Here is a 138,311-nt window from a genome sequence, read left to right as displayed (position 1 = left end):
CAGTGACTGAATCCCTGATGGGATGGACTGAGCGGTAACTGAGGTGGCGGGTGTGGCCGGAGCAGCTGGGCTTTGGGGCCTTGGGACACATTTCTATCTGGAGAGTGGACTCTGCTCCCCGATCGCCATGATGAGAGCCGCTTCCCCCCACTCTCCTGCCATGATGCTCACCCTCACCTCCAGCCTGAGGATGGAGCCGACCCTCTACGGACTGAGGCCTCTGAGACCCTGAGCCTACACAAACTTTTCCTCTTTTAGAATAGTTCTGGTCAGGTCTTTCATCACAGCAGTGAGAAAAGCGGACTAAATCAGACTCCCAGGGACTTGCTGGGATGCTCAGGATGGGCACAGGTTCCGCCCACACCACTCCACAGCAGGGCCACTGGCCAACGTCGGCCATGGTACTTCACAGATGAGGGATGGGGAGTCAGGGAGCAGGGTCCCTCAGCAGAGCAGGTGGTGCTCGCACGGCCCTGTCCTATTGGGCACTGGCCTCCTTAGGAGGAGTGGTTTGGGGTGAGGCTGATTCACTTGAGGCAGAGCCGGGAGTTGAGAGACCAGGGCGGGTGACTCCTGTACTGAACACCGATCCCCACCCGCCACGGTCAGGCGGCCTGACCGGAACCAACCCAGCACGCTCGTCAGCCTGCCGGGAGCTGCACGGACCTGGGCGGTGGCCTGCAGCTGGGTGAGCGCTGAGCCCAACCTGGACCTGAGGGCTGGGCTCGCCTCTGGCAGCGTCCCCGGAACAGTCACCCAAGCTCAGGTCCCTGGCGAGCTCGGAGCCCTCGCCTCTGGTTCTGCTGTGGCTCAGCAGATCCAGCTCTGACTTCAGGCCAAGGCCGAGGCCCAGAACTGGCAGCAGAGCCACCCTGCCTGGTCCCAGCCGCAGCGCACAGGGCTGGGCAGCGTGGCCTCGCCTCCACCCAGCTCGCCAGGTGCGCCCGTGTTTGCAGACAGGCACTGGAATTTGTGCTACCTGGAAAGTAAGTCTGAAAACATCCCTCACGTGGCCACCAGCTCAGTGGAAACGAGCCTGCGTGGTGCTTGAGCGCCCGTGAGCCACAGACCACCTGGAGACTCCTCCGCTGGGACCAGGGACCCAGGGTCACCTGAAAACCCTCTGCACTCCTGGGAAGCAGGCTCTGTTCCAGGGGAGGACAGCAGGGCTCCTTGCCACCTGGGGGAGGGTCTGCCACCCGGATCCCTTCGGGGGGGGACTGAATCTGCCCTGGGACTTCTGCAAGCTCATAGGTGACGTCTGTCTGGCTCTTTGCTTGAGCAGGACAGAGGGTGCAGGCCCCCGGCATGGGAGAGGACAGTCGTGTCCAGAAAGCCATGCAGCAAGGTTGGCAGCAGCCCTGCGGCTCCTCCCCGGCATGGACCAGCCTCAGCAGCCTGCAGGGTCCAGAAGCCTCCGCTCTCCTCCGTCCAGCTGCTCTGGCTCTTCCTTGCTCCGCTCCACTCTGTGGGGTCCATCCAGCCACAGGCCTGCCCGCAGCGGGGGCCCGTGAGGATGCAGCCTTGATGTTCTAGTACATTCTGCATAGGAGCTGGATGGCAGGCAGGTGCCATGGAGTGGGCAGCAGCAGCTGGGGTCACCCCGAGTGGGTGGCAGGGCAGTTCCAGGCCTGGCCTGAGGCAGGCCCCACCCTGTGAGGAGTCACCGGGGTAGAGGGAGTCCCAGGGCTCTCCCTCCTAGTTCTGAACACGTCGGGAGGGTCAGTGTCCCCATGTCACTTACGGCCCGTCAGGAAAGTCTGGGGACACGTTGTGCAGGGCACAGCTTGGGGCTTAGCTCCCAGGTAACCTGCCCTTCCCTGGAGCCCAGACTCCCTTTCCCTCAGACCCCCAGGTATGGCCAGGAAAACTGCACACAGCAGAGAAGACTCGGGCTGCGCTCCGACCACGCCTGTCCCACAGACCTCACGTCCTGCAAGTTGAGCAGGGCCTGCAGGGACCTCGGACTGGGAGCCACCAGAGGGCGCCAGCCGCTGACCAGGCGCCAACATCAGGGCTGCTCCCAGGCAGGGTGGGGAGCTGTGTGGGGTGTCTCTGAGGGAGGGATAGGGGTGTCTCTGAGGGAGGGACAGGGGTGTCTCTGAGGGAGGGACAGGGGTGTCTCTGAGGGAGGGACAGGGGTGTCTCTGAGGGAGGGACAGGGGTGTCTCTGGAGGAGGGGCAGGGGTGTCTCTGAGGGAGGGACAGGGGTGTCTCTGGAGGGGGCAGGAGTGTCTCTGGAGGAGGGGCAGGGGTGTCTCTGGAGGAGGGGCTGGGGTGTCTCTGGAGGAGGGAAGGAGGGGCAGGGGTGTCTCTGGAGGAGGGGCTGGGGTGTCTCTGGAGGAGGGAAAGGGGTGTCTCTGTAGGAGGGACAGGGTTGTCTCTGTAGGAGGGACAGGGGTGTCTCTGGAGGGGGCAGGGGTGTCTCTGGAGGAGGGGCAGGGGTGTCTCTGGAGGAGGGGCTGGGGTGTCTCTGGAGGAGGGACAGGGGTGTCTCTGGAGGGGGCAGGGGTATCTCTGAGGGAGGGGCAGGGGTGTCTCTGGAGGAGGGGCTGGGGTGTCTCTGGAGGAGGGACAGGGGTGTCTCTGGAGGAGGGGCAGGGGTGTCTCTGGAGGGGGCAGGGGTATCTCTGAGGGAGGGGCAGGGGTGTCTCTGGAGGAGGGGCTGGGGTGTCTCTGGAGGAGGGACAGGGGTGTCTCTGGAGGAGGGGCAGGGGTGTCTCTGAGGGAGGGACAGGGGTGTCTCTGGTGGAGGGACAGGGGTGTCTCTGGAGGAGGGACAGGGGTGTCTCTGGAGGAGGGACAGGGGTGTCTCTGAGGGAGGGACAGGGGTATCTCTGGAGGAGGGACAGGGGTGTCTCTGGAGGAGGGACAGGGGTGTCTCTGAGGGAGGGACAGGGGTGTCTCTGTAGGAGGGACAGGGGTGTCTCTGGAGGAGGGACAGGGGTATCTCTGAGGGAGGGACAGGGGTGTCTCTGAGGGAGGGATAGGGGTGTCTCTGGAGGAGGGACAGGGGTGTCTCTGGGGGAGGGACAGGGGTGTCTCTGGAGGAGGGACAGGGGTGTCTCTGAGGGAGGGACAGGGGTGTCTCTGGAGGAGGGACAGGGGTATCTCTGAGGGAGGGACAGGGGTGTCTCTGAGGGAGGGACAGGGGTGTCTCTGGAGGAGGGACAGGGGTGTCTCTGGAGGGAGGACAGGGACCCTAGGAAGGTGGCGCTGTCCTCCAAGCCTTGTGCACTGGCATGGCCCTTTCCCCAGCTGCTGTCCAGTCACCTCCAGGCTCTCAGGCGCCCCGTCCTCCTGCAGGGCCCCGGCTGCCCCTGAGAGCCTCCTGGGCCTGGCTGGCCACAGCTGTGGAGTGAGCCGGGCCCACGGTCTCCCAAATCCCCGTTGTAGAGGAATCTGACCGTCCAAAGGGTGAAGCAGCGTCCTGCCCAGGTCAGAAGAGACGTGGGGTGGGAGGACATGGGAGAGGCGGGGCACCACCCAGCCCCACCCGACCCCGACAGCAGGTCCAGTGTGGCCTGAGCCCCTCGCTCTGCAGGAGCAGCAGAGGTTGGGGAGACCACTGGGCTGTGGCCACCAGGGACCCCCGGCCCCAGCTGGACTCTCCGGCCTGCGGGGCCCAGACACTGCCCTCTCTGGAGGGTCCTGGCTGGGGTCTGGATCTGTCCCCGCCTTCTCTTGAGGGCCAGGCCTTCCTGAGGCCCAGGGCTCCCTCTGAAGAGCCCAGCAGAGCCCCCTCGTCTCTGCACCCAGGGCCTCAATGCAGGCCAGTGCCCAGCAGGTACCCAGCGACACACCTGAGGCCAGGCAGGCCCAGGCTGGCACTCTGGTCTCTTCCAGCTGGCCCCCTCCGGCCGCCCTGGGAAGCAGCAGGACCCTGCGTGTCCTCCCTCCTCCCTGCCCCCGGGGAGGGCAGCTGCAGGACAGGTCCTGGCTCCTCGGCCCTCCTCCTTGTACCCAGGGTCCCCAGTACAAAGCCTCTCAGAGACGTGCCAGGCAGCAGAGTTTATTAGGGACAGGTGGACACCCCAGCAGCCTCCCCGCCCGCGGCAGCACGGGCTCCACAGGACGGTACGACCAGGAAGGCAGCTGGCAGGGCGCTGGGCCCTCCCGGCCTGAGCTGAGGGGCTCCTGACCCTGGGAACACAGACTCCAGGGCGCCTGACCCTCTCCCGGGGCCAGCAGAGCCCTGGCCTGGGCAGCCTGGCTCAGCGATCCCCCTGCCTCAGAATGTTGTCAGGGAGCCACCAGGAACGGCCGGGCCACCCCGGTGCCCAGCTCAGGGTGGGCGCGGCCGGTTAGCCAGGGAACTTGGCCAGCTGGCGCCGGGCCTGGCTCAGGCGCGAGAGCCGCTCCTTGAGGAAGCGCCTCTGGTCGCTGGTGGTGCTGCGCTCCTTCAGCAGCCAGCCGCAGGCCTCCTTGTCCTGCAGGAGCAGCAGCATGGCCTTCTGCAGCCGCTGGCCGAACGTCCTCAGGACGAAGAACTGGATGATCAAGGGGACCAGGCTGGAGATGCGGTTGTGAGCCTCCTGCGGGGAGGGACGGGTCACAGAGGCCAGGACAGGCGCGAGCAGGGGACGCCGACCTCGCTCGGGACCAGGGGAGGCCCAGATCCCATGCGCCAGACCTGGCAGGGGGGCCCTGGCCTGGGCTCCGCCCACAGCGTCCTGTGCTGGGGGCAGAGGGAGCCCCACACGGGGCAGAGAGGACCCAGCAGGCATCCGGGACGAGCTGGAACCAGTGTCCCAGCGGGGCCCATCCTCCATGGGCAGAGGTGCCTGAACCAGACTCCACACGGCACAACCACGTTCCAAACCCCTCACGGCTCCTCCACCAAGGTCACAGCTGCCTCCTTATTGAGCATCAAGCTCTTGGCACCAACAAGGCCGGGCGGGGAGAGGCCCAGAGGGAGTGGGAGACAGGAGCGGCTGTCGGTCTCCAGGGACCCTCCACGTCCCAACCCACCCGTTGGCCCCACGGCTCCCCTTCCTGGACAGGCTGACCTCAGGACATTGGCATGCGCTAGGCTTGGCCAGTCCTGCAACCTCCCTGAGACTCAGTTTCCCTCTCTGGGATGCAGGGTGCCCGGGCAGGCCCCAGGCTGCTGTGCAGGAGGGGACAGGAGCTGCAGGCAGGGGCACTCGGGGGACATGCTGGGGCGGGCGTGCAAGCGTTGAGCTCCAGCTGGGCCACAGCCGCCCTAAGTAAAGATGGTTCTCCACACAGGTGGGCCTCGTCCAATCAGTCAAAAGGGCTCAGAGCAAACCAGCGTCCCTGAGAAGGCACCCAGCCCAGGCCTCCGCTCAGCCTGGCCCCCTTTCCAGCTGTGCAATCACTGGCCAGTCACGGGCCAGGCCTTGACCTCTTTGGCCGCTTCCTTCTGGTCCCGTCTGACCGGCCCAGCCTGACGAGCACCAGGAGGCTGGCTCAGCCTCCGTTTCCACACAGGCCTGTGCACTCTGGCGCCCTAACCGGCTCCCCCGGGTCTGAGCGCAGGGTTCAGGGACTGGCCTTGGATGCCAGCCCTGCTCTGCCCCAGTGGGCTCCACCAGAACCATGGGCTGCCCGGGGCCTCAGCCTGGTGCCCAGGCCTGCCACGCACAGGGGTGCCGGGCAGCTCGCCGGACGCGAGCACGCTGGATGGAGAAGCTCTGCCGGACAGCAGCCCAGAGCTGGAGGCTGGAGACCAGGAGGCCATGGCCTCTCTCCACAGATGCTCCCGTCCCACAGGCTTGGGGAGCTGTCCCTGGGCACCTCACACGAGCAGCAACAGGCAGCTCCGGCCAAGCAGGCGTCTCCAGGAGATGGTCTCCCTGAGGAGCCGCCAAGACACGCCAACCCTGCGCCATGGGACTGGCCCACACGCCTCTCACGGAACTTTCACCATGAGGACAGAGCATCTCACAGAGAAGAATCCGAGTCTCAGAGAGGTTAAGCAACTGGGCCAGGGACACACAGCCAGCGGATGCCAGATTACCCTGGTTCTAAGCCACAATTAGTTCTGCCCATCTGAGGTTGAGCTGCCCCAGGGAGGCTCCCCTAGGGTGGAAGGTGGAGCACCTGATGGTCTCCTCACAGGCGATGCCCCACCGAGAGGCTCTGGGAAAGGAGGGAAAGGAACCACAGGGCCCCAGGACAGAGACCCTGGCACGCACCTTGCTGTAGGCGCTGAGGTGCTGGAAGATTTCAGCCATGGACGAGTCCTCGTCGGAGCCCAGCGACCTGGGGCCTGACTTCTTGCTCTTCTCCTCCTGCGCCTCCTGCTCCCTGACGCTCTGCAGTGTCCCCCGGTAGACCTGGTCCTGGCAGTACACGATCTGCTCCATCTGGAAGTGCAGCCGGATCGACCTCTCCGCCTCCTTCTCTTGTTCCGCCTTGATGTCCTCAATCTGGGACTGCACCAGAGACACAGCTCAACCTCCTCCACCAAGCCGCCCGCGCAGTGGACAGCTGCTCACTGACACGCCCACGAGCCGGGGTCACCAAGGTGGGTGGACACAGCCCTGCCTGGCAGCTGGGCCGCCCCTGCTCCCCAGGCCTGATCCGAAGGTAGGAAGCCCCTGGGAGCCGGAGCCCACCAAGCACCCCACCCCCGGGGCCCCGCTGGCCCGTCCTTAGCCAGGACCCGGGTTGTCCTCTGCTTCTTCATGGGCTTGGACGCTGGGGAGGACAGGGCGTCCGCCAGAGGTCCCACAGGGACCTGAGGGCACGTTCAGCCAGTTGCTTCCCACACAGGTCACGTCTGGGCTTTGGAGAAAGCCCGGGGGGAAGGAGCCAGCCAGGAAAGCTGCCGACACCAGCTCTTCAGAGCCACCGGGCTGCTCAAGCGGGGTCTGTCCCCAGCAGGGACTCCTCGCTCCTCACCCTGCCGGGGAGGTCACGCGTGCCCCATGGCAGGGACACAGGCCCGGGGGCGGCCCGCCCCAGCCCCTGGCTGGAGAAGGGCTGAGCCCAGTCCCAGCGGGACCTGGCCTGGGGCCGCGCCTCTCCCCTGGGCACCAGGGGTCTGCCTCCCTCCTCGGGCTCTGCCCACTCTCCCCAGATGTGCCTTCTGATGTTGCTCCTCACGGAGAGCCGCGCTGGGGACCTGGGCTACCCTGTGACCTCGGAGCTGAGGGAGGCTCCCTCCCTGACCTCACAGGCTGGGCTCTGGCCTCTCGCCCTCCCTGCTGCTCGCCTCCGGCTCCACCTGACCTGGCCGGTGGCCTCGGCAGGACGTTCGCCAGCCAGATGGAGGAACCACTTCAAGAGCCAAGGAGGCAGTGGAGCGGCCTTAATGCACAGGGACGCCTCCCGGCCTCCGCCCTGGGGGTCCCGCTGAAAAACGCGGCCTCGTCTTACCTTGGCGGTTTTGTGCAGGTTAAAGAATTCAGCAAAGTTCTTTTCGGAGACATTTATGAAGGCGAGTCGGACCATATCTGATCAAAGAGGAAAAGCAGTTCTCAGGGTGGGGTGGGTGCCCCGGGGTGGGCAGAGGGCCGGAGGCGCGGGACAGCTCGGGCCCAGGCTGCGGAGGAAGGGCCTCGCCCCCAGGCCTCGCAGGAGGCTCAGTCTCCCCGGCCCTGGCCTCCACTCCACGTGACTCCTCCTGAGCTCGGCTTCAAAGATGGACTTGGGGGGCCGCAATCGAGTCATACTAATGACGACCCTGTCGCGTCCACGACCACATCATCCACTCGGAAGGAGACGCAGGAAGGACGGCGGCCTTCAGGGAAGTCCCGCCGCCTCCCCTGCGTGGAGCGCGGGCTCCCAGCCCCCTTCCTCCCAGGCTCCTCCTTTATCCCAGGCCCAAGACCCTCGTCCTGCAGACTGAACTGACCACGCTCCGCTGTGGGAGGACAGGCGGCTCCTGGATGCTGCCGCCTGCGCTTCTGCCGTGAGCCGCGGGGCCTTCGCGGACGCCAGGGTCGGTGTCGGGAAGGACACCGCGGTGACAAGGGTGCTGGGTGGACGCTGCCCAGCAGGCGGCCCAGGACTCACCCTACAGGGCCTGGGAGGCCGCCCCGCCCCGCTGGCCCTGCCACCTCTAGTGTTACTCTGTGCAGGTGGCCGTGTGTCAGAGGAGGGCAGGAGGAGGGACATCAGGCCTGTCCACACCTCGGGTGACGCATTTCAGGAAGGCGAGCGGGAGGACGAAACCTGGGTCTTCCTTGGGCTCTGACCTGGTCCCCTGGCCACAGGGACACCACCCCCACTCTGCCCTTGAGGCAGTGCCAGGCCCTCGCTGGGCAAACGGCCCTTCACCCCAACCCTCCTCTCAGGGGCACCAACACAGAGCACTGGAAGGACAGTGACCACAGCGTGGGCCGGGGCAGGGGGCAGAGGGAACGGCTTGGCTCCCAGCCCCACATGCTGGGGCTTCCTGCCTGAGAGGAGCATCTCTTGCCCCACTGAGCAACTCTGGGTGGACACAGGGAGGTTCAGGATGACGGCTGGTCACCAGGAGGACAAGCTGGCATTAGGAGCTGGAGCGTCCACCATCCTCACCACTCCACCCTCCAGGGAGGGAAGCGGGGCTGGGGCTCCAGGCGTCAGCCAGGCCTCGTGGGGAGTCCTCCCCAAAACCGGAGGGTCTGATTCGGACGCACCCACCCCCGGGCCAGGAGGTGGCAGGGCCACCTGGGCACTGCAGAAGCCCCGTGTCCTCTTCCACACCCTCACCACGAACCAGCAGAGGGCAGTGGCAGGTTCCCGGGACCTGCGATGCCCCACCTGAGGACAGGGCTGCCCCTGAGGGACAGACAGGGATGGGCTCCTGATGGGCGCGGGCACTTGGGGACAGCTGGGGGCACGGGGCAGTAACCAGGGCTCTGTGCTAGCTGGCAGTGTCCGAGGGAGCCCAACGGCAGGCTGGCGTCTAGGCTCCAGACCACGGGCTGCTGGGGAACCTGCCCCAATGTCAATCTGAGCCTCGGCTTGGCTCCCCTCCTGCCTGAGCAGTGACGCCAGAAGGTGACACGGGACACTCACCCGTCACCGTGTGCAGCATGTCCACAGCCGGCTCCTCCAGGGATTTCAGCTGCTCCTTTATGATCGTCTCAAACGTCCTGTAGTTCACGAACCCCGGCAGCTCTCGGCCACGGTACTGATTTTCAAACTTCCTGATTTCTCTGTGCAGAGTCCCATAACCTGCGGGAGGAGGCGCTGCTTCGCACGAGCCCTCGGCAGGGTGTCCGCCCGCCCCACCGGGTTGTCGGGAAACCCGAGCGGACCAAAGGAGTTCACGCCAACGTCCACGGGGAGCGGAGGACCCTCCAGGCTGCAGAAAGACGGCTCCCTGCAACTCCCGGGCACCCCAGGGAAGGGGGCATCGGCCAGCTCGGGATGTCAGGGCTGGGGTCCTGGACAAAGGTCTTGCCGGGGTCACCGTCAACCTGCTGCCCTTCCGCCAGGGAGAAGGGAGGAGGATACATCTCCTCCTGCCCGGGACCCCAGGGCCTCTGGGGCAGAAATGACTCCGGTGCCAGCTGCAGCCATCTGCCCACCAGGGGCTCCTGGCTGTGGCCACAGAGTTTCATCGTCAGGGGGACGACGGGCAAGGGACCTCAGTGCTGGGGTCAGGCACGGTGACACTGGGCACTAGGCAGAATGCTCAGCTTCTCCTCGCACAGTGCCCCCAAGGTCCCCGAGTGGGATGCGCCTCAGGGTGCAGCCTCAGAGGCCCAGCCTCCCCTGGGGGCCTCCTTGGTCAGGGATTTCCCGTGGAATTTTTGAGATCAGCTCACATGCCACACAAATCACCCTGTAAAGTGGACAGTCCTGTGGTTATGTGTGTCCCACGGCTGCCCAACACCCACCGCAACTAAGTCCAGGGCGTGGCCTCCCAAGGAGGAAGCCACAGGCCCTCACCGTCCCTCTCCCTTGTGCCCAATCTCCAGTCCCTGCAGACACCACGCACTGGCTGACGGACAGCTCTGCCGCTCTGGACGCTTCCTAGAATTTGACAGGGGTGTGGCCCAAGGGGACTGCTTGCTGCAGCTGCAGGGCGTGTCCGAGCTCCAGCCTGTTCAGCACGTGTCACACCTTCAGCCCCAGACTGAGAATTTCCCATCCTACCGTGTGCGCAGCTGGGGAATTCCTGGATGTCCGGGTGGGGGTCCCCACAACTAAAGCCTCAGAATGTAACTGTGGGTGGACAGGGTCTTTAAAGAGGCGACGGACGTAAGTAAGGGGGCTCGTGTGAGCTGTCGTCCACCCTGACGTGTCACATAGACAAGATCAGGACAGGCAGAGGCAGAGGACACCACATGAGGACCCCCGAGCTGCTGCGATGACCCCTGCGGTTCAAGTTCCTGTGTGGACGTGGGTCTCCAGGCCCTAGAGCCTGGACCCAGGGTGGAACTGCTGGCCACCTCAGGAACTGTGAAATCCTCATCCCAGACAGCTGCTCCGTCTCCCTCTCCACCCGCAGGAGTGAGGGCTAGTCTGTCCAGTGGCTGTGAAGTGGCCTCTCCCTGGGGTTCTCGGGACCTCATTTCAGGCGGCTGCTGGCCGTTTCTGGATCTCCTTCAGGTTGTCTCTTCCCGGCCTTCCCCACGTTCTCCCGGATTATCTGACTCTCAGTGTGGAGTCCAGGAGCTCTGCTTTCTACGTACTGGATGCTGCTTTTCAGACACGTGGGACTGCAAATGATTTCCCCTTTGGAAGTGGGCAGTGGCCCTCCCTGAGCTGAGGACACACCCAGAGCCGGGATCAGCCTCTGCTCTCTGGAACTGCAGGGCTGACAGTGTGGGCACAGGGGCACGGCGCTGTGGTGAGTCGCTGTCCCCTAATGAACATCCCTGTGGTTCACACCGAAGGCCGCTGCTCCGGATCCCAACCACCTGCGGGACCCGAGGATTCCGCGGAGTCCACACGGAAACCAGCACCGCCTTTCCTAGGTTCCCTCCTCAAAGCCAAGGAGATCTGCGGCTCTGGAGCTCTCCCGGGTGGAGGGGAATGGGAGCCACATTAAGTTCCTGCAGGGAGAGCGGGTCACTTGGACTTGCCCTCGGCCACTGCACCCTGATCAAGCCTCCTCCGTGAGGTCCTTCGGGTGCTTAGACTATGGAAAGATGGGTCCAGAACCCCCTCTCTCTTTCCAGACCCCTGGAGGAGGGCTGGGCGTCCACAGGTGGATCCTGCGGGCTGTGCGATTCCGTTTCTCTGCTGCCACAGTGAAGTCCAGAGACAGAGGCCAGTGAATGCGATGGGCAGGCCTTGGCCAGCAGTGGCACCTGGGAGCAGGGACAGCCAGCTGCACCTTGTGCCGCACTCACTCGGAGCCTGGATGTCTCTTCTGGAGGCCGGGAAGTGTTGGGGCCAATAGATCTCCTGCTCTACGGGTGTCCTTGGATCCAGTCACCATGCTGGGGGCCTGGGTTCAGCAACATGGAGCAGGGCAGCTGGGCTCCTTTCTCGCTAGCTGCCTCTTCCGGCCGTCCTCACCGCTGGGATCTGTTCCCCTGTCTCAGCCCAGTGCTCCTGTCTACCACTAGGCCTCGCCTCACTGACACGGCCAAACACGTTCCAAAGTTCATCTGGTGAAACTTCTTTTCCAATGAGGTGGCGCGAAGAGTGGGTCTTTCAGATCATGAGGGCTCCGTCCCCAAGAGCTGGATGCCTGTCCTAGGGAAAGGGCCAGAGGGAGCTGGGCCTCTGCTTCCCTGTGAGGACACACTGATGCCGCCATCTTGCAACCAGTCCCCCAATCTGCCGGCTCCTGGATCTTGGAAGTCACACCACCCAGAAGAGTGAGCACTGAGTTTCTACAGCTTGTAAACACCAGCACTCTCACCTTTTTTGAAATTCTCTTCAATCAAGGTACTCCATTTGTGGAACACCTTTCGGAGCCTGGTAAACAGCCGGATATCTTCTGGCCCTACAACTTCCTCTGCTTGTACTACAGCATTGATATCCTGATTGAATGCATTAATTTTCTGCAAAAAAGGTCAACATCAGTGTGAGCAGAGATGCTTCAAAACAGGAGCCCAGGTGTTTGGAGGTCCTGTCTGTGCTGGGTGTGGGTGAGACTGTCCCCTCCTGGGCCACTCTGGACCAAGGGGTCAGGCGGCTCTGGTACCAGGAGGTCCCACCCTGCCCTGCCCACCTTTGGGACACTGGCCAGAGCCAGAGGACAGAGCGGGACCTCCCCTGTCGCCCCAGCCTGCACACACCCTCCACCCCCTGGCCACCGCCTCGTCCCTGCCCCCTTTTGGGGACCAATTGGGCAGAGAGCCGGGGATGGCCTGGTGGGAGTGAGGACAGCAGCAGATGGGACTCAGCCTCCCGTGTGGACACCTGCGGGACCTGCCCCACGAGGCCCAGGTGGCGCTCACGTCTATCAGGAAGAACATCCTCTCGCTCTCCTCCTCTGGGACGTCCATGCCAAAGGCTTTCAGCTCCTCGGTCACCTTCTGGATACTGTCCTTTATCTGGTTTTCCAGCAGGGGCAGGGATTTCTGGGAGGAGAGTGGGAAGAAGGAAAATGGACTGGGAGTGAACACGAGGCCTCTCATCCGCTGCCACCGGGCTGCCCACTTCCTGCTCCTGCACACGCAGCCCATGAGCCCCCGGAGGCGTGAGCCCCGTGAGCTCTGGCTCTGCAGGGAGTCACACAGATCCACCCTCTGGTTGGTCTGAAAACGCTGCAGCTCGACCAGCTTGAGGTTTCTCATACTTAGATGCTGTTCTCAGCAGGGGAAAAGCTAGCAGGGACATCTGTTCCTGCACGGTGGCTGAGGCTGTCCCACACCTCGGTTTATTCCCAAAGAACTTGAAATTAGCATTGCACACTGACGCAGCCACACCCATTCTAGCAGCTGAACTCACGATAGTGAGCCTATGGAGTCAAACTAGGTGCCCTTCAACAGAAGAACGGATAAAGAAAATGTGCTACATATCCACAATGGAGTATTACTCAGCCATGAAGGAGAATAAATTATGGCATTCGCCGGTAAATGAATGGAACTGGAGATTATCATGCTAAGTGAAAAAAGCAAATAAAAAAAAAGGCCAAATGTTCTCTGTGATATGTGGGTGCTAACACCCAGTAAGGGGCGGAGAAAACAGAAGTTGATTGGATTCGAGAAAGGGGAATGAAGGGAAGGAAGGGGGCAGGAATAGGAAAGAGTAGAATGGACTGGAGGTCACGTTCCTACGTTCACGTAGGAACAACGACTAGTGTGACTCCACACCACGTACAACCACGGAATGCGAGGCTGCACTTCATGCATATAAATCATATCAAAATGCACTCTCCCATCGTGTATATGGGAAAATAACTATTAAAGAAGGAGACTGGTTAATAAAAGGGGGGTGACTGAAGCAAATAAAGAAAATCCTACCTAGATAGTGGACGTGTCTAGGAACCACAGTCTGTGTTCCATAGATTTCATGATGTAAATAAATCACTTAATGTCCAACACAAAATACAGAATGCAAGAATCCTATTTTTAAAAAGTGAAAAATAAATAAAATAAAAGGGGGCTGCGGGCACCCGCTCCTCACCCACCGCAGCAGGGGACGCAGGCTGGGAGCTCAGCACCCTCTGCCACGTGCAGCACTGGCTGAGGGACACTCAGCGTCTGAAGCCAGCAGACGGGACACTCAGACTCACCCGGGGCCTCAAGGACGCCAACTCAGTGAAGAAAAGGTGAGCTGGGTTTAGGAGCCTGACGGCCCAGGGGCAAAGATGAGTCCCCAGGTGGCTCTAGGCGGGCAGCCTGCACGAAGGTGGCCCCGGGGGGAGCTCGGCCTCATGACCCGGATCCACAGACATGGCCCGCTCTCCCTGCACCCAGGCCTCTGGGAAGACCCTGAACGGTGCTGAGCTGCATGAAGAGACCCTGCTGAGACTCTGTGCCAGGTGTGAGCAGCTCTCCAACAGGTCTGCTGCCCACGTCCACGCTGGCTGAGGGGCCCCAACGGCTGAGAACCAGGTGTGGACTGGATGCTCTGCCGAGTCAGGAAGCAGCCCACACGGCGTCATCCGGGACCCACGTGGGACCCAGCTCCCAAGATCACCCACACCTCAAGCGCCAGGACAGATGGACTCACAGCCAGGGTGCCAGCTGAATCCCAGCACCCGGCTTCTGCTGCTGGAGTCACCCCTGCAAAGCACAGTGGCAGTGAGTGCGGAGAAGGCTTTAGAGGCCTGTGGCACTGGACCGTCCCCAGACGGGGGCTCTGCTGGCTGCCAGGGACCCCCCACAGAGGCAAGGGGCTCCGCTTACACAGATGTGTTCGATGAGCTCAGAGGTCAGTCTCTCCGCCAGGCAGGGAATGGTGGCCTTTCCTTCTTCCAGCAGAACCCTGAGGGAGGAGAGGACAGACGTCCATGGTCACGTGACAGGGAGGGCGGGACAGACTCAGGGGCCTCCATCCCAACAGAACGGCAGACAGCTGGCGCCCAAGCCAGGCTCAGAGCTGGATCAGACACCACTCTGCTGCAGGCGGCCAGCTCGGGTGTGGCCACAGGGGCGGGAACTGTCCCTTCAAGTCCAGCACATACACGAGTCTCAAGACTTCCAACTCTAGGATTGGTCTCCAAGACATCCACGTGCACACCTGACACACTCCACAGTGCACACACACACACACACTTCCGTGAGTACCAGGTGTGAACACATGCTGAGCAGAGCTGCACACACATACACGGAGCCTATTTACACACCCACGTGACAAACGCATACCCGGGAACCCACTGGCCCAGCACGGGAAACAGAACTCTGTTCACGGGAGGGAGGAGGCAGCAGCGTCTCCACTGAAGCCAGGCTTGTGCTCACAGGTGAGCCGTGACACGGTGATAGGTGGCAGGTGCGGGGATCCCTCGCCCACCTACTGTCCACCCATGTCCATTTCCCAGGTGTACAAAACATGCCGTGTGGTCTGAGCTTTCTCCAGTCACAGTTCAGGGACGCCGGCCTTCCACGCTGCTCTGGACCACGGTCACCTCCCCCAGACTCTCCCGTCTTCAAACGCTGCCCACCCAACGCCAAGCCCCGTTCCCGCCTCTCCCTGTCCAGGCGGTTCCTCCCTGTGGTGAGGACGGCTGGCTGCAGGGACCTCGTATGCTGCAGACGCTGAGCCTTGGTCTGTCACCACAGGCTCTTCCCCCAGCCTCGTGTCCCCCAGGTCCAGACACGTGGCAGCAGGACGGGCTTCCTGCCTTCTGACCAGAACGGGAAGGCCACCTCCTGCACACGGCTGCGTGCTCTGCGCGCCTCACTCCTCAGACGGTGGCTTCTCGCCTTCTGGCTGCTGTGGGTGCAGCACGGAGTGCCACCTGGGCAGCCACCTGGGACAGCCCCGTCACTCCACGGGAGCCCCTGCAGCCTCCCGGGAAATGAGGACAACAGGGCTCGGCTCCTCCTGGCTCTCCCTTTCACACTGCGGCGTGGGTCACTCTTCCATCCTGGAGGGACGTCCCCCGGACACACTGCTCACCCCGCCTGCAGAGGGCCGCCACGCGCTGCAAGGATGCGCGTCACCCACTGACTCAGCTGATGCTCCTGTCCGTCTGACGAGGCAGGGACGTCCCCATTTGGGTTTCCCAGACGTCACACAACACTCCAGGGCCCGGCCTGGCAGCCCCTGTCTCACTCGCTGGTGCGAATGGGCACTGATTGGGCGACAGGTACACAAGCACCTGTGTCACTTCCGGGCTGTCTGTTTGGCTCTGTTCTTCCCGTGTCCCACTTCCGGTTCCAGCACGTGGGGCTTGAGGACCTCAGCAAGCGGCCTCCGTGCTTCCTTGACCTGGGGCAGCACTCCGTGGTCCCCTTGCTCGCCCAGGACAGTGCTGCTGCAGTGCCGGGTGCACAGCTGACGGGCACTGGCTCCCACAGGCACGCGCCGCGCCAGCACCTGCTCTAGGCCAGAGACTCTCCCCACGGGACTGACGCCTGCTGCTGGGACGGGCCCGGGAAGCACGGCCGACCCACCTGAACTGAGGGTGGTCCTCGAAGAAGGCCTTCTCCTTCTGCAAGGCCTCGGCCAGGCTGAGCCGAGTCTGGATGTCCTGCTGGCCGCGGCACCTGACGATCATGTAGCCCTTCTTCAGGTGGCACACCAGGTTCCGCACCACGTCCACCACCTGGTCTTCAGTGCCCTTGTCCACCAGGTCGGGCTTCGTCAGGATTCCTGCCAGCCAGGGAATCGGGATCAGGGACCTTGCGCGGTCCCAAGGCCTGGAGAGGACACCACCCGCCCCGGACACCACACCCAGGCCTCCTCCCAGCCTGACTGACGGCAGACAAGGTCCCTGCAGAACCCAGGTGCAAGGTGGCCCCCAGTGCACAGAGCCTTGCAGGCAGGCCACTGGACACAGGACCTCATGCTGGCAGCTCTGGCCCTCCCAGCTCTGCACCTGGCCTAGGGGACAGGCCCTGTTCTGTCTATGCTTCACCCTCACTGAGCGCCTGGCTCCTCCTGCAGAGATTCTCCACTGGCAGCTGGTCCTTCCTCCTCCTGCCCTTGGGCTCACGGCACCCTCCCCAAGGGAGAGGGGACAGGGGCGAGGAGGTGGCCACGAAGGGTCCATCCTGGCCCACATCCCCCAGCCCTGCTGGGCACCGGACCGACACCTGAGAGGTTCCTGAGCCACGTGCAGGTCCCTGCCCTGGGCTGACCAGCCAGCCTCTCCCCTGGACTCCAGGGACGTGTTCCCACGGTCAGAGCCCCACCTCTCACCTATGGTCCTGTCTCCATCTGGGTCCTCTTCCTGTGCCATGCTCAGCGCCTCCGTGGTGGCGATGTCCACGTTGCTGGGGACCACCACCAGGTTGATGGTCTCCTGCTTTTGGATGTACTTCCTGATGAGTCGCTTGATCTACAGGAAAAGAGAGGGTATGACTTCCCGGCACTGGGACAGCCAAGCAGAGGGACAGGCCCAGAACACGCATTGGGACTTGAGGCACTGAGAGTCTGTGACTGGTGTCCCCAAAGAGAGACTGTGGCAAGTGACCCACAAGCACAGCCCTGAGGCTCCGCCAAGCCAGAGTGAGGGGAAACGGTGCCTGTGGACTGGGCAGCCCCGGGTCAGGGAAGACGGCGAGGCTGCAGCTGCCTACTGTCCCCGAGGCCTCAGATCCTGGGTCACAGTGGAAAGCAGGCACCAAGCACACTGCCTGACTCCCTCCCTGAGTCTTCCCTGGCAGGGTGAGAGCCACTGAGACCAAGTGTCACTACACCTGGGCCTTTGCTCTGCCCACCTGAGAGCCCTGCTAGGAGGGTCAGGAGAGCTACGACACACAATGTCCCCACGGCCATCAACTACAAGACAACGCCCTCCACATTCAGAGGCACCCAGGGCCCTTCTTCTCTAAGAAAGTAGACAAGGTGACCTTCTGAGCGTTGAAATGGCCAGGGGTGTCCACCTTGCTGGTGTCGGTCAACGGAAGAGCAGGGTGCGTTCCCACAGGCAGGAGCCGCAGAGCCTGCCTATCCCTGGCTGTGTCCACCACACTGGGAGGAGCTCCTGACACTGGCTGTCCACCGACACTCCCCCCCACACGGCCCCTTCCACCAGGACCTGGACTCCGGCTGCACCAATGAGTGACCCTCGCTGGAGCCCAGGCAGGTGGAGGCTGGAGTCTCACCTGGCGCCCGATGTCAGCAGGCTGGTCGCCCACGGCCACCCTGGTGATGCCGGGAAGGTCAATGAGAGTCAGGTCCGGGACGCCGGGGGAGCTGACCTCCAGGCTGATGAGCTCATCGCTGATTCCAACCCCCGAGCCGGCGATGATGTTCTGGGCTGCGGGAGAGGAGGGGCAGCCGGACAGTGAGGGCGGCCACTCGGGTGCGGCCACAGCCGTCTGGCTCTGGGGCCCTGGGGGCAGCTGGTCTGGAGCACCTGCCCCTCTGGAGACTGTAACCTCAGAGGTGACTCGGAACTTCCCTGCTGTGGCCAGGCCTGTCTACTGAGGGACCTGGGTCATCTCCACGGCCCAGCCAGGTCCTTGCTGAAGGCACGCCTGCCCCTCCCTTGGTGTGGGAGGAGAGTGACAGTGAGGAACCTGAGAACAGGGAAAGCCCTGGGGACCCCAGACCCTAGCGGGAATCGACACGGGTGCTTTGAGGGACCAGGAGCCGCTGGGTTCCCTCAGGAGCCTGCGCTCCTCTGCGTCCCTCCCGGTATTGGCACGTTCAGGATGGGAAACTTCCCGAAGGCCACCTGGCCCCTGGAGCCTGCACGCCGTCTGTGTGGAGTGGTTGGTACAATGCGGAAGATGGCTGGGAATGACGGCGGCGGCACGTGCGGCCAGGCAGCTGACTGCCCTCAGTGCCCAGGTCCCCGAGACACGCAGTGCCACCAGCACCAGGCAGGGGCGGGGCGGGAGCTCTGGGTGGGTGCGGGCAGCTCCGAGGGGGGCCAGGCGGGGCGGCGGGACCACCCCACTGGCTCGCAGGCCCCAGGCGAGACCAGGAAGGAGCAGCTCTCACCTTTGTTGACCTCGCCCTCCACCTGCGCGGCCTCCGCGAGCTCCACCTCCACGTCCAGGTAGCTGACCTTGCCCTGCCACGCCTCCTCCGGCCCCAGCTTCTTCATCCTCAGCACCAGAGGGCACCTGGTGACGATCCCTAGGAGGGCCCCTCACGTCAGCACCCTGCCCTGCCCTGGACCAGTGGGCGCCCGGTGTCATGCATCACCAGCTCCGCCCAGCAGGACCCTCTGGTCGCGCCCTGCAGTGACCTCTGGGCCCCTGAGGGTCAGGGCTGTGGGCACCTCAGGCATGAGCACGTGCCTCAGTCACCACCGTGACTTTCGCTCATCGGTCCCAAGCCGTGACCTCTTCAGACGTCCCGCCTCCTCCCAATGTGCTGACTGCCCTCAGCTCAGGCGGCAAACTGCAGCGGGAACCCCGAACAAGGCGGGAGCTCCCGCTGCCCGCTCCTGCCTCCAGGCACATCGCACCCCCTTCCACGCGCTCCTCCTGGCCCCTGGGTGTCCAACGCCTCTCACCGCGTCCTGAGACTGCTCGGGTCTGACCCCTTCCCGCGAGCCCCCACGGGCGTCCCTGGCCATGCACTCAAACCGCATCCCTCTACAGAGTGCCTGTCACTCTCCCCAGGTGGCAGGGAACCTGCTGTCTCGGGCTCAGGGAAGACACCCAGTGCACACAGATCTGGGCTGGGATGCTACCCACTCAGACCTCCACCAATGCAGACCCCACACGGTCCCCCACAGTGTGCCACAGACGGTGAAGAGACACAGAGCTCTTCCCCCAACGCACACGCTGAGCCGCTCAGCCACGGGGCTGTGACTGCAGACGGGCCACTAAGGAGACAACGCGAGTGGACAGAGCTGACCAGGGCTCACAGAAGGGAGGCCCTGACCAATGTGACTGGCACCTTTACAAAAGGGCTGGAGGCCCAGGGATCTCGCACCGAGGAGAGGCCACATGAGGGGAGGGCGCAGGAGGAGGCTTCACCTGCAAGCCAGGGGAAGGACCTCGCCTTCGCCTCGCACCTGCAGCCCCCAGAACCGTGGAGAATGGGGAGCGCTCTGGAAGCCACCGGGGGCCCCACCGCAATAATTAGAGAGCGGTCCTCACCACTGCCCCTGGGGAGCCCCACTCCCGACAGGGCTTCCAGCACCGAGCTCTTGCCCGAGCTCTGGTCCCCGATGACGGCGATGGCGGGCAGGGGCAAATCCTGCTCCACGCCCAGGGCCCGCAGGGCGTCGATGAGGTCGATGCAGGGCCGCACCTTCTCCTCGTACTGCCTGCAGAGGAGGCTCCCGGACCCCTGCAGGAGGAGACAGAGGAGACTGTGTGGGCAGGACGGGCGCCGCGATCGCCATGAGACACGAGTATAGATGGTCCCTGGAACCCCACAAAGGGAGTGGGAAACACTGGGGCCATCCTGGCCACACCCCTCAATCGGGATGCAAAACCTGATCCTAAAGGTCCAGACTCAGGAAGACCCACAACACGAGGCACACAATACACCCACGCGTTAGAGTCAAACTGTTCTAATGGTGCTCACGAGGAAATGCCCAGTGGCCAGACACGGAATGCTCTGTACAGGACCAAGGAGGACCTGGACACGGGCTTCTCAAGCCCACGACGCAGGTGGAAGCCGTGCGTTCCTTGTTTGCTGGTGTGTTTGGCGCCGAGATTGGAGTGCAGGGCGGCACCTCTGCTGAGCACCTGCTCTTCCCCTGGGTCCATCCTGGTTCTCTGAGTTCAAAATACTCAAGGAACGTCACCAACCTGGGCTTCTATACCCAGCAAAAGGATCTCTTTGAAATGAAGCAGGAGAGGAGCATAAATTGGAGCAGTGGAGGGACACAGGGACGGCCTGGGGCACGGGTCCCGCCAGCACGCATGGCCTCGGTCTAGAGCAGAGGAGCCAGGGTGGCTGACCTTGTTCTGTTTTAATGAGGATGTATTAGGCGGCTGTGTTTGAGAACTCAAGTCCCATGTCCAAGACCTGAGACAGTCTGGGGCCCAACAAGGCAACCTCCTGCCCCCCTGCACCCCTCCTGGGTTGCTGCCATAATTGTGGGAATGATCATGAGAATTTAAAAACGCTGCTCTGCAGGTGGTCTCGGGAGCACCCGGTTCCAGAGGGCCAGAGAGGTGCTCCTGGGTCTGGAAGCAGATGCGGGCCTCAGCCTGTGACTAACTCTCCAGGACTGAGCTGCAGAGGCCTGGGGACAGCAGTCCAGTGCCTTCCATGCTGTGCTGATGTGTGGCTGGGCCCACGTGGAGAACCACCGGCAATCTACCTCGTGTGGAGGTGCAGGTCCACAGGCCCACACCTCAGCTGGACTAGGACAGACTGGCCACTTCCCAGCAGCGGGGTGAGGGGAGAGCTTCCAGTTTAGATCCTTCCCCCAGAGGCAACGTGGAGAAGAGCTAGTGCCCTGGGAACTCTTGGCAAGTACTGGGAGGTTTAAACAGGTGGGGCCCGGGGGGAGACTTCCATACTTGAAGTGGATGCAGAAACTCCAGTCCTCCCTCTCTCTCTCTTTTGTTACCCAGCCGTGAGGGGACCACTTCGTGTGGCAAGGCATCCCTCAAGGTAACAGGTCAATTCATTGTCCTGAACTGAAACCTCTGACACCATGAATTGAATTAACCTTTCCTCTTTCAATAGTTGATTACCTCAGGGGTTTGGTTACAGTAACAGAAAATGGACAGTCATATTGGGTATGGGTTCTTCCCGCCCCACACCTGAGGGTTACGACCCAGCCAGGGGGAATCTGGGAGGGAAACACAGATAAATATAAACAGGGACATTAGAAAATGAAGATTCAGGTGACTGTTCGTATTTGTCCGTGACCTCAACACTGCTGTTAATATCAGTGGAAAATGGTTAAATGTCGCTTAGGAACATAGTCCAGTGGAAGCAGGTTGGTGGCCAGCATTTAATACACATAGCAGAAACAACCTGAGCTCCTCCTGAGGACCTGGCAGGAGCTGCACTACGATTCTACTCTTCAACAGAGTTGGGAGGCCAGGCTGCTGAGGGGAGGAGGAACCTGCCACTTCACACAGCTGAAAGGGTCGCTGTTGGGATCAGAGTCCAGGGGTCTCAGTCCCACCAAAACAGGTCTCCATTCTACAATGATGGACACCAACCGGCTTCCCGAGGAAGGGATGTTGCAGGGTGGCCTCGCGGGATCTGAAGCTCCGTGCCCATCCAGGGTGAGGATGGGGGGCAGCACAGGGGGTCCTGGATGTGGGCCCAGCCCAGGCCCATGTCTGCCCTTCAGCACCTCCCCTGCTCTCCCAGACCAACATGGCGCCCACCACAGTCGGCCAAGGCAACAGGTCCACATGTGGTCGCACCTGGGCCCAAGCAGAGCATGCAGAGGACCCAAGTGTCCTGCCCCAGGAAGGACAAGGACATCATGCCTCTTACCAGAGCAACTCACCAGTGCCTGACTTTTCTCTGCCATGTGGGCATCTCCATTGGGGAGGAGATGGTTGGAGTCCACAGCAGCAGGATTAGGTCCATTGACTTCTGATAGAGGAGGAATCATCTTCGTTGTCTCCTGTCACACCTTGTGCTTCACAGGAAGAGTGCAGGCCAGTGAAGCTGGACGCCCTGGCCGGGGAACATGGCGCCTTGGTGAAGAACACAACCCAGACATGGGAAGAACAAGCGCCCCTTGACCTGCCCCAGCTTTTTGTGCTGCTAGGGCAGTGTCCTGTCCTCCCTGGCTCTCTGGGAGGGAGGGAGGGCTCCTTCTGTCAGGCAGGAAGGGGTGATTAGGAGGCCATCCATCTCTCTGTCCATTGGCATAATTCTCTAACCACCGCCTTCCACCCACTTGGAAACACCTTCTGTTCCTATGGGGTCCCTGGCTCCATAGAGAAGACCCCGTCCACCTGTCCCTCAAAAGGGCCAGGGCTGCCTCAGTGGGCCTTAGTGCACCAACAGGTGACATCATGGGTCCCCAGGGCTTGTTCCCCATGTCACGGGTTCACTTGGACCGACCAAAGCGGATCTTCGGGAATTCATCACCTGCTTCTGCTTGTTTCATACAGAGATTCCTGAAAGCTAAGTCCTGTGTGTTTGGTCTGCAAGCACCACCCTTGTCCCTTTCAGGATCAGTGTGTGCATGAGGGTGGACACGCAGACAGGGAAGTCTCAGTACTGCCACCAGTTTCTGCCCTCACTGCTGTGAGCACCCAGCTGCAGGGTGTCCCTGGACCAAGCAGATCCACCAACATGGATCTTGGTAGCGTTTCAGGGTCATGACCCCAGGCTCCCACCCTAGTTTGCTCCCAGATGCAGACCCTGCGCCCTCTGTCTGCAGGGAGACTGCAGAGGAGGCCAGCTCTCCTCCCTCGCTACTGCAGACCCCACTGGGCAGCCCAAGATGGAAGAGTGGCCACACTGTACGGAGGCCCGGGTGTGCATGGGCTCTGTTGCAATCCACAGCGCAGGGTCAGTGGGGGCCCCTGTCCAGGTGCTGAGGGCTCACTGTGTTCCTTCCCAGGGCAGTTTCCTGCTTGTGCCACCTGTTGTCCCTGGGAGGGTGGTGGGAGGTTGCTGCCTCTCCACTCCAGATTCCAGGCTGTGGAAGTCTCCCTGTGTCTTCCAGACCAGGTGCCAGCTTCCAGCGGTGCTGGCCAGTCCCTGGGGCAGGATGGAGGGCCACCAGTCTGTCAGCTGGGCTCATTCATGTGGGGCAGATTCCTTAGCTCAGACCCCAAAGGCTAGCCAGGAGGGGAAGTAGGATTCAGAGCCTTCCCCCCTGAGGAGCATAACGGGCCCAGCTCCCTGGCAGTTCAGGGGACAACCTAAGGAAGTGGGTATCACACCCTGGTGTCCTCCAGGTGGCTCAGTCTAGGTTGTAAAATAGCCCTCCCAAGGTTTACTTGCCTTTTTTTGTTTTTCTTCTAGAACCCTCTAGAACTGACAATTAGGGGCTAGCAGCACTTGATGGGCTTCCCAGAAAAATCTTTGATGGGCACTTTCCCCAACTCATTCCCAGAATCCCATCTGAGCAGCTAGTGGTCACCAGGTTCTTGATGGGGCAGGACTCACAGGCCCCTGAGTTCTTCTCTCAGTCTCCAGGTGGCCTGCAACTCTCCATCCCCCCAGGCACAGCCAAGTCATGTCTGCAAACTAGGTCAGACACTTGAACCTGAGTCTGCCCCAGTCGCTGACACCCCTCGGTACCAGCAAGACCCCCAGATCCTGTGGGCATCTCCTCCTCCCCAGCCTGGGGAGGACTTGGGCATTTCTGCACAAGCCAGTCTCTGCCCCCCTTCCCAGGCTCCTCCTGCAGGATCCCTGGAGACCCGCCCATGCGCCCTTCCAGGGATCTCCTGGATTGGCCTTGCTGGCGTGCACTCCCTGAGCGGGAAACCGAACCCGGAGACCATGGTCAGCAGCTGGGTGGGCTGACAGCCCGGCAGCCGTGGATCGGACACTTTCTCGGGGCCCACCCTTCACCTGGACTCCCGCCACCCCCTGCACTCCCATCCCTCTGCTCGACGAGGGGACAGTTCCTCAAGCTCCACCCTGAGCCTCAGCGGCTAGTTAGTGGAACTAGAATGGAAGGGGGTCTGAGCGCACCCCGGGGCCTCCTTATGGGTATCACTGCTCCCCGCACCCGGAACGTCCCCGCAGTGCCCGCCCCGGGCGCCCGTCCGCAGGGCCAGTGGCCTCTGCGTGTCCCCTCGCCGCTCTGGCTGCGCGAACCCCACCGCGGGCCACTCACCGGTCCCCGTGCAGCGACAGTGCAGGCGGCCAGGGCTCCGAGGCTTTATGCATCCGCCCAAGCCCCGCCCACTCTCGGGAATGACAGTGCGGGGCCGCCCCCCAGGCGGAGGAGGTGGCGCTGCGTGGAAAACGAAAGCGATTCCCATCCAGTTCCCTCCGCAGCCCGCCTGCGCTCCGCCTCCTGGGTTTCGCTGGAAGGGACGCTCCCGCTGCCCTGCTGGTCTCCAGGGGGCGGTGGTGTCCATCAGTGGAGCGTTAGGAGAAGCTGGGGCCCTGCGAGAAGCTGAGTCAGCGCAGAGACCCCTTCACACCCTGATTCTTAGAAAGATTTCAGACGCGTCCCTCGGTCAAGGGGAAACAGAGGCCGCGGGCAGCACGGAGGCCAGGCGAGATCCAGGCGTAGAAAGTTGTAGTTGTCAGTCGCAGTCTGACCCGGGCCCCGCTCAGCGTAGGTGAGAGCGGCGGGGAGAGCCCGACCTGGTGTTCATAGGGCCGGCTTGGACTTGGGTGAGGTCCACTAGCTGAGTGACGGCTTGGGGTGGGGAAGCTATTTTAGTCGGTCAGTTAACAGGCGGTAGGGAAGCGAGCTCTCTCTCAACTCGGGTTTTCTCTGCAAGCACCTCCCCAGGGAGGGAGAGGGAGCTCACTTTATAAAGTGGCGGTAAGGATTTAAAATGGTGGCCCAGAGGCTAAGCTTGGAGCTAATGCACAGTAACAGGAACGAGTTTATTGAAGGGGTAGGAGAAGGGCAGGGGACCCTCTGAAGGAGACAGTGCGTCCTCTCAGAGAGGAGACGGACAGTGTTCCTCTCCTGCACGTGGGCAATTGGGGATCCCAGAGAAGTTTCCAGAGATCCCGGCCCAGGTCCGCCTCTTGATTTTGACTGACAGCAGGACAACAGGGTGACACCAGACTTCAAGTCCCCACTGTCATGGCAACTCTAGGTCCTAACTGGATTCTTAAGGGCACATTCTTACAGACTTTCTGCTTAGGAGGAACTGCCCTTATCTCTGGGAGTTTCAGGATCTGGTGCCAACAGTCTCCTCCTTCGGGGTCACTTGGGTTCCTCGATGAACGTTATTTTGAGCCTGCATTTCTCCTACAGTTGATGGTGGTGAGCTGAGGAAAGTGGCAGGCCCGTCCCCTGAGGCCAGGCAGGGCTGCAGGTACACTGCTTCCCGGGAGAGAAAGCCTTGAGGGTCCCCACGGGGGCCCAGCGCACAGTCGCTCTCTGACCTCCCGCTCCACCACTCAGTCTGTCAGCTCCTCCTCAGGCTGAGCCCATCCAGCCTCTCTAGTGGCAGCAGGGACGGAACCTTCACCCGGACTCCCTGGGGCCACTCCCGCTCCAGCAGGGACTCCAGCCTCTCCGTGTCCCAGGCAGCAGGGCCCTTGGGCATCTCCCAGTGCATCTCCTTCCTGGCCCTCTACTCTCTGTGGGCTTGAGGACTCCCCGTGGTTCTGCCCGTCTGTCTTCTCAGGCTGGTAGGGACGGGGAGGCCTGAGGCAGAGCACAGCCGCTGGCCCTCCTTCCGGCCTCCTTTTCCCTGGTGACGAATGGGCTGTGCGTGGGAATGAGGCTGCCTTTGGGAACTGAGGAACCCCACTTCCACACCCCTAGGTCAGTCGACAGTCCCAGACCTCAAGTCCCCCAAGGACTGCTGGGATTCGGGGCCACCACCCATCCACCACCCCACACAACCTGCCCCAGGTCCAATATGGGGTCCCAGAAACTCAGAATGCCTGTGGGAAGCAGGGGAGGGGGCTCCACCGCCCCATGCGCCTGGGCAGAAGTCCCTTTGCTGTGCAGGCTCCACCCACGCAAGGTACCATGGTGAGAGAGCCCAAGCTCTCCCTGTCCCAGGGATTACCCAGGAAGCCCTGCAAGCCCTCTGGGCTGCTTACTTCTGTCAGACTTGAGAGGACTCAGCTTCTTCTGGCCATGAGCACAGACGGAGGGCTCTGCAGGAACATGCCCAGCGAGCAGGCAGGGAGGCTGCCAGGCTGCCCCCACCCCCACGCAGCATGGGCCTATCACAGCATCTTGGCCTCTGCCACCGGGCTCAGGACCCCATCCGGGACAGCACCAGGTCCTTGCTGTTGGCTCTTGCCCTCGGGATGAAGCACAGTTCCTGCACGTAAGAGTTGCAGTGTCTCTGGTGTGAATGGCGCCATGGCGACAGGGAAGGCTGGTTTACACCAGCAGACTGTCCCTTGTGTGCCCTCCAGTGTGACAGGAAGTCCCTGTGTTTGCTTCCCCTCCCCCTCCGACACTCCATTTCTGGCTCAATCCTGGTTCCTTTTCAGTTTCCTTTCTCCTCTTTGGTCCTCAGAAAGAAAAGTCCAGCTGTGCTGGGAAATACCAGGAGCCTAAATCACAGAGGAGGCGGGGAGGGATGAGGGAGGAGGAGGCAGTGTGGTGGGAGGGACGCCCCCTTCCACACCTCCAGCAAGGATCAGCCCGGGCAGCCACATCAGCCTGGGCTCTCTGACTGCGCTGCTCCTGGAGCTTGGACGCGGTTTTGCAGATGCCCGGGGGCTCCAAGGGCTGCAGAGCAACCCCAGAACCTCCCCTGGACCCCAAGTAATGAGTCCTCTGAAGCTGCCCAGGCTCAGGAGAGACCCGAGCAGCACCACCTCAGCCCTCCTGGGTGTTATGGGGCACAACTTAAGAACAGACCGATCACCACTGAGAAGTCCAAATTCGAGAGTCTATATTAAGCTGTCCGGCTGACTGTCTCACACAATGCCCTAAAAATGGCTTTTGGGAGAATAGCCCCGACCACAGTGTTGTAGGGGTTCTTATACCAAAAATCACATTAATCATAAGTGTCTGTTGCTATGATTCAAAATTACACATTAATATCATGAGATCATCAACAGAGGGGGAAGTGGGTCAGAATGACCCTTACCCAGGTACAAACTAAAGTAGGGTACTAACATCCACACAATCACTGTTCACATGGGAAATAGTTTAGGAGCAATAGGAATCAAAAGAGAGCAATTTTTCTTTACATAGAAATTATCATCCTGTATTGTTAAACATGTCACACTAAGTAACTTATGAAGGGCACAGAGGCAGGTGTTCCCATGGGAGAAGCTTATTTCCTACATTTCTGGAGTCTCAGAGCAGAATGGAGTCTGTTTAGTCATTTCCCTTAGAGTCTGGCCTGTGACACTCTCGTGGAGCCAGATCTGTCAGCCCATCACACTGGGCTGGAGCCCGGGTCTGCTTTGCATGCTGGGTCCTTTTCTCTTCTGTGCCTGGGACCTGGCTGCCTGCTTCTTCAAGGTGGCCCTGCAGCAGCGTTGACTCACTTCTAACGTGCTGCAAACACCTTAATTTTCCGAGGAGGCAAAGTCATCCACCTGTGCTGCAGTCACCTCAAGAGCCAGGGCCTGGGGCAGCAGTGTGCTTGTGGCCAGGGCCACAGGGAGATCAATCAAAGCACCCTCTCTTAGAGTGAGAGGAAGGTAGTTGCAGGCAGAACCTGGCCCTGGGGACAGAAGGCCACCCTCTGCATGTGTTGGGACACCCTGTGTCTCGGGTGCCCCCTGGGAGCCAGGCACCAGGGCACTGGTGCAGAAGGTCTGGCTCTGTCCGCCGTGTTTGAAGACCTCCGTGCTGTCCGTGCTGCTCACTGCAAGGAGAGTCCGCTTCCTCCCCAGGCTGCGCTCTCCTGACTGAGCCCCTCCTTCAGCCCCTCTGATCTCCTCCTGTCTCTGTCTCCACATCTTCCCACTCCCGTGGGGTTGAAGACTGAATTCTGACAATTTCTTTGTCATTAATGACTGTTATTAATTACTGTTATTATTCTTGCTTATTAATGACTGATGATATCAATTGATAATAAGATACTCCTATTGAACACCTGGGGCCCTATTGAACGCATTATCTTCTGCTGTTGTGATCCTGTTTTTATATTTTCACATTGCCCATTGGTCAACTGCTTCTGAAGTTTTTAGCTACCTAGTTAAACAGTGGTATCTATTTATCATCTATCTATCTATCTATCATCTAAGTATCTATCATCTATCTACAGATCTATCACCTATCATCTATCTATCATGTATGTATCATCCTAACATCTATCATCTATCATGTACATCTATCATCTATTAATCATCTATCATCTATCATATCATCTATATCTATCAATCATCTGTCATCTATCTATCGTCTATCTACCATCTATCTATCATCTATCTATATATCTATCATCTATCTAACATCTACTAGCATCTATATATCTATCTGTCATATATCATCTATCTACATATATATCATCTATCATCTACCTATAATCTATCTATCTATCATCTATCTATCTATCATCCATCAATCCAGGTCTCAGCACCTTCATCTTCTTGTTCCCCAAAGTTGTCATGGAAAGCGTATCTTCATACTCTCCAAAAAGGTTTGTATTTGCACAGACACACAAGTTCTGAAGAGAACCAGGTCTTTGCATCCTCCATGGGTGAAAGAGAGGACCTTATGTTGGGGGAGAAAACTCTTGGAGGTCCCTTTCCTGGGACCGTCCATTGCTCATGATATCCTAGATCACTGCCCATTATTCTAAGGGGGAAAAGAGAAGACAATAAAACAAAGCTTCCAATTAGGGCTCACCTTGGCCAGGAAGAGAGAATCTTCTCCAGCTTCTTATGCTTCTGTCTGAAAGCACACGGGCGTCCCTGTACCATAGACCATGGCGTCTTGTAACACCGGCTGGGTTGTAGACTGGGCCACCGACAAGGGCGCTGTCGACAAACATTAGACCCTTCCATGTTTGGTCTTTGTTTCAATTAACCTATGGATTAATTCTGCATCCTTATTGCTAAACAAACACGTCCGGAACTCACTGTTCTGGGTGTGGAGAGCTGGCTGTGTACCAGACTGCAAAGCCCCTGGTCTCCTGAGCACCGCCCCCTCAGGGGAAGAAGCCAGGCAGAGTACAGTACAAGGACGAAGATGCAGACCTGATACCCACTGGTGCCAGAGGGAAGAGGCAAGCCGAGGCTGGGCTGGCTGGTGAATCTCCACGGTGTGGAAAAAGAGGTTCCTTTGTGGGGGCTAAGGGGGCTGAGACCTGCATAAGAGGAAGAGAATTCCAGGCCCTAGATGGAGATGAAGGCTCAGAACTGAGATCACTCAAGAGGGGTGGGTCAGGCAGCGGGCCCGGGGAACTGTGTTGGGAGAGGCACTCAGGGACCTAGAGGGGCTGGGTTACCTATGGGAGAGACCGAGCAGTAAAGGATGGAAACAGGGAGGCGTGACTCGAGGGTCACATTGACCGACCAATGGAGAGGGAGCTGTGTGATCAAGGCAAAGGTCTGCAGATCAGCAGGTCTGAGGCCTTTGTTCTGGGAGGAGGTGGGGAGTCTCGCGAGTGGCTGTCGCGTACAGGGGAGGATGGACATAGTGCTAGTTTTGGAGGCAGAGTCCCAGGACTGCAGGTAAATTAGACACAGGGGTGAGGGAGGGAGCCCACGGTGTGACTCAGCTGTAAATGTAGAACTGGACGGTGAGTGGTCCTGCGCATGAGCTGGGAGTCTGGGGGAGGAGGAGCACTGGGTGGAGTGAGGAAGCAAGCATCATGGAACCTGGCGGTGGACCCGGTCACGTGGAGACGTCAAGTCTAGGACAGGTCAGGACAGGTATAGATTTGGGAGTCACTGGCACATAGACAGAATTCCAAACCATGGAGAAGTGAAATGACTTGAGGAGAAGGTGTTGACCAAGTTTCAACTACCTTGAGGCCAGAAAATTGAACAGGCTGCAGACATGGAGGCTAAGGATGGCCCTCCATGCGGCCAGTGAAGGAGAAGGAGGGCTGATCTGAGCTCAGTCAGCTGGGTGGAGGGAGGGTTTCCCAAAAGAGGGAGTGGTCAGCCGTACCTGCCACTGAGAAGAAAAGGTGAGGACCAGGAAGTGACTGTTCAAGGCTCGCGTGGTGGAGGGTGGGGACCTTGACCAGGGCAGGCTCTCTCTGTGGCAGGGAATATCCCAACGAATGAAAACACGTTGCTCCTGTCACTCTGCCTTCAGGGACCTAGTGTTCAAAAACATTTGTTTTTAAAAATGGTGGCAAAGTATATATCACATAAAATGTACCATTTTAATTGTTTTAAAGTTCATAGTTCAGTGGTATTAAGCACATTTCCACTACTGTATAACCATCACCACTGTCCTTCTCCAGAAACTGAAACTCTGCCCACTGAACACTAATCCCCAACCATCCTCCCTGCCAGCCCCTGGCACCTACTATCCAAATTTCTGTGTCTACGAGTTTGACTAATCCACCTCATGCGAGTGGAGTCCTGTGGGACTCGTCCTTATTTCACTTAGCCTAATGTCTTGGAGGTTCATCCATGTTGTAGCATGTTTCAGAATCTTCTTCCATTTTAAAGCCAAATGATATTGCATTTTATGTGTATCCTATATTTTATCTCTTCATTCATCCATGACACACTCTTGGGTTGCTTCCCCCTTTGGCTGTTGTGAGCAGTGCTGCTATAAACATGAAAATATCCCATTTTTCTTTTGTACCTAGCTCAGGTTTCTCTATTCCTATACATGAACTAGAGTGCATAGAAAATTTTCATTTAGGTTGCAGTATTGCTTTGGCTATACTGAGATCTAATAATGTATACCCTGTGACTTCAGTGATTGACTAAATATATACTAATAGTTAATATTTGTTGAGAACTTTAGCTTCTTTGACTTTGTTGCAGATGAGAAGACCAAAGCACTGACTATTAATAAGAAGTGGTACTAAACTGCTGTAGCAAAGTTAGTGTCCAGATAGATCTGTCCACTGGGTAGATAGTTTCAGGCATTCATAAGACACCTGTACTGAAAACAGGGGACAGCACTTGGGTTCATGGCAGAGTGAAGGGCACCCTGAGAATGCTGTACTCCAGGAGCATCTGCAGAAATGAGGCATCCCTCCCTCCGCTGCCATCACCTGGAAGCCTGGGTCTTTCTTCTGTTCTGTGGTCCTGTCTCCACCAGGGTCCCCCTCCCGCACCGTGCTCTGCACCTCCATGGTGGCAATGTGAATGTTGCACAGGACCACCACCCAGTTCAGGGTCTGCGGCCTCTGGACTACCTTCACCCGAGGCCATAGAAACACACAGGAAGAACACCCGCATCACCTGGTTCTCCACCAGCACACATGCGGTTGTACAGGAGCAATGGTGGCCCAGAGCAGAGCCCCTCAGGTTTGCTGGCCTGTCCCCTTCCTCTGGAAGGCCACCCCACTTTCCCTGCACTGCTTTCTGTGAATTTTCTCCCTACCTTTCAAACCTCTTGCTGGCATTTCCTCCTTCTGGAATGACCTCTGGTCCCTGCAGCCAGGGACCATGCCTCTTTCTCTCCAGATTTGGTCTGTGGATGCCTCGGAGATTCTGCATCGATAAGAAGGATTTGTGTACATCCTCCCCAGAAAGCCCAGAGGTTCCCTCAAGGATGTAGGTGACATCTGATTCATCTCAGTGTCCCCATGCAGAGCCCAGAACAATGCCCCCAACCACAGGTGTTTGGGACAACAGTGGTAGCTGCCCACTGCACATTCCTAGCAGTAGGTCCTCGAGTGTTGGACACTGATAACACCTCTACATGTGGATCCCTCACATTCATTATTTTTTACCTAAAAATTGTTCTTAGAAGAGGTCTAACTCATTCAAATTAGAGAAATCCTATAAAATTTCTTAGAATCTATCTGTGGGGAAGAGAGCAGTGTGGACCACATGGGAAGGGCTGGTGCCTTGGGGTGTGTTGTCTGTGTTTGGAACAGTTCACACACAGGCGCACTCAGGTCATGTCCCATGTAGCTGTCTTAAGTTGCGTGCAGAAGATAAAGAACTGCAGTCCTGTCCTGTTTGGGCTAGCACAAGCAGCCCCCACGGGAACTTTAGGCCCTGAGTCAATGAAACTGACAAAGGTCCCTAGAGGCCTCGGCAAGAAAAAACAACTGGGTCAACTTACAAGCAGCCTTCCTAAGCGGGTTTCACCATGGATGGCCTTAGGTTAAAGTCACTGTTTTCTTTGATCCTCCTCCCTCGGCCTCCCTCAAGTGACCCTCATGCTCATGTCTGCAGGTGGACAGTCCCCAGCACTCTCTGCCTCCGTCCTGCTGACACTTGGCATTGACCCTCTTGTGAGCTGCACTGGTCACAGGAGATGAGGAGGTCCTCAGACCTCTGTGGCCTCTACCTGCCGGATCCCAGTAGCAGACCCCACTCCCCACCTACGTCCTGATGACCACACATGTCCCCAGACCTTGCTGATGCCCCCTGGGGTAAAACAGACTTGCTCTAAACCGACTTAAGCCCACACTGTATAGTGTGGGGGTCCTGAGGGTGGTGACTGCTCAATACTCAAGGTCAGTGCCCACAGAGGGCCTCCCAGGTCATGCTGAGCACATGGCCCACCCAGCCCTGCCCCACAGAGCTGGAGGCTCCAGAGAGGCGACAGCAAGCCCTGCAAGATGTGCCGGGGGCTCCTGGGAGCTGCGGCAGGTATAGTCCTGTTTCACTCTGAGTCTGGGAACCTTGCCAGCTGAGGGTCTGGGCAGTTTCTGTATCTGAACTAGGAACAGGGGACTTGAGGGCAGGACCTCTTGCTCCAGAAGGGATCCTGTTGGAGACCCCCGGAGGCAGACGGCAGGGCTCTCGGGGAAAGCTGAGCCGGAAGCCCACCAAAGGGCCCTCTCATGCAGAGGTTTAGCCAGTGATGCTGTGGCCCAGGCTCCTGGCTGTAGATGTTCTCATGCGTACAGCTTCTTCCTGCCCTGGCTGAGCGGAGGGCTGGGCGCAAGCAGCAAGCTGTGGAGCCTCAGGAGGCCTGAGCAGGCCTCAGCACCTGGGGGGCAGGCTGCCACTGGAAAGGATGGCCTCCAGGGCTCTCGAAGGCACCGGCCACGGACGCCAGGGCAGAGGGTCTTTTTATGCTTCTGTTGCAAGAGACCAAGCACCACTCAGGGGGTTGCAGAGCTCAGGTTTAATTACCCTGGCGGACCTAGATGAGCTGTGTTCTGAAGTTCTGGGCCCCAAGCTGAGATTACAGGGAACTTTCATAGGAAATTTGACATCATTTCCTAACCATTACGACACTGGTGCGTTTCAGTTCTTGGCCTATGTGACCAAAGACCATGTGAGGGAAATTGATGATAAGTAGCTCACAGGTGCAGAACAGAGACAGTGAAACACTTTTGAGAGTTGTCACGAAGGGACCTTCACCCCGGGCAGCAGGAACTCCAGATGACTTGAGTTCACCTCCCTGAGAGCTCTATCTCCAAGAACCAAGCCTCAGAGGTCATAGTTCAGACAGCTGCGAACTGGCATAGCCATTCAGTGATGTGGCGACATTTTCTACAGAGTTCAGCAAGTTTCAAAGTATAGGAAGAATGACTCTTTTTACAAGCACCTGTCTGGTCTTGAAAGCCTGTCACATTTCAAGAGAGGAAGCTGGCCACCACAGGGCCCACACCACAGGGCTCTCCACATGCACACGTCACCCCTTTGGCCTCAGCTCCTCACTCCCCTGTGGGGTCCCACAGCAACAGCAAAAGTCCTAAAACTACAATCATCACCTGATCCCTGTTGCCCAAATAACCTCAGATCGCCCAGTTTCAAGGCTGAGGCCCCTGCTGGCTCTCTCGTGAGCTGCCATCGCTGGTGTGGCACGCCGTTGGACGTCACCACCCCCGGGGGTACAGTCTGGTTTCCACAGCTAATGCCGTCACAGACTTGGGACGGCCCACTACGGAATGCAGCCTGTTCTGCCCACCGTGCAGGGTGGCAATCATCCTACAGCAAGTTGGGCAAAAGAGGGAGTGTTTATTCACAAGGCAGCCAGCGTGAGGAGGTGGGAGATCCATGTGCCAAACCGGACTCTGGAGGACAGGGTTCAGGGACACTCGTGGGATGAGGAAGCAGGGTGATGGTCCGCACATGTGCAGTTCACAGGACACACGTTCAGAGAATGGCAGTGTTAGTGTGTCTGAGGGTGGTGGCCCTCTGGCATCAGTTCACCCATGGGGCACCCATGCAGGCCCAAAGGAAGGGTCAGCAGTTTCAACCATTACCCTGGTGACTCATGCCTCAGAGGCACCGGCTGTACCAGAGTTAACAGGCGTGCACTCCTGGCATGTGACCTCTACGTGACCTCTGACACTGGTGACAAGAGCAAGTGACAACAAGCTAAGCTGGGTGGCTTCTTGGGCTTCCTTTCCCTTGCCGTCACCTCGCCCACCTCGAGTCTGAGGGGGACCCTTCATCTTCCACCCAGTTGTTCCCAGAACCTCACAATCCAATATCGTCCACCTAAGAAGATACAAGGTGGTCCTGAGACTGCCCTGCAGTGACAGCAGACAACTTGACCCCTGTGCCACACCCACTGGTCAGCTACCATATTTGAATTCCTTCTTTCTCGTCTCAGGAGTGACTATCATCTCTTTCCCCAAACCTGGTCCTATTTGCCTCACCATAAGGAGGAGGATGGCTGTGTCACATGTTAAGTGTAACTGGGGTACAGCCTGGTCCGCCTGTGCCCTCGGGGATCACCTGCTCACGCCTCGTCCAAGGGGGCTCCTAAGCCTGGGTGCTATTGACTCGGGTGTAATGCCTGAGCTCACAGTGCCCTTTCTCTGCCAAGTTGGCAGGTTCCTTGATGGGCTTTCAGGAGACATGGTGTGCCAGTTGTCAGAATCAAAAATGGAGTCCCTTGTGCCAAGTCCTGATAAAAAAAATAAATAAATAAAGCCCAGAGGTTGGGAAGGAGGGGGCCTCGCGCACATGCGCCCAATGACAAGAGCTAATTGCTAAAGACCGCCAGGACCACAGCCTTGCACAAAGGCCACCGCCACCTAACCCAGAAAACACTCCTGCTAGGACATCTGCCCAGCTGCAGTTTCATTCTTGACTGACGCCACCTGTGCCCCTGAATGGCAGCCAAGAGTCACTGTGCCCAACGCCTACGGCACCCTCCTCGTTCTGCCTTTAGGAGCTCCGGGGCCTCGCTGTCTCTGTGTATCACTGCGGCGCTCTGCTGCTGTTGAACCAACGCCGTCACTCTCTGGAGGAGCACTCTGATTGCTCACAGGTGCAGGTGGTGGCCATCTCCCAGGTCCAACACCCCTGCTCTGCCCAGCAGTGTTGATGTTTCCATGGTCAGACTCAGGGGAGGCTGGTTGAGAAACCGCTTCCAAATCGTCGTGTGGCCCTTGACCTTCATGTCCCAGGGGGCCCGACAAAGTGGGTCCTGCCACGTGCAGACCAGGCTTTCCTGGTTCATCCTTTCCCCTCCCTTGGTCAGCCTCGGCTTCGCGGGGTCCACCGCCCCCGGGGTGTGGAGACATGAGTGGTGGTTGCTGCCTGGGCCTGGCCGGGTTGACCCCAGCTCTCCAAACTGCTCAGCTGCCCTCGTGGCCAGAGCCCCTTGAAGTACTCAGAGGAAAGTAACCTCACAGAAAAGGGACACCGCCCTGAGTGAGCCTTCAGTAGGGGACCTCTGCTGTGCTCCAGGTGGCCCTGGCTACAGGACCTGGGAGGACGTCCGTCTGCCACCTCCAGTCGCCCTGCCGGGGCTGGTCTGTAGGTATTACAGGCCCTTCACTTTCACATAGCTTGCGTCATGGAAACTGCCTACAACCTGACCTCCGAGAGGAAGCCACCCTGGAGAGCCCCAGGCAGGCAGGTTTCTGTCGTGCAGGTGGGTCCCTGGCCTGCAGGTGGGACCTACAAACAGGTGGTCTCTAGCATGTCGGCCTATCCCTGCCCTGCTGTGCTCTTCTACCTGGGGCTCTGGTGGCTGCTGGGACAGTAGCTGAGTTGATAGAGAAATCTGAAGAGTTTCCTGCAAAACAAATCCCCCCAGTTAACATCTTATGTAAGTAAAACTACAAAATATTTATAAATGTTGAGGGACATTCTTAAATGTCCTATTAGTTTTTTTTTGAATCACACTAAATGTATAGGTGAACTCAAAGAGAATTTGTATCTTCACAATGCTGAACCTCCAATTCAGTAAATGATGCTCTCCTGTTCCAGCGTGTGAACATGGCATGTTATTGAACCTCTTCCTGCTTCCCTTTCCAGTTTGAGTTGGCATTAAAGAAAGTCACAGGGTTGGCTTACGATTAGCTTTACGATTATAAAGTGCTTGGCTATATTGCTGGGCTCATTGGAAGTATCATGTGTTATGGTTAAAAATTTTTAAATATAAATTATAATTTGAAGTATTTTTTCCAGTTTGTCATGTCTTTTGACATTGATTGTATATATATATATGTATTGTGTGTGTGTGTATGTTTTGTAATTTTTTTCTTCAAGAAAAGAATACACATACACACATGCTCAAATCTGCTGAACAGCATCATGGATGTGTACCCATTAGAAAGGCGTCCCAACTCCATGTTTCTAAGGAAATGCCCCAAGCTTTCCTCTAATAAACTAATGACTGAAGGTCTGACCTTCAACTCTCTAGGCCATGGGGAAATGCTCATGTAAGCTGCTTTCCCTCTGCCGTTGGATGGTCCCCTGCTGTGTAAACTCCATTTACTGAATAGTCCTCTTTTGCTGTGGCTTGAGATGATCTTCGTCACATCCTGAATTGCTGTGTGTAACTTGGGATTCTTTCTGGGCTTCCTTTTTGTACTTTTATTTCTCTTCCATTGCTCCATTGCTCTGTCCAATCACTACCATGTTGTTTCAGATCAAATTTATTCTTGTTTTAATACCCATCATGACTACTTAAGTACATTTCCTTCTTTTTCAAAGTTTTCATCATAGTTATTCTTTTGTTTCCGTTTCCTTTTCTTTCTTTTTTTTTTTTTTTTTTTTTTTTTTTTTTTGGCATTATAGGTTCCTCCCAAAAGAACATGTTGGAATCTTTGTTGTGATCACATAAATTTATAAATTTATAGTTTAAGTTAGGGAGCCTCGACTGCTTTCCAATGTGAAATTATCCTATCTAAAAAGAGGAAATGTGTTTCCTTTGCTATTTTCTTCTTTTACACTTCTTAAGAACATTTTAAAGTTTCCTACATATTGATCTTCCTCATTTCTTACTAAATGTGTGTCTAGGTATTTATACTTTTTTGTTGTCATTGCAAATAAAGTCTTTTCTTCCATAAACTCTTCTAGTTATTGTTTGTGAATATGGAAGCTGATGATTTCTACTTACTAACTTTGTATCATGCTTTCCTGGTGAATTCCTTTGCTTGAGATTTGGGTATACAGGTATACAATTGTATCATGCACAAATAGTGATAGTATTTCTAATTTGAAACCTTTATTTTTTTTTCCTGTCTGATTGCATTGTCCAATAACTCAGGTATAGTGCTTAATAGTAATGGGCATTCTTATTTTGTTTCTAACTTTAAAAAATAATACTAGTGACTGAAAGAGACATAATTTATTATGCTGAAGAAGTATCCTCTATTCCAACTTTACTGGGAATGTTCATGAAAAAAATTTTTAATAATTTTGTTATATGCCTTTTCATTGTCCATGGAGGATAATATTATGCCTTATATTTAAGAACATGATAAGTTATACTTTTAAGTATATTGAATAATATTTTCTCTGGAATAATCTGTTTGCTCATGGTGTCTTTTAATGTGCTTCAATTATGTTTGCTCATGTTTTAGTTCTCATTCTTCTAACTATATTTGCAAATTTAGTGGGTCTATAGTTTCTTTTTCTGGGCAGTCTTTGGAGTGTTGCTGTCAATGTTGTGCTCACTTCACAAAAAGAGTTTGAATATTAACCTTTTCTCCCAGACTTTAGGTATGGAGTTGTCTACTCTAAAAATCTGTAGAATTCCTTCCAGAAACTCTCTGGTCCTAGTGTTTTGGGGAGGCAATGCCTTGACAACTTTCTCTATTTCTTCTCTGGAAATAATCGGTTTTGATTTTCTACCTCTACTAGGTCAGTTTTGATAAAACACATTTCCTTATAAAAATTTCCATCTCATTTTGTAAGCAAAACATTCTTATGACTTTTCGAAAGTGTTTTTGTAGTTATTTTTCTGAGATTGGGTTATATATTTTTTCTCCTATACTCCTTCATATCAGATTAGCTCATGACTTGTCTTTCATGGTTATTTTAAGGATTTCCTTTTCTAAAGGTTTAATTTATTCTAACATTTACTGCTATTATAAATTTCTATTTTTATTTTTATTGATTTCTCCCTTTAGCTTTCCTTTAGTTTCTTTTTGATTGATGTCTCATTAATTTTCATTCTCTTTCATGTACATAAACATTCATGGCAATATATGTTCCTCTGAGCACTGATTTAATTGTATCTCATACATTCTGACATGTTGTGTCTCATTATTTTCTAGAAATGCTCTAAGTTTTCGGTTAATTTCTTCTTTCACCAAAGAGAAGTTTATGGGAGATTTTTGAAGTTTTCCAGTAACAGTGGTTGTTTGCTAACAGGTTCATCTCTTTTCCTGATTTTGATTGCGGCTGCAACATGTCCAGTATTTGAAACTGTAGATTTTCTCCGTGGCTTACCATGGCCAGGTGACATGGTCTGTGGGTGCTTGAAAGGTGTGTCCTTCCCTTCATCACAGCCTGCTATTTCTTCCTGTCTACCCTGATCCTGTTTCACAGTGAGTCTTGATGGATGGTGGCCCCAGCTGCCCACGGCTTGGCTGGCTGGAAACCAGTCATTCTGACCTTCTCCCTGTCGTCCTTTGTTCCTATCACATTTGTCCTTAATCCTTTCGATTCTACTTCCTCAACTGCTCAAAGCTTTCCGCTTTCATTAGGATTGCTCTACTAATCCGTCTTTTGAACTCTAGAGTTGGTTTCCTTATTTACCTCCTGATTCAGTCTCTCCCACCTCAATGCCACCTTCTCCATGGACTGGGCCTCTTCCTTCCTCAGCACTTTCCATGGCTCCCTGAGCCTGCAGGAAAAAGTCCAGATTCAAGTGCTCCGGACCACCAGTCTGACCTGCATCTACCGCTCCCACTTGGCACCTGCTACCCTCCTATCTCCAGGAATCCAGGCCCGTACCTAGAGTCAGGGATAATAACCAAGTAATCACTGGCACGCCGCACTCGGATCAACCAGAGCAAATGTGGCTATTACAGCTTCTGTGGGTGGCCTTGCTGGCCCCTCCTAGACCGTTACAGGTGTTCCACGGACAAGAACCAATGTGTGAAGCGTGGAGGGAGGCGATTCAGTCTACACTCCTCTCTGGGCAGAGCTGGTGCTAAGCCACACCTCCACGGTGATGACTTGCCCTGGGTACAGGCATTAAAGAGCAGACCCCCAGCTCCTCCAGCGACCATTACAATGTCTAATCGGTGTTTTGACCAGTGTTGGAGCCCCACTCCTCTCGTGTGCTCTCTCTCCCGTTGTCTCTGCACTGTTGCTTTCCTTAGATACTGGGACAACTGGGCTGGGCAGCTTGAGCTGACAGCATCCCTGAGTGGGAGCTCCACCCAGGTCGCAGTGACTCCCGTGCTTTTCCAGGAAGGATGACCAGACTGGTTCAGCTTATATTAATATTGCCATTTGATAAGTCCTTGATAATTTTGGAGGCATCTATGTATTCTATTTGCAAGACTAGTTTTTTTTTTTTTTTCTCCTTGGTATCACGTAATGTGTGAACTATTGCTTCATTTCCTTGGCCCATTTCTGCATAGGGTTCAAGTTTTCTTTGCTGTGTTACTTTGGTAAGTTTTTCAGGTGTTCAGGGCTCTGATCACCCTGGGCTCTGTGTGTGAGAGGGAGGACAGTCACATAGAAATGTCCACCCCTGGCTGGAGCACTAAATCACCCACTGGAAGAAGATCATATTCTCCAATCAGTGGCTAACCCCTGGCATGGATTCCTCCACTTGAAACCTAGGGAATCCCCAGATAGGGTAAAAGATAAAACTCCAAAATGTGTGGGTCAGGAAACTTGCCAATCACACTTAGCAGGGGGACACGGGGCTAGAACAGCGGCTTTCTGATTTTTTGCCTGGGTTCTTGCTCACCTGCCCACGGGTAGCTTCCTCTATTGGCCCCAGGACTTCCTAGATGGATTTTGTTAAAATGCACATTTTGATTCTCTAGATCTGGGGCCATACTTTCTTTACTTTTTTGGATTTTTTTTTTTTCCTTTTAGTACTGGAGATTAGACCTGGGGGAAGTGGGGACTCTACCACTGAGCTATATCTCTTGCCTATTTTATTTTGAGACAAGGTCTTGCAAAGCTGTCCAGGTTAGCCTTGAACTTGTGAGCCTCCTGCCTCAGCCTCCTGAGTTGCTGGGATTGCAGATGTACAGTACCGTGCCTGGTTTGGGACAAGTCTTTCTGACAAGCCCCCAGGAGACAATGCTGCTGAGCCATGGGCCCTCTGTAGCAAATTCTGTCACCAGAGAAGTGTCCCTGGAAGATGGTCCGAGGAGTTCCAGGGGTGGGAGGTGACTCACGTCAGCACTAGTGGAGTCCTTGACATACAAGAGAGAAAAGAACTTCAGCAAGCACCAAAGACATGGAGATGATCTATTCAGGAAAAGAGAGACATATTCAAGCGAGAATGTGGGCTTTTTAAGGGACAGTTGCCTTGGGGTAAGGGAAGGAAGGTGTGTTCCAGCAAGAATGCGACCATCTCAAGAGTGAGACACTTGGTTTCCCAGCTCTTCTTCTGAAGCAGCTTGGCAAGGGCTGAACATGGGATGGTATACAGGGATGACATCAGTCCAGTGCTCACGGACAGTTTATGGTGATCCGATCATTCTCACGATCCTTGGGCTGATGTTGTCTCCGTTACCTGAGGAGCAGATAATATCAGAAAGTCCCCCAAACTACAGGTTTCTTAAAGTCTCATATGTCCCTTTGCTGCACCTATTTGTTGGTGGGCTAAGTGACTGAGTTCAAGGTACTTACCATAAGAGTGATTTTTTGGTAACTTTAAGATTTATAGATTTCCTAGAATTTGGAAGGGACAGACCTGGGAGAAGAACTGAGAGAGAGTGACTGGCCTCTGAAAGTGTGTGGAATTTTGAATCAAAATAATTCTGCATCCTTCCTTTCTATCTCCTTTCTGTTTTTTCCTTCTCTCCTCTCTCAGGTCTAGGCTGCCTGCCCTTCCCCAGCCTGCCCCTCACTGACCACCATACCCAGTCACCATCCCTCCTCCTTCAGGCTGGCCAGGCCTCACTTCAACCTGGGAGACCTCTCAGTTTCTGAAGTAGGAAGAAAATCTCCACCAGGCTTGGGTCCCGGCCCACCTGCACCCTCCTGGGAAGCAGGCAGTGGGTATGGTGGCCACTGTCCACCAGGATCCAACATGGTGACTGGCTCCTGGAAGGAAAACTGACTGGCTGCTTGTCTGTGTCCCCTGTGTTTTCTGCAGCTTTGTTAAACGTTTCCAGTCCCCAGAGAGTAACAATTTAGATGTATTCTGTGTGTGCGCACCTGCGCCTTGAGATCTTTCTCTGTACCACACGCTCAGCCAAAGCAGTCGACTTCCTTCTTGGAGAGCTGCCATTCTCCCCATCAAAGCTCCGACGCTGCCAGGCCCTGCAGAGCATCTGCCCCACCTCCTCCTCTGCACTAGCAGGAAGGGCACTTGGAATGACCCTTCCTGACCCTCCGGAAGGAAGGCCCTGCCTCCATCCTTCCCGAGGGTGTCTCTCTCAGGATTCCTGATGCGGGACCCAACGCACATGTCCGTAAAGTGTGTTTCCTGCAACCTTCAAAAGGGGCCAGGGTGCCGAGTCTCAGACCTGCTCCTCCTGGGCTCCCAGGGAGCAGTTCTCTGCCCTGGCAGGGGTACACTCAGACCACGCTCCCTGTAACATGGAATGTGGACACCCAGCTCCTATGACCATGGGCAGTTCACGTGACAGTTACACTGCTGCTTACTTTTCCCAGTGCTCAGCGATCTGGCAGATGGTCGGTACTCAGCAAGAACTCTTTCATCGAACATGTGAATGAATGAACAAATCGAGGAATGAATGAACGCGTCTGTCTGATAGGATGAACTCTCAGAGAAAAAGGTGTTCATGCGAGCAGTGTTCAGAGTCTTCGAAAGAGAGAGAATGATCCAGTCACAGCAACAGCCCCCAGGAATGGGAACTCCTCTTGGCCTTCACTGGAGGAGCTCCAGGCACTTGCAAAAGCAGGTGGATTTGCGGTGAGTCAAACTGTCTGCCACCACCTGCTTCCTGGTGAGACCGGTTCTGGAGCCCCCTCAGCCTTCCCAGGGGATATCAAAGTTGACCTTAAGAGCAGGAAGTCACAGGACAGCAGGGTGGGGGACGTGGTGGACATGGACCGTGGCACTGGGGGGCTGAACTTGGTGGCCCTGGACACTGGAGTCAGCCAGCACCTCCCCTGCCCAGGTCCCTTGTCCCTTCTCTGCCTCGCCTGTCTCCACACCTTTCACTGCATGACTTGCTTGTGGCCTGCAGTGCAGTCCCCTCTCCTGGCTCCATGTGCCATGAGGACAGGATCTGTGGCTCTGAACCCCCAGGGCCCAGGGCAGGCCTGGACCATACTCTGCTCCATAGTCTGTGGAGTGGCTGAGTGAACGAGCACACCAGCAAGCAGGTAGGAATCTGGTTTATGGGAATGGTGACCAAAGAAGCCCCCTCTGGAGACTGTGGCTGATCTGTCTGACCTATATTTCTGTGTCACCCATATGTCACCAGGGCAGCCCCTGTTCACACAGCAGGAGCATGGCCAGCATGAGAGCAGGAGGGGGCGAAGAGCTGTCTCTGTGACAGCAGCCGGCTAGCTCGCCCCACTCACTGACCAGCCAGGGGCGGAGCCGCGGAGGGGGCGGGGCCACGATGGGGCGGGGGCGCTGCGGAGGGCGTGGCCGCGACTGGGGCGGGGGCGCCGCGAGGGCGTGGCCGGCGGGAGGCGCAGCGGCCCGAAGCGCATGGCTGGGACCAGGCGGCGCCAGCTTCCCCCAGCGCGCGGGGCAGGGAGGCGCGCACGAGGTGAGCCGACGCCGGGAGTGGGGTGCTGGATATGGGGTGGAGTGGGGTGGGGTGGGGGGTGGGGTGGGGGGCGGGGTGGGGCGGGATGGGGTTTGAGGAGGGTGAGGCGCGTGCGGTGGGGACAGGGTGGAGCGTGGGGGGATGAGCTGGGATATGGCGGGGGCGGGATGGGGTGCGAGGAGTATGGTGGGGTGAGGGGCTGTGGGGACTGGGCGAGCTGCGAGGGGTCTATCCGCGGGTGCGCGGCACCTCAGGCTGAGACCCCCAAAGAGGCAGCGATCCGAGCAACCCTCGTGGGACGCCAGTCCTGCTTCAGGCCCTTCGGATTCTCACCCCGCGGATGACCAGACCCTTGCCACTCAGCACCCATCCTAGAGGGCCCAGGATAGCGCCCCGGTTGAAGCCCTGGCCCAAGACCTGCTTTGACACCTTGGAGTAGACCCCGACTCCAGCTGAGTGACAGAGGCCCATGTTCTTGGGAGAGGATCCAAGAACCTTCCACAGGGAAGGGGTGAGCTTCTGGAGGTTGGATCCCTGTGCTTTCCCCTGAAAGCATTGGATGGCATCTCAGGTTTTCATCTGGAGCCACTGGAAGGGCTCCCTGGGAGCAGGTGGAGAACATTTGGAGAGAAGTGACAGGTGGGGAGACCTGTTATGTGGTTAAGGTGTACCAGTTGAGGCAGGGGCTGTCAAAACAGAGGGACAGTGAATGTGAGAAGCTGGTGGGATCAGTGCAGCCTGGCGGCCCAGCCTGGGTTCAGGAGTGGGGCTCAGGTGGCTCCAGGTGAGGTGGACTCTGTGACCTCCACAGCAGTACGTTTTCCTCCGTTCGTGCATTCAGTTCTCTGACATTTTGGGAAGAAGTGTGTTAAAAAGTATGAGTTTCCCAGCCAGAGTTGATGGAACTGAGGTCCCCTGGGACCCTACCCCAGGCAGGGCAGGCCTCTGCAGGCTAAACACCAAGATGGGTACTTTCAAATACCTTAAAGGGCAACAGAAAGAAAATGGGGCTGGTGTTGGGTGCCCGTGGGGTCCAGGCAGGATCTGGGGTCAGCAGAGGTAGCAGCAGCCCCGCGTGGGAACCACATTGAGGTCCAGCGGTACTTTTTCATTTCCTCCATTCAGACTTTTTAGACTCCTACACATATTGTCAGGATCTTTTTTGTTTTGTTTTTCAAAAGATTGACCTACAAGAAACATAGCCCTCTCCTCTAGCTACTTAGGAGACTGAGGCAGGAGGATTGCAAGTTCAAGGCCAGCTTGGGCAACTCAGCAAGAATGTCTCAAAATTAAAAAATGAAAAGGTCTAGGGTTGGGTTCAATCCCCAGCCCTGCAAACTAATTTTAATAGTGACCATTCATGGCTGCTGTCTTCATCCAGCATTGTTCTAGGTCTTTCCCTCTGACTCTCAGTCAGCACAGCCATTCTCTGCCCTCCGAGGTGGACATCATTCCTTATCCACAGAAGCCAGGCTCAGAGAATTACACTGCTGGCCCCAGATCAGGAGCTGCTGAGGGGCAGGACTGGAAGTCTGGGCCTGCCTCCAGCTTCCTGTTCCACCTCCTCATAGCCTCACAAGGATGGCTTGTGAAGAGTGAAGGCCAGCAGCAGGAGGCAGGAGTGTACTGTTGGCATTCTGCTGATGATTTTGGTCTTTTCACGTGTCTGGTGTCCCAGACAAGGTGCAGCCCAGCAGTGAAGGTCCTCAGCTCACAGGAGGGTGAAGACAAGGAGGAAGAGAAGACACAGACTCTGGGAGGTCAACAGAAACACGGACCCTTCCTTGTCCATTGAGGAACTGGTGACCTGATTTGGATTCAGCTTCATGAGAGGAGACATGGAGTGCACTTCCTGGACCTGGAACACTCATACAGGGTCAGCTGAATGGCCTTGGGTTACTAAGAAACCTGTGCACACCATTTGCCTAAATGGTAACAGTGGGTGCTGCTCGGGGAGAGTAGCACGTCAGCCTCCTGCAGGTCTAGCCACATACATGATCTGGTCGGTATACTGCAGTCCCCATGGATGTCCTGCTCTTGACCAAAACATCTTTTCCAGTTTCCAAATGGACGACGGGTGTTCAGCTTCCTCTTGGAGTCGTGCCCTCACTTCTGTGACAGTCAGGTTCATGACAGTTGGTGCCATCCTCCCCAGATGAGTCATCCCGTATGCGACGGCCTCTTCCATGCCCAGCTTGGATGCTACATCAGTTCTGTTTGGATTAAGCTTCTTCTAGTCCCACCTCACTGGCCACGAGCAACACTGAGAATGCACACAAGAGCCTTCTGAATGGTAGGATGTACACAACTCCAGTAGCGAGGAGTCAGAACAGTCAAACATATGTATTCTCCCCAAACGACAAGCGTCCATTCCTGGGTAGATTTCCACAGCTCAGGGCACGACCCAGTACTTGGTTTCTGCAGATGACTCTTTCCTGATGAAAGCCTCAGAGTCATCATGGATTTTCTGCACAGATAACACCAGCACTTTCAGGAGACTTGCAGGAAATGGTCTGCAAATAGCAGCCTGGCCACCAAAGCAGACAGGACAAGACTAGAAGCTTCAGCACGCTGCTTAGGCCCGCCAGACTCCCCTGAGAGCCGCATCTGTGTCCACGTGCTGTATCGTCAGACATAGAGACTTGGCATCTGCATTACCTTCTGGCCACCCAGGTTGCTCCCCAGAACAAAGCAGGTAGCCCCAAATGGCAGCTGTCCCTCTTCCAGCCAAAAGAAGGACAGAACAGCTGAGTTTAAACCGGCAGTCCACCTTCGCCAGCTGCGTCTGGGCCTGTTGCCCCAGAGATTTCTAGGGTAGGTCTGGGCTTCCTGCCAAGCCAAGAGCACAGGCACCTGGGTGCCCCTCCGCCAGTGATGCTGTAAGAAAGCTGCTGACAGTGATGGCTGGGGAGGAGTGGCGGTGTGTACCCAGCCTTCCCAGCCTCAGGTTCCTGCTTTCCTTACCCCAGAGCCCTGGTCTCTTCCCTGCCTTGCAACTGTCCCTGGCTCTTCATTACCGTGCTTACAGAGGGAACCTCCTCTCCAGCCCCTAGGGTTGCCAGTGCCTCTCTCTGCCCCACATGACCCCTGCCGAGGCCTTTGGGATCCCTGCCTGTGCTCTACTCCACAGGTATTGTGTGATCTGAAGTTTGAGCCTCCATGGGGACCCGGGCACTGTCCTGTTCATGTGTGCTTCTGGGGCTCACACGGTGCATGGTGTCTAGTCGGTGCTTGCTCAGACTTTGGCCTGTTGAATTGAACAAGGACCTATATCTTCTACTGAGCTCCTCCTTCAGGGATTCTGGGTCCCCAGAAGATGGACATGCACTACCTCCAAGATGGAGCAAGCTCTGAAGAATCAGCCCTTCCCACATCTGTTCCCAGCATGCACCCAGAGACTTGCTTTCCTTGTGTCTGATGGCGTAGACGGGTGCTCAGAGCCTCAGAGCACAGGGGAGCAGATGAAAGTATCAACATTAGAGTCTCCTAGCTGTGCCGGCCTGTTCCACGCGTCATCTCTTGTAGTCTTAGCTATTTTGAAAAAGACAGTATTCCCATTCCACACATTAAAAAAAAAAAAGAATGCAAAAAACAAAAACTAGTTTCAAGAGTGTTAAACTTGTTGTTCCAGGTCCATAGTGTGGCATGGAACCTGGAGCGAAACCTGGTGTCTGCCTCCAGAGGGCTTCTGGGTGCCTCTGGTCGTCAGGACGTCTGCTCGTGTTCCTGTGGGACAGTGTGAACCCTATTCTCCCGCTGGACCTCGGGGTCCTCGACACATGAGTGGCCGAGTCTGGTGAGCTTTGTGCACGCGTGCTCAGTTCCGTTCTGGTTCTGCCTGCTGATGCTCATGGCACTAGAGGTTAAAAGTGAGAAATTTTTTAAAAACGTGTTAATTTATTTTAAAAGAGCAATAATATGCCCATTGGATGTTGATGGCACTATTTTTATGAGAAACGATTTTATTTTCCAAAACAAAATACCCAGTGAGAGGATCGGCACTGCCTGCCGTTTCTGCATCTCTTTACGCTTCAGTAGGATGGGGTTCTCCTGCCTGCTTGCAGCAAGCCTGCTGCATGCTGCTTAGGTTGAAGGTGTGGAGATGGTGGCCTCACCTGACCCGTGGTAGGACAGGGAGGCACACCTGTGTGGTCTTCTCAGATAGCTGTGGCTTTCTTTGCTACTCCACCAAAACTTGTCAAGTGTGTTACGATTCAGGTGCGAGGTGTCCCCCAAAAGCTCATGTATGAGACAATGCAAGAAGGTTTACAGCCGGGTGTGGTGGTGCACGCCTGTAATCCCAGCAGCCTGGGAGGCTGAGGCAGGAGGAATCCAAGTTCAAAGCGGCCTCAGCAACTTAGCAAGGCACTAAGCAACTCAGTGAGACCCCGTCTCTAATAAAATATAAAAAAAGGGCTGGGGATGTGGTTAAGTGCCCCTGGGTTTTCAAATTCCAGTACCAAAAAACAAAACAAAACAAAACAAAAACAAGAAAGAAAGAAAGAAAAAGAAAAGTTCTGGAGTAGAAATGATTGGGGTGATTGGGTTATGGAGCTTTAACCCAACCAGTGACTTAGTGTCATGACAGGATTAAGTGAGTGGTAGCTGAAGGCGGGTAGGGTGTGGCAGGAGGAAGTGGGCATTGGGGGTGTGGCTTTGGGGTTGTATATTTGGTGTCTGGAGAGTGGAGACCTCTCTTTCTCTCTCTGTTCCTGATCACCATGTGAGCTGATTCCCTCTGCTCCACTCTTCCACCATGAGCCCCGAGGAACGGAGCCTGCTGTCTATGGACGGAAACCTCTGAAGCTGTGAGCCCTCAAATAAACTTGACCTCCTCTGTGGTTATTCTGGTCGGGTCTTTAGTCACAGCAGCAAAAAGGCTGACTAAAACCAAGTGATAGTTCACTTAAGATTCGTCTTAGCGTAGAGTCTGAACATGAATTTGCACTTTGTCCATTAAGTGTGTTGTTATACCTGGCACGTCGTGGGAGGGTTTTGGCCCTGCACAGTTCCATACTGTGACCCACCATCCGGAAAATGAAGGCCACTGAGTCATCAGACCTGCCTGGCGTCCACAGAAACTCCCTGCCAACCCTGCCAGGAGGCTGGAAGGGAGCTGCCTCGGAGCTCCTGGGGGCCCTGGAGGAGCACACGGGGGCGCAGCTGTCCGCAGGTGAAGGGTGGTCCTGAGGGCACCGCCGGGAGGGGCTCAGCACGGTCCCCAGAATTTAGAAGAAGAGCCCGTAAAGTTCAGCACGTACCAGTGAGGAAAGCACAGGAAGACCCGGCACAGGACAGCGCAGCAGAAACTGTGTGTGTGTGTGCGTGATGTCTGCACTCACTGTCCTGGGAAGTGTGTGTGTGTGTGTGTGTGTGCGTGATGTCTGCACTCACTGTCCTGGGAAGTGTGTGTGTGTGTGGTGTCTGCACTCACTGTCCTGGGAAGTGTGTGTGTGTGTGTGTGTGTGTGTGTGTGTGATGTCTGCACTCACTGTCCTGGGAAATGTGTGTGTGTGTGTGTGATGTCTGCACTCACTGTCCTGGGAAGTGTGTGTGTGTGTGTGTGTGTGTGTGTGTGTGGTGTCTGCACTCACTGTCCTGGGAAGTGTGTGTGTGTGTGTGTGTGATGTCTGCACTCATTGTCCTGGGAAGTGTGTGTGTGTGTGTGTGTGTGTGATGTCTGCACTCACTGTCCTGGGAAGTGTGTGTGTGTGTGTGTGTGTGTGTGATGTCTGCACTCACTGTCCTGGGAAGTGTGTGTGTGTGTGTGTGTGTGTGTGTGTGTGTGATGTCTGCACTCATTGTCCTGGGAAGTGTGTGTGTGTGTGTGTGTGTGTGTGGTGTCTGCACTCACTGTCCTGGGAAGTGTGTGTGTGTGTGTGTGTGTGTGGTGTCTGCACTCACTGTCCTGGGAAGTGTGTGTGTGTGTGTGTGTGTGTGTGTGTGGTGTCTGCACTCACTGTCCTGGGAAGTGTGTGTGTGTGTGTGTGTGATGTCTGCACTCATTGTCCTGGGAAGTGTGTGTGTGTGTGTGTGTGTGTGATGTCTGCACTCACTGTCCTGGGAAGTGTGTGTGTGTGTGTGTGTGTGTGTGATGTCTGCACTCACTGTCCTGGGAAGTGTGTGTGTGTGTGTGTGTGTGTGTGTGTGTGATGTCTGCACTCACTGTCCTGGGAAGTGTGTGTGTGTGTGTGTGTGTGTGTGTGTGTGATGTCTGCACTCACTGTCCTGGGAAAAGTGTGTGTGTGTGTGTGTGTGTGTGTGTGTGATGTCTGCACTCACTGTCCTGGGAAGTGTGTGTGTGTGTGTGTGTGTGTGGTGTCTGCACTCACTGTCCTGGGAAGTGTGTGTGTGTGTGTGTGTGTGTGTGTGTGTGGTGTCTGCACTCACTGTCCTGGGAAGCGTGTGTGTGTGTGTGTGTGTGTGTGATGTCTGCACTCACTGTCCTGGGAAGTGTGTGTGTGTGTGTGTGTGTGTGTGTGTGATGTCTGCACTCACTGTCCTGGGAAGTGTGTGTGTGTGTGTGTGTGTGTGTGATGTCTGCACTCACTGTCCTGGGAAGTGTGTGTGTGTGTGTGGTGTCTGCACTCACTGTCCTGGGAAGTGTGTGTGTGTGTGTGTGTGTGATGTCTGCACTCACTGTCCTGGGAAGTGTGTGTGTGTGTGTGTGTGTGTGTGATGTCTGCACTCACTGTCCTGGGAAGTGTGTGTGTGTGTGTGTGTGTGTGTGTGGTGTCTGCACTCACTGTCCTGGGAAGTGTGTGTGTGTGTGTGTGTGTGTGTGTGTGTGTGGTGTCTACACTCACTGTCCTGGGGAGTGTGTGTGTGTGTATCTGTGTGTGTGTGTGATGTCTACACTCACTGTCCTGGGAAATTATGTGTGTGTGTGTGTGGTGTCTGCACTCACTGTCCTGGGAAGTGTGTGTGTGTGTGTGTGTGTGTGTGTGGTGTCTGCACTCACTGTCCTGGGAAGTGTGTGTGTGTGTGTGTGTGTGTGTGTGTGGTGTCTGCACTCACTGTCCTGGGAAGTGTGTGTGTGTGTGTGTGTGTGTGTGTGTGATGTCTGCACTCACTGTCCTGGGAAGTGTGTGTGTGTGTGTGTGTGTGTGATGTCTGCACTCACTGTCCTGGGAAGTGTGTGTGTGTGTGTGTGTGTGTGTGTGTGTGTGGTTCTACACTCACTGTCCTGGGAAGTGTGTGTGTGTGTGTGTGTGTGTGTGGTGTCTGCACTCACTGTCCTGGGAAGTGTGTGTGTGTGTGTGTGTGTGTGTGTGGTGTCTGCACTCACTGTCCTGGGAAGTGTGTGTGTGTGTGTGTGTGTGTGTGATGTCTGCACTCACTGTCCTGGGAAGTGTGTGTGTGTGTGTGGTGTCTGCACTCACTGTCCTGGGGAGTGTGTGTGTGTGTGTGTGTGTGTGTGGTGTGTCCACTCACTGTCCTGGGGAGTGTGTTTGTGTGTGTGTATGTGTGTGCTATCTATACTCACTGTCTTGGGAAGTGTGTGTATGTCTGTGTGTGGTGTCTACACTCACTGTCCTGGGAAATTATGTGTGTGTGTATGTGTGTTATGTCTACACTCACTGTCCTGGGGAGTGTGTGTGTGTGTGTGTGATGTCTACACTCACTGTCCTGGGGAGTGTGTGTGTGTGTGTGTGTGTGTGTATGTGTGTGCTATCTACACTCATTGTCTTGGGAAGTGTGTGTATGTGTGTGTGTGGTGTCTACACTCACTGTCCTGGGAAGTGTGTGTGTGTGATGTCTGCACTCACTGTCCTGGGAAGTGTGTGTGTGTGTGTGTGTGTGATGTCTGCACTCACTGTCCTGGGAAGTGTGTGTGTGTATGTGTGTGTGGTGTCTACACTCACTGTCCTGGGAAGTGTGTGTGGTATCTACACTCACTGTCCTGGGAAATGTGTGTGTGTGTGTGTGTGTGAGAGATATCTACACTCACTGTCTTGGGGAGTGTGTGTGTGTGTGTGTGTGTGTGTGTGTGTGTGATGTCTGCACTCACTGTCCTGGGAAATGTGTGTGTGTGTGTGTGTGTGAGAGATATCTACACTCACTGTCTTGGGGAGTGTGTGTGTTTGTGTGTGTGTGTGTGTGGTGTCTACACTCACTGTCCTGGGGTGTGTGTGTGTGTGTGTGTGAGAGATATCTACACTCACTGTCTTGGGGAGTGTGTGTGTTTGTGTGTGTGTGTGTGTGTGGTGTCTACACTCACTGTCCTGGGGTGTGTGTATGATGTGTACACTCACTGTCTTGGGGAGTGTGTGTGTGTGTGTGTGTGTGTGTGATGTCTGCACTCACTGTCCTGGGGTGTGTGTGTGTGTGTGTGTGTGTGTGTGGCGTCTGCACTCACTGTCCTGGGAAGGGGAGCAGCTTGTGTCCCCACGTCACAGAGACACAGCAGGCCGAGGTTGTGTGGACCATCCTTCGTGAGCTGAGCTTGCCGTGGGATGGACAGAGAAGAGCCGAGCGGGGAGACCTTCTGGCCCGGCAGGAAGTGCATCTAGGTTGAGGTGGGGCTGCTTCTCTGCCCTGCGGAGGGGAGGCAGCCGCAGGGGCGCCAGCCAGGGCTGAGACAGGCCTCCAGGGCGGCCTGGGTCTGCGATGTGCGTGAACTGGGCGCCCTGAGCTGTAAGGGGCCCTGACCGTGAGGCTGAGCTGCTTTAACGCAGTGAACACTTCTCCCAGTGTGTGAAGGAGATGTCTAAGTGACTCTCCAGAAGTCTGGCCAGTAGGCAGCTCTCGGGCTGCTGGCGAGGGAGGGAAGTGGTTCCCCTGCTCTGGAGGACTGTGGGAAACACGAATTAAAATTCAGGGTGCACATGCACTCGGATCCAGCCATTCACTTCTTGGGGTTTATTCTGCATCTACCCCGGGTTTCTGGCAAGGTGATGCACAAAGGTGTTCACTGCAGCGTGGTTTACGTTGCAGAAGACAACATAGCAAATCCATCTCCGTGAGGCTGTTTAAAGAAATCGGGGTGCATAACAGTAGAATGCGGGAGGCGAGAAGACCAGGAGAAGTCCGTGTGCTTCACGGGGTGCCGCACACTGGTGCGAAGGTTGGTGTAATGCTCCTCCTGGGCAGAAGGCTGAGGGCAGTGGATGTGGGCTGCAGGCACAGGCAGCTGAGTGCACCAAGGACCCTGGCCGTGTCTGGGGAGGGAACTCTGGGCTGGGCCTGGGACCTGGCAGGGGGACCACTTGTTGAATCTGCTGAAATAGGCTTGCGGGAGCAAGGAGCGCCTGGAAGAAAAGAGCTTTACAGACAGCCAGGGCCCGGGAGCCGGCGGAGCGGGAAGGAGCAGCAGCACATGGTTCTTCGGGGCCCTGCTACAGTCTGCGCCGTAAATGTGCCCCAGAGGCCACTTGTGCAGGGCCTGGTGGCCAGGCTAGGGCACTGTTGGGACGCGGTGGGTCCTTTAGGAGGTGGGACCTAGCAGGAGAAAGGTCACTGGGGACGTGCCCTGGAGGGGGTTGGGGACTCGAGTCCTCCTCTCACTTCCCAGCCACCAGGAGGTGAGCAGCCTCCCCTGCCATATGTGCCCACCCTGATGTTCTCCCTCACCACAGGCCCAAGAAGCAGTGGGCCGGCTGACCGTGGACTGAGCCCGGAGGCCACGAACCAGAGCAAGCCTTTTCTCCATGAGTTGACTGTGTCCAGCGTTCGTCACAGTGATAAGAAACCGACACGTGTACCTTTATTTTTTTCATTTTAAAAACGTTATGGATTTATAGTGTGCTCTGGGAGGTGCACCTCTTTTTTATCCTTGTGTGTTTCTTTCCACTCTTTGTGTGTGAATAAATGTCTGGGTTTATTTCTACCTTTTCACTTAACAGGCATTTCTTGTATCTTCGCCCCTGTGTATTACAAGTAACCTTGATCCTTACCACTTTACGAGCTCCTAAGTGAAGTTCCAACTGAGCAGACGGTATTTCTTTAATCTTCCCACCTTCATTGGCCTCACAGGTGTGTTTACACTTCTCACCCGAGTGTGCACAGCACTTCCTTGTTTTTTTCAGTGCTGGGGATTGAGCCCAGGGCCTCACATGCACTGACCGGCAAGTGCTCCGTCACCGAGCCACACCCTCAGCCTTTTAAAACAGAGGTCCTTAGTTAGATCCCTGGAAATGCAACTTACGTCATATTTTTTAAAGGCCACAGGGTTGCTAAGGAAAACGTGACTCAGGAGTTTGTCCTAGACCTTGTGAGAATGGTGAACTGGCTCTGGGCACAGGACGAAGCAAAACGAATATGACCGCTCGCTTAACTAAGCAGGTAAAAAGTTCAAGACGTTCTCAGGGAAACCAGGGAGGACACGGCCGAGTGGAAAGACAGCTCGAGGATGTCGACACTGTCCGAAGGAGTTCATGGTGAATGTGTGTCCCGCCCAGTCCCGGCCTCCCCTCAGAAACCTAAAGATCCTTTCTAACATATGAGTGAATGCCTGAGGGATGCTGAAATAGGAAATGACCTCGAAAAAGAAGATCAAAGCTTGAGGAGTGTGTGTCCTGCTCTCAAAATTTATTACAATGCCATAGTGATCAAGAAAGTGTGTTACGGGCCCAAAGATGGACAGATCGATGGTGGAAGGGAACGGAGAGGCCAGAAACAAACCCTGGCCTGTGTGGTCAAGTGCCCTTCCCCAGGAGCCAGGACCCCTCGGTGGCAGAAGGGAGACCCCGCAAACAGCCCTGGGAAAAGTGGAGACTCGAGTGCACGAGAATGGAGTGGACCTTTACCTTATTCCAAAGGCAAGAATCAACCCAAAATGGGTTAAACGTCGACATGTAAGACCTGGAACTAAAATTCTTCGAAGAGGGCATAGAGGAAAAGTTTGGAGGCTTTAGGTTTGGCCCTTGTTTCTTGGATATGGTGCCGAAAACATGGCAGCAGAAACAGGATTGGAGCGGCACCTGGTCACTCTTGAGAACCTCTCAGCGGGCGAAGCGGCAGCCACAGCGGGCGGGGAACATTCACCAACTCTGTCGGATAGGGAGTTAATATCCAGGATGTGCAAAGCTTCCTGCAACTCAGCAGCCGCAAAAATAAACCCGGTTTTAAAATGGGCTTGAATTAGAGCTCTCTCTCTCAAGGTCACATGGAAATAAATGTCCAGCAAGCATGTAATAGAGGTTCGGCCAGTCATTAGGGAGCGCAGTCAAGTCCACGGGGAGGCACCACCTCACCTCCACGCCAGTCGATGCCGTGGAGTAAAGGGAGGAAGGCGCGGGTAAGGATGTGGGAGCGTGGACCCTGCCCCCAGGGACTGTGCAGCTCGCCGCTGCTGTGGAGAAGCACATGCCAGTTCTTCAAAACTTAGACACAGAATCGCGCCCTGATCCCAGCCCGTCTCTGAGTACATTTCCCAGAGGAGGAGGAGGAAGGCAGAGGTGCTTTCCCTCCCTCGTCTGTGGCAGCATCACGCGTGGTAGCCAAGCGGCGGAAGCCACCCAGCGCCCATGGAGAGAGGAAGGCCAAGCACGGTGTGATTCATGTGCACAGGGATTTTATTCAGACTCGGGAAAAGCAGTCCTGACGTGTAGCCACCTTGAGTCCTTAAGCTGTATGACTTAGGCCAGTCACGAAGGGCAGACGCTGTCTGATCCTACTTATGTGGAACATCTGGATGGCTCAGATTCACACACACAGACAGGGGCGTGGTGGTTACCAGGGGCTGCGGGAGGGAAGTGGCCGGTTCTTGTGTAACAGGGACAGAGTTTGGGTTTCACAGGATGAAAACGTTTTGGAAATCAATAATGTGCCTGCCTAACTCTACTGACCTGTACACTTAAGATGAAAAAGATGGTAAATTTTAGGTTATATACATTTTAAACCACGATTTTTAAAAGTAATAACAAACCCAGAGATGAAAGCCCCACCTCTGAGCTGAAGGCCAGCTGAGCGTTGTGGTGGGAGAACTCAAGACTCTGACTTCACGAGCCAGTTCATTCCTGCCCACATGCATTGGTCAAGCAGGACAGCGGCAGCTCAGGGTTCTGCAGGACCAGTCCGGTGGCCTCCTGTGGAAATGTCCAGGCTCAGGCCCACGGTCAGTACCTTCGCTTACTGTGAAGACCCCTGTCGTCGGGCCCTCTGATCTGGGAGGACAGCAGTGGGCATGAACTGAAGATGCCTGTCCCCTGTCTCCTTGCAGGGCACCCAATGGGGGCCTATCGGGAACCAAGATGGCAGTGGGGGGGGCATGACCATGGCGCCTGGATCAACCCCCAGGTGAAGGATGTCCCCAGGCGAGCCAGCGCCCCTCATGTCATGTGACTGAAGACCCTGGGCTTCTCGGGAGAGGAGAAATGGGAGCAGAGCAGAAGTGCCCAGCTTCCCCTGGACCCTTGACTTGTCCCCTGTGGCCCGAGACCTCTGGGCTACAGTGGGTCTGAAGCAGGAAAACCTGCTGGGGGCCAGGAATGAAAGTGGACTTGGGGCGACAGAGGGAATCCCTGCCTCCCTGGGGTCCAGATGCCCTTAGGGCAGTCTCCCCCACAGGCCCGCCAGACCCCTGCTCTCAGACTCCCTGGTCTCTGACAAGAGGGACTGTCCACCTTCACCGTGGCCAAGCAGGGGTATTGTCCTTGCTCTCTTCTTGAGTCAGTCATCGTTAGCAAAGAAGAAGCAAGAGGTGGGCACTGAGCTGGACTGGCAGTGCCGCTGCACTGAGAGGAGCCTGGGTATGGGGACTCAGCTCTGGGACTCTGCCTTGAGTGTAAAAGGTTCGGCCAAGTGTGTCTTGGCACCTGTTTTCTGCGGTGGGACATTAAGCTGGAGCCTGCGGATGCACAGCGATAAGAGGCACTGTGTCCTCCCTCTTCAAACCCTGACTGGCGTCCCAGGTCCTCAGCTCTGGCCTCTGGTCAGCCAGGCCTGGCTGGGAGTGCGTCCCGCCTCCAGCGCCCTGGGAGCCTCGGCTGGCTGCCTGGTGCACTGCTTCCCACCCCTGCCCAGCCCACACCTGCCCAGCCCACACCTGCCCACTGAACCTTGAACATGCCCGGCTTGTACCTGTCATTTGCTAACACTGGCCGGCCCGCCCCTTTCCTGCCTACCCCCGGGCAGGTTCCAGGTTCCCGACTGCCGCCCAGTCAGTGGCTCCTGCAGGTCGCAGGGAGCTGCTCCCAAGGACCAGGCGGGCAGAGCGGCGCCTGGAAGATGCGCTCAGTGGCTGTCGGTGAGCGAGCCCTGCCTTGGGGTGTGGGGAGGGAAGGGACCCAGGGCAGGGGAGAGGCCCCTGCTGCCCCTTCTGGATGTGCTGCATGGAGCCAGAAGGGTGGGGGCTGTCACCAGGGTCTCCTGATAGACTTGGGATCCAGAATTAGGGTCTCAGTGCACAAGGGGCTGAGGTTTCTGAGGACCTCCACTGTGGCCAGCTCCGCCACCCCGCAGGGGCCGGTGGGTGTGAGGCACCTTGCCCAGGGCAGGCGGCAGGGCAGCGGCTTCCTCTCCGGGGAGAGCGTGAGCCTGCGGTGGGGGCTGGGGAGCGCCCCGCCTCAGGAGGGCTGCTCCGCACCGGGCGGCATGGGGACTCTAGTGGGCTCCTCCGGCCAGAGGCGGGAGCCAGCTTTCAAGGGGAGCAGCCCCTGGGCTTGTGGAGAGTGCGGAGTCCTTTCTGGCAGGAGGGGGCCGAGGGCGGAGTGAGGCAGGAGACTGAGCGCTGGTGGGGCTGAGGGACGTCCCTCTAGTGCTCTCCTCTTTTAAACAGGACTGTCTTTATTTTTCCCCTTTTCAAGTTTTTGGCACTTCAGAGATTTAGAAAGACAGTGGGAGAAGGGTGCCCGCTGTGTCCACCAGCACTCAGGGCAGGGATCTCAGCTGCCCCCAGGGTCCCCTGAGGCTCACCTGCCCTCCTAGTGGTTCCGAGTTCCTCTGGGGAGAGGGCGGGGCACAGCCCGGTGCAAACCCGGCGGCTCAGGGGCAGCTCCGCTCCCTGGGTCCCTCCCTGCCTCTGGGCGGCCCTGCGTGAGGGCGCCTTCCAGCCCAGAGTCCCGCAGGAGCCCTCGGCACAGCCTGCACCCCAGGTGGAGGAAAGCCACACTGTCAGCTTTTTGCCTTTTTGTGTAGAATTATTTTCTTTAAGGGACGGTTTGTGGGGGAAGGACCCTTCTCGCTGCCTGCTGTGGACCAGGGGTGAGGGGCAACACGTGCGTGCCTGTGTAAGGACGGTGCCTGGTGACGTCCAGCCGGCTTAGCGTGTGAGTGAGGTTTGCATGACGAGCCCCCAGCACGGCCCTTGTCAGTAAGCGGTGGACGACGCACGGACTGACCCCCGGCTGGAGGAAGCGCCTCTCCATTCTCTCCTTCTCTCCGTCTGGGATGCTGACGTCATTTTGCTGGTCACGCAGGGAAAGTGCTGCGCACACCAGCGGCTTCTCCCCCTCCCGTCTTCACACCGGCCCTGGTGATCATTTGTGAGCTATGTGGTCCCTCCACACAAAGCTCCCAGTGACACCAGGGTCCTCCTCATTGGGCATGTGGTTGTGAGAAAAGTCACCTCAGAAACTCAGCGCCGCCTCACTTTTGATTTTGTGATCTAAAAATTGAGATGAGCTCTCAGGCTCCTGCGTGTCTTCTGGGTGGCCTGTGTTCCTGGGGCACTCCCATGGGGACCGTGGTGGCCACACAGTCCCACCAGGAGAGGCGGGGTCCTGGCTGCAGAGTCGTGGGCAGGGGGCTCCTGGACTCAGCACTTCCTCCCAGGGCAGCACCTGGGCTGCAGAGTGGCCTCTCAGAGTCCCTGGCCTCCTACCTTCCCAGAGGCACCTCCCTCTGCTCAGTTTAGGTCTGACCTTCATCCTGATAGGCTGCCTTTGGTCCTGCCTGCTCTGCTGTCACCCAGGGACTGACCTCGTGTCCATTCCACGGAGAGGCTGTCCCAGTGTGCCTGGTGCTGGGTTAGTGCTGGGTTAGGCACTGAATGGTGGCCTCCACCCCAAGTCCTGTGCTACCCTGACTTCATTATGGGACTCTGTCTTGGAGATAGGGCCTTAACGAGGTGAGTTAGTTAAAATCAGGTCATCAGGGAGGCATCCTGATAAGAAGCGGAGATCAGGACACACACACAGAGGGACGACCCTTGAGGACAAGCGGAAGACGCCGTCTGTGACCAAGGAGGGCCTTAGGAGGGCCTTAGGAGGAGGCAGCCCTGAGGCACTGGTCTGGGCCCCCTGGGCCTCAGAACTCCAGGAAGTGAACTTCTGCTGTGCAAGCCCCAGCCTGTGGCACTTCCTTTGCAGCCCTGGGGCAGGCACCCAGGCTGCCTGCTGGCATCTGCCCCTGCTGGCTCCTTGGTCCTGTGCTCCTGTTGGCGGGAACCTCTGTGCCTCTTTGATGGACCAGTCTCAGGCCAGCATGTGCCCACTTCTGATGGCGGACAGTCCTGGGGTGCCCTGGCTCTGCCCTCCCACCCTAGAGGGGTCCTGGCTCCAGGTCTCTCGTCCTCCCAGCCAGCCGCATGTCAGCATAGGAGGCCAGGCTGTCCCCAGCCTGGAGCCTCCAGCGGCGCTCCTCAACCACAGCACACTCAGGCCTCCCTAGGAGCACCGAGAGATGCCAGGGAGGGCGCTCACGGGCCGCTCACGGTGCAGAACCCTCCCTGAGGACCCTGGGCTGCCCTTCCCCTACGTCCACCTGCGTCCTTACCGATTGGGAACGGATTGTGCCTCCCTTCCAGGCGGCTCTTAGGCCCTTCGCAGGGAGTGGGACTGTCTTCTCCATGCTATTAGCAGCTCATGCTGCAGGAGCCCTGTGCAGGCTGGGGTCTAGAAGACCCTCTGAATGTTGTTCGGTGCCAGTTTTCTTCTCAGCCACTTCGGTAGAATCAGCCAGCCATGACCTGACACCCAGGATTCAGGGAGCTATTGCTGTCTTTGGATTTGTCCTGCAGCTGTCCATGCACATGGTCCACCCAAAAGAACTTTCTAGAACATCCTGCCATCCAGTCCTAAGTGTGCCCAGGGCACCTACCAGGCTTAGCAGCAGGCAGCATGGAGGGGAGCGTCCTGCAGGCCGAGGGGCGAGGACTTGGGGACAGTGATGTGCCCACAGCGACTGGCCCTGGGGAGGTACAGAGGAGGGCCTGCCAGATCCACAGTCCTCATCTTGTTTTCTGTGGCTGGTTCTTCTGGCTTTGAGGTGTCCCTTCTGTCCTAACAATGACAGTGGTCTTGCTCAAGCCTTTCCCAATGGAAAGCCATCCCTGCACATTGTTCCAGTCGTCTTGGGGACTGTGTGGTTTGGAAATAGAAAAGGAATTAATGTTGAAAGGCACACCTGAAAGAACAAAGCAAAACCCCACAGCGACCCGGAAGCATCAGTTCCGTCAGCGTGGCTCCCTGCAAGCTTGGACTCGGGCCACGGGGACACGGCGGCAGGTGGGCGTGGAGACCGGGTGCTTGCAGGTTGAACGGGAGTCTGTGAGCACCAAGGAAAGGGAGCTGGGACCACAGCTGGACCCTGGGTGGGGAACCCAGGCCCCCTGCAGGGCTAGTGCATAGGACCGGGTCGGGTCGGGGCAGGAAGGGAGCCATGGGCTGAAGGGCTGGAGGCTCAACACTGAACCTCAGCTTCAAGGGAGACACGCTCGCAGAGGAGGCTGAGGGGAGGCTGCGTCTGCTCCAGGCTCGGGCGGGGAGAAAACCCCTGGCGTCTGCAGTGGCCGCCCTCCTGGCCCCAGCTGGGGTCGGGCTCCAGCTCCTCACCAGTCCGCCGCCTGCCCGCTCCCTGCCCCTCTGCTCCCCAGCCCTCCTCCCCTCGAGGTTGTCACTTCCTGGGCTCTGCACTCAGCGGGCAAGGCCTTTCCCCAGGGGCGCCCTGCAGCTCGGGAGGGGCGCGTGGAGCCCTCCAGCAAGGCACCTCCAGGACTTGCTGCATGGAGAACCTGGTGTCCCTGGCAAAGGGATGTGTGGGGACTTCTCCCAGCGTGGCGGCCAGCTGTCATTCGTCTGCTGCAAGTGCCCCAGTGCCAAGCAGTTCTCAGCACGGAGGTGTAGCCATGACCACCAGACCCGTAATCTATCACCAGACACATGATCAACAGAGCGAGACCCGCCCTTGGAGGTTTCAGGCTGGTTGTGGAGCAGACTGAGAGCTGACAGTGTCACAAAGGGAACGTGTGACCTGGCTGCCTTGGTCATGCGCCCCCAGAAGCTCAAAGGTTCACGACCTCAGTAGCTGCGCAGCAACCGGCTCTGATAAGGTGCCACTCTGGTCTGTCATCTGCCGTCTGCATCAAACGCCCAGCACTGCAGAGCTGGCGGGTCCTCCCTGCCCACCACCTCCCACCTGAGCACCGGGGGCCGGGGGCCTCCCCAGAAGTCCTTTAATGCAGGCCCGCCAACCTGGCGCCTCGCAGTCGGGGAGAGAAGCCGTGGAGGGCAGAGGGCGCCTGGTCCCTGGCACCTGGCCCCTGGCCCCTGGCCGTTGCACCGCGCAGCAGGGCTCACCTGTCCTGCTTTGTCTCCAGGTGCCCTCAAGGCCGCCTTCCTCGTCTTCGCCTCCATGTGTGCCTGGTATTCAGGGTACCTGCTTGCAGAGCTCATTCCGGATGCACCCCTGTCCAGTGCCGTCTACAACATTCGCAGCATTGGTGAGAGGCCTGTCCTCAAAGGTGAGTACCTGACCCCGCCTGTCAGTGGAGCACCCCGTCTGGCCCCAGCTGCTTAGCCACAACCCCAAACCCGCAGCCCGACCTGGAGTTATCCTCTTGAGGTGTCAGATCTCAGCTTCCTCCCAGGTGAGTCATGGGAGGGACCCAGGTCCTAAACTCTAGAATCATTTCAGGTTTTCTAAGGAACTGAACATCTCAAATGCCATCTTATCAGGTCCCGTCTTGGGAGCAGAAGCCAGTATGTAAATGGAGAGGGGAGAAAGGTTGGGTGGCGAGAAGACATTCTTTATCAGTGGACAGAAGGGCCTCTACCAGAGGCCGGGACGCGTAGCTCCCGCCTGGGCTTCTTTGGGGCTTGCTGCACCCTCAGCACAGCCCCAGGGCAAGAAGCGCCAGTGAAGCAAGGGACTGAGGGCATCTCTGAGGGCAGCTGGCAGTTTGCCTTAGAGCACAGCGTCCTAGTCCACTCTGGCAGCTGGGGGAGACTACCCCAGACTGGGTGGCTTGTAACCCCCGGAAACGTCTGTGTCACTCCTCTGGAGGCTGGAGACGGGGCGTAAGGAGCCTGCAGACGTGCTCTCAGCGATGGCTGCTTCCTGTTCATAGACGGCCCCTTCTCACTGGGTTACTGTGCTCCTGATTTTCCCATGCTGATTTGTTTGACAGTGCTTGTTCCAGAAGGGAATGCCTGAGAACCCATTCGTTTAATGCAGCAGGTGTTCATCCACAGTCTCCTGCTCTGAGCTGCAGTCTGAGTACAGGTGTGTTCAAGTTCACCCTTTAGCTCTAAGGTGCTCAGAGTCAGCGAGGGCAGAACCCAAAACTCAGTCATTATGTCCAGTTAGGAACCCAACAAAGCAACTTTACGGTTAGTGCAGGATGTAGTGAATAAGAATGTGCCTCTTGAATACGCCTAGAATAGAGGGGCAAAGTGAGATTGTAAAAGATACTTTCAAAATCATATCAGATGTGCATGGAACAAGCATTAGAGTAGTAAGTGATACCCTTTTAAAATTTTTTATTGGAAGTAGATGCATATATATATATACATATATATAGTTGTGTGTGTGTATATATATATATATATATATATTTTTTTTTTAATATAGTTTTGTTTTCCAACAGTTTTTTGGGGGGGGAGCGGGTACAGGGGATTAAACTCAGGGTTACTCAACCACTGAGCCACATCCCCAGCCCTATTTTGTATTTTATTTAGAGACAGGGTCCCACTGAGTCGCTTAGCACCTCACTGTTGCTGAGGCTGGCTTTGAACTTGTGAACCTCTGGTGTCAGCCTCCCTAGCCAGTGGGATAACAGGTTTGCGCTACGACGACCAGCCCAACAGTGTCTTTTATTAAAATCATTTTTCCTTTTTAAAAATTTTTTCTTTGTTCTTTTTAGTTATATGACAGTAGAATGTGTTCTGACATATTTTACACACACGGAGCTTAACTTCCCATTCCTGTGGTTGTACATGATATGGAGTTACATGTGTCACGTGTTCATATATGAACACAGCAAAGTTAATGTCCTGTTCATTCTACCGTCTTTCCTATTCCAATACCCTTCTCTTCCCTTCATTCCCCTTTGTCTGGACACCCCCCCATAGTGTGTTAACATCTGCATATCAGAGAGAATATTTGGCCTTTGGTTTTGGGGGATTGGCTTATTTCACTTAGCATGACCTTCTCCAGTTCCATCCATTTACTGGCAAATGCCATAATTTTATTCTTGTTGGTGACTGAGTAGTATTCCTTTGTGTATATGTACCACATTTTCATTATCCATTAGACGCCAGTATGTTTTTAAGACAGACATAAAGTATAAAAAATTAACTTGCATGGATACAAAAAAATAGGTACTAATTTAAAAAAAGTTTATAGAAGTGACACCTTCTCATACTAATTACCTTTTGTGGCCAAAGAGAGAAGGAACTGTAGGACTTGCCTGAAAGGAATATTGGTCCTTAATAGATTGTGGCATTGACTCTGCCTGTCCCCTGGCCGGCCTCCTCCCGCCTGCTGTAGATGACCCAATACTGCCGCGCACAGGCCTGAAAGGCACTCCAGGCCTCAGTCTCTTGCATCTGACCCCCGCTCACATACAGCGTGTGGTCTTTCCTGGAGACGGGACCTCCGATGACTGGCCTTTTAGAAAGTTCATTACCACCTGGGCCACCTTGGGACACCCTATCCCAAGCACGTCCCAGACACTGGAACCCAAGGGTGAGGGGAAAGGGGTGCCTGCTGGTGGCTGGGTCCCGGCTCCTGGCCTGGAGTGTCCACTTGGAGGATCGCTCGATGATTGCTGGAGGGTCCGCTGGGCGCAGTTTGGGGTGGGCCTCGTGAGTCACGTTCAGTGCTGGACGATGAGAGGTGAGCGCGGAGAACGCACGGTTCGTGGGACCATGCTGATGCTGTTTTTGCGGCGAGGCGTTTGGTCCTGGTGTCCCCAACGTGGTTGATGGGAATGGCCTTGTCCAGCAAGCTCCTGTCCAGGCGCCGCAGCCACAGCCACTCAGGGGCTGCTGCTTCTTGAGTCCAGGCTCTTGCTAGGACCCCCGCCTCTTCCTCCTAAGTAGGCAGGAAGGACTGATTCCCCTGTGCTGCAGAGGGGCAAGGGTGGAGGCCCCAGGTCGGCACCGGCTCTGGACGCTCGTTACTCCTCGCCAGGCAGAGCGACTCTGAGGCTGTCCTGGGCGAGGTGTTTTCAGCGCCCACAAGTCCCCTATGGGGCGACCAGCCCCTTGGATCAAAAAGCGAAGCATGCTGAGGCGTGAGACAGCGGCTGACAAGTGAACTGGTAAGAGAGAAGACCAGACAGGGAAGGTCTGCACCACTGCGGGGAGGCCAGGAATCCAGGGTCCGCAGCGCCTTCCCATCCCTGGAAGGACGCGTGAACTCCTCCTTAGCGGGTGAGGCCCGCGTTCCTGGCTGGAGGTGACTTTCGTGTTCGCTTACCAGTGACCCTGTGCTGGGCCAGCTGTGAGGGCCGAGAGGTGGTAGTGTTGTGCCCAAAGGCTCGAGACCCCGCAAAGACCACCAGAGACCATGATCAATGCAAGCAACAAAGAGTCATTTATTAGCAAGCTCGAACCTGGTCCTTTGCGTCCTCAACTGGTGACGCTAAGAGGCCCCGAGCCCTCTTTTAGCAGGGTTTTTATAATGAAAGGCAAGCAGTTTTACAGTGTTCTTTTAATTGGTTAACATTTGAACAGCTAAACATTAGTCCTCCTCTGGTTGGGTCCGGCCAATCTATTAGATTCTCATTGGGTCCTGCCAGAACTGAACAGTCCTAGTGGAAGAAGGGAGGAGGGAAGGAGTGAACTATGCAGGAGATGAGTCGGGGCTAAGGCCCCCCGTCCTTGACAGATAAGGTCTCCAGGCAACCGCACATTCCTCGGACAAATATCTCTTAACAACCTTGGTAAGCACAGGGCCCAGCAGTCCTGTTTGTCCTGTATTGCCTGCATCTGGGTGATTGAGGCAGTTAGCAGCACAGATATCACCCTGCTCTCAACATTCCCCCCTTTCCAAGAACATTTAGAGAGCCAATCTTGGGTCTCTATTGTTTTAATTCTTGCTGCTTAATGGGCTGATATTGGGCCTTTAGCACCATTAGCTGTACTGCATTTATTCTATCTTTAACAAAAGCAATTAACTTATTGATTATACAAGGTCCTATAATTAAAGCTAGTAGCGACAATATTAGGGGTACCACTATAGCAGACACCAGAGTAGTTAACCAGGGGGAAAAATTGAACCAGGATTCAAACCAGCTCTGACTAGCTTCCGATTCTTTCTTTCTGTTTGTTAGTCCTTCTCTGACTTTTGCCATGGATTCCCTCACTACTCCAGAATGATTAGCATAAAACCAACATTCTTCTCCCAGAGCTGCACATAGACCTCCTTGCTTACAGTCTTTAAAGGCAGGTAAATTTGGTAATTAATGAGCTTAGGAGATCCTTAACATTTTATTCTCTCAGGGGCAGTCTCCAACTTCCAGAAGCAGATGGCCTTCATGGCCTTCACTTCCTTAATTTGACCCGATCCCATATTTCTATACTAACTGCCTGTCCCCAATTCTGACTTCATTTACCCCTCTAATACTAGGAACTCCTTCACTGCTGTAGGGAAAATGGGCGATGACCAATCTGGCTTCTTCGAGCTGGAAGTGGGCAGCGTGGGGCAAGCCGTTTGGAGTTCCCTTTTTAGAAATCGGGTCAAATGAGGGGTCCAAGGTAGAAGTCTGGTTGGGGAAGAGCAGGCTGTAAAGGCATCTGGGGTTGGTTGCTTCTATGAGAGAAGAACAAAAAGACATGAGTACTGAAATGAGATGGATACAATATAAATGTTGAGGAATCTGGAACATGCCAATGAATATCATAAAGATGACAGAAGTCAATAATTCCTCACCAGGGGGTGGAAGAACTGAGAAGTTGTTCCCATAACAAGGCCTAGCAAAGGCTGGAGGGGACAAGGCCTTTATTTGGGGACTTTAACATTGTCCAGGTTATCAGGAATGTAAACACAATATTTAACTCTTAATGTCATTGAGGTCCCCAGAAAATATAGTTAAGCTACTTAATGTCATCTGATTTTTATACAATATCCCTTTATTGGTATAGCCTGTGTTAAGTAGAGATCTCTATATTTCTGTTACTTAGGGCTAGATAATCATACTAGCAAACATAGATAAAGCCTACCTGTGACTGTAGGCCTTAAACTGACTAAAATCTTCTGACTCTGGCAGTTTCCCTTGATAGTTATCAGGCACATTTGCCTAAGAATCTTTCTTTTGTAGCTTCCACTCTTAATTTTAGTGGGTTAACACAAGTGTACATCTTAAGTTACTTTTAACTATTATTTCTTTTAAATGCCCAAGAATGGCTATATTTTTGTTTTAACTGTTTTGCTGGGTGTCCAAGATCAAGCTGGTCAAATTGACCTGGTTCCTGTCTTGTTAAAGAGTCAGCTGAGTTTCCACAGGGGTCACTCATAGAGAACTTAAGAGCAGCTTCTTAGCTCCATTAGTGCCATTGGTTAGGCAGGGTCTTCTCGATGAGGTGATTTTCCTTGAAAGCATTAGGGGTGTCTCCCTTTTTCCATGACCCTCCTCTGCAGCAGTTGCACTGAGCGATTTTCATCCTCTAGTCTCAACAATCTCCTTGATCAGGAGGTTGTGTGACCCAGAGTTGCAGCGCTCCTTAGAGAAGTCCTCTTATTCCCTGGGTTCAGGCTGACTTTGAGGGCAAGATACTGTTTTTGGTTTTCTCTTGGCCTCTATATGTAATTCCAATCTAAGTTTGATCTTAATCATCCAGCAAGCCACTCTTACCAGTCATAAAGTAAGAGTACTGGGCTTTAACTTTAATGTCCATAACTTTACAGTCATTTACTTTTTTTTATTAAAGTACTACCACATACTATCTATTTTGAAGGTGATGGCCTATTATCACAAGTTACCTAGGTTGTATGTTCTGGAAGCAGCTACTTCTGCAAAACAGTAACAGGCAACAGTTTTACAAAATGAAATTAGCAAGAGTAAAAACATATTAACTTGTATAATAGTTATCTTGAATTTTGGCTGAGTTCTACATTATATACCCTGTTTGAGATCACAGTAATCTTTACAACAAAATCAAACTTTTGAGCACAACTTTAAATGAGTTAAAGTCTGGCTTACTTTGGAGTCATTCTAACGTGTAGCAGGGTGAGGCAGAGCCTTATCTCAGGTAAGACAGGGCTCTTTACAAGTCTTAAGTAAAATGTTCTAATCCTAAAGCTAATTTTTGCCCCTTTTGCCATGACCAGCATGACCAAATTTTCAAGTTCAGTGGGGGTCAAAGGAGTATTAGAAAATAAAGGTTTATAAACACAGATTTTGAAAATTAAGCTGAGATCAGATGGAGCTCTGTTCTCTGATGGAAATGCAGACCTAAAGAGTTATGTTAGCAATCTTTATACATGTCTTATTATTAGGTTAAAGACTATGTAAGCATTATTCTTTGTTTTCAGGAGAGTTACAGAGACCAGAACATCTACATAACTTTTTCCCACAACTGCAAAGTGCAATGTTAGGAACTCCGTGTAGCTCTCAAAGAAGTTCACTGTCCAAAGTTACTGTAAGGTGGGCAGGAACTAGAGAAGGGAACTGATGAAACACTGGTAATCTAGCAAAACAATTTCTTTCTGCCCAAGAGCTGTGTGCCTGAGATCAATGTAAGAGCTGATAGGACTCCTGTACAGAGCCTCCCCAGGGAGGCTACTGCCACAGCAGTTAGGCATCTTGTGCTCCTACACAGGAACACTCCCAGGCACCAGGCATGCTACAGTCATGAAGTCAGGGACCCCAATCTCAGTCATTGTTGTCCCATTTTTGCTATTGCGCATTACACTCTTTCTTAAATATCATTTTAAGAAGTTTACATATATTGATTCCTGAGTCCATATGAACATTAGTTAACACAGTCTAACATTATATCCAAAACAGGAATTAATCAAAGAAAGGCTGAGAGAGCTTTTAACTTTTATTTTGTGTAGCAAAATGCTTTCACCTTCTACAATATGAACCTTTAAACAAATCAGGCTGTCACTAACTCTTAGATATACATTTACATTTACATTTTTATCTCAGTGAAATAAGTAACCAATTTTACATATACCTTACTGATAATATGTCCCATAATAGAACATTAAATGATAGAAATAAATCCCCAATAAAATGTACTCTTTCAGTTTAATATTACCAGTACAGACAAGTTTATTCTGGAGAATAGCAGCTTGACAAATTTCCTGCTTTAAAAACTTGTATACCTGGAAAATATGAATACATTTAATATACAAGGAGTGACCATTTCACAATTACCTTGACACTTTAATCTTACTAAATTCAGTTTTTAAAGAAAAATTTAGACTCTGTAACATAGTACAATACTCTTAACAGTTGTTTAACCATAATTGTATAAACCCCAATTTTTAAGACTAATTGTTTTAAAGAATAAAACTTAATAGACACAAAGTTAAGAGTAAATTTGTGTTTCTAAGAAATCCTTGTTATTTTACCATGTCATTTTACCATATAGATTAAACTTTGGCTTATATCAGAACATTAGTATTTCACCTTAGGAAAAACCTTAAATAGCTTCAACTGTCTCATATACATACAACCAACTTAGTTACACACAAACTTGTTGAAACTTGCCCTTCACTTACACACAGACCTTCTTAGCACTTACTTAGACCCTCATGTATTCCATCACACAAGCACTTTCTTACCCAGAAATATTTCCTTTTCCTTTTTATTAAATATATTTCCATACCCAGAACCTTTTATTTTCTCTTTCCTATCTGTTGACCCCTTTCTGTCCACATTCTGAAACAATTCTTATGAAATTTCTGAATTTAGATAAATCATTCTATTTTAACAAGATAAAATACTTTGTTGTTTATAGTGCTCTAACTGAAACACAGTGAGAGGGGAGATGGTAACTCTAAATCCAAATCTAAGAGCTCCTTGGAGCTTTGCAGAACTGGAGGAGGAGCAGGGGGAAGTGGTAAGGGAGCAGATGGAATGCTCACCCTCCAGGTTGGGGTTTTACCTGTTAGAACATAACTCTTAATAACCTTGTTTTTAGTAATGACCCAAAGCGATTTTAAACACTTTTTAATTTACCAACCTATGAAACCACCAATAATGTTTAAGTATGTTACTCCATGGAATTTAAGGAGTTAAAAGTACTTGATGTTATTTAACAATTAGCATTTTAACTTTGCAAATTAATCAGATGTCACCAACAAACACATTTGAGTAATCCCATACATGTTAACTCTAATTCACTTATTCTGTAAAAACCAAGATATCAGACAAGTGTCCTGAACAGTATTTGCTGTCTCTTTCCTGCTGAAGAAAAGTCCTAGAAACAATTGATATTAGACATTGTTTAACATCAACATTCCATTAGTTTGACCACTTAGAGACTTGCGAGTTATTTCTAAAGACATTTTACTTTTATTAGTTTACCCAATTTAAATCGACCCCTTTTAAATCACGTGAATAAAAGTATTTGGATCCATTTTTAAATTTTAATTTTAGGAGCGCTCAGTTTTGATACAGACAAAACATGACATTAGCACGACATACAAATAATACAAAATCAAAGGCCTTGTAACTTTATAGGTGAATCTCCATTGCAATGTAACAGATGTTCAAAAACTCTAGTTGAATAAAAAATAGAACTGATCAAAAAGAAAAAAAATCATTAACCTAGGTATGCAGGATCAAAATTATGAGCTCAAAAATACAGCATTAGAGAAAAACAAAACAAAACAAGAATCCTAGAGAATGAGTTAGTTCTGTGTAGCAGCCCAGAAGTTTAAAACGGACACCTTTTTTTTTTTTTCTTTTCTTCAGGTTACCCCCCTTTCCCGCTGAGACTGCTGCAGTTTACATTCCAATGCAGGCTTCAGCAAGGCCAGGCAGCGGGGAGGGGGGATCACCTAGGACTTTTTAACCCTTTTTCTTCCTGGTTGAGAAATCAGGTTAGGTTTGAATGCAGAAAATCACAAAACATTATTTCTTACTACTTTTGAGGAATGGAGCTGCTGAGCTCTCTGCCTAGGGGAATTGGAGTAAACAAATCTCTCAGGAACAAGGAGAAGGACTGTAAAGTACCCTGCAATGAGTATCCCGAAGCCTAAGATCGGATTAACACAATTAAAAATTTAATATGAGACAAGAGTAATGACCATACGGTACAATACACAGACAGACACATAGCGCACTAAATCAGAAATTGGCTAGCTGGTACTTTGTCAACAAAAACAAACAATTTCCGATTGTGTCAAAGAGTTGTCCAGACACAACACAATGCCCAGATGGGACAAAGAGTTACCCAGATGCGACAGAGTCGCCCAAATGCAGCACAGATGCTGCCCAGATGTGACAGAGTCACCAGATGCGACAGAGTCGCCTGACGGGTCGAGGGGACGTCTCCCGAGACCCTGCTGGGGTCCTATAGCGCGTCCGCCAGGACTATGCCAGCCCAGAACCAGAACCTGCAGGCAATCCAGACCAGAAAACACACAGCAATGCCTTACTCACCGGACGAAGGTGTCACTTATGACTGTATGATCAGGTGTCTGGGTGGGCTTGGGGCATCCCGGACGAGCCCCCATATGTTGTGCCCAAAGGCTCAAGACCCCGCAAAGACCACCAGAGACCATGATCAATGCAAGCAACAAAGAGTCATTTATTAGCAAGCTCGAGCCTGGTCCTCTGCGTCCTCGAAAACCGGTGACGCTAAGAAGCCCCGAGCCCTTGTTAGCATGGTTTTTATAATGAAAGGCAAGCAGTTTTACAGTGTTCTTCTAATTGGTTAACATTTGAACAGCTAAACATTAGTCCTCCTCTGGTTGGGTCCTGCCAATCTATTTGATTCTCATTGGGTCCTGCCAGAACTGAACAGTCCTAGTGAAAGAAGGGAGGAGGGAAGGGGTGAACTATGCAGGAGATGAGTCAGGGCTAAGTCCCGCCCCCGTCCTTGACAGATAAGGTCTCCAGGCAACCGCACATTCCTCGGACAAATATCTCTTAACAACCTTGGTAAGCACAGGGCCCAGCAGTCCTGTTTGTCCTGTATTGCCTGCATCTGGGTGATTGAGACAGTTAGCAGCACAGATATCACCCTGCTCTCAACAGTAGGCCCTGAAAGGCGGATCTGAGGGTGGACACAGGAGTCAAGAGGAGCAGGAGGACAGTCCTGGGAAGCGGTGAAGGAGGCACCTGGCAGCCCGCGCAGTCTGAGGCCTCCTTTCTCAAGGGACCCTCGGGAGCCACGAGGGGCCACGGAGCTCTTCGCCGTCGTGCGCGGGCCGCTGGTACTTACTGAGGTCTTCCGGAGAGACTGGGATAGGCCCTGTCGCAGACTGGAGAAGAGCCCCGGGCCCTGCCTTTTCTGGGTCTCCGCAGAACCCAGGAGGCTTGCTGTTCCCATCAGGGCTCCCTCCAGCCCCGCTGGGACTGGACGAGGCAGCAGGTACTCCCCAGGTCCTACCTGCCTTTGTTTACATTTATTTAATCCTGCCTTTCTTTAAGATGTTTGTATTTGTTCATCATGGATTGTTTTAGATTTATTTGAATCTTTAAAAATATGGCATTAAGCTGGGCACAGTGACACATGCCTGTAATCCCAGCTTGGGGAAGTTGAGGCAGGAGGATCACAAGCTCAAGGCCAGCCTCAGCAACTTAGTGAGGTCCTAAGCAACTTGGTAAGTTCCTGTCTCAGAATTTGAAAAAAATAAATAAAAGACCTGGGGCATGGCTCAGTGGTTAAGCACCCCTGGGTTCAATTCCCAGTTTTAAAAAAAAATTACTGCATTAAACAGTTATTTAGTTTGATTGCTGAGCTTTAGGGCACCCCCAATCTTTCACCTGAGGGCTCACCCCAATCCTGGCCTGCGCCAGCCCTCCGTCAGACACTGTAACTGCACGTACACTGTACGTGGAAGAAGGGCTTGCAGCCTGTCCACGCAAACACTACCTTTCGAAGAAGGCTCTCGGGTGACCACAGGAGCGAGTGCACATGGACGGTGATTGCGTCCTGGGAGCGTGGAGTGTGCCGTCACTGACCTGTGCCATGGAGCCCAGGCCTAAATGTGATGGCCAACCACCTGGCTGAAGCTGACCCAAACAGAGGGACAGAGGAGGTCCCAGAACAGCTGTGGCCACAGGGAAGGACGGGCGGAGAGGTCGGCGGACATTCCTCAGGCAGGTGGAGAGGTCCCACCACCCTACAATGTCTTGAGTGAGAGCCAGTGTCTTGAGGAGGTCCTTTCTGACACCAGAGTCTGCTCTTTTCCTTCCGATTGGTTCTTTAATTGTGTCTGGTGCTGTGTGATAGTCACAGCGTGTTGATTTCCATGAATCCCTGAACACTTGAAACCTGAAGCCCGTCATATAAACTCACAGGCAAATCAAAGGTTTTAAATTTGCACGCTATCAGAAAATTACCAAGGATGCTTGCTACATTAAAAAATCCTAACCCAGGAGCGGTACAGCGGTCCACACCTGTGATCCCAGAGACCGGGGAGGCTGAGGCAGGTGGACTGTAAGTTCAAGGCCAGCCTCTGCAGCTAGTGAGACCCTAACTCAGAATAAATAATTAAAAGCTGGGCATGTAGCTCAGTGGTAGAGCACCCCTTGGTTCAATCCCCAGTGCCAAAAAAAGAAGAAAAAACAGAAATCTCTGCTCTAAAACATTTTTATCTTTTATGGAAATATGTATTATGCTTTTGTATCTAAAAATTTAAGACTAAGAATGGATCCATGCCAGCTTAGCGTTTTGAAATCTCCAGTGTGCGCCATGGGCACACAGTGTCCTGGAGGAAACGTGGAGTCTGAGCCCCCAGGAGCAGCAGCGGGGTGTCAGCTGACAGGGAAGCCTCTCCAGGCCTCCCAAGGCCGAAGCCACCGGAGAGAACGTGACTGCCAGCCACTTCCACTCCCTGCCCTTTCTGCCATCCTCTGCTGGCATCACTGGGCCCTGCTTTCTTGGCTGCCAGGCTACCAGTCCCAGAGTTGCTGGACCCGGGCCCTTGCTGGTGGCCACTGTCTCCTGTGTGTCCTCGGGCTGGGTGAGCGTGCGTCCCGTCCAGCCTGGCGCTGGCTGGCTGGCTGCTCTCTCGTCTCCCTCCTCCTCCTCCCCTCCTGGAGTCCCCCGCTTAGACAAGCCTCTGGAAAGGTAACCCTGGTGCTGTGCCCATGGTGGCACTGCCTGGCCGCCTTGGGAAGCACTGAGCATCTCTGGGCAGAGCACTCCGGCTCTGGTCTCCCCTGGCTGTGGACCAGAGTCTAACCCCAGGCAGAGCAGAGCCGTGGTTTCAGGTGGCTGACGTGAACCGGCCGCCGTCTGCTCATGTGCCTCAGACACACCCACACGGGCCTCTCGTCCCTAGGTTCTGGTGACGTCCACCAATCCCTAAGCCTCTGCAGTCGTCTTCCTCGCTCAGAGGCATGAATGAGAGCAGCATTCCCAAACCAGGAAGTTTCCGGCCCACTCCAGGACACCGAAGCCTCTGTGGCCCACGGCCGGCTCCCAGCACCTCGATTGTTTCGTTTTAAGCTTCGCTTCATACACAGCCTGCGGAGCACGATAGAGGTTCCCCGGGGGTCCGGAGTCCCCGAGAGGGGGCCCAGGCAGGTGGAGCGAATGCTCCCTGCTGACTTCCCGCCTCTGGTTTCCTGTGTCTGAGGGGAGCCACGTCGTCCCTCATGACCTGGGACCCCAGCCCCTGGCTGTCCTGGGTGTCACCTTCACAGCTGTTCTGGGAAGGCACTGAGGTCCAGATGAGGTGCTCGGGGACGCCCTGGAGAGGGGCCCGCGGATGCGCCCGCCCTCCGCGCCCCACCTGCCAGAGGAGCAGGCTTCCTTCTTCAGCGCCTGGCCGTGTGCGCCTCTAGGGAATGGGTGGCGGGCTCGTAGAGACTCTACTGTCCCAAGTGCCACGGGTTCTGCTCAGGTCCCCAGCCCCTGTGACACACGCAGACACCCAGCTCTGCGTCTCCAGGCACGTGTCCTTGAGAGTCAGGAAAGCGAAGGTCTGCCTTCTAGAAGGTGCACCTGCACCGTCCACTCAAAGTGGCCCCCGCAAGCCACAGCACACCTGGCCGAGGCCACAGGTCACAGGCAGCCTCGCCGAGGGCCAGGCCTGGGGTCCTGCTCCCTCTCCTCCCACCCCGTCCCCAGGACCACGACATGTGGAGCTCCAGCTCTCACGTGGTGGCCCTCAGGGAGGAGGCTGTAAGGACCCCATGATGTCCACTCTGGCCGACTTCAGCTCTAGGCCTTGGGCTGGGAGTCCTGGGCAGGCAGGGTCTTTAGCTGTAGTGGTCACTCGGTGGGTCCCTGCACTCTAGCCCTGGGACTGTGCCTCTCGTAGGAAGGAGGAGGAGCAAGGAACCGTCCATGTCAGAGCCCAGGGCTGTCCCCGCTCCCTGGAGAGTGGTGAGCACCCAGGGTCCTTCCTTCCCAAAGGGAGAGGGACCAGCCCTGTCCTGTGAACTTGCTGCCCCTGCAGGGAGCTGCCTCAGGCTCGAGGAGGAGACTGGGTGCTCTCCTAGGCCACCACGGGGCTCCCGGTTCTGTGGGCACCAGAGTAAGGAGGGAGGATGAGGGCGGGGCCCGGCCTCCGCCAGCTTTCGGCCTCTGAGTTTGTCTATGGCTTTCGTAGATCTGAAATCGGCGTCATTGGAAATCAGTCACTGCTAGTTTTAGAAAGGCACCTGTGTCTAAAGTCAAAACTGGGCTGGGACCAGTTTGTAGACACAGCCCGAAGCTCGGCCGTGAAAGTGCCCTTCACCGACCTCCCTGGCACTTGCCTCTGCTCCCCGCCCCGCCCCTTTATTTCAGTCCTGGGGTTGAACCAGGGGTGCCTATGTAACGCTGAGCTCCATCTCCAGCCCTTTTCAGTTTTTATTTTGAGACGGGGTCTCACAGAGTTGCCCAGGCCAGCCTTAAACTTGGAATCCTCCTGCCTTGGCCTCCCGAGTCAATGGGACGACAGGCTTAGAGGTTTGACTTTAAGTTAGGCTTCCCTGCTTCCACATTGCTTTTGGAACATACCAACCTGTTCTCGGGAGGCGCGGGAGGCAAGACCACTGCAAGGCAGGCTGGGAAACAAGGCAACTGATACAGCAGTGACGTCACAGGGGACACTGCCACACTCCCTTGTGGGCCCCTTCCTCTTGAATACCTGGTTCCCGGGGGCCTGGCATGGTGCCCTCGGCAAACACTGTGCCTGTTGCACACATGGCTGTTCTGCATGGGCTCAGGTCCCAGCCTCCAGCTGAGTGGACTCGGGACCTGTGCACCAGCTGCAGCCCTGGAGGGTGGCCAGGTACCTCGAGACGCCTGGTGTTTGCTTAAGAGAACTGTGGACCCATCCTGCCCAGGACAGTACTGCCCCGGGGGAAGGAGTCAGGTCTATACCTGATAAGGACAGTTGCTACATTAAGGGGACATGCAGGCTCCAGGGAGAAAGCATGTGTCCAGTTCTGGAGAACACTGTCTCCAAACTGGGTCTGTGTGCACCGCATGCCTGCAGAGGTGGGAAGCGGGACACCCACTTTTAAGCAATAAGTTAGTTACATTTTCAGATACTATGTTCAGTGCATTTTAGGCAGACACTTAGTAACAAATATCATCATTCAAACTAAAAACTAACAACAACAGCCAAAACCCCTCTAGCAATGTCCATATCAACAGTTAGATACTTTCTTTAAATTAGGTGTCTGGAAATAAACAAAACCACATTAACTATATTTGAAAATATAAGCGGCCATATGCTTTAAGTATGCGTAACCTGTTTTTTCTAACTTTGTAGATGCCTACAGCGTGCATTAAAAAGTCCAGAAGAAAATGTACCAAAGAGAAAAAATGAAATACCAGATTTTTTGGTTCCTTTTTTCTCTCCACTTTTACTTTCAACTTTTTTTCTGCAGAATAAGAAAGTCCCGTAGTTTTTCCTTGTTCAAAAAGCAGAATCAATAGAAAGAGAAGTTAGTAGACGTTGATCAGAGCTCCGGTAGGGTGTGTTTAGAATGCCACAAAGTGTGGTCCCTGGCTCTGCTGACTGCTTGACCTGCTTTCCTTCTGGGGCTGGGCATGGAGCCCAGGGCCTCACACAGGCCACCTGTGTGCTGTGCCACTGAGCCACACCCCAGCCCCAGCCCTCTGCCTCTGCAGGGGCAGGTCCCATTTCTCTGGACCCCCATGCTGACGTACATGTGGATTTCTGCAACACTTAGGGTCTGATGCTCGCTCATTCATTCAGTGAACATTGCAGAGCATGCCGGCTAGGAGCTGGGGTATGGTGAGCCCTAGACAGACAAATCCCTGCCCTCATGGGGACTTTTAAGTAGGGAAGAAACTAGAGGCTAGTGAGGAGGGATAAGCGTTAATAAAATACAATAAAGTGAGGCAGGGCGGGGCTGGGCAGCACCCGGCAGGGCTGAGACCACAGATGAGCGGGCAGGGCAGGTGAAGAGGAGCCAGACTGAGGAGGCGAGGGAGCCCCACAGGGTCTGCATGAGCACCCCAGGAAGACTGTCTCCTCCTGGGGACAGAGGATGTGGTCACCCAGAAGCTCAGGCCGCGCGCCATGTGGTACGGTGGCTCACTTGAACGTCACCATGATTCTCTGCACTCTTATCTCCAGCAGGTGGTGGAACCTCTTCAATTAATCAATAAGTTGACTTGTTTTAATATTCAAAGCTGTGAGTGACACATTTCTTGGTGTGCAATGTGGCATTCTGATCTGTGCAGACACTGGGATGGTGAATCAGGCTGACGAACACATGTCTCAATCACACCCTTGTTTTCGTGTGATGAGACTCTTCAAATCTGCTCTTGCGGCAATTTCCAAGTGTACGATAGGTTGATGTGCAATGGGTCTCTTGATGGATGAGTGCAGGTCTTCTGTCTAATTAGAATCTCATGTCCTCTGGCCAACGTCTCCCTGCCCCTCTCCATCTCCCATCCAGCCTCTGGTGACTGCCCTTCTATTTCTCGCTTCTTCGAGTCTGACCTTTTGGATTCCACATGTGTTACTCTGCTTTTCAAGACAAGAACAACTAGAGGAGGAAAGTTGGGGCTTATGTTTCCAGAGGTTTAGTCCATGGTTGGTCAACTCCATTGCTCTGGCCTGAGGTGAGGCAGAACATCATGGAGAAAGAACATAGCAGAGGAAAGCTGCTTAGCTCAGAAAGCTGGGAAGCAGAGAGAGGGAGAAGAGAGCAAGGAGCCAGGACAAGTTATAATCCCCAGGGGCATGCTTCCAGGGACCACCTTCATCCAGCAACACCCAACCAGTTTACAGTTAGCACCCAGTGGCCCTTTCAAGTTATTAACCCACGGACCAGGTTACAGCCTTCATAATCCAATCCTTTCACCTTAGAACATTCCTGCATTGCTACATGAGGTTTCCAGGGGACATCTGACATCCAAACCATAGCAATACATGAGTGAGACTATGTGCTATTTGTCTTTCTGGGCCTAGCTTGTTTCACTTAACATAATGTCTACCATGTTCATCCATGTTGTCAAAAATTATAGAATCATCTTCCTTTTAAAGGCTGAATAGTATTCCACTGTGCACATAGACGTCATCCGTTCATCCATTGATGGGCATGGAGGTTGATTTCACATCTTGGATATCGTGAACAATGCTGCAGTGAACACAGGAGCGCAGATGTCTCTCCCACATACTGATCTTGTTTCCTTTGGAAATGCCCGGTGGTGGGGTTTTGGATCGCGTGGAAGCTATTTTAATTTTTGAGGATCTTCCATACTGTTTTCCACAGCGGCTGCTCTACTTCATATCCTCATCAACAGTGTGCTGGTGGCCACGTGTTATCATTAAGCTCTTCCACAGCAGCCTCTGTGATAGTGGTTTTAGATGGCATTGCCCTGGTTATGCGTGATAGCGAGCATCTTTTTGTATGCCTCTTGGCCGTTTGTACGTCTTTTTTGGAATAATGTCTATTTGCCCCTCTTAAAGACAGGTTTTAACTCTGCTTCTTACTGAGTTGCTCGAGTTCCTTGCATTTTTGGGCGTGAACCCTCACCACATGCAGGGTTTGGAAATAGCCCCTTTCACTCTGCAGCCTACCTCTTCCCTCTGTGGATCATCCCTGTGACTGTGCAGAAGTTTTTAGCTTAGTACACTCCTGTTTGTCTGCTTTTGTTCCTCTTGCCTGTGGTTTGGGTCCCATCCAAGCGAATGTTTTCTCGAGGACTTCACGCCTGTGTTCATCGGAGGCGTTGGTCTGTGATTTTGTTTCTTCCTGGTACCCTCACCTGGTGTTGGTATCAGGGTAACGCTGGCTTTGTAAAGCGAGTTTAGAAGTATTTCTTCCTTTTCATGTTTGTGAGCGCGCAAGGACTGGCGTTGGTTCTTCCTCAGATGTCTGGTAGAATTCAGCAGAGAAGCCTCTCATCTGGACTTCCGCGGATGGGGTTTGACTTTGCTATTTTCATTCTGACCCCTTACTTGTTTTTTTTTTTATTGTAAACAAATGGGATACATGTTGTTTCTTGTTTGTACATGGAGTCAAGGCATACCATTTGTGTAATCATAAATTTACATAGGGTAATGTTGTTTGATTCACTGTTATTTTTTTCCCTTCCCCCCACCCCCACCCCTCTTTTCCCTCTATACAGTCCTTCCTTCCTCCATTCTTACCACCCTCCTTAACCCCAACCCTAAACCTAACCCTAACCCTAACGCTAACCCCTCCCACCCTCCATTATATGTCCTCATCCGCTTATCAGCGAGATCATTCGTCCTTTAGTTTTTTGAGATTGGCTTATCTCACTTAGCATGATATTCTCCAATTTCATCCATTTACCTGCAAATACCATAATTTTATTATTCTTTATGGTGGAGTAATATTCCATTGTATATATATGCCACAGTTTCTTTATCCATTCATCAATTGAAGGACATCTAGGTTGGTTCCACAATCTGGCTATGGTGAATTGAGCAGCTATGAACATTAATGTGGCTGTATCTCTGTAGTATGCTGATTTTAAGTCCTTTGGGTATAGGCCGAGGAGTGGGATAGCTGGGTCAAATGGTGGTTCCATTCCAAGCTTTCTGAGGAATCTCCACACTGCTTTCCAGAGTGGCTGCACTAATTTGCAACCCCACCAGCCATGTATGAGTGTACCTTTTTCCCCACATCCTCGCCAACACCTATTGTTGCTTGTGTTCTTGATAATCGCCATTCTAATTGGGGTGAGATGGAATCTTAGGGTGGTTTTGATTTGCATTTCTCTTATTACTAGAGATGTTGAACATTTTTTCATATATCTGTTGATTGCTTGTACATCTTCTGTGAAGTATCTGTTCATATCCTTAGCCCATTTGTTGATTGGATTATTTGTATTCTTGGTCTAGAGTTTTTTGAGTTCTTTATATATTCTGGAAATCAGTGCTCTATCTGAAGTATGAGTGGCAAAGATTTTATCCCACTCTGTAGGCTCTCTCTTCGCATTGCTGATAGTTTCCTTTGCTGAGAGAAAGCTTTTTAGTTTGAATCTATCCCAGTTGTTGATTCTTGCTTTATTTCTTGTGCTATGGGAGTCCTGTTAAGGAAGTCTGATCCTAAGCCAACAAGTTGAAGATTTGCACCTACTTTTTCTTCTATAAGATGCAGGGTCTCTGGTCTGATTTCAAGGTCCTTGATTCATTTTGAGTTCAGTTTTGTGCAGGGTGAGAGATAGGGGTTTAGTTTCATTCTGTTGCATATGGATTTCCAGTTTTCCCAGCACCATTTGTTGAAGAGGCTATCTTTTCTCCATTGCATATTTTTGGTCCCTTTGTCTAGTATGAGAAAATTGTATTTATTTGGGTTTGAGTCCATGTCCTCTACTCTGTACCATTGATCTACCTGTCTATTTTGGTACCAATACCATGCCGTTTTTGTTACTATTGCTTTCCCTAATTTGTTTTTGATCTGTTTAGATTTCCCGTTTCTTCATGGTTCAGTCTTGGTAGGTTGTATACTTCTAGGAATCTGTCGAGTTCTAGGTGGTCCAGTCTGTTGGTGTATAATTGTTCACCATTTGTGACCTTTTCTCCTTCTGTGGTGTCAGCCGTAATGTCTCCTCTTTCGTTTCCAGTTTTAGTTGAGTCTTCTCTTCTGTTCTTAATCTAGTCAAGGGTTTGCCAAGTTTGTCTTCCTTTTAGAAAAACAACTCTTTGTTTCATTGACCTTTTCCATTATTTTTTTGGTCTGTTTCATTATTTCTCCTCTCATCTTTCTTATTTCCTCCTTCTCTTGACTTTAGGGTTAGTTTGCGCCTCTCTTTCTAGTTCCTCGTGGTGTAAGATTAGGTGGTGTGTGTGAGACCTTCTGCTTATTGTGATGTAGGCATTTATTTCAGCTTCTCTCCGAGAACTGCTTTTACTACATGCTTTGTTGTATTCCCCTCTGTCACAAGATACCTTTGGGTTTCTCTTTTTATTTCTTCTTTGGCCTGTTTCTTGTTCAGGAGCATGTTGTCTAATTTGGTCATTCTTGTCAATTTTCTCTTCATTTCTCACTTCACACTATTGTGGTCAGGAAGCACACTGGATGTGGATTTGATCTTCTTGGACATGGCAGGCCTTGTCTTGTGCTTAGCTCTGCACTGGAGAATGTTCCGTGTGTGCTTGAGAAGAATGTGCTCTCCGCTGCTGTTGAAAGGGGTGCTCCATCTGTCTGTTGGGTCCATTTGGTCTAAGGTGCAGTTCAGGCCTGTGATGGTCTGTGGGTTTGTGTCCACCAGAATTCACAGGCTGAAACTGAAGTGCTGGTGTGATTAAGAGGTAAGTGGTCCATCCGGGCATCTGCACCCTCATGAATGAGCCAGGGCTCATAGAAACAGTTGGAAGGGAGTGTGTTTCCCTCGCCAGGTGCACCCCACCAGACACCCCATATGCTGGTGCCTTGGCCTCTGTCCACCCAGAGTGTAGGCTGTAAGAAGTAAATGTATATTGTTTATAAATACCCAGCTGAAAGTGATTTCATAGCAACCTAAGGACTAAGGCAATGTCCAGTGTTTTCTTATTAATTTTCTTCTGGATGACCTGTTCATTATTGAAAGTGGAGTCTCAAAGTCCCTCTTATTATTTGTTCTCAGTCCTCTCTCTTTCAGTCCCTTGCTTTCTATATTTAGGTGTTCCAGTGTTGGATGAGAATGTCTGTATATTCATTACATCTTCTTGGTGAATTGACTTCTCTATCATTGTCTGGTGAGCTCTCTCCTCTTTGTAGTGCTAGGGATAGAACCCAGGGCCTTGGGCCTGGTGTCAATGCTCTATCCCTGAGCCACAGCCCCCATCCCAATCCCATATCTTTTTAAAATTTTTTGTACTTGTTCTAATTAGTTGAACATGACAGTAGAATGCATCTATACATTTTGATAGATCATACGTAAATGGAGTGTAATCTCTCCTTTTTCTGAGGAGTGAGATAACTGGGTCAAAGTTTTCTGAGGAATCTCTGTACTGCTTTCCCTAATGCCAACCCCACTTCTTTTTCAGTTAGATCCCAAGCCTACTTTACCCCGTTCACTACCCCTGCTCTCCTCTGGTGTCCATCAGCACGGAGCGTCCTTCTCCATCTGCTTACTTCCAGTCTGTGTATGACCCTAAGGGTGAAGTGGGTCTCTTGTCAGCAGCATATAGTTGGGTCTTTTTAAAAGATACAGTTATTCTGTGTCTTTTAACTGGAAAATTTAACCTGTTTACCTTTAAGATAATTTTGATAGGTGAGGACTTCCAGTTGTACTGTTGCTGGTTTTTTCTTGTTTTCCCTCCCTCTTCCTGTGCTGCTGTCTGTGTGGTTGGGTGGTGTTCTGTGTGTTACCCCTGGATTCCTTACTCAGGCTGTCTTGTGTGTACCTCATCCCCTTGTTGACTGTTCTTTAGTTCCTGTGCAATGAGTCAGGGAAGCCCAGTGCTCCGCGGGTGAGAGGCTAAGTCCAGGTCGACCTGAAGGGTGAAGGGGTGCTTCCTGAATTCTCCTCTGGGCACCTTGGACTTAAGTTTGAGAACCGCAGTCTGGCGGTTCTCTCTTGTGACCTGAGCAGGAGTCGTGTGCAGTGATCATGCACGGAGGATGCTCAGGTGAGATGGCGGGTTGAGGCTCAGGGGCTCCAGACCTGCCCCTCCCCCCAGCCTCAGACGGGCCTCTGAGGCCTCGAATTGCTGGTCCCTGTGAAATGAGGGAGCTGCAGTGGATATCTCCAGGGCCTGACCACTGTGCCATCATTGCATCCTGGGCAGAGAAGCTCAGTGCGCAGGTGTGTGTGTGTGTGTGTGTGTGTGTGTGTGTGTGTGTGTGTGTGTACATGTATATAATGGCATGCTTGGTGGTATTTGTATGGTATGTGTTTGCATGTATGTTTGTGTATGTACAGTGCATATGTGTGATTAGGGTGTGGGTGTGTGGTATGCTGTGTGGTATTTGTGTTGTAGTTCCTTTTGTTATGTCGTGTGGTATGATATTTGTGTGGTATGTGGTGTGTGATGTGCAAATGTGTTGTATGTGGTATGTTGTACGGCGTTGGTGTGTACATGTGTGCATGGTGTGTGTGTGTGTGTGTGTGTGTGTGTGTGTGTGTGTGTTGAACGCTGTATAAAGGCAGACGCTATGCAGATCTCCAGGGGTGTCTGTCTTTGTTCACCAGCACCCTTAGACTCCTGAGTATTAGTCAGCTTTTGCAACCACACTACCTGTCAAGAACCACTTAGAGGAGAAAAAGTTTATTTTGGCTCCCAGTTTCAGAGGTTCCAGTCCGTAGACAGCCGAATCCATTGCTCTGGGCCAAAGATAAGGCAGTACGTCGTGGGGGAGAGCCCAGTGGAGGAAGGCCGCCCCTCGCGGCAGCCAGGAAGCAGAGGGAGAGAGCGGGGGCTGCAGAAAGAGCAGCCTTCCAGGGCAGCCCGGGCCCGCCTCCTCCAGCCGCGCCCAGCTGCCCACCATCACCTAGGCTGCAGCTCTCGCTGTCCAGTCCTCTCGCCTCTGAACTTTCCTGCATGAACAGGAGCTTCTGAGGGCACCCAATCCAAACCCCAGCACCTGAGGTCTTTCTCTTGCTGTGAGGCAAACATGCAGCGCACAGAGGGTCATTGTGATGAGCAGCCTCGGGCAGTGGTTCTGACACCCTGAAATTGCTGAACCTGTTCAGAATCTCTCCATGTGAAGTGTTCCTAAGACAAAAAGCAGATTGTGCTAACCATGCATCTTTAGATTGCAGTGATCCCAGTGAAGGTGGACACCCTCCCCTGGGTTTTCCCCTCCCCTGGGATTGCTGGTCTGAGGGCTGGAACGGAGCTGCCGGCGCTCCTGGTCACGGAGCAGGTTCCTGGTCGGTTAAGTAACGGCGATGCCTTGATGTTCTTGTTTATTACAGCCCCTGCCCCCAGAAGGCAAAAATGTGACCACTGGACCGCATGCCCCCCTAACAGCTATGCCTACCGGTTGCTCAGCGGTGGTGGTCGGAACAAGTACGCCAAGATCTGCTTTGACGATGAGCTGTAAGTAGCAGTGTTCGGGAAGAAAGCACAGTGGCTGTCGACCGGGTCCCTCTGAGGCTGGCCGAGCAGCAGTGCTGCCCGAGAGGAGAATCTCATGCCCCTGAGCCCAGCCCAGTGTACCTGGGTGGAAAGCAAGCCGTGCGGGCTGCGTCTGCCAGGGAAGGATGCTGATTCTCCCTCGTGGTGTGCGTCCTGTGCTGAACGGCTTCAGTTTTGTTTGGCAGCCTTTAGGACAAACTGTCATTTATAGTTCATACTTTACTTGAGCACCTGGCAAAGTCCAAAGTCGCGGGAACACAGAATTTGGCTGACTGAGCGTGTGGCTTGTGTTTTGTGGTCCCCGCCCTCGCGGGTTGAAGCAGGTGCACTTCTCTCTGTCGTTGGCACCTCCCAGAGGTGGAGCAGGTGAATATCCCTCCTCTTCCACGTTGGCAGAGTTTGTGCAGTTGGTGCTTCTTCTCCAGGGAGGCCATCTGTACTTCTCTTGGTGGGATTTTTAACTGCAAATTCAGTTTGTTCAGCAAACGGGGCTGCTCCAGTTACCTGTTCTTTACTTTTGAGAGCTTCTTTGCATTGGAGCACAGCCCTGATCTTAAGTCTCTCTTAAGAAGCCATTTCTCAAGACACAGTTCCTTTCATGGGTGTGGGATCTAGAAGCCACGATACACACTTGGCGTGCTCAGAGCCACTGGGGTGGAACCACTTCTGAGCACTTTTAGTGAACAGACACAAGAGACGCCTTTTTTTGCACTGGTATTTCCAGCTAAAATTTAACATTGCAGGATTTTTTCTCCACTAGGAACTTTGATTTTACATTTTAACTCTTTTCCTTTCACTGAGAACCTTCATCTCTACTACCATTTAACACTTGCTTTCAAACTGATATCAATAGAACTAACAGTGCAACTACTGAGTGACACGTAATTTTTGTCAGTTATTTTTTATTTAAAAAGAGTACATTACAGTGTACAGTGTTATGATTAAAGTCATATGAAAGAGTTATTTTTCCCATAGTTGTAATGGTTCAGAAATTAACATATCAAAAAACATATATTCAGAAAAATCTTCCCTACACTCTCCAATTTTTCTCCTGTTCTTATCTCCATTATTTTTTCATTTGTTTCTGATTTATCCCTCCAGCATTTGCTTTTATGATAAAACAAGCTCTCTCTATACATAATCAGCATGTACCAATATATGACTTTTTATAAGCTTATCTATGCATGCCTATATGAATATATGTATATATGCACATATACACATGTTCTTTCTTACATAAAAGGTAGCAAACTCCACACACAGTTTTTGCACTTTGCTTTTTTTAACGGTATATTGGAGATCACTCCTTATCAGTACAGAGATTTTCCTCACCTGTTGTATTGGTGCATAGTATTCCATAGGGATGTATCGTACTTTATTCAACTGGTTTTGCACTGACAGGCAGTTCTAATGTGTCCGACCTTTTGGTACTGCTAATAATGCTGCCATGACTAACCTGTGGATGTGCTGTTTTGTAAGTGATCATTATAAAGCAGACACTGTGTAACCACCCTCAGGTTAAGCAGTGGACTATCACTAGGACTCAACAGTCCCTCTGTGTACCTCTTCCCAAGTGCAGCCCCCTTCCCTACACCCACTGGTAAGGCACTCCATCTTCCTCTGTGGTATCATGGCCTTGTTTTTCTTGATGGTTTTACTATCTAAGCAAACATTGTTATTTAATTTTGTGTATTTGAGTTTTATATAAATGGAATCATAAATTATATGTTCTTTTGTGTCTGGTCTTTTTAGCCCAAAATGGTATTTATGAGATTTGTCTTTGATGTTGGCATAGCTCTTTCTGTGGATCTGCATTGCTGTGTAATATTACATTGTTATTTTCCATGCTACTGTTGAGTGACATTTGGGTCATTCCCAGTTATTTTTGATGAGTGCTATATATGTCTCTTGGTGCTCATATGTACGCATTTCTGTGGAGTGTTGACTTTGGGGTTCAGGATGGTGGAGGGTCTCACAACCAGTGATTATCTAGAAGGATTCCTAGGAGTCAAAAACAGGTTACACTTATGGCTAAGGTTTGTCACAGCAGAATACAGAGCCACTTCTTCTGTCTGGGTGCTGATGGTGAATTCTTGCTAATATTTCATGTTTCTTTGAAATATCTGTCTTTCATCTTCATTCCTGAAAGATATCTTGGCAGGATGTGTTGGTCATGGTTTTCTTTCAACACATTCGAGGTGTTATTCCATGGTCTTCTAACTTCACAATTTCTTTTGAGAAGTGAGCCAACAATCTAATTGCTGCAAATGTGAAAGTAATTTCCTTTCCCTTTTCTGATCCTAATTGTCTTTTAAGATTTTTTTTTTTACTTGTATTTGGTTTCCAGCATTTGTACCCTGATGTGTCTGCTGTAGTTTTATCTTATTTGGACTTCTTTGAGCTCCTTAAACATGTATGTATTGAAGTTCTTCATTGCATCTGACAACTTTTCTGCCAGTATACCTTCTTGTCTCCTTCCCTTTCTCTTTTTCTTTTGAGACTCTTAATGAAGCACATTTTAGACCTTAATACTCTAATCTCTAAACTGCATTGTTTTGTGTTCCATATTTTTATCTCTCTTTCACTGTGGACAGAACTGTTTTCCATTTCACTAGTGTTCTCTTCTACTGTGTCTAATCTGCTGTTAAACCCATTCATTGACCATTGATTTCTTTAGCTTATTATATTATTTTCTTTTAGAACTTAATTTTTTTTTCAAATCAGCATGTCAGTTTTTTAAATGTCCAGTTCTGAATTTTGCAATTTTGTTCATCATTTTCTTGACTATATTAAGTATAGTTATTTTGAAGTCTATGTTGGATAACTCTACTACTGGAAACCCCTGTGAGTCACCCCTATTATGTACTGTTTCCTGCTGGTTCTATTGGTACTTGTTATGTTGATTCTTTGCTCATGTGCCAAAATATGTTTGACAGTGTGCCAGATGGTACATTGAGTTATTTTTTTAAATAGAGGCAAAAGATATGTATCAATCAGTTTTCCATTCCTGTAATAAAATATCTGAGGCATGACAATTTGTAAAGAAAAGAAGCTTATTTGTCTCACAGTTCTTAGACCCAAAGGCATGGCACCAGGATATGCTTAGCTCTGGTGAGGGCCTCATCGCAGATGGCTTCACAGTGGTCGGAATTCATGCAGAAGAGATCTCATGGAGAGACCGGAAGACAGAGGGATTCGGGGGTTAGACCTGCTCTACTCTCTGGAGATGTAATTGACCCTGTGAGAACAGCACTGATCCCTCTGAGGCCCCGTGACCTAGCTACCCTGCATAAGCCCCACCTCTTAAAGGTCCCAGCTCCCAACATCCCCACATTGAGGCTTCCAACCCGTGAATTCTTGTGGGCCTACACTCAAACTACATCCAAACTAAAGCCGGATAAAAGTTTCTTTTGCTTCTGAGGATTTTTCTTTGCTGCTCTGAGAGACCTGGAACAAACAGCAGAACAGGACCATCTGAGTAGATTTTAACCATTGAGACTTTCCAGGCTACTTAGTGGAATTAAGTCTGGGCTAAAGTCCAGCAAATGCTGACTTAATTTCTGGTTGTCCTCACACTCAGGACTCCACCCTTGTGAGCAAACTGACGTGAGAGGTGGGGATCTGACCTGACCCTCTCTCTGGCTCCCAGCATCTGCCCCCCACCCCTGACCTCAGAGCACTGCTCACCTCTGCTGGCATCTTTTCTGGAATCAGCAAGTGCTCCTGGGGTAAAAGTAGCCTCAAATGCTGGGCTCACCACCATGAATAGAGTCTCCTGTGAGCCCTTGACCTGGGAAGTTATTTGCTCCCTTATTAAGGCCCTATTATTCCTCTAAAAATGATCCCCTCTTTCCTGCTTTTCTCCAAGGGTGGCGGGTTCAGATCACCCAAGTTCTCATTATTGGAAACTTCAAATTCTAAGACTGTCAAAGAGCCCCAGGTCTAGGAGGCTTGTGGGAAAGCTTAGGTAAACTCTCAGGGGCAGAGTGATGAAGCACACGTTCACCCTCCCACAGCCTGGGGAGGAAGGAACACTGCCACCCTATCATGACGCACCATATCATTGATTCGAGACCTTGGCAAAGGGCCCATGCACACCTGTGTGCACACACACATGCACACACAACTCCTGTGATCTTTGGAAATGATGACCATCTCCCCGGAAAGCCATCCGGTCTTCCTGATGTTAGGGTACAGTCAGCGCGAAACTGACATTTCACATTCTCCAGTTTAAAAGTAAAATCTAAGTGATACGATGGAAAGTGTTTATTTAAGGAGCTAGCTGGGCCTTGAGGTTGGGTGAAAGGGTCACCTGGGGCCAAGCAAAGCTTCTGCCAGTGCTTTCCAGGGTGGAGACGTGGAACAGCTGGGAAGCCAGGTTTGGGTCTATACCTGCAGATTCACCTCTAACTACGTCGCATCTCTAAGAGGCAAACGGACGCTCATGAGCTGGTTCAGGACTTGGTGAAAACACCTTCGTGAAGAGCCTGAGTTAAACGAATATGGGTTTTTCCTCTCTGTCCTTTGCCTAAATTATAAGATTAAATGTGGTTTCCAGGTGCCGTGGGGACTGAAACCCGGTCGCATGTGGCGGAGCCAGTGTGGGGTGACTCCAGGGAGCCACACCAGGGCGGTGGCATCTGGCAGGAAGTGGTGGGAAGTCATGCGTTGGGCTGTTTGCCCAGAAGGTCTGCGAGGAGGGCTGGGTGCTCGTTTCTGGGCAGGCGAGGAATCTCGACTCTTGCTCATTTGCATTTCAGGCTCATAGGAGAAAAGGCTGGGCGTGTCGCAAGGGGAATAAACATTGCCATTGTTGACTGTAAGTTGTTCAATACTTTCCTTAAAACATCCCTATGAGGTGGGATTGAGACTTTGAGGTTTCAAGATTTTTGCACATGATCTAGTTTAGGTCTGTATCTTAATGCATTTTAAAATTATATATTTAATTATTTTTATAAGCCCCATGTTACAAATTGTGGCTCCAATGACGACAAGAGATAACTGAAGACCAAACACAAAAGGATTTCACAAAAAAACAAGGAGAAGGTGGAGGGCATGCTGGAAACCCAGAGATGCACCGGCTGGTGACCCAGGGTTGCATCTCCTGTCCGCCTCACCCCTGGCCAGTCACACCCTGGCCGGTTCCCACTGTGGTGTGATAAAAGGCCACTGAAAGTCCACGGAAAGCAGAGCTGGGCCTCGCTCATAGGTCCTGCTGCCACTGGGAGCTGGCACTAAGAACTGCAGCAGGGTCAGAAAGAGGTTCCCTGCAGTCCCCAGGGGCGGGGGCGCAGCCCACATGGGCTGGCGATAGCCGAGCACAGGGTAACCCAGGGAAGGCAGAGGCACGCCGAGGGAGGGGCCGAGGGTCTCCGCTGGTCCTGGGGAAAAAGCAGGAGGAGCGGAGCGTCAAGGTCAGCGGTGACTGGACGCAGGCTGGAAGCAGCTCCAGAGCAGCGCCTGCCTCTGTCCTGCTGTCCCTGTGCTCGGTGACACTCTTGGGGAAGCCGCCCCTCCGGGCTGGGCCATCCCATCAGACACACAGAGAAGAAACATCCTGTTAAGCGGGGCCAGGGCCACCAATGCACCCTTGGTCCCATAATTTTTTTTAAACACCATTTCTTTTATTTGCAGATATAACTGGGAAGCCGATAGCAACACAGTATTTTGATATGTATGAAGGTGGTAAGAAAACATTTCCTGTTAAAATGAAGTTTAAACAGCCTAGATGCTAAAGAGAAGCTGGGCATATATTCAGAAAGGAAGAGGGCTGCTTTGGTCTGCATTTCTCCTGTGTGGGCTCCCCGGTGGGCACGGCTGCCCTGCTCTGGGTGCCACCTGAGTCTGGCCTAGGCTATGGCTGCAGAGGTCCCTGGCCCATGCTGTAGGAACCATGCCAGTTGCAAGATTGGCTGCGGAATCTCTAGGGCCTGCCTTTGGGTGGCCGCCTGCCTCATCTTTCAGCCTGGAAGAGCTCTTCCTGCACTGTACCCAGAACGCCCTCCAGGAGGGGCCTGTGTCTTGTCCCTCTCCTCAGTGGGCCCCAGGGGCACCCATCGCATGTGTGAGACCAGTGCTAGGAAGCAGGGGTCAGAGCGGACCTGTAGGCTGCAGGCAGAAGGAGGCCCTGGCCAGGACAGGAGCCTCTGCTGGCAGAGAAGACCCTCAGACTGCCGTGCGTTGACCCTACAGATAACTCTGGACCAATGGCAAAGTTCATTTGGAGCGCTCCCGTGAGATCCCTGCTGTTCATGGTGACGCACGATGACGGAAGCACCAGGTGAGCATGTTGGGAGTCAGCGTGGGCACCACAGCTAGCGGGGCAGAATGCCGGGTGCCCGTCCTGCCCTCTGGGGGACGGAAAGTGGAGCAGAGCCGCCCTTCAGGAAGGAGTGGCAGTGCATATGCAGAGTAGTGTCCCTGGAAGGACTCTGACCGTGAGCCCGAGCACCCGCCTGCGGGGTCTGGGCCCTGCCAGGGGCACTCAGCCACAGGGACAGCGAGGAGGGGGAGGTGTGAGTGTTCCAGCCAGAGGGACTTCCAGGAAGACGCGTCCCTGCAGGAGGAGCTGCAGAGGGTAAAGGGACACACACATGTGCAGGCGCACACGTGCCGTCCCCCGAGCAGCTGCTTTAACTCCGTGCTCCTGAGTGCGATGTACCAGGCCAGCGTGCAGCCAGCTTTATGGGGAATTCCTAGACCTGGAAAGCCTTTTCCAAACGAGTCTGACCTCAGATTCATTTCTCAGGGAGCTTCTGTCACACTGAAGTTCCTTGGATGATGCATGAAAAATGCATCAAAAATGACTCACTTAGGGAAATCTAAATTTTCCCTCCTTCAGTCACTTACTCCCAATCACAGTGCTTCACACTGGTGGTATTGTTTTAAGTTTGTTATTTTTCCCCCCCTTTTCTAAAGCGGCACGTTTGACTCTGCTACCTCCTTCAGCAGCTGCTGTCCACTCTATTTTGTAGTCAGAAAGTGAAGTAGCAGCCAGGACTGGAAATGGTGTCGGCCAGGTTTGAGGACATGGCTGAATCCCCAGACACAAGGTCCTTTCAGAATTGAGATTAAGACCTCAAAACTGAAGTCCATGAGGGCTCTGGATACGGTCGTCTGTTGGCGCACTCCACCTGCGGGTCCTGTGGGCTGCCACCTGTGCCAAGGCAGAGACGTGGCTTCTCCTTGCTCAGGATGCGCACCATGGCCCAGCCAGCTGCAGCCTCGTCCCCTCGGGTGTCCCCTGGAGGCTTTCTCACCCTGTCCCCTTTGCTCCCAGACTGAAGGCTGACGCCAAGGACGCCATCGAAGCACTTGGCAGTAAAGAAATCAGGAACATGAAATTCAGGTCAAGCTGGGTGTTTCTTGCAGCAAAAGGCTTTGAACTCCCTTCAGGAATTCAGAGAGAAAAGGTGAGTGCGTTTGAGTGGGAGTGCGGGACTCTGAGAGGCTGCCTGGACTCCCTGTCTGCACGCAGGCTGCCGTAGGCCTTGCCGGTTCTGCCGGGCTGGTTCTCGGCTGGAGCTGGGAACGGCTCAGGTCCCTGTGATAGACGATTCCCAGTGGGCTGTCGGATCAGCTTCTGCCACCTGCAGCCAGTGCGCGTCCCCGTCTCCCTGGGGGCGGTCAGCCCTGTGCCTGCTCAGGGCAGTGATGGTGCTCACCTCCTGGCGGCAGAGGGGACCACCGGGACCAGGCGAGGTGGTGCCACACCAACAGCTCTTGATAACTGCAGCTGCCCTCTGCCCACCTTGCCACAGGACAGATCATGCCTCTCCCGTTACGGACCCCGTTTATCAAAGAAAAGGGAAGAGCAGAACGGGAGCTCTGACTTCCTAAGTCTCCTGTGGGAATCCCAGCGGAGGCTTGGCTCAGTGTCATGTGGGAGTCACCCCCGGGGACCCTAATACCAGCCTGTTCGGTGGGTCCTACCTGCTGCTGCACAAGTCAGCTTCCTGGGAGCTCAGAGCTGCAGCGGCCTCTGCCTGCTGCAACGACTGGCAAACGGAAGGGAGTTTACAGATGCCTTTGTTCACCCTCTTGGTCTTGTGAGAAGGGAGGAGGCTGAGCCCCGCAGCCTGAGGACTAGGTGAGGCTAGCCGGTTTTGCAGTGACGGTGACGGAGCGGGCCTGACTCCACCTCCCCCGCTGTGTGCCCTGAGGACCCTGCTTCCTGGGCTTTTCTGATCCCTACACTCCCCACGCCCGCCCTCCCTGCTCAGTGTGGGTGACAAGGACACCACCTTGCCCAACTTGCCTCTAGTGACCAGGCTGGGCTCAGATGCTGTCCCCAGCCCAGCTAAGCCCCTCCTGTCTGGCACAGCACTGGTCCTTGCCCTTCCCACCCCAGGAGCTTTCCGTGTGTGGCCCTTGCTGAGCGCTTCCCGCCGCTCCTTCACCGGAGCTCCAGGCTTCTCCTCCGGCCTCCTTCTCCGCCTGAAGGCCCATGACAGCCAGGCCTCCTCAGCTGGCTGGCAGGACCCTGCATTCGGGTGTTTTTGTCCTTTCTTGCCTGTAATATAACTTGTAAAAGGCAGGAACCACTTTTTCTTTAATTTTGACATCCCCAAAGTCTCAATAATAAATAAATTCATCGTAAGGGCAGTTTTAAGAAGATATGTAGGTAGGTAGACAGATAGATGGACAGATGTTTCTCTAAGTGAGATTTATCGGGATTACAAAGTTAGTTTAACGACCCCCAAATCAATCAGTGTCTCGTACCACACTAATAGGAAAAAACCTAACTGTCGCAATAGACACGGGAACGCATCCAATGCCCCTTAGTGATAAAAGCACTGAGCAAACTAAGAAGAGAAGGGAACTTCCCTTAAACTTTCTCCATCACTGTAGTGGGGATTCTAGCAAGGGCAGGTAGAGAAGGTGTGGCTCAGAGGTTAGTGCCTGCCTGGTACGCATGAGGCCCTGCGTTCCAGTCCAGCACTGCCAAAAAAAAAGGGGAAAAAGTCACCCACATTGAAAAGAAAACTCTCTCTATTCATAAATGACTTCATTTTATGCATAAGAAACCTTAAGGAATGCACTAAAAACTAAACTGAGAGAAGAGTTTAGCAAGTTTGTGGAATATGAGATCAATGAAAAATTAATTATATTTCTATTTACTTACAATGAACGATCAGAAAATGAAGTTCAGAAAACAATTCTATGTAGAATAGCATTAAAATAATAAAGTGCTTAGGAATGAATTTAATGTAGAGGACCTAAGACATTTACACTAAAATAATAAGTCACTATTGATAAAACTAAAAAAAGGAAAGATATTCCATGTTCCATGTTTAGAAGTTAGAACTCCCACAATTGACCTGAAGATCTAACACTCTCTCCTTCAGCTGACATTTTAAAATAGAACTGGACAAATTGATATGAAAATTCAGGGAACTCAGAGAGCCAAAGTGGTCTTGGGAAAGAAGAACGGAGGTAGCACCCCCAGGTGCCCGTTTAGAAACACAGGACAAAGCTACGGAATCAAGACGGTATGGTGCCGGCGTAAAGAGAGGCAGCGGTCAGTGGAGTAGAATTTGGACTCCAGAAAATGAGGGTCCTCACGACTAGATCAGCTGATTTTAACAAGGACAGCCAGGCCAGGACTGTGTCGATGAAACCAGCTCTCCATGTGTACAGCCGTGGGCCTGGTCCCCGCCTCACCTCACATGCAGAACCCAACTCCGAGTGTCAGTGCTCTGGACTTCAACAGAAACACAGGCGTGAATCTTCGTGACCTTGGTAGGCAGTGATCTCATGGCAGTGTCACCACTAACAACAAAGGTAAATGCTTTTCCTCAAAACAGAGGACACCATAAAGGAAGTGAGAAGATAACCCACAGAGTTGGAGAAAATACTCAGAAAAGGGTTGAATGTGTCCAGAATGTATAAGAACTCTTGCAATCGATAATAAAAAGACCACGACAGGTGAAAGTGGACAAATGATCTAAAATGCTTCCTCAAGGAAGGTGTGCGGAAGCTCACGAACAGACCAGCAGGGCTAGTGATCGGGGAAATGGGATAAAATCACAATGACACACCACCTTACCTCCCAGGATGCACAGCCCTCTCATTCTCATTTAAAATAAGATGGTCAGACTGACTGAAGAGAAGTTCAGCACTCTCAGGAACTGCTGGAAGGAAGGCAAAGTGGTGCGGTCCTTTGGGGTGACTATCGGGCAGCGTAGGCCATGGGACATCTCCATCTCTGCAGAATGTCCTCGAGCTGCGTTATCAAGAGGCATGTTAAGAGGAAACCAAACTCCAGCTTGTGCTGGAGCAAATCCTGTTCTATGCATTGTTTCTGTTCGTGTCACTTTGCTTGGTGACACAGATTAAATGTTTGCTGACCCCCTTAGCAAATAAATAAAACTCTCCTTTTCCTTTCACACAGATCAACCACTCGGATAATTCGAAGAACAGATACACTGGCTGGCCGGCAGAGATACAGATAGAGGGCTGTATACCCAAAGCTCCACGATAGCATGGCGCGTCCCCAGTAAACGCGTTTGGCGTGGGGGAAGGCAGCGGCTGGCAGGAGCACCTCACCTCTTTAAGTCCAGCAGCCGGTGCCTGAAGAATATTTTGCTAGTTGATAAAATCTCGGCACACGATGTTAGTACACTGGTGCTTGTGTCGTGAGGCTTGCGAGGAGCAGGACGCTGGAGTGAGTGGGGTTGCCGCGGGGGCCCAGAGGTTTAGCGTGGACAGTGGGGGGGGGCGCGCTGCTCATCTGGGTCTGGAGCAGCTCCACACTCTTCTACCCCAGCCTGTGTGGTCCATGGAGCCCTGCAGAGGGTCTGGATCCTCTGGTCACTCAGCACACCATGGCCCCCAAGTCATCTCCTAGGAGAATGAGCAGTGGTCGGGAGGGCAAAGCCTACATCTTGGTCACCTCCGCTGGCACTCTAGCTCTGCTGGGGGCTGTTCGTTCATACCTGGGTGCTGCCTGCCCCTGGCACTCGGGATCCCAAGTCTCTGTAGAGGCCTCTGCAAATCAAGGATGGAATTGTGGCTCAGGCCCAGTTATGGGCTGAACTGGGTCCCCCCAAATCCACTTATATGTGCTGAGCCCAGTAAGTACCTCAGGATGTGCCCTTATTTGGAAATGGAGTTCCTGCAGCTGCAGTCAGATGCGCTCACCTGGAGGAGGGTGGACGCCCTTATACAAGGGCAGACTGGACACAGACCCAACGCAAGGAGCAGGTCCTGGAAAGATGAAGCCAGCAGCCGGCAAAGCAAGGACGCCCAAGGCGACGCCAGAAGCTGCGAGGGAGCCCCTCCACGTGGACGGAAAGCAGCTGGCCCCGCAGGGCCCGGGTCTCCTAACACAGCCAGAAAATTGCCCTCCCTGGAGCGTCCAGCCAAGAGCGTCCTCCACCTCTGCACCAGCCGTGACCTCTGATCACCCTGGCCCAGGCGAACTCTGTGGAGGCGGGGCTGTCCCTAGTCCGGTCTCCAGAGATGCCCAGGAGAGTCAGCAGCGAGAGACGGCTGCAAAGCTGCCAAGCCAACTCTGACTCAGGAGAAGGTAGAAGATGGAGGCTGTCGTCGAGGGCCCAGTGGCCACCAGCCTGGGAGGGCTACACGGGCAGAGTGGGGCATTTAGGGAGTGACGCCACCGTGCACTGGACCGTAGGTGGCTCCAGGTCATCATCCAGAGCCAGAGTGAACCCCAATGCCCAGGGCGGACACTGGGTGAGAATGACGTGCCAGAGCAGGTCCATCGACTGTCAGAGGAGTGCCCACTGGGGTGGGCGGGCAGCTGTACGGTGCTCAGGACGTAGTCAGGAATCTGTACCTCCTGCCCCATCTGGGGAACCCAAAGCTGCTGTTAGCAACAGTGCATCCCAAACCAAAATCCACTCAGGAGAGCAGGACAGGTGGGCAGCGACCTCAGCCTCCGGGTCACTTGGCCTGCTCTGGACTTGAGCCTGAACCTACCACAGTCTTGCCCAGGGGGAGGGACCGGCCTGCTGGACTTTCCTCAGGAAGGGGCAGGCTGGGTCCCCTCAGTTGACGGGGTCCCAGGTGCTGTCCCTTCCACAGAGGGCAGGCTGCCCCCGTGGAGCCGAAGGCCTGCGATTCCTGACCTCTCAGCGTGTCTGCTGCTGGGCCCCTGGGCCTGCGGCACCACTGTCCGCAGCGCATGGAGCTTGTTCTGGACTGAGCAGAGGACCCTCCCCAGGCCTTCGGCTGCCCTTGTGCCCCAGCCCTGGAGCCCTGCAGATGGTATGAGGCCTGCAGCATCCGCTGCTCACCCAGCCGTCCTCATTGGGCCCGGGGCTCGCCATAGACCCTGCTGGTCACCCTCATGCTGTCCTGTGACAGGGTCACAAGGACTGAGCCCACTGCAGCAGGGGAGGCCCAGGGAGCCTGAGGTCAGTGTGCCTGGTCACGCAGACGATGGGACGAACAGACTCGGCTCCCAGGAGCACGTGCTCTGGGGCGGGCACTGTGCTCACTGTTTCACTAGTCCAGGGCCAGGTTTCCTGATCTCCGTTTCCACCACTGAGAGGCGAAGGGGGCTCCAGATGTTTCCCAGTGGCTCCAGACAGCTTCAGATGACTCAGGGAGCTGGGGGCCTTCCACACACAGGTTCTGCCCCCTCCAGGAGGCGGCAGGCGGGGAGGAAGCATTTGGGCTTTCCAGTTCACATCTTTAGCAAGCTGCATGCTTCACCCTGACCTGCTGCTGAACAAAGGGCTGTGGCAACCTCGAGCTACTGCTGACCCTGCCCAGGGAGGCCACCCTGCCCTGGTGGTGTCTGGTAGGCTCAGTCTTCCAGCACCAGTCCAATGGCAAGGATCTGTCCCTTGAGTTGGCAGTTGAGATGAGTCTGGTCCTTCCTGGAGGTGCAGGTCCTTCCTGAAAGGCAGCAGAGGAGCTGCTGCTTTAACGGGGTGCCGGAGGTCCCTGAGCAGGCCAGGGCTGCTAGGTCACTCTGTCTGACCTCTCTGGCACCTTTATTTACTGTAGCTTTCTCGAGGCTGGACGTGCGTCCTTTGCCAGTCACAAAAGCCCTGCCTGTGAACCTGTCCTCATCTGGTGTCTGATCTCTCCCCTTCTAACCTCTGCTCGTGGGCCCTCAGGGTGGTGAAGCTCAGGGTGGGGACCCTGAGGACCATCTCCTGGTGAGACCTCCCTCCAGACTTTGAACGCATAAGTAAGCCTTCAGATTCCTTCTTCAAAGGACCTTTTCCCTGAGGCCAGTGAGGGAAAAGAAATAGCTCAGGATTAAGAAGAAAATTACAATGTTAATTTTTGTCTTGGGGATGATCATGGGTGGAAAGGAGAGCTTTGAACAGCGTCCCTGCTCCTGGCCAGCCCCAGCCCTGGAGATGACCGCCACCCTGCCTAGAATCCTGCAGGCCCTTGCAGTGTCCAGACTTGGCTCTGGTGGTGGGCAGCCGGGATCCCTGGGAGTTTGGTCACAGCAGGGGCCTTGGGAATGCCTTGGTGGCACACTTTCCTTTTTTGCAGGGGAAGTGATAGAGGCCAGAGGGTGACGTGGTTGTTCTGGGCCCCGTGTTGGGCCTGGCCACCTTCTCCCTCCCCTCATGGTGTCCTCTGGATTCTGAGGTCACAGTTCCAGGAGGGGGTGCTTATGGAAGCCAGCCACCTCCCTCCTCTGGGTTTCCAGCTCCTAACTAGGGGAAGGGTGACATTGGTCTGGTGTGGACGCTCAGGGCTTTGAGAGCACATGCCTGAGAGACTGTCTCAGTCCTTGTCCATGTCAGCCTACACAGTCCCACACAGGAGCTACACACAACGATGCAAATAATTCCAATTACATGGAATCCAAACCCAGGTCCTCAGGGCAGCAGCCACAGTCTATACCTGTGGAGCAGATCGGACAGGCCTAGCCCGACACTGGTCATTGCAGAAAGCTCACGGGGCCTTGGTGTGGCATCAGTGGCTCTGCAGGGGCAGCCTCTCCAGTCCCTCAACTGAGACTCCTTAGGGATGCTGACTTGGGCCTGTGGGGTCAGACCTCTGGAGGGGCCTGGCAGTCTTCATAGCCCTGCCAGGGTTGGGACGCAGCTCCCATCGGAATTGTTGGGAGAGTGCGGGCAATTCAGTTGTGTTTCTGCGGCCAGCCACGTGGCTTCGTGCCTCTGGTCGCTGGTGACGGGGCAGGGATGGCTCACACGTGACAGCAAAGCAAAGCGTGGCGAGGAAGAGTTGGCTTGCCTGGTTTCTGGCCTGGTGCTGCCGTGCTCAGGCGCAGCAGGGCCCTTCAGGGAGAGCCCGCGACATCTGAAACGCGGCACTCGTGGCTTTCCACACTGTCTCCTGAGCACGACGTGCACCTGATAAACGTGGCTGCTGCCAGAGGCGGGAGCCATGAAGGTAAGCGTCTGACGCGGTGGCGTGGCCGCCAGCCAGCCTGCGCGCAGCAGGAGGCTTCTAGAGGGAAATCGCTGCGTTAGGGCACAGGGCGGCTCTATCCTGCCCCTGGTCACTTAGGTCACTGGGCCTTGGGATAGCTTTGCTCACCGTTGTGTGGAACCTGGGGCTGGGTGGGGAGCTTTGCGCTGAAACCCTGTCTCTGAGGCTTCGGATGCTGCTTCTGCAGTATCCACGCACGGCGACGTGGTCTCAGTGATGGGCCGGACGCTGGCTCCAACTGCCGCGGCGTGAATACTCCCGCCATGCCTGATTCCCAGCCAGCCGGAGCCAGCTCCAGCACCCAGGCCGGGTGCTGAATCTACCTTAGAACTGACACTGAGCAGAAAGGAGACGAGGGTTCACCGCACCTTCTAAAAACCCTGCTTTCCCACTGCGTTGGAAATCTGTCCACAGCGTCTGCAGCAGAGGAGGGATGCAAGCTCTCGGCCCCCGCCCGTTCACACCCTCTCCTCCTCCCCAGCAGCACGCAGGGCTTCCTAGTTAAGGAAGTTCTGTGCACGTCCTCTGGCTCCTCCCCCTAGGAAAGAAGCCCCGCCCCAAGGATCACTTCTAGATTCTCACAGCATCGCAGGGACACAGTGCTCAGTAAAGATTTGTGAGTGAGTAGAGGAAGAACTACCAGCTCCTTAAAAAATATCAAGGGGCAGTGAGCCCTGGGACGTGAGGTTGCCTGCCGTCTGCTGGTGGCAGATGTCCCTGTGGATGACGCTGGGGCTGGAGTGAACAGAGTCGACAGAGTGGCAGAAGACCCCAGTGCCCAGGAGGTGTCCCGGACCCCATGGAGCTCTGGAATTGCCTGCAGGTCAGCTGTGATGGGTCTGCCCATGTGGGGGACAGACGGCCTTAGAGATGGCTGCTGCTGCAGGTTGGACCCTGTCCCTCGCGGTCATTTCCACTTCTCTAAATAGTTGTGTTTACTTTCATCCTGGCAGACTTCAACTTCCCAACTCAGCAGGGGGATGTCCTCTGATCACAGGGCCCTGGGGAACCAGGTGCAGGTTAGAGTGCCGGAGTCCGAATCCCACACCTGTCCCACACCTGTCCTCTGCCTCTCAGCCTCTCTTAAGAATTCTAGGAAAGACAGAACCAAAGCCAGCCTGGCAGGCAGAAGGCCCCCCTGTGGAGTGCCTGGAGTCCCCTACTCCTGAGCTCTGTGCTGACCCCTTGTGGTTGGCAGCTCTGCATCTCCGCCCTCCGGGGCCTCCCCGCCTGCCACGTGCCTGGAGGAGAGAGCTCTGTTTGCACAGGGCTTGGGACTGTAGGGCTGTGGCCCTAAGTACATGCAAGGAGATCGCCTCCCCCTGTACTTTCTGGACTTTCTCCAGCTTTCAGTGGCCATACATACACGTGAGGAGGCTGAGATTGCCAAGTCCCTTTCACTGCCTGGAGCCTCCTGGTGGAAGATGCAAGAGTGGGAGGCACTGGCTGAGCCGGAACTGACCGGGCTTGTGGAGTCCTATCAGACAGGGCTCCCTGGGAGTGGACAGCAGAGCAGGGCCATCACCCCAACGCCACAGGGGCTGCCTGGCAGGGGAGTGGGCCCTACATGCTTCCTTATTGCACTTTCTTACCCACCCTCAAGATTCTTGTGTTGAAGCCCCAACTCCCAGCACCTCAGAAGGTGGCCTTGTTGGAAACAGGATCCTGTTGATGTAATTAAGGTGAGGCTGGGGGTTAGAACAGAATGGCCCCCAACCAACGCCACAGTGTCCTTATAAAGAGAGTTGGACACACAGCAGGGAGGACGCCCCAGGAGAAGGGAGTTGTGCTGCCCAGAGGAGCCCCCAGAAGCTGGAGGGAGGCTGGGGCAGGTCCCACCCACACCCACAGAGCGAGGCAGCCCTCACATATTTGATTTCGAACTTCAGCCTCCCAGGTGGTAAGAGAAGAATTTTTGTTGTTCTGAAGTATGCATTCTGGGTACCGTAGAAGACTAGCACCTGACAGACCCATGTTTTGGCACATGCTACACTAATAGGCCTAACCCGTTCCCCCAACACGCCTCTCTTTGGGAAGAGTTGGCATCAAAGTCTCCAAGCCAAAATCTGAAGGCGCAGTAAGTTGACAGTGCGGACCAAGAAGTGACAGTGACTTCCCTGCTTGGAACATGGGTCTGAGCAACTCTGGGACCAGAGCACCACTTACAGATCCTGTGAGAACATGGGACATGCTTGGGACAGTCCGTTCCTGAGGAGACCTGAGGAGCTGCCATTCAGGAAAATCCCGACTGAGCTGTGCCCATGGTGAGGAGGACGGGGCAGGCCCGCGTGTCCCGGAGCTCCCCCAGGAGGAGGCTGCTCCTTCACCCCAGGCATGGGACCACTGCCTGCCCCCCGCAGAGGTCCCGGCACTGGCACCTTCTGCTGTGGCACCTGCCCTGCCCTCTCAATAGCCATGCCCAACCCAGTGCCCAGGAGGAGGGTGTGGGAAGAACACCCAGGAGGCTGGGGCAGCCTCTCTGCTCACCACCAGCAGGAGGAAGAAATTCGGGGCCAGGAATTTCTACCGGGTAGGACCAGTTCTGGCAATCAGACGTCCACCTCGTTGCCAGTGGTAACTTCCTTCCTCTCTCCTGGAAACTGCCACTCGGGCTCAGTGGAGCTGATTATTTTTGTGGAATTCCACTTTTCGGAGGAAGTAATGTCCTAGTCGGTATGAAGGTAGTCACATACACAGAATTACACAGATGCAACGCGGTCTTTCCAACCTGAGAAAAATGGCCCTGAGGACACAGAAAGAAGTCAGGGCCAAGGGCCCAGGAGGCCAGAGGGTGACTTCCAGGACTCAGGCTGCGAGACCCACCAGGAGTCCTCTGGGGACTCAGTGAAGAACGTAGAAAGCTTGAAACACAAAGAAGAAAAGCAGTCAAAAGGGAAAGAAGGAGCTGGTCTTCAAGGCCTTCCTGAACTCTGACCGTCATCTACAGTGGCTCTCTGTGACATATTTCCAAAGTCAGGATCGCCTTCCTGTCCACTCCTCATCAAAGAGCCCGTTACCCGTGGGATCCCAAGTAATACCAAAGCCACGTCAAGATCGCACCTCACTGGGGCACATGAAAACACACTGGGGAGATGATCATGGACTCGAGTCCCCAGGAATTCTCTCGGCCACCCTCATGCCCAGCCCTTCCCTGTCCATGTGTCTGTCCATCTTCCAGCTCTGCAGCCATTAGTCCCACCCCGCAGCCCCTTACTCTGCCTGGCCTCGTCGTGGTCACTCTTGCTGCATGTGGTCTCAATGTGCATGCCCGCTTGGGTTCCTCCCACGCTGGCTCTTCTTGAGGACAGTCCCAAGCTTTTCCGTTCTGGATGTGCCGAGTGACTTAGTCATCCATTCATGGTGCTGTCTGCCCCAAGGAAACTCGACAGATCTACTTACTGATGAGGTAGGTGCACGACTCAGAGGTAGCAGGCTGGGTGGCCAATGGATACCTCTGTGTGTCCCTTGGGAATGCCCCACAGAGCCCCACAGGTTTGCCAGAGTACCCGAGGGTGCGTTGGCACACTGTTTGGGAGTCACAGACCTATGGACACAGTGCATGCTCTGTATTCACCTGCACATCACTTATCTATGACATGGCAATGGCAGAGTGACTTCAACAGGGGCGAGCTATCACCACGGCCCCACGTCAAGGCTGTTTCTTGATCGTTGACCCCTGACATTCCAAGACGCTGCTCCTCACAGTCAGTCAGATTCTCTCGCCGCTCATTTTTCTAGTTAGTTTTGGTCTAGGCGGAAGTGGAGGCACCAGGGGAGTCCAGGCTGGGGGAGGCGGAGGGGCAGAGTTCGGCCACGCCTTGAGTTAATGGTGTCTGAGGCCCCAAAAGGCATGAACTCTGGGTTCCATGATTTGTCCTCCAGTGCACTATGACCCCCAGCTCAGTCCTTTCCCTAGAAGGAGAAGAACAGAGGTCATTACAAGAAGCCTCTCTTGTTAGTGATGAAGGACACTCTCAGGGTCCTAGGGAGGGCACAAAACACTGCCAGAGAGAGGAATGGGCCGTAGGATATGGTCCTGAGCCTCCCGCAGCCAAGGCAAGGGTAGGAGGTAGGATGGCCTGGAAACAGGAGGGCTCCGTGATGCACCTGGAGAAACATAAGTCAATGGATGTGTTTTTGAGGGCAATTTTACCTAAAAAGAAAGCAGAGGCCTTTTACAAGAAATCTTATTTTCTTCTGACCCTTACTGAAAGGCAGGCATGAGAGGAGGTGGCTGCAGGGAGCAGAGTGGGTGGGGTGCAGGACACTGACCAGGACAGGAGGGCCACCAGGGAAGGGCAGGGGCAGGGCCCTCCTTTTGCCCTCCAGTGGAGGGAGGGGCTTTCCAAGGACTTCCTCACATCACTTGATTTATCCAGTAGGCGTGTCTCTCGTCTCACCGGCAGCCACCTGGTCACTCTTGATCAGGCCCAGCACCCTCTGGCTCCCAGCTGCCCCGAGGCGGAAAGCAACCCTGGGTCTCCGTTGCACAGCAGTGAGACCCTGGAGCCACACCTCAAAGATGGGACAGTGCAGTGCAGCCGGGCACCCTGGCCTCCGGGTCACCCCTCCGTTAGGCCTGGCCTCCCTTGTTGCTGGCCTCTGCCCGCCCTGCTTCCTCCTGCTCAGGCAGACCACACCGTGGCCCGCTCGCTTCCTCCTCTGGGACCGTCTTCCTGGGTTTCCAACTCCTCTTCCTTTCAAGACTTCTCTTTCTCTTCAAGTCAAGGCCATGTGGTAACTGAGACAAGCTCTTCCCTGAGATTGGGTCTGTCCTCAGCTCTTCCGCGGGAGGATTTCAAGCAAGAAGAGACTTAATAAAAGCACAACAAGGCTTAGTAGAAGAGAAAGAAGGGGAGGCGCCCTCAGGGAGAGTGTGGGTCCTCCCAGACAGGAGAGTGGCAGCTCACTTCTCTGCACCCCAGCTTTTAATGGGGAGGCTGGAGATGGTGAGAAGGTCCTGCTCAAGTGTCACCTCTCGGCTCTTGATTGACACTGCATCGGGTTCCAGCCTGAGGGTAGCTCTTAATAATCTTGAGCGGTCCGACAGGTGCTCATCAGAGCGGCTTGTACAGAGCAGACATAGCTTTGTCCCCCGCCACCCATGTTACCCATCTTCTTACTGTTGTAAGAGGAATGGTTTATAGAGCTAGGATCCAGCAGGGGTCCTGAAATAGCCATCTCATGAGACCTTGAGCGCCACCAATGCTGGGCTCCAGATTAACTTATTTGCTCTATGCTAAGTATTTTCTTTAACTCCTGACCCATTGTGCATGTCTAATTGCTATCTAACACATGGGTTCCAAGGCTTTGCACTGAGCTTCCAGAAGCTTCCACCTGGGGATAGAAACTTGGAGAACACCCATATTTCAGTGTCTGCTGAACATAGATGCCCTCAAGTCATGGTACATCCCCGTCAGGGCAGGGTTGGGATCCCCTCTTCCTGAGCCTCATTCCCCATATGGCTGTGGTAACCGAAGTTGCCCCTGTCCCCATGCCCCTGGCTCCTGGGATCCTACGGATCTGCCTGGCCCCAGCCTGCCTGCAACAGAACCACTCATGCAGAAGCACTGGCAGCTGCTCCTGAAGCTCCTCAGGAGACAGATGGCTCAGGCTCAGGCCCACAGCTGGATGCCCCCTCCTTACTAAGCGGACACCCCTAAGCCACGTGGGCAGGGGCCTCCCTTCTCACTCCTGCCCTCCCCCAGACTCCTTCAGCCTCCACACACATCCACCCCTTGGAATTGCAGCTCCCTCTTCCCTGGAAGGCAGGAACTTCAGGCTGAGTGGAGGCCTGGACTTCCCTCCAGCAGCTGGGTCCTGACTTCAGCCCAAGGACAGTGGCTCAGCCCAACCTCTGAGGCCCTGGGTGGTGCAGGATCAGAGAGATCCAAGCTGGATCTGGCCAGTGGAGTCACTGCAGGGGGCCTTCAGTGGCCTGATGGCTCCCCACTGAGCTGAGAGCTGTTCCCCCAAGTTCAAAGGGCCTCACCTCCCAGATCCCAGGAGATGGTTGCTATTGGGCCCTCTGTTTCTCTGGTTTCCACACAGGGAAGTTTCCATGGAGAGAGGATCAGTTCTGTACAAGGAGGCGCTTTGAGGCAGGTGGGGCGGGATGGGGGGCCACCTGGGAGAGCGAGGCAGGAGTCCAGGGAGGCTGACTTGAGTGACTGGGGGCCACCCCGGGGGAGGGGATGCTGGGCAGGGAGGCACAGACTTAGGGGGCTCACTTGGGAAGCGTGGACAGGAAGGGACCCTGGACGACGTCTGCTGTGGCCTACAGCAGGGCGGGCAGCAGGTGTGTGAGGCCAAGGTGCGGGCGGCAGACCACAAGGGTGCGGGGCTGGTGGAAGGCGCTTTTCCACCTGCCCCGGAGCTGGGCCCCGGCCGCCTTCCCTGCTCACGCTGCGGCTGCCACTGTGCAGGCAGCACCAGGGCAGGGCGGGCAACATCGGGCGAGGCACGCCCCTGGCTGCAGCCAGCGGAGCCCACGCTTCCGGTGGCCCTGCACTCTGCCGAGCCTTTGACCCAGAACTCCATGCAGTTCCTTAGAAAGCCACCTCCAGGTCCCCAGAGATGGTTTCGCTAGACTTGGGGAGGGTGAAGTGAGGCGCACCCCAGAATCCAGGCCGGACTGTGTGGCCAAGGCTGGGTGGTCATCCATCCCAGGACGGCAGGGGGACCAGAGCCCTGTGGCTGGGCCTGTGTCTCTCCAGCTGGAGTGAGGGGGACAGGCTGTGATAGCTCTGTGACAGAGACTACCCAGAGTTAAAGACCCTCACCGGCAGCGATGGAGCCCAGGGCTCTGGCTCCCAAGAAAGCTGGTTCTCAGAGGAACTAGAGGGTGACAGCAGAGGATCCTCACCCTGCAGGTGCCTGGGAACCCCAAGAGCAGCTGAGGCCTTGTGCGTGTGTGGGTGCCTAGAGGGAACCATATAAGGAAAATGGCCCTTGTGGCTGGGCCCTGGGGAGAGGTTACTTGGGAAAACATTCCCATGAGCTCTCTTTAAGCAAACAGCAAACCCACCCTTGTGGGACACCCCCAACTGTCCCTCCTGCCCGGGGCTTTCCCCTCCCCCAGCTTCTCCTGCACGTGCTGTGGTGTTTGTACGCCTGCATCCCTTCAGTGGAGAAGAGCTAGAACTCAAAACCATGATTATGGGTGCACGATTGCCCATGTGGAGCGCTCAGCCTTGGCGAAGCTCAGAGCAGACCTGGAGGAGTGTCAGGGGTCTCCAGCTGCGGCGCGGGAAGCTGATCTTTCTCTTCCTGTCCAGGAGCCGGAGCTGGTTGATACGTTGAGTAGGTTTGATAGGCGAGATGGCGGCATCCCGTCTGTCCTGGGAGTGAGGAGATGTATTGAATGTTCATAAGAGAATCTAGACACACTGAATCATGCTTTGAAGAGAATGCAGTAAAGGCCCCTGGAACTGGCAAGCCCAGAAAGAGGTCAGATTCCAAAACAGACTGTCACCTGAGCTCTTGCTAGGATTGGATGAGGGAAAATGCATTTTGGTTTAAAGAGGAAGGAAGATGATGAAAAAAGGTGAATTCCTAGAACGTGGCTGCAGGATTGAGCTCTAACCCTGAAGAGAGAGCCCCAGCCATCAACAGCATGCCAAACATCCCCGCACAGAAATCAATCTGAGGGGGCTTCGCCACGAGCTCCTTTATTACCTTCTTGTCACCTCCAGCGAGGACTTCACTCTGGGCCGTCCATAGATCTTCTTGGTTCCAGATGCCTTTTGTTTGGCCTCAGTTCCAGGTCATCCGTGTGAGCATACCCATTGCTCTGGGCCTGCGGACTGTGACCCTGAACCTGCATTGCCCTCGGGCTCGACTGCCCTGCGGTGCCCAGAAAGGCCTGAAGCGCCCCTCCCACAGAGGCCTTCGGAGTTTTGGCCTGGCTGTTCCTTCCAGGCAGCCCCATCGCCAGGCAGGAGGCTGGAAGGAGTTTGGATGTGATTTCCTTTTGCAGGAGACAGTGTAGGAGGTGGACCCCGCACGGTGTGCCGTGACAGATGCACGTAACAGCAGAGCCAGGGAGCTTGGGGGATGTTGCTGGTCACACAGCACATCCTGTGATGATCTCACGGGAGCTGCACTGAGTGGTCTCCCAGGCTGGTCAGAGCGGCAGCCCACCACCTGTCCCAGGTATCCCTTGATCCGGAAGTTGAAGTGCTGCCTTCTGCTCACAGGGTGGCCAATAAAGTCAGCTGCAAAACTTGAGGCCAAAGCAGTTCAAGGGCTTTTCATAGTCAGGCAATTTCAGCCTCAGCATCCGTGTTTTGGGTTTGTGGATGCTGCGGTGATTCAGACCATGCACTGCCTGTGGCAGGAGAAGGACCCTGCAGTAGAACAAGTCCCACAGTCTCTAGAACTGTAACCTTGCTGGCCAGGGAAAACACCAGGGTTGGAAATTCAAAACACAGTTTCTGCTGAATAGGCATCTATTTTGCTCCATAATATAGTAAAAAAAATGTGTAATTATAAGGGAAAAAAGGATAGGTTTCTGGGTGGTATGAAATGGGTTACCTTTAATAGTTTTCAACAGATGCAAATTGAAGTTTAGATATAAAATAAAAACCAGAAGGACAGGAATGGAATTTACAAAGGAATGGGATTTTACAAAGGCGTAGGCAGGGTGTATAGAACCAACAAGGAGAGGGGCTGGCAGCAGGGGAGCAGTGTGCAGAACCCCAGAGGTAGCACTGCACGTGGGCCCTGACAGGGTCCATCAGCAGAGAGAGGCCATCCCCTTCTGCTCCCTGGTACCCTTCTCCTGTCAGTGCCAACACCCAGGGGCCAGCAGGCATTGATGCTGTCCCTCCAGGCCTGATCCTAGGCACCAAGGAGGGTGGGGCTGCTGCAGGGGTCGTGCACAGACCAACAGCAAAGGCAAGGCACGCAGCCCCATGGCTCCCTCCTGTTGCACTAACTGCAACAATGGAGGGGCTAGCGTTGCGCTCTCCGAGTCTGCAACGCAGGAGGCGGGCCTAATGTGCTGCACTATCGGAGTTGGCAGCACCGGGCACTGGTTGGGGAAGGAAAGCAGACGGTGCACTGAGGTCTGAGGAAGAGGGGCTCTGTTTGGGGAAGATGGAGCACTTGTCACAGAGGAAGCTGCTTCTGCCCTTACTGCGTACAACCCTGTCTTTATGTGCTTGCAGTTAAGCTGGCCATACATCTTAAGGCCAAGCTGTGTAAGCAGTTACTAGCCTATTTGGCAGATTCTTGGTCCATAACTGAAAGTGAAAAAGAGCCATGTGAACACAGAAGGAGACAGTTTCACTGACCCTGAGCAGCTGTCACAGACCCCAGAACATCCTGTTCACAGAACACGGAAGGGAGGATGGAACCCCAGGCACCGAGTGGCCTGAAAGTCGCACGCCACATAGGCCTCCTCTAGGGGACTCCCTGAGTGACCTGAAAGTCGTGTCTGTCCTGACAGAATGCCACGTAGGCCTCCTTCCAGGAGAAGGCGCCCACACCTGTCCACACGCAACCCAGTCCTTTCACTCCAAGGGGACCCGTCAGAGACCTGAGATCTGTCACGCTGGACACCTGACGTGGGAGAGAGAAGAACCCAGGATGCTCGCGCCTCCTGAAGCTTGGGTTCCGTAGTTTGGAAATTCACACATGGGGTGGGCAATCTGAATAGTCTGAATGCCGGAAGGTATGCATGCAGCACTGGGGAAATCCCCAGCAACAGGGACAGCCCTCCTCCCCCCCAAGGCTGGAGGAGATCAGCAGTCCTACTTGAGGCCACCATGGCTTCTGCACCATCCTGCCTTTCTAAGTGACTGTGATGGGGGTGGCGATGTGGAGGCTCTTCCCACATGTTTCTATGACCTCGGATTGAAGCTGTCCTCTGGAGGTCTATCCAGAGGAGCACACCTTCGACTGGGTGGTGGTTCCTGCGATGTACATGCTTTATGGAGACACAGCACAGTGCAGATGAGAACCCTGATGGGGCTGGGCCATAGGTGGTAGAGAAAGGGCCCCGCAAGTTTCTAGGGGATGGGAGGGGAGCGAGAAACGTCTCATGCATGTAGAAGGTCCTGGAAATTTATTATATTCCTTTTCTTCTCAGAATAAAGGGCAGTGATCTAGCCTCTCATGGGCCATTGGTGGTCCCAGGGAAGGGACCTCTGGGAGCTTTATCCCCTCCGGGGACAAGGTCCTCTTTTCACCTATGGAAGGTGCACAGGTGGATTCAGAGAGACCTGATTCTCTTCACAACAACAAACCTCTTTGGTGAGTTTGATGATATGCTCTTAAATGCCAACTTTTGGTAACAGGAAAATGAAACTGCTGAGACAGAGACCACTGCTTAGCTGGGTGCCTGGAACATTTCAGAAAGTGGTAGACCAGATGGTCAGAAGCAAAGGAATTAAAAACAGGATCAAAATAGCAGAAGACAACCTGGACAACACAAAATGTCACAAAGAGGCAATCAGAATTCAGTCTTCAACCCCATGGGAGTGGGAAGATGTGGGGACAGAGTGGGAGATCAGAGGGGCTGAAGGAGGGGCTCAGTCAGGAGAGCGCAGCCTGGGGAGGAAGCAGACTGTCTTGCAGTGAGCAGCACGGACAGCACGGAGGTCTTCAAACACGGCTGACAGAGCCAGCCCTTCTGCACCAGTGCCCTGGTGCCTGGCTCCCAGGGGGCACCCGAGACACAGGGTGAAGTGCACTGTGGATGGATGAATGGAGGGAGGGTGAGTGGGGAGCCACATGTCAGCAAACTGCAAGAGGAAGACTGCAGAAGGCCTGTGGGTCCCCACCAGAGAAGTCAGTCCTTCCTCAAGGCGTTGCTAACACTCCACAATGCAAAAGGCACTTCCCAGCCCAGACGTGTAAGAAATCAGTCTGTAAGACATAAATCTGTTTTTACTGACCTCAAAACGAGGACCACAGAGTATTTTCCTGACAGCACTGACTGGAGACAGTGGTCTCAGACTGATTGACAAGGTGTGTTTCTACGTTTTCCTGGACCTTGGCAGAGAAGCTGGAGCAACTGGGAAGATTTAAGTGGATCCTCAAGCAGAGATGATCCTGGGCCTTGGTTGGTGCTGACCGGTGTGTTGGTCACACACGATGCATCTTTGAAGGAGAAGCATTCCTTAAAGAGTACTTGGTGGGAATGGACCTTTGTCATTCAGCTCCATTGCTAAAACAAAATACCTGAGATCTTTAAGTTAAAAAGAGAAAGGGTTTATTTGTGTCCACATCTCAGAGGTTTCAGTCCGTGGTGGCTTAGCCCAGTTGCTTTGGGCCTGTGTTGCACACTCTATCATGGCAGGCAGGGCGGAGGAGGCCTGTTCACCTCACAGTGACCAAGGAGCAAGGAGAGAGGGGGAGTGGGAGTCCCAACGTCCCCTTCCAGGCCACACTCCCAGTGGCCTCATGTCCGCAGCAGGCCCCACTCCTAAAGGTTCCCCACCTGCCAGCAGCATCTCACATGGTGGACCAAACCTCAACACGCGGCCTTCAGGGACATCCAAGATGCAAGCCAGGCAGGGCCAGGGTCTAAGATGCCGCAGCCAAAGTGGGAGCCGCAGTCACACCCACTTGTTTTTGGCCCCAGAACTCCTGAGGAGGGAGGGTCTGGCAGAGGCCCACAAGCTGTCACTTTGGTGCTGATTCTACTGGAGTCCCTGAAGTTCACGGAAGTGGACTTTCAAAGCTTTATCCCTAATTGAGAAAACATCTATTTTTTTTTTAATGTTCCATTTTGATAAGTTTTTGATACCTTTTTTCTCAACATTGAAGTACTTTCATTTGTCACATTTAAGCTTTAAAATTTTTAAGTTGAGGCATAATGGTGACAATAGTTTGAAAAACCAGAAAATGTCACCCCACGTCTGCCCCTAAGCATGACGGTACGGACAGCCTGCCTGAGGCATTTGCTAGGAGCCCGTGGACTGTGTGGGTCATGGTGTGGCCCCACCGCCCTCCTGGTGCGACTGCTGTCCTAACGCTCAGCCCTCCTATCCAGGTGAGCCCACCTGCCTGGACGCCAGCAGCAGCCCACCACCCAGCAGGGTCCAGCCACCAATCCAGCGTGGTCGGCGTCTTTCCTGAAGTGATTCCCCAAGGGGCCGTGGAGGGGCTGAGCGGGGGGAGCTGCAGCCTGCCATTCCTGGCTCAGCCATGACGCAGGTCAGTGTCTCCCACACCCAAGATGCACCATTTTTTGCTCTGAGCATTCAAAGCAGACCCAAATTTCCACCTTCTCTTCTGTTCAGGTGTCCTTGTTCCTAAACAGAGTACAAGCTGCACCAAACCACAGCAATACAGAGGCCACGCTGCCACCTCCCAGGATCCACTGCCCCACGCTGCCCAGGACCCCAGGTCCACCCATCTGTCCAGCCACAGTGCACCTTCACACGAAGCCTTTCTGGGCCCTGACGGCTTCCATCCGATCAGATCCACGGTCCCGGAAATTACAAGTCCTCCTGTGGCTATGGAGTGGGATCCCATCCCACAAGTACGGGATCTGTTTGTTGTTCTGTGGGCTACAGACTTCCTGATGCAAGATCATTTGGTTCAGAAATCACTCTACTGTTGGGAAATCCAGGGTGGCAGGGTCACCAGGGGCAACAAGGTGCGGAGCCAGTGGGGAGGGACAGCCCCAGCGGGAGTGGGTGACAGGGTTTTCCCAGTAGGTGAGGATTTCACTGGAGACCCAGGAGATCAGAGTCCCAAAAATCACTCCTGGGTCACCTGGCCCTTCAGATGACCTTGTCCTGCCTGAGTGTCCCAACACATGCAGAGGGTGGCCTTCTGTCCCCAGGGCCAGGTTCTGCCTGCAACTACCTTCCTCTCACTCTAAGAGAGGGTGCTTTGATTGATCTCCCTGTGGCCCTGGCCACAAGCACACTGCTGCCCCAGGCCCTGGCTCTTGAGGTGACTGCAGCACAGGTGGATGACTTTGCCTCCTCGGAAAATCAAGGTGTTTGCAGCACGTTAGCAGTGAGTCAACGCTGCTGCAGGGCCACCTGGAAGAAGCAGGCGGCCAGGTCCCAGGCACAGAAGAGAAAAGGACCCAGCATGCAAAGCAGACCCGGGCTCCAGCCCAGTGTGATGGGCTGACAGATCTGGCTCCACGAGAGTGTCACAGGCCAGACTCTAAGGGACATGACTAAACAGACTCCATTCTGCTCTGAGACTCCAGAAATGTAGGAAATAAGCTTCTCCCATGGGAACACCTGCCTCTGTGCCCTTCATCAGTTACTTGGTGTGACATGTTTAACAATACAGGATGACAATTTCTATGTAAAGAAAAATTGCTCTCTTTTGATTCCTATTGCTCCTAAACTATTTCCCATGTGAACAGTGATTGTGTGGATGTTAGTACCCTTCTTTAGTTTGTACCTGGGTAAGGGTCATTCTGACCCACTTCCCCCTCTGTCGATGATCTCATGATATTAATGTGTAATTTCGAATCATAGCAACAGACACTTACGATTACTGTGATTTTTGGTATAAGAACCCCTACAACACTGTGGTCGGGGTTGTTCTCCCAAAAGCCATTTTTAGGGCATTGTGTGAGACAGTCAGCCGGACAGCTTAATATAGACTCTCGAATTTGGACTTCTCAGTGGTGATCGGTCTGTTCTTAAGTTGTGCCCCATAACAACAAGGAGGGCTGAGGTGGTGCTGCTCAGGTCTCTCCTGAGCCTGGGCAGCTTCAGAGGAGGACTCATTACTTGGGGTCCAGGGGAGGTTCTGGGGTTGCTCTGCAGCCCTTGGAGCCCCCGGGCATCTGCAAAACCACGTCCAAGCTCCAGGAGCAGCGCAGTCAGAGAGCCCAGGCTGATGTGGCTGCCCGGGCTGATCCTTGCTGGAGGTGTGGAAGGGGACGTCCCTCCCACCACACTGCCTCCTCCTCCCTGGTCCCTCCCCGCCTCCTCTGTGATTTAGGCTCCTGGTATTTCCCAGCACAGCTGGACTTTTCTTTCTGAGGACCAAAGAGGAGAAAGGAAACTGAAAAGAAACCAGGATTGAGCCAGAAATGGAGTGTCGGAGGGGGAGGGGAAGCAAACACAGGGACTTCCGGTCACACTGGAGGGCACACAAGGGACAGTCTGCTGATGTAAACCAGCCTTCCCTGTCGCCATGGCGCCATTCACACCAGAGACACTGCAACTCTTATGTGCAGGAACTGTGCTTCATCCCGAGGGCAAGAGCCAACAGCAAGGACCTGGTGCTGTCCCGGATGGGGTCCTGAGCCCGGTGGCAGAGGCCAAGATGCTGTGATAGGCCCATGCTGCGTGGGGGTGGGGGCAGCCTGGCAGCCTCCCTGCCTGCTCGCTGGGCATGTTCCTGCAGAGCCCTCCGTCGGTGCTCATGGCCAGAAGAAGCTGAGTCCTCTCAAGTCTGACAGAAGTAAGCAGCCCAGAGGGCTTGCAGGGCTTCCTGGGTAATCCCTGGGACAGGGAGAGCTTGGGCTCTCTCACCATGGCACCTTGCGTGGGTGGAGCCTGCACAGCAAAGGGACTTCTGCCCAGGCGCATGGGGCTGTGGAGGCCCCTCCCCTGCTTCCCACAGGCATTCTGAGTTTCTGGGACCCCATATTGGACCTGGGGCAGGTTGTGTGGGGTGGTGGATGGGTGGTGGCCCCGAATCCCAGCAGTCCTTGGGGGACTTGAGGTCTGGGACTGTCGACTGACCTAGGGGTGTGGAAGTGGGGTTCCTCAGTTCCCAAAGGCAACCTCATTCCCACGCACAGCCCATTCGTCACCAGGGAAAAGGAGGCCGGAAGGAGGGCCAGCGGCTGTGCTCTGCCTCAGGCCTCCCTGTCCCTACCAGCCTGAGAAGACAGACAGGCAGAACCGCGGGGAGGCCTCAAGCCCACAGAGAGTAGAGGGCCAGGAAGGAGATGCACTGGGAGATGCCCAAGGGCCCTGCTGCCTGGGACACGGAGAGGCTGGAGTCCCTGCTGGAGCGGGAGTGGCCCCAGGGAGTCCGGGTGAAGGTTCCGTCCCTGCTGCCACTAGAGAGGCTGGATGGGCTCAGCCTGAGGAGGAGCTGACAGACTGAGTGGTGGAGCGTGAGGTCAGAGAGCGACTGTGCGCTGGGCCCCTGTGGGGACCCTCAAGGCTTTCTCTCCCGGGAAGCAGTGTACCTGCAGCCCTGCCTGGCCTCAGGGGACGGGCCGTGCCACTTTCCTCAGCTCACCACCATTAACTGTAGGAGAAATGCAGGCTCAAAACAATGTTCATCGAGGAACCCAAGTGACCCTGAAGGAGGAGACTGTTGGCACCAGATCCTGAAACTCCCAGAGATAAGGGCAGTTCCTCCTAAGCAGAAAGTCTGTAAGAATGTGCCCTTCAGAATCCAATTAGGACCTAGAGTTGCCATGACAGTGGGGACTTGAAGTCTGGTGTCACCCTGTTGTCCTGCCGTCAGTCAAAATCAAGAGGCGGACCTGGGCCGGGATCTTTGGAAACTTCTCTGGGATCCCCAATAGCCCGAGTGCAGGAGAGGAACACTGTCCGTCTCCTCTCTGAGAGGACGCACTGTCTCCTTCAGAGGGTCCCCTGCCCTTCTCCTACCCCTTCAATAAACTCGTTCCTGTTACTGTGCATTAGCTCCAAGCTTAGCCTCTGGGCCACCATTTTAAATCCTTACCGCCACTTTATAAAGTGAGCTCCCTCTCCCTCCCTGGGGAGGTGCTTGCAGAGAAAACCCGAGTTGAGAGAGAGCTCGCTTCGCTACCGCCTGTTAACTGACCGACTAAAATAGCTTCCCCACCCCAAGCCGTCACTCAGCTCGTGGACCTCACCCAAGTCCAAGCCGGCCCTAGGAACACCAGGTCGGGCTCTCCCCGCCGCTCTCACCTACGCTGAGCGGGGCCGGGTCAGACTGCGACTGACAACTACAACTTTCTACGCCTGGATCTCGCCTGGCCTCCGTGCTGCCCGCGGCCTCTGTTTCCCCTTGACCAAGGGACGCGTCTGAAATCTTTCTAAGAATCGGGGTGTGAAGGGGTTTCTGCGCTGACTCAGCTTCTCGCAGGGCCCCAGCTTCTCCTAACGCTCCACTGATGGACACCACCGCCCCCTGGAGACCAGCAGGGCGGCGGGAGCGTCCCTTCCAGCGAAACCCAGGAGGCGGAGCGCAGGCGGGCTGCGGAGGGAACTGGATGGGAATCGCTTTCGTTTCCCACGCAGCGCCACCTCCTCCGCCTGGGGGGCGGCCCCGCACTGTCACTCCCGAGAGTGGGCGGGGCTTGGGCGGATGCATAAAGCCTCGGAGCCCTGGCCGCCTGCACTGTCGCTGCACGGGGACCGGTGAGTGGCCCGCGGTGGGGTTCGCGCAGCCAGAGCGGCGAGGGGACACGCAGAGGCCACTGGCCCTGCGGACGGGCGTCCGGGGCGGGCACTGCGGGGACGTTCCGGGTGCGGGGAGCAGTGATACCCATAAGGAGGCCCCGGGGTGCGCTCAGACCCCCTTCCATTCTAGTTCCACTAACTAGCCGCTGAGGCTCAGGGTGGAGCTTGAGGAACTGTCCCCTCGTCGAGCAGAGGGATGGGAGTGCAGGGGGTGGCGGGAGTCCAGGTGAAGGGTGGGCCCCGAGAAAGTGTCCGATCCACGGCTGCCGGGCTGTCAGCCCACCCAGCTGCTGACCATGGTCTCCGGGTTCGGTTTCCCGCTCAGGGAGTGCACGCCAGCAAGGCCAATCCAGGAGATCCCTGGAAGGGCGCGTGGGAGGGTCTCCAGGGATCCTGCAGGAGTAGCCTGGGAAGGGGACAGAGACTGGCTTGTGCAGAAATGCCCAAGTCCTCCCCAGCCTGGGGAGGAGGAGATGCCCACAGGATCTGGGGTCTTGCTGGTACCGAGGAGTGTCAGCGGCTGGGGCAGACTCAGGTTCAAGGGTCTGACCTAGTTTGCAGACATGACTTGGCTGTGCCTGGGGAGATGGAGAGTTGCAGGCCACCTGGAGACTGAGAGAAGAACTCAGGGGCCTGTGAGTCCTGCCCCATCAAGAACCTGGTGACCACTAGCTGCTCAGATGGGATTCTGGGAATGAGTTGGGGAAAGTGCCCATCAAAGATTTTTCTGGGAAGCCCATCAAGTGCTGCTAGCCCCTAATTGTCAGTCCTAGAGGGTTCTAGAAGAAAAACAAAAAAAGGCAAGTAAACCTTGGGAGGGCTATTTTACAACCTAGACTGAGCCACCTGGAGGACACCAGGGTGTGATACCCACTTCCTTAGGTTGTCCCCTGAACTGCCAGGGAGCTGGGCCCGTTATGCTCCTCAGGGGGGAAGGCTCTGAATCCTACTTCCCCTCCTGGCTAGCCTTTGGGGTCTGAGCTAAGGAATCTGCCCCACATGAATGAGCCCAGCCGACAGACTGGTGGCCCTCCATCCTGCCCCAGGGACTGGCCAGCACCGCTGGAAGCTGGCACCTAGTCTGGAAGACACAGGGAGACACCCACAGCCAGGAATCTGGAATGGAGAGGCAGCAACCTCCCACCACCCTCCCAGGGACAACAGGTGGCACAAGCAGGAAACTGCCCTGGGAAGGAACACAGTGAGCCCTCAGCACCTGGACAGGGGCCCCCACTGACCCTGCGCTGTGGACTGCAACAGAGCCCATGCACACCCGGGCCTCTGTACAGTGTGGCCACTCTTCCATCTTGGGCTGCCCAGTGGGGTCTGCAGTAGCGAGGGAGGAGAGCTGGCCTCCTCTGCAGTCTCCCTGCAGACAGAGGGCGCAGGGTCTGCATCTGGGAGCAAACTAGGGTGGGAGCCTGGGGTCATGACCCTGAAACGCTACCAAGATCCATGTTGGTGGATCTGCTTGGTCCAGGGACACCCTGCAGCTGGGTGCTCACAGCAGTGAGGGCAGAAACTGGTGGTAGTACTGAGACTTCCCTGTCTGCGTGTCCACCCTCATGCACACACTGATCCTGAAAGGGACAAGGGTGGTGCTTGCAGACCAAACACACAGGACTTAGCTTTCAGGAATCTCTGTATGAAACAAGCAGAAGAAGGTGATGAATTCCCGAAGATCCGCTTTGGTTGGTCCAAGTGAACCCGTGACATGGGGAACAAGCTCTGGGGACCCATGATGTCACCTGTTGGTGCACTAAGGCCCACTGAGGCAGCCCTGGCCCTTTTGAGGGACAGGTGGACGGGGTCTTCTCTATGGAGCCAGGGACCCCATAGGAACAGAAGGTGTTTCCAAGTGGGTGGAAGGTGGTGGTTAGAGAAGTTATGCCAATGGACAGAGAGATGGATGGCCTCCTAATCACCCCTTCCTGCCTGACAGAAGGAGCCCTCCCTCCCTCCCAGAGAGCCAGGGAGGACAGGATACTGCCCTAGAAGCACAAAAAGCTGGGGCAGGTCAAGGGGCGCTTGTTCTTCCCATGTCTGGGTTGTGTTCTTCACCAAGGCGCCATGTTCCCCGGCCAGGGCGTCCAGCTTCACTGGCCTGCACTCTTCCTGTGAAGCAGAAGGTGTGACAGGAGACAACGAAGATGATTCCTCCTCTATCAGAAGTCAATGGACCTAATCCTGCTGCTGTGGACTCCAACCATCTCCTCCCCAATGGAGATGCCCACATGGCAGAGAAAAGTCAGGCACTGGTGAGTTGCTCTGGTAAGAGGCATGATGTCCTTGTCCTTCCTGGGGCAGGACACTTGGGTCCTCTGCATGCTCTGCTTGGGCCCAGGTGCGACCACATGTGGACCTGTTGCCTTGGCCGACTGTGGTGGGCGCCATGTTGGTCTGGGAGAGCAGGGCAGATGCAGAAGGGCAGGCGTGGACCTGGGCTGGGCCCACATCCAGGACCCCCTGTGCTGCCCCCCGTCCTCACCCTGGATGGGCATGGAGCTTCAGATCCCGCGAGGCCACCCTGCAACATCCCTTCCTCAGGAAGCCGGTTGGTGTCCATCATTGTAGAATGGAGACCTGTTTTGGTGGGACTGAGACCCCTGGACTCTGATCCCAACACCGACCCTTTCAGCTGTGTGAAGTGGCAGGTTCCTCCTCCCCTCAGCAGCCTGGTCTCCCAACTCTGTTGAAGAGTAGAATCGTAGTGCAGCTCCTGCCAGGTCCTCAGGAGGAGCTCAGGTTGTTTCTGCTACGTGTATTAAATGCTGGCCACCAACCTGCTTCCACTGGACTATGTTCCTAAGCGACATTTAACCATTTTCCACTGATATTAACAGCAGTGTTGAGGTCACGGACAAATATGAACAGTCACCTGAATCTTCATTTTCTAATGTCCCTGTTTATATTTATCTGTGTTTCCCTCCCAGATTCCCCCTGGCTGGGTCGTAACCCTCAGGTGTGGGGCGGGAAGAACCCATACCCAATATGACTGTCCATTTTCTGTTACTGTAACCAAACCCCTGAGGTAATCAACTATTGAAAGAGGAAAGGTTAATTCAATTCATGGTGTCAGAGGTTTCAGTTCAGGACAATGAATTGACCTGTTACCTTGAGGGATGCCTTGCCACACGAAGTGGTCCCCTCACGGCTGGGTAACAAAAGAGAGAGAGAGGGAGGACTGGGGTTTCTGCATCCACTTCAAGTATGAAAGTCTGCCCCGGGCCCCACCTGTTTAAACCTCCCAGTACTTGCCAAGAGTTCCCAGGGCACTAGCTCTTCTCCACGTTGCCTCTGGGGGAAGGATCCAAACTGGAAGCTCTCCCCCCACCCCGCTGCTGGGAAGTGGCCGGTCTGTCCTAGTCCAGCTGAGGTGTGGGCCTGTGGACCTGCACCTCCACACTAGTAGATTGCCGGTGGTTCTCCACGTGGGCCCAGCCACACATCAGCACAGCATGGAAGGCACTGGACTGCTGTCCCCAGGCCTCTGCAGCTCAGTCCTGGAGAGTTAGTCACAGGCTGAGGCCCGCATCTGCTTCCAGACCCAGGAGCACCTCTCTGGCCCTCTGGAACCGGGTGCTCCCGAGACCACCTGCAGAGCAGCGTTTTTAAATTCCCGTGATCATTCCCACAATTATGGCAGCAACCCAGGAGTGGTGCAGGGGGGCAGGAGGTTGCCTTGTTGGGCCCCACTGGCTCAGGTCTTGGGCACGGGGCTTGAGTTCTCAAAACACAGCCGCCTAATACATCCTCATTAAAACAGAACAAGGTCAGCCACCCTGGCTCCTCTGCTCTAGACCGAGGCCATGCGTGCTGGCTGGACCCGTGCCCCAGGCCGTCCCTGTGTCCCTCCACTGCTAAATTTATGCTCCTCTCCTGCTTCATTTCAAAGAGATCCTTTTGCTGGGTATAGAAGCCCAGGTTGGTGACGTTCCTTGAGTATTTTGAACTCAGAGAACCAGGATGGACAGGGGAAGAGCAGGTGCTCAGCAGAGGGTGCCGCCCTGGACTCCAAACTCGGCGCCAAACACACCAGCAAACAAGGAACGCACATCTTCCACCTGCGTTGTGGGCTTGAGAAGCCCGTGTCCAGGTCCTCCTTGGTCCTGTACAGAGCATTCCGTGTCTGGCCACTGGGCATTTCCTCGTGAGCACCGTTAGAACAGTTTGACTCTAACGCGTGGGTGTATTGTGTGCCTTGTGTGCCTCGTGTTGTGGGTCTTCCTGAGTCTGGACCTTTAGGATCAGGTTTTGCATCCCAATTGAGGGGTGTGGCCAGGATTGCCCCAGTGTTTCCCACTCCCTTTGTGGGGTTCCAGGGACCATCTATACTCGTGTTCTCATGGCGATCGCGGCGCCTGTCCTGCCCACACAGTCTCCTCTGTCTCCTCCTGCAGGGGTCCGGGAGCCTCCTCTGCAGGCAGTACGAGGAGAAGGTGCGGCCCTGCATCGACCTCATCGACGCCCTGCGGGCCCTGGGCGTGGAGCAGGATTTGCCCCTGCCCGCCATCGCTGTCATCGGGGACCAGAGCTCGGGCAAGAGCTCGGTGCTGGAAGCCCTGTCGGGAGTGGGGCTCCCCAGGGGCAGTGGTGAGGACCGCTCTCTAATTATTGCGTTGGGGCACCCGGTAGCTTCCAGAGCGCTCCCCATTCTCCACGGTTCTGGGGACTGCAGGTGCGAGGCGAAGGCGAGGTCCTTCCCCTGGCTTGCAGGTGACACCTCCTCCTTCGCCCTCCCCTCATGTGGCCTCTCCTCGGTGCGAGATCCCTGGGCCTCCAACCCTTTTGTAAAGGTGCCAGTCACATTGGTCAGGGCCTCCCTTCTGTGAGCCCTGGTCAGCTCTGTCCACTCGAGTTGTCTCTTTAGTGGCCCGTCTGCAGTCACAGCCCCGTGGCTGAGCGGCTCAGCGTGTGCGTTGGGGAAAGAGCTCTGTGTCTCTTCACCGTCTGTGGCACACTGTGGGGGACCGTGTGTGTCTCTTCACCGTCTGTGGCACACTGTGGGGGACCGTGTGGGGTCTGCATTGGTGGAGGTCTGAGTGGGTAGCATCCCAGCCCAGATCTGTGTGCACTGGGTGTCTTCCCTGAGCCCGAGACAGCAGGTTCCCTGCCACCTGGGGAGAGTGACAGGCACTCTGTAGAGGGATGCGGTTTGAGTGCATGGCCAGGGACGCCCGTGGGGGCTCACGAGAAGGGGTCAGACCCGCGCAGTCTCAGGACGCGGTGAGAGGCGTTGGACACCCAGGGGACAGGAGGAGCGCGTGGAAGGGGGTGCGATGTGCCTGGAGGCAGGAGCGGGCAGCGGGAGCTCCCGCCTTGTTCCGGGTTCCCGCTGCAGTTTGCCGCCTGAGCTGAGGGCAGTCAGCACATTGGGAGGAGGCGGGACGTCTGAAGAGGTCACGGCTTGGGACCGATGAGCGAAAGTCACTGTGGCGACTGAGGCACATGCTCATGCCTGAGGTGCCCACAGCCCTGACCCTCAGGGGCCCAGAGGTCACTGCAGGGTGCGACCAGAGTGTCCTGCTGGGCGGAGCTGGTGATGCATGACACCGGGCGCCCACTGGTCCAGGGCAGGGCAGGGTGCTGACGTGAGGGGCCCTCCTAGGGATCGTCACCAGGTGCCCTCTGGTGCTGAGGATGAAGAAGCTGGGGCCGGAGGAGGCGTGGCAGGGCAAGGTCAGCTACCTGGACGTGGAGGTGGAGCTCGCGGAGGCCGCGCAGGTGGAGGGCGAGGTCAACAAAGGTGAGAGCTGCTCCTTCCTGGTCTCGCCTGGGGCCTGCGAGCCAGTGGGGTGGTCCCGCCGCCCCGCCTGGCCCCCCTCGGAGCTGCCCGCACCCACCCAGAGCTCTCGCCCCGCCCCTGCCTGGTGCTGGTGGCACTGCGTGTCTCGGGGACCTGGGCACTGAGGGCAGTCAGCTGCCTGGCCGCACGTGCCGCCGCCGTCATTCCCAGCCATCTTCCGCATTGTACCAACCACTCCAGACAGACGGCGTGCAGGCTCCAGGCGCCAGGTGGCCTTCGGGAAGTTTCCCATCCTGAAGGTGCCAATACCGGGAGGGGCGCAGAGGAGCGCAGGCTCCTGAGGGAACCCAGCGGCTCCTGGTCCCTCAGAAGTGCCCCGTGTCGATTCCCGCTCGGGTCTGGGGTCCCCAGGGCTTTCCCTGTTCTCAGGTTCCTCACTGTCACTCTCCTCTCACACCAAGGGAGGGGCAGGCGTGCCTTCAGCAAGGACCTGGCTGGGCCGTGGAGATGACCCAGGTCCCTCAGTAGTCAGGCCTGGCCACGGCAGGGAAGTTTGAGTCACCTCTGAGGTTCCAGTCTCCAGAGGGGCAGTTGCTCCAGACCGGCTGCCCCCAGGGCCCCAGAGCCAGACGGCTGTGGCCGCACCCGAGTGGCCGCCCTCACTGTCCGGCTGCCCCTCCTCTCCCGCAGCCCAGAACATCATCGCCGGCTCGGGGGTTGGAATCAGCGATGAGCTCATCAGCCTGGAGGTCAGCTCCCCCGGCGTCCCGGACCTGACTCTCATCGACCTTCCCGGCATCACCAGGGTGGCCGTGGGCGACCAGCCTGCTGACATCGGGCGCCAGGTGAGACTCCAGCCTCCACCTGCCTGGGCTCCAGCGAGGGGCACTCATTGGTGCAGCTGGAGTCCAGGTCCTGGTGGACGGGCCGTGTGGGGGTGAGTGTCGGTGGACAGCCGGTGTCAGGAGCTCCTCCCAGTGTGGTGGACACAGCCAGGGACAGGCAGGCTCTGCGGCTCCTGCCTGTGGGAACGCACCCTGCTCTTCCGTTGACCGACACCAGCAAGGTGGACACCCCTGGCCATTTCAACACTCAGAAGGTCACCTCGTGTGCTTTCTTAGAGAAGAAGGGCCCTGGGTGCCTCTGAATGTGGAGGGCGTTGTCTTGTAGTTAATGGCTGTGGGGACATTGTGTGTTGTAGCTCTCCTGACCCTCCTAGCAGGGCTCTCAGGTGGGCAGAGCAAAGGCCCAGGTGTAGTGACACTTGGTCTCAGTGGCTCTCACCCTGCCAGGGAAGACTCAGGGAGGGAGTCAGGCAGTGTGCTTGGTGTCTGCTTTCCACTGTGACCCAGGATCTGAGGCCTCGGGGACAGTAGGCAGCTGCAGCCTCGCCGTCTTCCCTGACCCGGGGCTGCGCAGTCCACAGGCACCGTTTCCCCTCACTCTGGCTTGGCGGAGCCACAGGGCTGTGCTTGTGGGTCACTTGCCACAGTCTCTCTTTGGGGACACCAGTCACAGACTCTCAGTGCCTCAAGTCCCAATGCGTTTTCTGGGCCTGTCCCTCTGCTTGGCTGTCCCAGTGCCGGGAAGTCATACCCTCTCTTTTCCTGTAGATCAAGCGACTCATCAGGAAGTACATCCAAAAGCAGGAGACCATCAACCTGGTGGTGGTCCCCAGCAACGTGGACATCGCCACCACGGAGGCGCTGAGCATGGCACAGGAAGAGGACCCAGATGGAGACAGGACCATAGGTGAGAGGTGGGGCATGACCGTGGGAACATGTCCCTGGAGTCCAGGGGAGAGGCTGGCTGGTCAACCCAGGGCAGGGACCTGCACGTGGCTCAGGAACCTCTCAGGTGTCGGTCCAGTGCCCACCAGGGCTGGGGGATGTGGGCCAGGATGGACCCTTCTTGGCCACCTCCTCGCCCCTGTCCCCTCTCCCTTGGGGAGGGTGCCGTGAGCCCAAGGGCAGGAGGAGGAAGGACCAGCTGCCAGTGGAGAATCTCTGCAGGAGGAGCCAGGCGCTCAGTGAGGGTGAAGCATAGACAGAACAGGGCCTGTCCCCAGGCCAGGTGCAGAGCTGGGAGGGCCAGAGCTGCCAGCATGAGGTCCTGTGTCCAGTGGCCTGCCTGCAAGGCTCTGTGCACTGGGGGCCACCTTGCACCTGGGTTCTGCAGGGACCTTGTCTGCCGTCAGTCAGGCTGGGAGGAGGCCTGGGTGTGGTGTCCGGGGCGGGTGGTGTCCTCTCCAGGCCTTGGGACCGCGCAAGGTCCCTGATCCCGATTCCCTGGCTGGCAGGAATCCTGACGAAGCCCGACCTGGTGGACAAGGGCACTGAAGACCAGGTGGTGGACGTGGTGCGGAACCTGGTGTGCCACCTGAAGAAGGGCTACATGATCGTCAGGTGCCGCGGCCAGCAGGACATCCAGACTCGGCTCAGCCTGGCCGAGGCCTTGCAGAAGGAGAAGGCCTTCTTCGAGGACCACCCTCAGTTCAGGTGGGTCGGCCGTGCTTCCCGGGCCCGTCCCAGCAGCAGGCGTCAGTCCCGTGGGGAGAGTCTCTGGCCTAGAGCAGGTGCTGGCGCGGCGCGTGCCTGTGGGAGCCAGTGCCCGTCAGCTGTGCACCCGGCACTGCGGCAGCACTGTCCTGGGCGAGCAAGGGGACCACGGAGTGCTGCCCCAGGTCAAGGAAGCTCGGAGGCCGCTTGCTGAGGTCCTCAAGCCCCACGTGCTGGAACCGGAAGTGGGACACGGGAAGAACAGAGCCAAACAGACAGCCCGGAAGTGACACAGGTGCTTGTGTACCTGTCGCCCAATCAGTGCCCATTCGCACCAGGGAGCGAGACAGGGGCTGCCAGGCCGGGCCCTGGAGTGTTGTGTGACGTCTGGGAAACCCAAATGGGGACGTCCCTGCCTCGTCAGACGGACAGGCGCATCAGCTGAGTCAGTGGGTGACGCGCATCCCTGCAGCGCGTGGCGGCCCTCTGCAGGCGGGGTGAGCAGTGTGTCTGGGGGACGTCCCTCCAGGATGGAAGAGTGACCCACGCCGCAGTGTGAAAGGGAGAGCCAGGAGGAGCCGAGCCCTGTTGTCCTCATTTCCCGGGAGGCTGCAGGGGCTCCCGTGGAGTGACAGGGCTGTCCCAGGTGGCTGCCCAGGTGGCACTCCGTGCTGCACCTACTGCAGCCAGAAGGCGAGAAGCCACCGTCTGAGGAGTGAGGCGCGCAGAGCACACAGCCGTGTGCAGGAGGTGGCCTTCCCGTTCTGGTCAGAAGGCAGGAAGCCCGTCCTGCTGCCACGTGTCTGGACCTGGGGGACACGAGGCTGGGGGAAGAGCCTGTGGTGACAGACCAAGGCTCAGCGTCTGCAGCATACGAGGTCCCTGCAGCCAGCCGTCCTCACCACAGGGAGGAACCGCCTGGACAGGGAGAGGCGGGAACGGGGCTTGGCGTTGGGTGGGCAGCGTTTGAAGACGGGAGAGTCTGGGGGAGGTGACCGTGGTCGAGAGCAGCGTGGAAGGCCTGGCGTCCCTGAACTGTGACTGGAGAAAGCTCAGACCACACGGCATGTTTTGTACACCTGGGAAATGGACACGGGTGGACAGTAGGTGGGCGAGGGATCCCCGCACCTGCCACCTGTCACCGTGTCACGGCTCACCTGTGAGCACAAGCCTGGCTTCAGTGGAGACGCTGCTGCCTCCTCCCTCCCGTGAACAGGGTTCTGTTTCCCGTCCTGGGCCAGTGGGTCCCCGGGTACGCGTTTGTCACGTGGGTGTGTAAATAGGCTCCGTGTATGTGTGTGCAGCTCTGCTCAGCATGTGTTCACACCTGGTACTCACGGAAGTGTGTGTGTGTGTGTGTGCACTGTGGAGTGTGTCAGGTGTGCACGTGGACGTCTTGGAGACCAATCCTAGAGTTGGAAGTCTTGAGACTCGTGTATGTGCTGGACTTGAAGGGACAGTTCCCGCCCCTGTGGCCACACCCGAGCTGGCCGCCTGCAGCAGAGTGGTGTCTGATCCAGCTGTGAGCCTGGCTTGGGCGCCAGCTGTCTGCCGTTCTGTTGGGATGGAGGCCCCTGAGTCTGTCCCGCCCTCCCTGTCCACGTGACCATGGACGTCTGTCCTCTCCTCCCTCAGGGTTCTGCTGGAAGAAGGAAAGGCCACCATTCCCTGCCTGGCAGAGAGACTGACCTCTGAGCTCATCGAACACATCTGTGTAAGCGGAGCCCCTTGCCTCTGTGGGGGTCCCTGGCAGCCAGCAGAGCCCCCGTCTGGGGACGGTCCAGTGCCACAGGCCTCTAAAGCCTTCTCCGCACTCACTGCCACTGTGCTTTGCAGGGGTGACTCCAGCAGCAGAAGCCGGGTGCTGGGATTCAGCTGGCACCCCGGCTGTGAGTCCGTCTGTCCTGGCGCTTGAGGTGTGGGTGTTCTTGGGAGCTGGGTTCCACGTGGGTCCCGGGAGAAGCCGCGTGGGCTGCTTCCTGACTCGGCAGAGCATCCAGTGCACACCTAGCTCTCAGCCGTCTGGGCCCCTCAGCCAGCGTGGACGCGGGCAGCAGACCTGTTGGAGAGCTGCTCACGCCTGGCACAGAGTCTCAGCAGGGTCTCCTCATGCAGCTCAGCACAGTGTTCAGGGTCTTCCCAGAGGCCTGGGTGCAGGGAGAGCGGGCCATGTCTGTGGACCCGGGTCATGAGGCCGAGCTCCCAGGGCCACCTTCGTGCAGGCTGCCCGCCTAGAGCCACCTGGGGACTCATCTTTGCCCCTGGGCCGTCAGGCTCCTAAACCCAGCTCACCTTTTCTTCACTGGGCGGCGTCCTTGAGGCCCAGGGTGAGTCTGAGTGTCCCGTCTGCTGGCTTCAGACGCTGAGTGTCCCTCAGCCAGTGCTGCACGTGGCAGAGGGTGCTGAGGTCCCAGCCTGCGTCCCCTGCTGCGGTGGGTGAGGAGCGGGTGCCCGCAGCCCCCTTTTATTTTATTTATTTTTCACTTTTTAAAAATAGGATTCTTGCCTTCTGTATTTTGTGTTGGACATTAAGTGATTTATTTACATTATGAAATCTATCGAACACAGACTGTGGTTCCTAGACACGTCCACTATCTAGGTAGGATTTCCTTTATTTGCTTCAGTCACCCCCCTTTTATTAACCAGTCTCCTTCTTTAATAGTTATTTTCCCATATACACGATGGGAGAGTGCATTTTGATATATTTTATATGCATGAAGTGTAGCCTCGCAATCCGTGGTTGTACGTGGTGTGGAGTCACACTAGTCGTTGTTCCTACGTGAACGTAGGAAAGTGACCTCCAGTCCATTCTACTCTTTCCTATTCCTGCCCCCTCCCTTCCCTTCATTCCCCTTTGTCTAATCCAATCAACTTCTGTTTTCTCTGCCCCTTATTGGGTGTTAGCACCCACATATCACAGAGGACATTTGGCCTTTTTTTTAATTTGCTTTTTTCACTTAGCATGATAATCTCCAGTTCTATTCATTTACCGGCGAATGCCATAATTTATTCTCCTTCATGGCTGAGTAATACTCCATTGTGGATATGTAGCACATTTTCTTTATCCGTTCTTCTGTTGAAGGGCACCTAGTTTGACTCCATAGGCTCGCTATTGTGAGTTCAGCTGCTAGAACATGGGTGTGGCTGCGTCAGTGTGCAATGCTAATTTCAAGTTCTTTGGGAATAAACCGAGGTGTGGGACACCTCAGCCACCGTGTAGGAACAGATGTCCCTGCTAGCTTTTCCCCTGTTGAGAACAGCATCTAAGTATGAGAAACCTCAAGCTGGTCGAGCTGCAGCGTTTTCAGACCAACCAGAGGGTGGATCTGTGTGACTCCCTGCAGAGCCAGAGCTCACGAGGCTCACGCCTCCGTGGGGCTCATGGGCTGCGTGTGCAGGAGCAGGAAGTGGGCAGCCCGGTGGCAGGGGATGCCCTCTGTGTCTCTCCGCACAGAGTCTTCAGAGGACGTCGGGATGTCGCGTGGCCGTGCAGCCGCCCTGCAGAGCAGGCCGAGGCCTCGTGTTTACTCCCAGTCCATTTTCCTTCTTCCCACTCTCTTCCCAGAAATCCCTGCCTCTGCTGGAAAACCAGATAAAGGACAGTATCCAGAAGGTGACCGAGGAGCTGAAAGCCTTTGGCATGGACATCCCAGAGGAGGAGAGCGAGAGGATGTTCTTCCTGATAGACGTGAGCGCCACCTGGGCCTCGTGGGGCAGGTCCCACAGGTGTCCACACGGGAGGCTGAGTCCCATCTGCTGCAGTCCTCACTCCCTCCAGGCCATCCCCAGCTCTCTGCCCACTTGGTCCCCGAAAGGGGGCAGGGACGAGGCGGTGGCCAGGGGTGGAGGGTGTGTGCAGGCTGGGGCGACAGGGGAGGTCCCGCTCTGTCCTCTGGCTCTGGCCAGGGTCCCGAACGTGGGCAGGGCAGGGTGGGACCTCCTGGTACCAGAGCCGCCTGACCCCTTAGTCCAGAGTGGCCGAGGAGGGGACAGTCTCGCCCGCGCCCAGCACAGACAGGACCTCCAAACACCTGGGCTCCTGTTTTGAAGCGTCTCTGCTCACACTGATGTTGACCTTTTTTGCAGAAAATTAATGCATTCAATCAGGATATCAATGCTGTAGTACAAGCAGAGGAAGTTGTAGGGCCAGAAGATATCCGGCTGTTTACCAGGCTCCGAAAGGTGTTCCACAAATGGAGTACCTTGATTGAAGAGAATTTCAAAGAAGGTGAGTGTGCTGGTGTTTACAAGCTGTAGAAACTCAGTGCTCACTGTTCTGGGTGGTGTGACTTCCAAGATCCAGGCGCCGGCAGATTGGGGGACTGGTTCCAAGATGGCGCCATCAGCTGTGTCCTCACAGGGAAGCAGAGGCCCAGCTCCCTCTGGCCCTTTCCCTAGGGCAGGCATCCAGCTCTTGGGGACGGAGCCCTCATGATCTGAAAGACCCACTCTTAGCGCCACCACATTGGAAAAGAAGTTTCAACAGATGAACTTTGGAACATGTTTGGCCGTGTCAGTGAGGCGAGGCCTAGTGGTAGACAGGAGCACTGGGCTGAGACAGGGGAACAGATCCCAGCGGTGAGGACGGCCGGAAGAGGCAGCTAGCGAGAAAGGAGCCCAGCTGCCCTGCTCCGTGTTGCTGAACCCAGGCCCCGAGCATGGTGACTGAATCCAAGGACACCCGTAGAGCAGGAGATCTATTGGCCCCAACACTTCCCGGCTTCCAGAAGAGACATCCAGCCTCCGAGTGAGTGCGGCACAAGGTGCAGCTGGCTGTCCCTGCTCCCAGGTGCCACTGCTGGCCAAGGCCTGCCCATTGGATTCACTGGCCTCTGTCTCTGGATTTCACTGTGGCCACAGAGAAACGGAATCGCACAGCCCGCAGGATCCACCTGTGGACACCCAGCCCTCCACCAGGGGTCTGGAAAGAGAGAGGGGGTTCTGGACCCATCTTTCCATAGTCTAAGGCGCCTGAAGGACCTCACGGAGGAGGCTTGATCAGGGTGCAGTGGCCGAGGGCAAGTCCAAGTGACCCGCTCTCCCTGCAGGAACTTAATGTGGCTCCCATTCCCCTCCACCAGGGAGAGCTCCAGAGCCGCAGATCTCCTTGGCTTTGAGTAGGGAACCTGGGAAAGGCGGTGCTGGTTTCCGTGTGGACTCCGCGGAATCCACGGGTCCTGGAGGTGGTTGGGATCCGGAGCAGCGGCCTTCGGTGTGAACCACAGGGATGTTCATTAGGGGACAGCGACTCACCACAGCGCCGTGCCTCTGTGCCCACACTGTCAGCCCTGCAGTTCCAGAGAGCAGAGGCTGATCCCTGCTCTGGGTGTGTCCTCAGCTCAGGGAGGGCCACCGCCCACTTCCAAAGGGGAAATCATTTGCAGTCCCATGTGTCTGAAAAGCAGCGTCCAGTATGTAGAAAGCAGAGCTCCTGGACTCCACCCTGAAAGTCAGATAATCCGGGAGAACGTGGGGAATGCTGGGAAGAGACAACCTGAAGAAGATCCAGAAACGGCCAGCAGCCGCCTGAAATGAGGTCCCAAGAACCCCAGGGAGAGGCCACTTCACAGCCACTGGACAGACTAGCCCTCACACAGTGCAGGTGGAGAGGGAGACGGAGCAGCTGTCTGGGATGAGGATTTCACAGTTCCTGAGGCGGCCAGCAGTTCCACCCTGGGTCCACGCTCCAGGGCCTGGAGACCCACGTCCACACAGGAACTTGAACCGCAGGGGTCATCGCAGCATCTCGGGGGTCCTCATGTGTTGTCCTCTGCCTCTGCCTGTCCTGATCTCGTCTATGTGACACATCAGGGTGGACGACAGCTCCCACGAGCCCCCTTACTTACGTCCGTCGCCTCTTTAAAGACCCTGTCCACCCACAGTCACATTCTGAGGCCTTAGTTGTGGGGACCCCCACCCGGACATCCAGGAATTCCCCAGCTGCGCACACGGTAGGATGGAAAATTCTCAGTCTGGGGCTGAAGGTGTGACAGGTGCTGAACAGGCTGGAGCTCGGATACGCCCTGCAGCTGCAGGAAGCAGTCCCCTTGGGCCACACCCCTGTCAAATTCTAAGAAGCGTCCAGAGTGGCAGAGCTGTCCGTCAGCCAGTGCGTGGTGTCTGCAGGGACTGGAGATTGGGCACAAGGGGAGGCACGGTGAGGGCCTGTGGCTTCCTCCTTGGGAGGCCACGCCCTGGACTTAGTTGCTGTGGGTGTTGGGCAGCCGTGGGACACACATAACCACAGGACTGTCCACTTTACAGGGTGATTTGTGTTGCATGTGAGCTGATCTCAAAAATTCCACAGGAAATCCCTGACCAAGGAGGCCCCCAGAGAGCCGCTCTTCCAGGGGGAGGCTGGGCCTCTGAGGCTGCACCCTGAGGCACGTCCCACTCGGGGACCTTGGGGGCACCGTGCAAGGAGAAGCTGAGCATTCTGCCTAGTGCCCAGTGTCACCGTGCCTGACCCCAGCACTGAGGTCGCTCGCCCGTCGTCCCCCTGATGATGAAACTCTGTGGCCACAGCCAGGAGCCCCTGGTGGGCAGATGGCTGCGGCTGGCACCAGGGTCATTTCTGCCCCAGAGGCCCTGGGGTCCCGGGCGGGAGGAGATGTATCCTCCTCCCTTCTCCCTGGCGGAAGGGCAGCAGGTTGATGGTGACCCCGGCAAGAGCTTTGTCCAGGACCCCAGCCCTGACATCCCGCGCTGGCCGATGCCCCCTTCCCTGGGGCGCCCGGGAGTCGCAGGGAGCTGTCTTTCTGCAGCCTGGAGGGTCCTCCGCTCCCAGTGGACGTTGGTGTGAACTCCTTTGGTCCGCTCGGGTTTCCCGACAACCCGGTGGGGCGGGCGGACACCCTGCCGAGGGCTCGTGCGAAGCAGCGCCTCCTCCCGCAGGTTATGGGACTCTGCACAGAGAAATCAGGAAGTTTGAAAATCAGTACCGTGGCCGAGAGCTGCCGGGGTTCGTGAACTACAGGACGTTTGAGACGATCATAAAGGAGCAGCTCAAATCCCTGGAGGAGCCGGCTGTGGACATGCTGCACACGGTGACGGGTGAGTGTCCCGTGTCACCTTCTGGTGTCACTGCTCAGGCAGGAGGGGAGCCAAGCCGGGGCCCAGATTGACATCCGGGGCAGGTTCCCCGTGGTCTGGAGCCTAGACGCCAGCCTGCCGTTGGGCTCCCTCGGACACTGCCAGCTAGCACAGAGCCCTGGTTACTGCCCCGTGCCCCCAGCTGTCCCCAAGTGCCCGCGCCCATCAGGAGCCCATCCCTGTCTGTCCCTCAGGGGCAGCCCTGTCCTCAGGTGGGGCATCGCAGGTCCCGGGAACCTGCCACTGCCCTCTGCTGGTTCGTGGTGAGGGTGCGGAAGAGGACACGGGGCTTCTGCAGTGCCCAGGTGGCCCTGCCACCTCCTGGCCCAGGGGTGGGTGCGTCCGAATCAGACCCTCCGGTTTTGGGGAGGACTCCCCACCAGGCCTGGCTGACGCCTGGAGCCCCAGCCCCGCTTCCCTCCCTGGAGGGTGGAGTGGTGAGGATGGTGGACGCTCCAGCTCCTAATGCCAGCTTGTCCTCCTGGTGACCAGCCGTCATCCTGAACCTCCCTGTGTCCACCCAGAGTTGCTCAGTGGGGCAAGAGATGCTCCTCTCAGGCAGGAAGCCCCAGCACGTGGGGCTGGGAGCCAAGCCGTTCCCTCTGCCACCTGCCCCGGCCCACGCTGTGGTCACTGTCCTTCCAGTGCTCTGTGTTGGTGCCCCTGAGAGGAGGGTTGGGGTGAAGGGCCGTTTGCCCAGCGAGGGCCTGGCACTGCCTCAAGGGCAGAGTGGGGGTGGTGTCCCTGTGGCCAGGGGACCAGGTCAGAGCCCAAGGAAGACCCAGGTTTCGTCCTCCCGCTCGCCTTCCTGAAATGCGTCACCCGAGGTGTGGACAGGCCTGATGTCCCTCCTCCTGCCCTCCTCTGACACACGGCCACCTGCACAGAGTAACACTAGAGGTGACAGGGCCAGCGGGGCGGGGCGGCCTCCGAGGCCCTGTAGGGTGAGTCCTGGGCCGCCTGCTGGGCAGCGTCCACCCAGCACCCTTGTCACCGCGGTGTCCTTCCCGACACCGACCCTGGCGTCCGCGAAGGCCCCGCGGCTCACGGCAGAAGCGCAGGCGGCAGCATCCAGGAGCCGCCTGTCCTCCCACAGCTGAGCGTGGTCAGTTCAGTCTGGAGGACGAGGGTCTTGGGCCTGGGATAAAGTAGGAGCCTGGGAGGAAGGGGGATGGGAGCGCGTGCTCCACGCAGGAGAGGTGGCGGGAACTTCATTGAAGGCCGCCGTCCTTCCTGCGTCTCCTTCCGAGTGGATGATGTGGTCGTGGACGCGACAGGGTCATCATTAGTATGACTCGATTGCGGCCCCCCAAGTCCATCTTTGAAGCCGAGCTCAGGAGGAGTCACGTGGAGTGGAGGCCAGGGCCGGGGAGACTGAGCCTCCTGCGAGGCCTGGGGGCGAGGCCCTTCCTCCGCAGCCTGGGCCCGAGCTGTCCCGTGCCTCCGGCCCTCTGCCCACCCCGGGGCACCCACCCCACCCTGAGAACTGCTTTTCCTCTTTGATCAGATATGGTCCGACTCGCCTTCATAAATGTTTCCGAAAAGAACTTTGCTGAATTCTTTAACCTGCACAAAACCGCCAAGGTAAGACGAGGCCGCGTTTTTCAGTGGGACCCCCAGGGCGGAGGCCGGGAGGCGTCCCTGTGCATTAAGGCCGCTCCGCTGCCTCCTTGGCTCTTGAAGTGGTTCCTCCATCTGGCTGGCGAATGTCCTGCCGAGGCCACCGGCCAGGTCAGGTGGAGCCGGAGGCGAGCAGCAGGGAGGGCAAGAGGCCAGAGCCCAGCCTGTGAGGTCAGGGAGGGAGCCTCCCTCAGCTCCGAGGTCACAGGGTAGCCCAGGTCCCCAGCGCGGCTCTGTGAGGAGCGACATCAGAAGGCGCATCTGGGGAGAGTGGGCAGAGCCCGAGGAGGGAGGCAGACCCCTGGTGCCCAGGGGACAGGCTCGGCCCCAGGCCAGGTCCCGCTGGGACTGGGCTCAGCCCTTCTCCAGCCAGGGGCCTGGGGCGGGCCGCCCCCGGGCCTGTGTCCCTGCCATGGGGCACGGGTGACCTCCCTGGCCGGGTGAGGAGCGAGGGGTCTCTGCTGGGGACAGACCCCGCTTGAGCAGCCCGGTGGCTCTGAAGAGCTGGTGTCGGCAGCTTTCCTGGCTGGCTCCTTCCCCCCGGGCTTTCTCCAAAGCCCAGACGTGACCTGTGTGGGAAGCAACTGGCTGAACGTGCCCTCGGGTCCCTGTGGGACCTCTGGCGGACGCCCTGTCCTCCCCAACGTCCAAGCCCATGAAGAAGCAGAGGACAACCCGGGTCCTGGCTGAGGACGGGCCAGCGGGGCCCCGGGGGTGGGGTGCTCGGTGGGCTCCGGCTCCCAGGGGCTTCCTACCTCGGGACCAGGCCTGGGGAGCAGGGGCGGCCCAGCTGCCAGGCAGGGCTGTGTCCACCCACCTTGGTGACCCCAGCTGGTGGGCGTGTCGGTGGAGGAGGTTGAGCTGTGTCTCTGGTGCAGTCCCAGCTTGAGGACATCAAGGCGGAACAAGAGAAGGAGGCGGAGAGGTCGATCCGGCTGCACTTCCAGATGGAGCAGATCGTGTACTGCCAGGACCAGGTCTACCGGGGGGCGCTGCAGAGCGTCAGGGAGCAGGAGGCGCAGGAGGAGAAGAGCAAGAAGTCAGGCCCCAGGTCGCCCGGCTCCGCCGAGGACTCGTCCATGGCTGAAATCTTCCAGCACCTCAGCGCCTACAGCAAGGTGCGTGCCAGGGTCTCTGTCCTGGGGCCCTGTGGTTCCTTTCCCTCCTTTCCCAGAGCCTCTCGGTGGGGCATCGCCTGTGAGGAGACCATCAGGTGCTCCACCTTCCACCCTAGGGGAGCCTCCCTGGGGCAGCTCAACCTCAGATGGGCAGAACTAATTGTGGCTTAGAACCAGGGTAATCTGGCATCCGCTGGCTGTGTGGCCCTGGCCCCGTTGCTTAACCTCTCTGAGACTCGGATTCTTCTCTGTGAGATGCTCTGTCCTCATGGTGAAAGTTCCGTGAGAGGCGTGTGGGCCAGTCCCATGGCGCAGGGTTGGCGTGTCTTGGCGGCTCCTCAGGGAGACCATCTCCTGGAGACGCCTGCTTGGCCGGAGCTGCCTGTTGCTGCTCGTGTGAGGTGCCCAGGGACAGCTCCCCAAGCCTGTGGGACGGGAGCATCTGTGGAGAGAGGCGATGGCCTCCTGGTCTGCAGCCTCCAGCTCTGGGCTGCTGTCCGGCAGAGCTTCTCCATCCAGCGTGCTCGCGTCCGGCGAGCTGCCCGGCACCCCCTGTGCGTGGCAGGCCTGGGCACCAGGCTGAGGCCCCGGGCAGCCCATGGTTCTGGTGGAGCCACTGGGGCAGAGCAGGGCTGGCATCCAAGGCCAGTCCCTGAACCCTGCGCTCAGACCCGGGGGAGCCGGTTAGGGCGCCGGAGTGCACAGGCCTGTGTGGAATCGGAGGCTGAGCCAGCCTGGTGCTCGTCAGGCTGGGCCGGTCAGACGGGACCAGAAGGCAGCGGCCGAAGAGGTCAAGGCCTGTCCCGTGACTGGCCAGTGATTGCCCAGCTGGAAAGGGGGCCAGGCTGAGCGGAGGCCTGGGCTGGGTGCCTTCTCAGGGACGCCGGTTTGCTCCGAGCCCTTTCGACTGATTGGACGAGGCCCACCTGTGTGGAGAACCATCTTTACTTAGGGTGGCTGTGGCCCAGCTGGAGCTCAACGCTTGCACGCCCACCCCAGCTTGTCCCCCGAGTGCCCCTGCCTGCAGCTCCTGTCCCCTCCTGCACAGCAGCCTGGACCCTGCCCGGGCACCCTGCATCCCAGAGAAGGAAACTGAGTCTCAGGGAGGTTGCAGGACTGGCCAAGCCCAGCACATGCCAATGTCCTTAGGTCTGCCTGTCCAGGAAGGGGAGCCCTGGGGCCGACGGGTGGGCTGGGACGTGGAGGGTCCCTGGAGACCGACAGCCGCTCCTGTCTCCCGCTCCCTCTGGGCCTCTCCCCGCCCGGCCTTGTTGGTGCCAAGAGCTTGAGCCTCGATAAAGAGGCAGCTGTGACCTTGGTGGAGGAGCCGTGAGGGGTTTGGAACGCGGTTGTGCCGTGTGGAGCCTGGTTCAGGCACCTCTGCCCATGGAGGATGCACCCGCTGGGACACTGGTTCCAGCTCGTCCCGGACGCCTGCTGGGTCCTCTCTGCCCCGTGTGGGGCTCCCTCTGCCCCCAGCACAGGACGCTGTGGGCGGAGCCCAGGCCAGGGCCCCCCTGCCAGGTCTGGCGCATGGGATCTGGGCCTCCCCTGGTCCCGAGCGAGGTCGGCGTCCCCTGCTCGCGCCTGCCCTGGCCTCTGTGACCCGTCCCTCCCCGCAGGAGGCTCACAACCGCATCTCCAGCCTGGTCCCCTTGATCATCCAGTTCTTCGTGCTGAGGACGTTCGGCCAGCGGCTGCAGAAGGCCATGCTGCTGCTCCTGCAGGACAAGGAGGCCTGCGGCTGGCTGCTGAAGGAGCGCAGCACCACCAGCGACCAGAGGCGCTTCCTCAAGGAGCGGCTCTCGCGCCTGAGCCAGGCCCGGCGCCAGCTGGCCAAGTTCCCTGGCTAACCGGCCGCGCCCACCCTGAGCTGGGCACCGGGGTGGCCCGGCCGTTCCTGGTGGCTCCCTGACAACATTCTGAGGCAGGGGGATCGCTGAGCCAGGCTGCCCAGGCCAGGGCTCTGCTGGCCCCGGGAGAGGGTCAGGCGCCCTGGAGCCTGTGTTCCCAGGGTCAGGAGCCCCTCAGCTCAGGCCGGGAGGGCCCAGCGCCCTGCCAGCTGCCTTCCTGGTCGTACCGTCCTGTGGAGCCCGTGCTGCCGCGGGCGGGGAGGCTGCTGGGGTGTCCACCTGTCCCTAATAAACTCTGCTGCCTGGCACGTCTCTGAGAGGCTTAGTACTGGGGACCCTGGGTACAAGGAGGAGGGCCGAGGAGCCAGGACCTGTCCTGCAGCTGCCCTCCCCGGGGGCAGGGAGGAGGGAGGACACGCAGGGTCCTGCTGCTTCCCAGGGCGGCTGGAGGGGGCCAGCTGGAAGAGACCAGAGTGACAGCCTGGGCCTGCCTGGCCTCAGGTGTGTCGCTGGGTACCTGCTGGGCACTGGCCTGCATTGAGGCCCTGGGTGCAGAGATGAGGGGGCTCTGCTGGGCTCTTCAGAGGGAGCCCTGGGCCTCAGGAATGCCTGGCCCTCAAGAGAAGGCGGGGACAGATCCAGACGCCGGCCAGGACCCGCCAGCAGAGGGCAGTGTCTGGGCCTCGCAGGCTGGACAGTCCAGCTGGGGCCTGGGGTCACTGGTGGCCACAGCCCAGTGGTCTCCCCAACCTCTGCTGCTCCTGCAGAGCGAGGGGCTCAGGCCACACTGGACCTGCTGTTGGGGTCGGGTGGGGCTGGGTGGTGCCCCGTCTCTCCCATGTCCACCCACCCCAGGTCTCTTCTGACCTGGGCAGGATGCTGCTTATCCCTTTGGACGGTCAGATTCCTCTACAACGGGGATTTGGGAGACCGTGGGCCCGGCTGACTCCACAGCTGTGGCCGGCCAGGCCCAGGAGGCTCTCTGGGCTGCCGGGGCCCTGCAGGAGGACGGGGCGCATGAGAGCCCGGAGGTGACTGGACAGCAGCTGGGGAAAGGGCCATGCAGTGCACAAGGCTTGGAGGACAGCACCACCTCCTAGGGTCCCTGTCCTCCCTCCAGAGACACCCCTGTCCCTCCTCCAGAGACACCCCTGTCCCTCCTCCAGAGACACCCCTGCCCCTCCTCCAGAGACACCCCTGTCCCTCCTCCAGAGACACCCCTGTCCCTCCTCGAGAGACACCCCTGTCCCTCCTCCAGAGACACCCCTGTCCCTCCTCCAGAGACACCCCTGTCCCTCAACCAGAGACACCCCTGTCCTTCCTCCAGAGACACCCCTGCCCCTCCTCCAGAGACATCCCTGTCCCTCCTCCAGAGACACCCCTGCCCCTCCTCCAGAGACACCCCTGTCCCTCCTCCAGAGACACCCCTGCCCCTCCCTCAGAGACACCCCTGTCCTTCCTCCAGAGACACCCCTGTCCCTCCTCCAGAGACACCCCTGCCCCTCCTCCAGAGACACCCCTGTCCCTCCTCCAGAGACACCCCTGTCCCTCCCTCAGAGACACCCCTGTCCTTCCTCCAGAGACACCCCTGTCCCTCCTCCAGAGACACCCCTGTCCCTTCTTCAGAGACACCCCTGTCCCTCCCTCAGAGACACCCCTGTGGTTCCTCCAGAGACACCCCTGTCCCTCCCTCAGAGACACCCCTGTCCTTCCTCCAGAGACACCCCTGCCCCTCCTCCAGAGACACCCCTGCCCCTCCTCCAGAGACACACCTGTCCCTCCCTCAGAGACACCCCTGTTGTTCCTCGAGAGACACCCCTGTCCCTCCTCCAGAGACACCCCTGCCCCTCCTCCAGAGACACCCCCTCTGGTGGCTCCCAGTCCGAGGTCCCTGCAGGCCTTGCTCAAATTGCAGGACTTGAGGTCTGAGGGACAGGCGTGGTCGGAGCGCAGCCTGTCTTCTCTGCTGTGTGCAGTTTTCCTGGCCATACCTGGGGGGTCTGAGGGAAAGGGAGTCTGGGCTCCAGGGAAGGGCAGGTTACCTGGGAGCTAAGCTTGCTGGGACCCCACCATGCCCCAAGCTGTGCCCTACAAAACGTGTCCCCAGACTTTCCTGACAGGTGTAAGTGACATGGGGACACTGACCCTCCCGACGTGTTCAGAACTAGGAGGGAGAGCCCTGGGACTCCCTCTACCCCGGGTGACTCCTCACAGGGTGGGGCTTCCCTCAGGCCAGGCCTGGAACTGCCCTGCCACCCACTTGGGGTGACCCCAGCTGCTGCTGCCCACTCCATGGCACCTGCCTGCCATCCAGCTCTTGTGCAGAATGTACTAGAACATCAAGGCTGCATCCTCACGGGCCCCTGCTGCGGGCAGGCCTGTGGCTGGATGGACCCCACAGAGTGGAGCGGAGCACGGAAGAGGCAGAGCAGCTGGACGGAGGAGAGCGGAGGCTTCTGGACCCTGCAGGCTGCTGAGGCTGGTCCATGCCGGGGAGGAGCCGCAGGGCTGCTGCCAACCCTGCTGCATGGCTTTCTGGACACGACTGTCCTGTCCCATGCCGGGGGCCTGCACCCTCTGTCCTGCTCAAGCAAAGAGCCAGACAGACGTCACCTAGGAGCTTGCAGAAGCCCCAGGGCAGATTCAGTCCCCTCCCTGAAGGGATCCGGGTGGCAGACCCTCCCCCAGTGGCAAGGAGCCCTGCTGTCCTCCCCTGGAACAGAGCCTGCTTCCCAGGAGTGCAGAGGGTTTTCAGGTGGCCCTGGTCCCTGGTCCCAGCGGAGGAGTCTCCAGCTGGTCTGTGGCTCACGGGCGCTCAAGCACCACGCAGGCTCGTTTCCACTGAGCTGGTGGCCACGTGAGGGATGTTTTCAGACTTACTTTCCAGGTAGCACGAATTCCAGTGCCTGTCTGCAAACACGGGCGCACCCGGCGAGCTGGGTGGGCGAGGCCACGCTGCCCAGCCCTGTGCGCTGCGGCTGGGACCAGGCAGGGCGGCTCTGCTGCCAGCTCTGGGCCTCGGCCTTGGCCTGAAGTCAGGGCTGGATCTGCTGAGCCACAGCAGAACCGGAGGCGAGGGCTCCGAGCTCGCCAGGGACCTGAGCTTGGGTGACTGTTCCGGGGACGCTGCCGGAGGCGAGCCCAGCCCTCAGGTCCAGGTTGGGCTCAGCGCTCACCCAGCTGCAGGCCACCGCCCAGGTCAGTGCAGCTCCCGGCTGGCTGATGAGCGTGCTGGGTTGGTTCCGGTCAGGCCGACTGACCGTGGCGGGTGGGGATCGGTGTTCAGTACGGGAATCACCCGCCCTGGTCTCTAACTCCCGGCTCTTCCTCAAGTGAATCAGCCTCACCCCAAACCAATCCAGTGCCCAATAGGACAGGGCCGTGCGAGCACCACCTGCTTTGCTGAGGGACCCTGCTCCCTGACTCCCCATCCCTCATCTGTGAAGTACCATGGCTGACGTTGGCCAGTGGCCCTGCTGTGGAGTGGTGTGGGCGGAACCTGTGCCCATCCTGAGCATCCCAGCAAGTCCCTGGGAGTCTGATTTAGTCCGCTTTTCTCGTTGCTGTGATGAAAGACCTGACCAGAACTATTCTAAAAGAGGAAAAGTTTATGTAGGCTCAGGGTCTCAGAGGCCTCAGTCCGTAGAGGGTCGGCTCCATCAGGCTGGAGGTGAGGGTGAGCATCATGGCGGGAGAGTGGGGGGAAGCGGCTCTCATCATGGTGATCGGGGAGCAGAGTCCACTCTCCAGATAGAAATGTGTCCCAAGGCCCCAAAGCCCAGCTGCTCCAGCCACACCCGCCACCTCGGTTACCGCTCAGTCCATCCCATCAGGGATTCAGTCACTGGTTGGGTCCAGGCTCAACCCCGTCCTTCTCCCCAGCCTTCTTGCAGGGCCTCACACCTGGGCTTCGGGGACTCCTCCCATCAAACCCCAAGCGGCTGCCAGGGCGGCCTGTGCTCCGCCCCTCCAGCTCCTGCTGCTGGGCCGCGTCCTCTCCTGCAGTTCTGCTTGGCCGGGGTGCAGCGCTCAGAGCCAGGGTGGGGCCGGCACAGCCCAGGCTCCGAGGGAAACGCGCGGGAGCCCTGATCAGACCGTGGGGGCTGCTGGCCGTGGCCTCTGCATGGAGAACCCACAGGATGGTTCAGTGTGGCATGTGGGCATCAGTCAGAGAACGTCTTGTGCCCAGGGCCCGGGAGCCCAGCTGTCTCCCCAGGGGCAGCGGTCAGTGTGCCATGCTGCACCCCTGGAGCTTCCCACAGAGCCAGTGTCCCCAGGCAGAGCGGTGGTGCTGAGAACCTGTCATCCAGCACAGCCGGGTGCCTTAGCTGACGCTCTGCTCTCTGCTGCTGTTCTTTCCCACTGTGGTCAGGTTGCGGAGGGGCAGCCAGCCGGGGTCACTTCCTCCAACCCCCGTTTTGCACTGAGGATGCTCAGGGAACAGTGGCTTTCTGTCCGGGGCCGGGAGAGGCACCCAGTCGCTCTCCTGCCTGCGTCCCTCACTCCAGGGCCTCAGGTGGACCTGCTGGAGGAGGCAACAGGGGCTCTGGGAGGGAAGCTGTGGGCAGGAGCCGCTGGACTGGGTGGTCAGGGTCAGGGACCCTGGGGCGGAGTTGGGCACTGGTGGTTCTTGGATTCACAATAAGTTGTCCCAAGGTGTGTCCCACAGTTCAGGCTTGGGACTGGAGGCGACAGCCAGGAACCTGCCCGCCCACCCCACCTTGGCCGTGCCATCTCTGTTCCCTGCCCCATTTGCCCGTACCTGCCAGG

General features: G+C 55.7%; 3 protein-coding genes across 4 annotated transcripts; 2 read left to right on the top strand and 1 right to left on the bottom strand.

The window, feature by feature from the left end:
• Positions 1-4,002: 4,002 nt before the first annotated feature.
• LOC124993064 (interferon-induced GTP-binding protein Mx1-like) lies at positions 4,003-24,289 on the bottom strand. Its single transcript, XM_047564621.1, has 14 exons — positions 24,173-24,289; positions 21,872-22,044; positions 19,542-19,734; positions 18,430-18,567; positions 17,586-17,740; positions 16,678-16,816; positions 15,930-16,128; positions 14,220-14,298; positions 12,324-12,446; positions 11,783-11,924; positions 8,977-9,135; positions 7,348-7,424; positions 6,162-6,401; positions 4,003-4,535 (listed from the first exon to the last, which is right to left on the bottom strand). Exons 2-14 carry the CDS (start codon positions 21,977-21,979, stop codon positions 4,305-4,307), a joined length of 1,983 nt encoding a protein of 660 aa, XP_047420577.1. The 5' UTR covers positions 21,980-22,044; positions 24,173-24,289; the 3' UTR covers positions 4,003-4,304.
• A 31,936-nt stretch (positions 24,290-56,225) lies between these two features.
• On the top strand, positions 56,226-110,468 carry Fam3b (FAM3 metabolism regulating signaling molecule B). 2 transcript variants are annotated; one of them, XM_047565353.1, is made up of 9 exons: positions 56,226-56,322; positions 60,613-60,756; positions 82,718-82,841; positions 87,641-87,699; positions 88,515-88,565; positions 89,073-89,160; positions 90,160-90,292; positions 109,273-109,436; positions 109,523-110,468. In XM_047565353.1, the coding sequence occupies exons 1-8, from the start codon at positions 56,304-56,306 to the stop codon at positions 109,429-109,431; spliced, it is 777 nt and encodes a 258-aa protein (XP_047421309.1). In that variant the 5' UTR covers positions 56,226-56,303; the 3' UTR covers positions 109,432-109,436; positions 109,523-110,468. The 2 variants fall into 2 exon arrangements, with proteins under 2 accessions (XP_047421309.1, XP_047421310.1); XM_047565354.1 differs by lacking the exons at positions 109,273-109,436; positions 109,523-110,468 and adding an exon at positions 93,274-95,499.
• Positions 110,469-115,699: 5,231 nt separating this feature from the next.
• On the top strand, positions 115,700-133,843 carry LOC124992860 (interferon-induced GTP-binding protein Mx1-like). Its single transcript, XM_047564166.1, has 13 exons — positions 115,700-115,872; positions 118,015-118,207; positions 119,223-119,360; positions 120,051-120,205; positions 120,974-121,112; positions 121,660-121,858; positions 123,494-123,572; positions 125,424-125,546; positions 125,945-126,086; positions 128,753-128,911; positions 130,458-130,534; positions 131,449-131,688; positions 133,311-133,843. The coding sequence occupies exons 1-13, from the start codon at positions 115,765-115,767 to the stop codon at positions 133,539-133,541; spliced, it is 1,983 nt and encodes a 660-aa protein (XP_047420122.1). The 5' UTR covers positions 115,700-115,764; the 3' UTR covers positions 133,542-133,843.
• Positions 133,844-138,311: the final 4,468 nt, after the last annotated feature.

Source organism: Sciurus carolinensis, chromosome 9, assembly GCF_902686445.1.
Source record: "Sciurus carolinensis chromosome 9, mSciCar1.2, whole genome shotgun sequence".
Taxonomy (NCBI): domain Eukaryota; kingdom Metazoa; phylum Chordata; class Mammalia; order Rodentia; family Sciuridae; genus Sciurus; species Sciurus carolinensis.
The sequence above is the reverse complement of the archived record's forward strand: the minus strand, read 5'-3'. Positions and strand labels throughout refer to the sequence as shown.

What these genes read in the sequence shown, in the direction of transcription:
- LOC124992860 (XM_047564166.1), top strand. Translation starts at nt 115,765, where the DNA reads ATGATTCCTCCTCTATCAGAAGTCAATGGACCTAATCCTGCTGCTGTG. An exon ending in GGGGCTCCCCAGGGGCAGTG is followed by an intron (nt 118,208 to 119,222) that starts GTGAGGACCGCT and finishes GGGCCCTCCTAG; the next exon opens with GGATCGTCACCAGGTGCCCT. An exon ending in AGATGGAGACAGGACCATAG is followed by an intron (nt 121,113 to 121,659) that starts GTGAGAGGTGGG and finishes CCTGGCTGGCAG; the next exon opens with GAATCCTGACGAAGCCCGAC.
- Fam3b (XM_047565353.1), top strand. An exon ending in TGAGAGGCCTGTCCTCAAAG is followed by an intron (nt 60,757 to 82,717) that starts GTGAGTACCTGA and finishes TGTTTATTACAG; the next exon opens with CCCCTGCCCCCAGAAGGCAA. An exon ending in CACGATGACGGAAGCACCAG is followed by an intron (nt 89,161 to 90,159) that starts GTGAGCATGTTG and finishes CTTTGCTCCCAG; the next exon opens with ACTGAAGGCTGACGCCAAGG.
- LOC124993064 (XM_047564621.1), bottom strand. Translation starts at nt 21,979, where the DNA reads ATGATTCCTCCTCTATCAGAAGTCAATGGACCTAATCCTGCTGCTGTG. An exon ending in GAGGACCACCCTCAGTTCAG is followed by an intron (nt 14,299 to 15,929) that starts GTGGGTCGGCCG and finishes CTCCTCCCTCAG; the next exon opens with GGTTCTGCTGGAAGAAGGAA. An exon ending in CATGCTGCACACGGTGACGG is followed by an intron (nt 7,425 to 8,976) that starts GTGAGTGTCCCG and finishes CTCTTTGATCAG; the next exon opens with ATATGGTCCGACTCGCCTTC.